The 138,879-nt window shown below is 51.8% G+C and overlaps 5 protein-coding genes, 1 non-coding gene and 1 pseudogene across 11 annotated transcripts; 6 read left to right on the top strand and 1 right to left on the bottom strand.

Annotated features, from left to right (window-relative positions):
* LOC107525697 (lupus La protein homolog pseudogene) overlaps positions 1-2,506 on the top strand; it is a 2,991-nt pseudogene extending 485 nt beyond the window's left edge.
* Positions 2,507-4,813: 2,307 nt separating this feature from the next.
* Positions 4,814-31,192, top strand: MAP2K2 (mitogen-activated protein kinase kinase 2). Of its 3 annotated transcripts, XM_087816653.1 has the most exons (12): positions 4,814-5,135; positions 8,463-8,543; positions 8,631-8,841; positions 14,423-14,569; positions 20,023-20,100; positions 20,866-20,917; positions 21,000-21,124; positions 22,011-22,224; positions 24,160-24,224; positions 25,625-25,686; positions 26,772-26,817; positions 28,634-31,192. In XM_087816653.1, exons 1-12 carry the CDS (start codon positions 5,044-5,046, stop codon positions 28,742-28,744), a joined length of 1,284 nt encoding a protein of 427 aa, XP_087672779.1. In that variant the 5' UTR covers positions 4,814-5,043; the 3' UTR covers positions 28,745-31,192. The 3 variants fall into 3 exon arrangements, with proteins under 3 accessions (XP_087672779.1, XP_087672777.1, XP_087672778.1); XM_087816651.1 differs by lacking the exon at positions 8,463-8,543 and having other exon boundaries at positions 4,817-5,135; positions 28,634-31,191; XM_087816652.1 differs by lacking the exons at positions 4,814-5,135; positions 8,463-8,543; positions 8,631-8,841; positions 14,423-14,569 and adding an exon at positions 18,752-18,821 and having other exon boundaries at positions 28,634-31,189.
* Positions 31,193-46,186: 14,994 nt separating this feature from the next.
* On the top strand, positions 46,187-58,708 carry ZBTB7A (zinc finger and BTB domain containing 7A). Its single transcript, XM_087816648.1, has 3 exons — positions 46,187-46,268; positions 54,597-55,888; positions 58,104-58,708. Exons 2-3 carry the CDS (start codon positions 54,612-54,614, stop codon positions 58,582-58,584), a joined length of 1,758 nt encoding a protein of 585 aa, XP_087672774.1. The 5' UTR covers positions 46,187-46,268; positions 54,597-54,611; the 3' UTR covers positions 58,585-58,708.
* Positions 58,709-65,800: 7,092 nt separating this feature from the next.
* Positions 65,801-87,108, bottom strand: PIAS4 (protein inhibitor of activated STAT 4). Of its 4 annotated transcripts, none has more exons than XM_087816649.1 (11): positions 87,065-87,108; positions 81,746-82,172; positions 74,839-74,923; positions 74,048-74,089; positions 73,601-73,691; positions 73,361-73,489; positions 73,137-73,242; positions 70,290-70,363; positions 70,041-70,201; positions 67,266-67,396; positions 65,801-66,643 (listed from the first exon to the last, which is right to left on the bottom strand). In XM_087816649.1, exons 1-11 carry the CDS (start codon positions 87,089-87,091, stop codon positions 66,375-66,377), a joined length of 1,542 nt encoding a protein of 513 aa, XP_087672775.1. In that variant the 5' UTR covers positions 87,092-87,108; the 3' UTR covers positions 65,801-66,374. The 4 variants fall into 4 exon arrangements, with proteins under 4 accessions (XP_087672775.1, XP_016053325.1, XP_016053326.1 ...); XM_016197839.2 differs by lacking the exon at positions 87,065-87,108 and adding an exon at positions 84,311-84,679; XM_016197840.2 differs by lacking the exon at positions 87,065-87,108 and adding an exon at positions 84,335-84,679.
* A 7,875-nt stretch (positions 87,109-94,983) lies between these two features.
* EEF2 (eukaryotic translation elongation factor 2) lies at positions 94,984-104,849 on the top strand. Its single transcript, XM_016197838.2, has 15 exons — positions 94,984-95,088; positions 96,070-96,284; positions 97,102-97,283; positions 97,368-97,579; positions 98,119-98,297; positions 98,486-98,591; positions 99,131-99,244; positions 99,491-99,629; positions 99,792-99,987; positions 100,713-100,971; positions 101,421-101,528; positions 102,261-102,614; positions 102,942-103,124; positions 103,204-103,336; positions 104,147-104,849. The coding sequence occupies exons 1-15, from the start codon at positions 95,086-95,088 to the stop codon at positions 104,338-104,340; spliced, it is 2,577 nt and encodes an 858-aa protein (XP_016053324.1). The 5' UTR covers positions 94,984-95,085; the 3' UTR covers positions 104,341-104,849.
* LOC148093322 (small nucleolar RNA SNORD37) lies at positions 97,981-98,045 on the top strand. Its single transcript, XR_015714467.1, has one exon. It is a non-coding gene; the product is annotated as a small nucleolar RNA SNORD37 (small nucleolar RNA).
* Positions 104,850-109,735: 4,886 nt separating the features above from the next.
* Positions 109,736-126,196, top strand: DAPK3 (death associated protein kinase 3). Its single transcript, XM_016197837.2, has 8 exons — positions 109,736-110,082; positions 116,254-116,614; positions 116,912-117,041; positions 117,394-117,442; positions 118,125-118,151; positions 122,685-122,837; positions 123,603-123,648; positions 124,112-126,196. The coding sequence occupies exons 1-8, from the start codon at positions 110,021-110,023 to the stop codon at positions 124,646-124,648; spliced, it is 1,365 nt and encodes a 454-aa protein (XP_016053323.1). The 5' UTR covers positions 109,736-110,020; the 3' UTR covers positions 124,649-126,196.
* The last annotated feature ends 12,683 nt before the right edge of the window (positions 126,197-138,879 follow it).

Raw genomic sequence — 138,879 nt, 5'->3', positions numbered from 1 at the left:
AATCCAACATCTTCATGCCCTCAAAACACTCATAACCAATAGGAAAAGCAAAATGAAAGCGCAGGGATATGAGTCAGCATGCAGCAAGAGCCACCAACCAGGAACAAACAGGTGCACTAGGAATGCCAAGAAGCTGGAGAGTGGCAAGAAGCAGGAGAATCAGACTCTGTAGAAAAGGTGGCATGTGAGCTTAGACCCCAAGTAGGAACCCAGGAGAACTGAAAATTCTGCACTCGATCTTAGCCAGAAGGTGGAGAAGCGATGCGAACGGAAAATCCTGATTATTAGAAAAAGACTCGATCTCTTTAACCTTCTCAAGAAGGTTCTCTGGGAAGGGCAGTTGCCGACCACACACTGTGGACTATCAAAGAACAAATTATTGTTAGATGCAACCACCTGAATGAATCTCAAAAATATTGTGCAGAGCAAAAGAAGTGGGGACACAAAAGAGCTCAAACTGTGCCGTTCCCTTTATATGAAGGTCTAGAACATGCAGAATGAATCTATGGGGACAGAAATCAGAATCTAAGGTGTCCCTGGGTAGTGGGGAGCTACAGTCAGCTCGTCCTGGCTCAACGTTATTGTTAACATTCTTTCCAATTCCCTGATAATTGGCTGTGGTGGAAATATCTACACCACACCAATGGTGTAATGTGGCCCTGCCTGGGCAGCTCAGTTGGTTGGAGTGTTGTCCTGATAAGCCAAGGTTGCGATTTGCTCCTGGTCAGGGCACACATAAGGAGCAACCAAGGAGTCCATGGATGGGTGGAACGAGTCAATGTCTGTCTGTCTCTCTGTCATTTCAAAAGCCCACTGTTAAACATTTACCAGCACACTACTACTAGGTGAGTGAGGATAATCATTAACTGAATAGGGCAGGAAGAAACTCCGGAGTGATGAAAATGTTCTCTGTCCTGCTTCTGGGAATGGCCACACGGATGCACACAGTTGTAAACGTGCAAGATGTTGACACTTAACAACTGCACATTTGAGTCTCCATCTTTGCGCACTCGTCAGAAGAGGCCATGTGGTGGTGGCCCGGCTCTGTGGGACCAGGACCTTAAAGATAACCACAAAAGCTGAAAATGGTGATGAAAGAATGGCTGCTCTGGAGGCCAAAATCTGTCACTAAATTGAGTATTATTTTGGTGACCTCAATTTGCCACGAGACAAATTTTTAAAGGAACAAATTAAACTGGATGAAGGCTGGGTACCTTTGGAAATAATGATAAAATTCAACAGGTTAAACCATCTAACAACAGACTTTAACGTAATAGTAGGAGCATTGAGCAAATCAAGGCAGACTTCATGGAAATAAGTGAAGATAAAACCCAAATCAGAAGATCTCCAAACAAATCCCTACCTGAGGTGATGGATGGATATAAAAACAATGTAAAAAACAGACCTGTGTATATTAAAGGCTTCCCTACTGATGCAACCCTTGATGACATAAAAGAATGGTTAGAAGATAAAGGTCAAGTACTAAATATTCAGATGAGGAGAACACTGCACAAAGCATTTAAAGGATCCCTATTTGCTGTGTTTGACAGCATTGAATCTGCTAAAAAGTTTGTGGAGATCCCTGGACAAAAGTACAAAGACACAGACCTGCTAACACTTTTCAAGAAAGATTACTTTTTTTTTTAAGAAACTTTTTAAAAAATATATATATCTTTATTGATTTCAGAGAGAGGAACGGAGAGGGAGAGAGAGAGAGATAGAAACATCAATGATGAGAGAGTCATTGATCAAGCCCACAACCGAGCATGTGCCCTGACAGGGAATTGAACCCGATCATCTGGATCCTAGGTCGACGCTCAACCGCTGAGCCACGCCCGGCCGGGATCAAGGAAGATTACTTTGCAAAAAAAAAAAGAAGAAGAAAGAAAGCAAGCAAAATAAAGTGGAAGCTAAATTACGAGCCAAAAAAGAACGAGAAGAAAAACAAAAGTTAGCAGAAAATGCTGAAATGAAATCTCTAGAAGACTGGCTGCTTGTGGAAATTTTCGGGGGACCTAGATGATCAGACCTGTAGAGAAGACTTGCACATCCTTCTCTCCAACCACGGTGAAATAAAATGGATAGATTTTGTCAGAGAAGCAAAAGAGGGAATAATTCAGTTTAAAGAAAAAGCTAAGGAAGCACTGGAAAAAGCCAAAGATGCCAATAATGGTAACCTATAATTAAGAAACAAAGAAGCGACATGGGAAGTACTAGATGGAGACGTGGAAAAAGAAGCATTGAAAAAAAATCACAGAAGATCAACAAGAATCCCTAAACAAATGGAAGTCAAAAGGTTGCAGATTTAAAGGGAAATAAAGCTGCCCAGACTGGGTCTGCTAAAGGGAAAGTACAGTTCCAGGGCAAGAAAACAAAATTGGATAGTGATGATGAGCATGATGAAAATGGTGCATCTGGACCAGTAAAAAGAGCAGGAGAAGAAACAGACAAAGCAGAGCCTGCATCAAAATAGCAGGAAACAGAAAATGGTGCCAGAGACCAGTAGTTTAGTAAATAAACTTTTATTTTAATTAGGTTTTCAGCTGTGTTTGTCTTTGGAGGTTTTAAAAAAGAACACCAAATGTCCACCTGTAAGAAAGGAAAATTTTTTGTTGTCTAGCTTGTCTTTTTTTGTTATTCAAATGAGGATCTTTTTAATGTACAGTTGTATGTTATTTCAGATTATTCAAATATCAAAAGAAAGATTCTTGTACTAAATTGCCTTTGGAATATGAGAATGTATTAGTACAAACAAATAAAATATATATTATATAAAAAGAACAAAAAAAGAACTGTGCACTCATTATATGTAAGCTATAACCCAATAAATTAAAAAAAGACTATATGCATATATAGCCTAAAATAAAATATGCAGGAGAGATCAATTTGCAGAACAGAAGGGAGGCAGAAATGCCCAGAGCTGGAAAAGGTCATGGCATTATCTGAGGCCAGCTGAACATTCTCTTGAATTTTGGCTGAGTTGAAACAGTGAGAGGCAGAACTACCAGAGCCCAGATTACAGTTGTAGAGGAACAGGTATGTCTGGGAGTAGTTTTAATCAGGGAAGAACTATGGTTACATCTTTGCATTTTTAGAGCATTGTCACATTTTGCAATTACGTATATGCATGTTGTATATCTATTTTTTAAACATTGTGTCTCTGGTGCCCAGCACAGTATCTAGCACATAAAGGGCATTGCAAATTAACTGTTAAAAGAATAACTGAACTCTGCTGGGTGGCTCAGCGGTTGGGCATCAAACCTATGATCCAGGAGATCCAGTTAGATTCCAGGTCAGGGCAGGGGCATGCAGGAGGTGGCTGATCAATGACTCTCTCTCATCATTGATGTTTCTCTCTCCCTTCCTCTCTCTGAAATCAAAAAAATAAATAAATATATTTTAAAAAACAGAATAACTGAGGGTCAGCTGAACATGAAGTGGGCAAGACTGAGCCAGGGAGACGAGGGGACCTGGTATGGACCCTGGAAGAGAGTGCTGACTAAGCCTTTCCCTCTGTTTCTTTCCACGTGGTTCCCAAAGTACACCCCATCATAAAATGTACACCGGTGCTCAAAGATGCGACAAAGAGAAAAGCAATGTGGTAAATTTTACATAAAGTCAACTTTTTCCCACTTAAGTGACAGTCCTTTATTCTGTGCCATGTATTTCCTTCTTTAAAAAAAATTAGTGTTAAAACAACCTTTCTCCTAAAATGATGCAGCCACTGTGAAAAACAGTATAGTGGTTCCTTAAAAAAATGAAACAGAATTACCATATGATCCAGCAATTCCATTTCTAGGTAGATGCCCCAAAGAACTAAAAGCAGGGACAGATACTTGTACACCTACGTTCAAAGCATTATTCACAATAGCCAAAAGGTGGGAACACTCAAATGTCTACCAATGGATGAATGAATCGACAGAATGGGGCCCAAATTATTCAGCTTTAAAAAGAAAAGAAATTCTGGCACCTGCTACAACCGTGGATAGACCCTGAAGACATTATTCTGAGTGATACCAGACAGACCAACGGGACAAATATGGTATGATTCCAGTTACATGATGTCCCTAGAGGAGTCAGATTCATAAAGACAGAAAGTAAATGGTGGGTGCCAGGGGCTGGGGGAGGAGTGCTGGGGTTAGTGTTTAATAGAGACAGAGTTTCAGTTTGGGAAGATGAGAAAGTTCTGGAGATGGATGGTGGCAATGTTTGCACAACAATGTGAGTGTACTTAATGCCACTGAACTGTACACGTAAAAACGGTAAAAGTGGTAAATTTTATGTTATATATATATATATATTTACCACAGTAAAAGTAATTTAAAAATACCTTTCTTTCACAAACAAATGGGGTTAATTATGAGTGGGTGGGGGCTGTGTGTGTGTGTCCATAATTGGCCAAAAAAACTTCAGTTGACTCTGGGTCTGTCGCCCACAACTTGTGGAGATTTTACGGCTCACGTAGTCCCACTCCCGCTCCCTCAAGGCTCAGAGCATCGGACTCTCCCCTACTCACCAGCTCCAGCTCCCGACCCCCACCGCCGCCTTCGCACTTCGCCTCCACCTGCTCCCCGCCCAGCGCCCCGGGCGCATGCGCACACGCGCGGTGGGAGGCGAGCGCGTACGCACCCTCGGGGCACCGCCTCGGTAGGTCTCCGCCCCTTTTCCCTTCCGGGAGGCGGCCTCCGGCTGGTGCACCGACGCCCCAGCGAGGGACGGGGCGGGGCCCTGCGCGGCTCGGGTGCTGGCTCTCGCGAGAGGCTGGCCCGCGATCTCGTCGCTCCCCCTCCCCGCCTTCTGCCTCCAGGGCTTCGGCTGCAGCGTCAGCCTCGGTCCGGCCTCGGCGGCGGCGGCTCCTCTGCCTCATCCCCGGCGCCCCTGGGCGCCCTTCTGCCCGGGTCCGCAGCTCCTCCCTCCCTCGCCGCCCCGGTGCCGGCCTAGGCCGCGGCCTCCGCTCCGGATCGTGTCTGCGCCGCCCTCTCCCGGCCCGCCCCCTATGGGCCCCGGCTAGAGGCGCCGCCGCCGCCGGCCCGCGGAGCCCCGATGCTGGCCCGGAGGAAGCCGGTGCTGCCGGCGCTCACCATCAACCCCGCCATCGCCGAGGGCCCGTCCCCCACCAGCGAGGGCGCCTCTGAGTGAGTGGGCCAGGCGGGGATGAGGGCGGGTGGGTGGGCGGGGGTCCCTGAATAGGGAGATCCGGAGGAGTGGGATCCTTGAGGGGAGGGGTGAAATGTGGGGGAGACCCTGCGCGGTGAGGTCAGGGCAGGGTCCCTGAGACGAGAGGATGGGTGGGGAGGTCCCTGAGTAGTGAGGGCAGCGAGAGGGGATCCCCTTTGGTTGCGAGGTTGGGGGGGAGGGTCCCTGAGAGGAGAGGATGGGGTGGGAGGGGTGGAGCCCCTGAGAGGTGAAGTCGGTGCGGAGGGGGTCCTGGTAGTGAGGTCGGAGTGAGGGGAGGTTCCTGTGGGGAAGTGAGGTGTGGGGCCCTAAATAGTGAAATTTTGGTGAGAGGAGCCCCCGAGTAGTGAGTGAATCGGGGTGAAATGAGGTCCCTACAGGAAAACGATGGGGTGTGGGGCCACTGAATAGGGAAATTGGAGTCAGGGGGAGTCCCTGAGTAGTGAATCCAGGGTGATGGTTGGGGGAGGGTTCCTGAGGGGAGAGGATGGGTCAGGTGTCCCTAGTAGTGAAATGGGGGGGGGGGAGTCCCTGAATAGTGAGGTGGAGGAAGGGGGTCCTTGCTTATCCAGAATAGGGTGAATGAGAGCCTTGGGAGTGAGGATGGGGTGAGGAAGTCCAGATGAGGATGGGGGAGGGATCTCTGAGGGGTGAGGGGGGGTTGGCTCCCTGAGGGAATTTGGGGGAAAGGAGACCTGAAAAAAATCCTGCTAGTTGAGGGTGGGGGTGAAGCCCCTAAAGCTGGGGAGAATGGTGAGGAGGTCCAGAGGAGGCTGGGGAAGCAGGAAATGAGGGGGATTTGGAGAGGCAGGCTGTGGGGGGAAATAAAAGACATAGAGGAAAGAAGTGGGGGCTTGCTGGGACCCCTGACAGCAGATAAACAGATTCTGAATTGAATGGATTAGGCTTGAGGGGCTGGAAAAATACAAGAGGTTTGAGGGTTTAAGGCAATTGAGGGAGACAGGAGGATTTGTGGGGAAGGGGATTAAAAGCAGCATCCCTGGGTGGTGGGGTTACATGATGGCAGAATCTCATTTTGTGAGGGAAAACTTGCTTGTGAGGTCATGCCGGGATGACTGCTTGGCCCCAGAAGTGCCTATGGCCTCCGCGCTCCTGTTCTGCATGGTGGAGCAGAGCAGGACAGTCCCAGAGTCTCCTGGCTAGGGTCCCTTTGCTGTGCTTGTGGTGTAGCCCCATGAGAACCAGGTGTGATGGGCGAATGGCATATTTGGTACCTCTTAGGGGGCTTGGCCTCTGCAACCCCCGTGAGGAGTGGGGTGAGGATAAGGGTTAGGAGGTGAGTCTTGATGTATATGTGTGTGAGTTGACATCTTTCTCTGTCTCCAAGCACATAGCTCAATGTGGGGATGTGTTCCTTATATGAAAAAATCCACAGCTCTTCTTACAAGACAGCTTTTTCTTCACATTCTTTTCTCTTTCTTTTATGTGGTGTCTGATTTCCATCCCTTCAAGAATTCCCCCAGTAGAGGAAGCCAGCCATTGGGATTCCAGGGTTTTTTATAACCACAGTTGAGTTGCCATTAAATTTAAAATGGATTAATCAGCTGACTCCAGAATGCATTTTAGATGTCATAGGGCAGTGTTGGAGACCTTCCAGAGTCTGGCCTCAAAAGTTGCCTCAGCCCTCCAGTGAAAGAACTGTGTCACATTCATTCATTCATTTGCTTTCCCTCTTCCATCCATCGGAGTCCTCATTCCTTCTTCATCGAGGTCTTGGTTCACCAGGCATTCAGTGAACACCTGCTAGGCCCCTGGTCCTGGCTCTTGGGGATACTGTGGTGAGCAGGGATCATGAGCACAGACTGTGCAATCAGGAGGGATACAGGTTTGATTCCAGACACTGCCACTTGCTAGTTTTGTGACCCTTGGGCTAGTTACTTAACCCCTCTGGGCCTGTTCCCTTATGCATGGGTCTCCCAGGAGGATCGTGAGAATTAAACAAGATAATGTGATGGTATTTATAAAGCTCTGGTACTTGGAACACCTGCCTTCCAGCCACCTCTGTGCAGTACCAGCTCAGGTGACATCGCCCAGTGGCAGGTCATCTTGTTCCTGGCCTATGTGCCCCTTTGCTCAAACCTCTTTGAGTAGTAGGTGAATCATAGCCACTTAGGGATTGGAAAGTTCCTGCGAGAACATCCAGGCTCTCCCTTCAATCCCCTGCTCAAATCCCCTCTATGAAATCTTCCCTGGGTGGGTAGTCAACCTTGGCTTAAACACCTCAGGAACTGGTGGCTGAGGACTGTCCCAGATGGCCATTCTCCTGTAGAGACTTTTCTCAGAGCTACACTCACTCTCTGGCACAGTAGCTATTTGAAATGTGACTTATCTAAATTCAGGGGAGCTGTAAGTATAACATGCCTCCCAGATTTCAAAAACTTAATATGAAAAAAAGTAAAATAAATATTCATCAATTTGTTTATATTTATTGCACATTGAATATTATATTTTGATGGGTTAGGTCAAATGTATTAAAATTAATTTTACTTGATATATATATATATTTTTAATGTGCTTATAAATTTTAAGTTGCACACATTGCTTACATTCTATCTTTTGGACAGCATTGGGTTAGTTCTTATGTGCATTGTGCTAAAGTCTACCTGCCTGTTATAGGGAGCTGCTTTTAACTCCAGGATTTGGTTCGAACCCAGGGCATTTGTGAAAATAGCTAATTGTCAAAATTTTCTTTCAAAATTCCTTGAATCACCCAATAAAGTGCAATGTACATGGGTTTTTTAAATAACTGGGCCCAGGAATGTGTATGCGTATGAATGCCTAATGTTTACAGCAGTGCTCAGGGTATAATAAGAGTGTGCTGGCTGAGTGGAATGCCCTGGGATTGTCTGCACTATTTAAATCAGGCCCCTCTAATTCTCCCCTCCAGAGCCCATGTGTAACTCATATAAATTACAACTTCTGTCTTCTGCCCATTGGCTCTTGCTCTTTCCTCTGAGGCCACTAAAAATGAGTTTGCTCTTTCATCCCCATGAAGACAGGCATCCTGGCCTGGGACTTCACTCGCCTGATGCCCAGTTTTATCTCCCCAGTTCCATGTCTCCTTTCAGAGTGGTCGGGAGCCCTTGTGTCAGAAAGGAGGACTCCTGAATCTGGTACCAGGGCCATTGAACCAGAGCTGGCCTTCCAGGTCCTGAGGTCTCCTAACCTATGTGAGCAGAGACAGAGGCAGTGGTCTCAGTGCTGGGGGAGCCAGCCTTTTCTTCTGGTCAGCTGTGTGTATGCAGGTTGTTTTTCTCTTCTGCTAGATCATTGGCCCCTCATGCCCAAGAATCAAGTGTGATTCATCTCTGCATCCTCCTGGTCGCAAATCCAGGACCTGGTGCTCAGTGGCCACATGGTACCCTCAGCTCAAGTTGAGTCATTTTGGCAGCTTGCACACTCTTCACTAACCGTTGCCCTTGGGGTCTCTGCAGAGCAAACTTGGTGGATCTCCAGAAGAAGCTAGAGGAGCTAGAGCTTGACGAGCAGCAGAAGAAGCGTCTAGAAGCCTTCCTCACCCAGAAGGCCAAGGTTGGGGAGCTCAAGGATGATGACTTCGAAAGGATCTCAGAGCTGGGAGCCGGGAACGGCGGGGTGGTCACCAAGGTCCAGCACAGACCTTCAGGCCTCATAATGGCAAGAAAGGTGAGAGGTGGCCAGTGGCAAGGCAGGCATTCTGTCCCCATGCTCTGGAGGAAGCATGTGTTGGGGGCAGGTCCCCCTGGAAATGGGAGAGCAGTTTGAAAGGTGCCGGCCTCTGCCTTCTGACTGGCCCCTGGGCTCAGAAGCCCTCCCATCCGCAAAGGGTTCTCTTTCCTGAAAGAGAGCTTGGCTTCTAGTTAAAATGCAGCAGTGCTGGCTTGCCTCAAGCAGCTCTTCCCTTCCATTACTGACTTCTGCCTTCAGGACCAGCTTAAATTCAGATTCCCAGAAAGCTGAGTGGAGTATTAGGGAAGAGAGGAGGAAATTCAAGTCCTCTTAGAGCTGGCATCACCCTGACTTCACAACCAGGAGAAAGCACTGCATACCCAAGACAGAGCCTGTTCTGCGATAGTCCTTGGGCAATGGGGTAACTAGACCACCTATATTGGCCCGAGTTCTCCAGAGAAGTGGAACCACTAGGGTATGGGGTTGGGGCTAGAGGAAGAAGTATTTTTAAGAAATCTACTTACACGATCATGGCAAGTCAAATTTATAGGGCAGGCCAGCATGCTGGAGACCTGGGGAAGTTGATGTTGCAGCTTAATTCCAAAGGGCGTCTAGAGGCAAAATTCTCTCTTCTTGAGGAAGACCTCAGTCTTTTCTTTTTCTCTCAGGGCCTTCAACTGATTGGATGAGGCCACCCACTTATGGGAGAGTTGTCTACTTTTCTCAAAGTTAAATGATTTTCATGTTAAATCACATCTAAAAAATACCTTCACAGTAACATCTAGACTGGTGTTTGACCAGACAGCTGGATACTGTGGACACATTAAATCAACCATCACTCAACCCTTTAGTACAGACCTTGGCTCTGAAAAGTCCCGAGCCTCCCTCGTCTGGGCTCCTGTGCCACAATGCAGCCTCCCACCAAACGTGGGAATAACCCCTGGGAGATAAAGGATGTGGAAAAGAGGAGGATGTGACCATCTGTAACTGCGGGGACTTCGTGTTCACAAATTGTTTCATTTATACAATCATGTTCTTTCAGACACCGAAAGCCACCCATTTCTGGAAGCCCACCGTCCTGTGATTTCCAAATTGTATTCTCAGAAACCTGACCACCCCGTGCCTGGTGGATCAGTGCAGGTCCCACCTTTCCTGGGAATGATGTGCTTGGTTTCCGTTAGGTTTTCACTCTGTAGCTATTTCTCCTGCCTCTAGAGCACTGCCCTCCCTCCTGAAACCTATTTCTGTACCCTTAGCGCAAGCAGCCTTTTCAAAACCAGAGCAGCCCCAGAAATCTCTGGTGTGCCATTGCCCGAAGCTCCAGGAATAAAAGGCAGGTGTGAGGCTCAGATGGCGGTGGGGAGCAGGTGATGATGACTTGACACCAGCGCTGGTCAGAGTTTGTATCAGACCAGAGGGGTTCCCTCAGGCCAGCTAAGGAATCTTCCAGGAGTTCCTAACAAGCCTTATATAAACGTGAATCTGGGAGTTCGTCTACAGCTTTATGAAAGCCTGTGAAGTAAGACTTATGAGTTTAAAATGGAGACAGATAAGTTCTGTTGTCAAATTAGTGGTGGTGCTGCCCCAGTGTCAGTTTCCTGGTAAGGTCCGTCATAGAAGATTTCGCTGCTGGGGGAAGCGTACGTGGGACTCTGCTGTTTTGCAACTTCCCTCTGCTGCTTTAATTCTTTCAAAATAAAAAGTTGGGTTTTTGGATTTGTTTTTTTCCCTGAGGTCCAATAAATGAGGGCAGGACCTCAGATTTTGTTCTCTGTAGACCTTAACATCCTCCTCCCAGCAGAGTGTCAGAACAGCAAAGGCACCTGCAGGCATTTGGCAAATACACTGAACAAGAAGGCTGTCCACCGGGGCGTTGTGTGGTCTGGGGCTGTATCTGCGTATGGCCCAGGAGCCAGGGACCGGACTGTGGGGGGTAGGGGCTCCTTTTAATCCCTCCAGAATGCCAGTCCACTTGCAGGGAGGCCTGTTGCCTTTATTCAGCTGAGGGCACAGATGGGAAAATTGACAAGACAGAGTGGTTTTTAAGAAACAGTGGCCTCACTCCTTCCTCCACTATCCTGGTTGGAATTCCGAACTTCCTGGGAAGCGGGGTATGAATTCCACACATTCCCAGTGTTAGGCTTATCGGATCTCCAAAGGCAGCCTGCCCTCAGGTGTGAGGGTGACGGGTGGGTGGAGCTCCTGGACGCCCATATGACTCCTGCTCTGTGAGCCAGCATCCCTCCAGTTCCTGTGATTGGCAGAGGATCATCCTAACCAGTAGGACAGGCTGGGGAAGCAGCAAGACCAGTTCAGTAAGGCCCAAGGAAACCAGTCTCTCAATTTCTATAGTCAGGCTTGTTCATAAATGTTTTCTTGACTTAGCATGGCTCTCTAACTCCTGCACTCTTCTGAGGGTCCTAGGAACAAAATCTCTGCACATTTGGGCCACGGGAGATCTTCGAAGAGTTTAGCATGTTTGTTACGCAGGCAGGGCTCCCTTGATCCCCCTCGACTTAAAGCAAAGGAATGTGCACTTGCTTCTACAATGAAGGTCATGTGACCCACACAAGGCCACATAGTAATACTAGCTGCCTTCTTTCAAGTGATTGCCCTGTGTCGAAGCCAGTTCTAAAACCTTGACACATGTTCTCATTTAAATGGAATGACCTCTTCATGTTACAGGTGAGAAAACTGAGGCTAGGTTGGGTCTTAATCTGAATTGGATTTGACCTTTAATGGCTGACCCTGACCCTGTGGAAGTTGTTGGGGTTATGCCTCCAGAATCCACATCCCTCTTTCCCTAGTTTGTACCCTCCACCCCCATTCCTAGCTCAGATCCCCTATCCTGCAGTAGGAACTGCCTTAAACTCCTAGGCAGGCTTGGTGTTTAGTTTGAATTCCCAGCACCATTCTGAATTAATCAGCAGTTGGGGCTCAATCGGCCCCAGAATGGTGCTGTGAAAGAGCATGGTTTCTGGCAGTTCATGACCTGACTGCTCACTAGCTGTGTGTCCTTGGGAATGAAACCTGAACTTGCTCATCAGTGCAATGAGGGCAGTTAACCTGCCCCCACCAGGTTTTTCATCAGGGCAAATTGTGTGTGTCCCCCAGGGTTGTCACCAAGATGAATTGTGAGCACATGTGCTCAGAAACATGCCCCTGCCTTTCTGTTCCTGCTCTTTGCACACCCTCAGTGCTGGCTCCTGTTCAATCCAGAAGTTTCACTTTACAGGCCCCAGATATAAGACCCGTTAAAACCGATCACCTAGCAGTGTCCCCTATGTTCCCTCTTTACCACATCTTTCCCAAACACCTTCCTGGGGCCGTGTTTCACATTCACCCCACTCCAGGCTTCTAGGACCTCTGGGATCCTGTCCAGTTCTGCCCAGTTTTGTCCACCCCTTCCTCTTCTCTAAATCCTGGTGGACCCTCACTCCCCTGCTATTCATTCATCTATGGCTCCTTTCAAGTTCTTGGTCGAGAGCCACCCTGGGTCAGATACAGCTACTGGGCCCTTAAAATGCGTCAGTTTGAATCAAGGCTTGCTACATGTGTAAAACGCACACCAGATTTCAAGGGCTCTGTATGGAAAAAAAAACTCATTAATATTTTTACGTTGATCACGTCAGTTTTTTGATACGATGAGTTAAACAGAAGACATGAAAAGTTCATTTCACCTGCTTTTTACTTTATTAATATGGCAGCTAATGGATTTTTAAATTACATATCTGGCTTATGGTATATTTCTGTTGGACAGCCTGGGTCTCGCATCACCCTGCACTGCCCATCCATCAGCTTCTCATCTTCCATGCAAACATCAGAGCTTCATTTTTAGACCCGGCATCTCACCTCTTCAAAGCACATATGTGTGTGCATGTTGGGCATCTCCTCACGAATGTAGTCCCACCGAAGGAGAGAGCACACTGGAGTTCTGGTGTGATTGCTGTTCTGGAGGTGGCTGTGGGGGTGTGCAGTGTCCCAGGGAGCATAGCCAAGGCTGGGCTCTGCAGGCTGGGTTGGGTGAAGAACCAAATGCCTGAGGGGCCCTGAGAGCTGGAGGGTCCCAGTCAAGGAAGCACACTGCCCAGGTGTGGTGAGGGCCACTAGGCACCATGCTGCTAGCACCTGTCAGAGTTCTCAAGGTCGCAAGGGTCATTGGCATGAGCATGTGAGCAGGTGGCACTCACACACATACCCTGTGACACCCCCCACCCCCGAACTTGGTACACACCCCTTTGTGCCTTGGTGTCCTCAAACAGGCAATTCTTTGTCCCTCTTCCTGGAACGCTGGCCCCAGTGTCACCTGAGCTCCAGATCACCTCTCCATGATTCCTCCATTAGGGCACCTCCACCATACTGGGGTTGTTTCACCTGCTTCTCTTCACTCCTGGTGGCATGTCTCTGAGTGGGGTCATCTTGCCATCTCTCTCCTCATCGCTGACCCCTGTTGTAACCAACTTTTATGTAAATGTCTGAGTTGATGGCAATCATTTTCAGATGCTTAACTTATCACAATGGCCAGAGCATCTAGGATTCTAAATAGCCAAGACCTGGACCCACAACCTTCACTCTGTCACTGGGCAGTGGACCTTGGCTTGCTTAGGGTTTGTGCTCGGACATTGCTCTTGGCATTCTGCCTGCTGTCTTTTCTGCATGTCTCCGGACAATCCTTTGGTTTCTCACCTTTTGAAATGTAATGAATTTGGTGACAATCCTGGCTGCTGTCTTGAACTCAAGTGGAAGGGCAGCTAGGATCCTCAGGAGGCGACCAGAGGCTCTCTCTGTTTTGTCTCTACGTGGAGGTGGGAAGGGCTCCAAAGAAACCCACCCCTGAATGAGGGGCTGAGCAATGGTAAAGTAATTCCCTGCCAGGCCATTCCCTGGCCTGGGTCCTACGAAAGGCTGGCACTTCATATAATTTGGTGGGAAGAAAGCTCCTCTTAACAGAGCTTCCCCTGTAACCAACTGAAAAATGTTTGCTCTGCTGATGAGTTTTTTAACAACTTTATTTGAGATGCAATTCACTTACTAAGCAGTTTACCTTTTTAGAGTATATAATTCAGTGTTTTTTAGTATATTCACAGCATTGTGCATCTATTGCCACCACTGCTTTTAGAACATTCCATCACCCCCAAAAGAAGCCCCAGCCCCTGGCAACCACCAATCCACTTCCTTTCTCTGGATTTGCCTGTTCTGGACATTTCACATAAATGGACTCACATGCTGTGTGGCCTTTGTGTCAGGCTTCTCTCACTGAGCATCGTGTCCTCAAGGTTCTTCCATGTTGTAGTGAGTCAGGGCTTCACTTCTTTTCATGGCTGAATATTTTGGTGTCTGGATGGACACTTGGGTTGCTTCCATGTATTAGCAATTGTGAATCACACTGTTGTGAACACATGTACAAGTGTGTGCGTGGATGTGTGTTTTCAGTTCTCCTGGGTAGATAGAGATCTAGGAGTGTATAGCTGACTGATCTTGAATGCTGTCATGAGCACCTCAAGGGCAGAGGGCTAAAGCCCCCCTCCTGGCTTCCCTCAGCAGCCTGCTTCTGAACCCGCTTCCCATTCCCTTGCAGCTGATTCACCTGGAGATCAAGCCGGCCATCCGGAACCAGATCATCCGCGAGCTACAGGTGCTGCATGAGTGTAATTCCCCATACATTGTGGGCTTCTACGGGGCCTTCTACAGCGATGGGGAGATCAGCATCTGCATGGAGCACATGGTGAGCACGGGGGGGGGGACGACACCCTGGAACCAGGGGCACAGCCAGTGTCCCCAGAGCCACCTGGGCTTGTGACCAGGAAGACATGACAGGACAAAGGGTTCATGTAGAATGAGAGGGTGGCTGGTGAAAAGGAGGTCCCCTGCCTATGTCCCCTCTTTCCAAGGCAATCCTCCTGGAGATAGTCAATGCCATGCAAGCGTATGTATATAAGTTCCTTCATTTTTAAATGCTGGATGCCCTCCTCCCAACTTTGCTTTCACTGGGTACAAGATGGACATTATTTCCTGTCGGCATATAGAGCTGGCTCTTTTCCCCACTGTCTGGTGTTCTGGCACCCACATTACCTGTAAGGTAATTTATTAAATTCTTGTTGGTGGATACTGAGGTTGTTTCTGATCTCTGCCCCATTTTGAATGATGCTGCCTTGAATATCCTTGCACGGAAGCAAGCATCCCTGAGGGGTAAAGTCCAGTGGAATTGTGGGGCCCAAGGGTATATGAGATTGAAAATTTGATCAATGTCTCCTAAGTGCCTTCTGAAGAGAGTATGGCGGTTTGGGAGCTATTTTAAAGATAGACCTGGGTTTGCACCTAGCTCAGATCTTTGTAATTAGAAGCTCTGGGTAGAGCACAGGCACCCATCTTTTTTTAAAACCACCATGGTGGAATGAGCTCTACCCCCTGTTAAAAAACTCTAGTCTTGAAGTTCAGAAGTGGGTAGCATTGGGTGTAACGAAAGCAGAAGTGGTCAGAGCTGAAGGCCCTCAGAGGAAATGCCTCAGACCCTCTGCTGAACCCCGTTGAGTAGGTATCAGACTGCCTGCTACCGGGCTGAATGGGCTCAGGCCTGTTGGCTCAGACCTGGCGGGGCCCTTGCAGAACCAGGATGCAACGTGGCTTTAGGCACATGGTTTGACAACTTCAGTTACGCCTTGCAAATGTGCTGTCCCCTGACAGTTTTGTAACGGAGGCAGGAAACGAATTTGAGCAAGTACCTGCAAGGAATGCATTGTGAGCAGCCTTCGTGGGGTAACAGCTCAGAGGGAGTGCCTCCCAGAAGGTGCTCCCTGCCCCCCTGCCTAGCATCAAGGTCCCCACCAGGCAGCACCCTGGAGGAGTCCTGTTCCTCACCTGGGAGATCATATCTGCCTGCCTGCAGGGCAGAGTCACTGTGTAGACAAGAATCAAGGAGGGGAAAGGACTAAAGTCACTTTGTGATCTGAGGGGAGCCTCTGTACTATAGCTCCTCCCCATCCCCCTCCTCCTCTTCTCCCTCTCCAGTGCTCTTGGCCACCCCTACCTGTTCTCCCTGAATATCATAAGAATTTGAAGGCACCTCTTTCCCTTGCAGAAAAGAGGGAGCAGCACAGCCTGGTGCCACTGCAATCCCACATTTGTTCTTGGTAAATGTAAAACATTGGTTTCCAGCACTAGGCATCTGAACCCCAGCAGCACACAGTCTAAGCCACCAGGAGATAGGGGGCGAGTGCTAGCCATTCTGTTTATTTATTGGGCTCATCTTTTAAAAGTTTCTAGTTAGATTTTTTTGGTTTGATTTTATAATGAGCATACGAGGACAGTAGAACAAATATATAACGCCTAAATTAAAAGACATGCTAAGGTGAGGTCTGCGCTCCCCCACTTTCTCCTTATAGGAGTTATATTCCACAAATCTTGGAGGCCACTGATTTTCAAGTTTGAGGTGAGCCTTAAAGAGGGAGACTTTGTGCCCTGGCCTGTGTGGCTCAATTGATTGAGCATCACCTGTACATCGAAAGGTTGCTGGTTTGATTCCCGGTCAGGGCACAAGCCCAAGTTGTGGGCTCAGTCCCTAGTAGGGGTGTGTGCAGGAGGCGGCCGATCGACGTTTCTCTCTCACCCTCTCATAAAAATAAAATCAATAAAAACATTAAAAAAAAAAAAAAAAAAAGGAGGGGGACTTGGTGAGGAAGGCCTGGAGGGAGAGAGAGAGAGGAAAGGTGAAAAAAACATCGATGTGAGAGAGAAACATTGATGGGTTGCCTCAAGCACATGCCCCAACTGGGGATTGAACCTGCAACCTGTGTATGTGCCCTCACCGGGAATGGAACCGGTCAGGGCACAGAAAGATGCTCTAACCAACTGAGCCATACCAGCCAGGGCCCTTTACAGAATTTTTATGTTGAATGAACTCCTCCAGAATCCATCTGCATATATGTAGGTTTTCCCGGTTTGTGGGACATTTCTGCCTCATGTATCCATGTACCATATTGTGGGGCGTCCCACATGGCTGTGTAGATGGCACCCTGGGGTCAGGCCTCAGCCCCACTGCCCACCTCTCAGCACATGACTCTGGATGAGATTTTCACCCCTTCTTGCCTGTCAAGCCAAGGACAGTGGTAGTACCTTTCCCCTGGCCCAGGTCACACAGGACGTTGAGTAAATATCACCATTGTCACTGGGGCCATTTCTCCATATTTCTCTGTCACCTTCATTTCTCTCTTTTTTAAAATTTATTGATTTGAGAGAGAGAGAGAGAGAGAGAAACATTAACTTGTTGTTCCACTTATTTATGCATTCATTGGTTGCTTCTTTTATGTGCCCTGACTGGAGATTGAATCTGCAACCTTGGCATGTCAAGACAACACTCTAACCTCCTATCCAGCCAGGGTCTTCATTTCTCTTTTTTCATCTTTGTGACATCCCACCTAGTCAGTATCCCACATTGTGGAACTGTTTCCTGATAGAGGGCGAAGTTTCATCTTCACGCAGGGTAGTGTGGGAATTGGCTCTTATTTCCCCTCAGGGAGGTTCCAGCTGCAGCTTTTGAGAAGAGACTCCTAACTGATAATAAAGCCCAGATTCAGCACAGAAGGTTATACCTCACCTGGCCAGAGTGTGTTGGCCTTTGGGGATTGGGGACAGCGGGGCTCGCAGTTTCTGAGTGGCCTAAGTCTGTTATGGGGGAAATTCAGGCATGGACCCTGGGGACAGTGGATATCTCAGGGCGGAGTAGCTGGGGAGCTGCTTACTGACCACTCAGAGACTAGTCAAACACTAAGGAATGCACCCCCTCATTCTGTAATAATAAAAAATCAGACACACTGTCAGTAAGGGGCAGAGGAGGAATGCTATGGGGCCACTCTGCAGTGAGAAAAAAAGTCAGCCTGTGTGAACCAAATCAGAAATTCCCAAGGAAGAAAAGATGCGTGATGTGAACCCATGTATACATATTTTTAAAACTATAGTTCCTTGTGCATATGGATGTGTATGCAAATGTGCAGAAGAATCTGGAAGACTATAAGTCACACTTTTGGGGAAGCAAGTGCAATCACTGGTGGATCAGAGTCTTACATACATTCAAAATATATATATTTTTGTTAATCTTCACCTGAGGATATTTTTTCCATTACTTTTCAGAGAGAATGGAAGGGAGGAAGGAAGGGTCTAGGGGAAAGAGAGAGAGAGAGAGGGAGAGAGAGAGAGAAATATCAGTGTGAGAGAGACACATCGACTGGTTGCCTCCTACATGTGCCCTGACTGGTACATGCCCTTGACTGAGAATCAAACCCACGACCCTTTGGTCCACAGGCCAATGCTGCAACCACCGAGCAACACTGGCCAGGGCCACATTTAAATATTTACAAAAATATGTGTTCTTGTACTACTTGCTTAATAAAAGTAAGGTTTTAAGAACATTTAGAACATATACACACAAAATGAAACTGTATGGTCATGCATACAGACAGATTTGGGGTCGAAAAGACCTAGTTGTGACATCTCCTACACCACATCCTGTGCATGTGACTTGAACGAATGACTTATCCTTTTAGCTGTAGACCAGGGGATCTCACCCAGGGGACACTGGGCAATGTCTGAGGACATTGTCACAACTAGGGAGATGCTAGTGGAGGTCAGGAATGCTCAATACTCCCACAGTGCCCAGGATAGCCCCCACAGAGAACGGCCTGGGCCCAGTGTTCCCAGTGCCGAGGGAAAGACCATGTAAGAGAGTAGTGTCCTTCACTGCGGTGTATTGAGTTAACTCCTGAGGCCCCAGCATGGTGCCTGGCTCACCGTAGCCTCTCTGAAGATGTCCTCCCTGAATGTTCTTATTCAGTGATCATCACAACTCTATGAAAGTTCAGAATGAAAGGACCTGTGTTAGGGAACAGGGATTACAGTTTAAAAAAATTTTTTTAATTCTTTTAAGGTTGATTGATAAAACAAGAAATGAGAAGAATAGAAGGAATTTCCATCTCGCCCTGCAGGTAGAGCGGGGCGGGCCGGGCACCCTGGTCAGACCAGGCTCACCTTCCTGGCTTCCTCCTCAGCCACACCCACCCTCTACAAGTTTGGGTCCCTTACTTGTTGATAGAGTCACACACATTCTTGAAGCTTCAAAGTATATTGGGTTTTCTAAAACTCTCCACCATGAGCACAGCTGGGGTGCCAGAGAGGGGAGACCTAGGCACATCAGAGGTTTCTCCCTGCCCCCAGGTGAAGCAGAAGGTGTCCTAAGGAAATGACACCTGTGGGACTCTTAGAGCAGCATAGGAGAGGAAATGCAGGTTCTGGGGCCACCCTGCCACCAGTTCAAATTCTAGCCCCACTTAACCCCTGAGCCTCACTTCCTTTTTCCTCTCTGGAGTTCAGAGGAGACTAAGGCAGGCTCTGGCCTGTGGTTGGAACTTGGCCATGTCACATAAAGTCCTAGGGGGCCTGCCAGGTGTATCCTCAGAGCCCCACCTCTGAAGAGGCACCCAGCCAGAGCCAATAACACCCTGAGTTTTGGTTTCCAGATTTATTACCAGGCAACCTTGCACAAGACACTTGATTTCTGTCATTTCCTCATTGTCAGGTAGATTTGGGGCCACGCCCAGGGTGGGGTGGGGGGGATCAACTGGGATGACCTGTGTCAGGTCCTTTGCAGGACAATCCCATGCACAACAGGCAGGGAGCACAGGACAAGACCTAAGGGAAGGGGCAGAGCTGTCATCCCCAGGTGTCCTCTGTGCCCCTGGAACAACAGGTCCCTTCCTAACTAGGCGGGGGGAGGGGGAAGGAAGGGTGGCAGGGGAGAGGTCAATTGGCTTAGCTGCCTTTCTCCTGCACTGGGCACTTAGTATCGCCTTTGCTCTCAGTCCCTGTCCTGCCTGTGGCTGTGACAAGAACCCACGCCCAGAAGTGGACAGGTCTAGCTTGTGCACCCTTGAGGTGGCTCCAATTGCAAGCCTGGTGGTTGGGCCTGCCGCTGTTGTGGCAATCTCAGGAAGGCTGAGTCCCGGGAAGTGCACAGGTATTCTTTTCCCTTCTGCACTAGATGTGCCATCCTGAGGCCAAGGGTTGCCTTTAGCTGTCATCTGGCCTCTGTTTCCCATGGAGAAAATCAGTCATCAGCTCTCTGGGAACCAGGGAAATATTGCACACCTACTCAGAGTGCTTGCTTTCTCTCTCCTGTGCTGCCCTCAGGACGGTGGCTCTCTGGACCAGGTGTTGAAAGAAGCCAAGAGAATTCCAGAAGAAATCCTGGGGAAGGTCAGCATTGCGGTGAGTGTGCAGGTGCCACTCCCACTGGCCATCACAGCACTGGGTGCGTGCACATGCTCCTAGCCCCATGCTCGGCTGCTTTATTCTTACTCCTGCCCTCTCCATGTGGCCAGTGGTGTGTGTCACTATAGCCCCTGCAAAGGAGAGTGCCAACACCAGTCTTCGCTGGCTGGGTACTGAGCAGGAGCATCCCTTTGCCCATAAAATAGGGGTAATGCTTTCCTACCCCATATTGGTGCCAGGTTGCATGGGACCCTGGTGATGTGGTTCCAGGCACACAGTGTCAAATGTTTCCTCTCTGACTTGGTGACAGAGCCACCATATCCTTCACCCCATCAGTGTGGGGGTGGGTGGTCCTTAGCAGAGCCCTGGCACCAAAGCATTCAACAGATGACACCTATTGGGTGGGTACAACTTCTGTTCTGAGGCAGGGTGGCCAGGCGGACACTCACAGCCCTAACAGTGACTTGGGCCTTGTCTCAGCTTTCATGGGCCTCAGCCCCTCCTCTGAGACTGGGGATGGCACTGCCTGCCTCATGGGTAGATGGGTGGTCGGTCATATGAGAATCAGTGAGGTAGGCATCAGTGCGGGGTGTCACCGCCATTCATTTTGCCTCTCCTCTTCCTTGTCCCCACCTGAAAACGGGTTCCCTGAGCTGGTCCCACATGCTGTAGCCACTGAGGTCTGGCCCGCAGGCCTCTCCAGGGGAGACTCCCCCCACATGGATGACTCAGCTGACCTCCTACCCTGTGGCTCCCTCGCAGGTTCTACGGGGCCTGGCGTATCTCCGGGAAAAGCACCAGATCATGCACCGAGGTAAGACTCATAGGAGCCCCACCTGGGCCACGGGCCAGTGGGTGGGCTTGAGCCATGCCTCACCCGCTGGCTCTGCTCTCAGATGTGAAACCATCTAACATCCTCGTCAACTCCAGAGGGGAGATCAAGCTGTGCGATTTTGGGGTGAGCGGGCAGCTCATCGACTCCATGGCCAACTCCTTCGTGGGAACTCGATCCTACATGTCTGTAAGTCCTTTGAGAGGTGTTTTAACATCATGTGCCATACCCTGCCCCCTCTCCCATCGCTCTTCCCCATTTTCCAGAAGCTTTCCAAAAGCCTGCATGTCCTCGTAATATACTTTCTTTGTACTTTTCTGGATTTTTCCTCTCCAAAATTCTAATTTCCACCATGTTCTCGCTCAGGTTTGTCTCTGGGAATGCCTGCCTGGTTCCTTCCCACTGGTAATAAAAATCCAGTCAAGAAGAGTAGTCAGTTAATTTCTGAGCCAAGAAACTAGCCCTCAGATATTTTAGGAAACATCCAGGTGATAGTTGAAGCAGATTCTGAGAAATTAGTCTTGGGATTACTGTGAAAAAGGAGGCATTCCTCTGTCCTTCTTGGGCTGATCATCCTTTTCCAAAAGTGCCAAGAATTTGGGTTTTTAAAGAGCTGCAGCCCTAGCCGGTTTGGCTGTGTGGTTAGAGTGTCAGCCTGCTGACCAAAGGTCCCATTGGATTCTGACCAACGGCACCTACCTCCATTACAGGCTCGATCCCCAGTCGGGGTGCTTAGGGGAGGCAGCCCGTTGATGTGTCTCACATCGATGTTTCTCTCTCTTGTTCTCCCTTCCACTCTCTCTGAAAAGCAATGAAAAGAATATCCTCAAGTGAGGATTTTAAAAAAAACAACCTGCTGTCAGCCCTGGCTGGAAGCTTCTCTCTCCCAAGGTGGGTGGAGGGAGGAGACAGAATTACTTTGGTCTCCAAAAGGGTGGCAGGGGTCAGGATGGGGCTGTGAGGGAACAATGGAGAAACACTCAGATGCTGCCCCTGATCCGGTGTGCCGCCCCCAGGTTCCAGTGTTCATCTGTCTCCCTCTGGGCCTTTCTTTCCTCTCTGTCTCACCCGACAGCCAGAGCGATTGCAAGGCACTCACTACTCTGTGCAGTCGGACATCTGGAGCATGGGCCTGTCCCTGGTGGAGCTGTCCATCGGAAGGTACCCCATCCCCCCACCAGATGCCAAGGAGCTGGAAGCTATATTTGGCCGGCCCATGGTCGATGGGGCAGAAGGAGAGCCTCACAGCATCTCACCTCGGCCAAGACCCCCCGGACGCCCCATCAGTGGTATGGCCTGAGTCTGGCACTTCTGGTTTGGATAAGCAATGACCAACGTGGGGAATGCCGTGCTGGGGGATAGCAGCTGCCTCCCCTCTGGCCCTTCTTGGCACCACCTGTCCTCTGGGTTGTACTAACTGTGGTCAGCAGTCCTCAGATGGTCCCGAGGCTTCTAGGGACGTGCTGGAAGCAGCACCCCCGACCTGTCCCATCCGGGACAGCTGCACCTGTTGTCACCAGCTGGTGGGATCTAGAAACCAACCCCTCAGCCAAGCCACTGGTTGGGTTGGATTTTCCAACATTTTATCACGAAAATGTCCAAGCATACAGAAAAGCCAAAAGGCTTGCCCAGTGAAAGCCCTTATGCCCACTGCCTAGCCGTTGCCCTGAGTGTTCTGCTGTGTTTGGGCCAGGCCTTCCAGGGAGACCCAAAATTGAAAGGAACTTGACTCAGAATTTCCTTGGGTGGTTTGTTGGACACAAGACAGAGCATGGGGAGATAAGACAGGGCAGTTAGTTGGAGACAAGGCAACACAGCATGGGAGGGGACAGGAGGCTGGGAGGCACTGGGTTCCCAGACAATTCTTGGTACTAAGAATGGCCACATGAGGTGGAAAGCTGAGAGGTTCAGGAAGATGCTTCTACCACTTTGAGGGGTGGCGAAGGGAAGGGTCACACCTGAGGTGGCATAACAGTGCTTGATAGGAAGGGAGTTGAGTTAAATGAGAGTCCAGGGGAAGATATAGTAGACTGTGGTCAGTTGGTTTATTAACAGTTTTATTGAGATAGAATTCAAGTGCCATATGATTACCTCTTCTCATATAATTCAGTGGATTTTGGTATCCTCACAAGGTTGTCAACCATCACTTCTATCTAATTCCAGAACATTCTGTTACCCCAAAAGGAAACCCCAGCCCCAGCCTTGGCACCCACGAATCCATTTCCTGTCTGTGAATTTGCCTGTTCTGGACATTTCACATAAATGGAATTGCACACTGTGTTGCCTTTGTGTCTGCCTTCTCTCACTTAGCATCATGTGTTCAAGGTTCATCCATGTTGTACTAGCATCGGTGCCTCACTCCTTTTTATGGCCGAATGAGATTCCCCTGTATGGATGGACCATATTTTGTGTATCGGTTCTCCACTGATGGACAATTGGGCTGTCAGATGGTGATTTTCAGTGTTTTCAAGTCCAGACTTTCTCCTGTCCTGGGGCCGCATTCAGACTGCTGGGGTGTCTTGATTTCCTCTGAGGGCAGAACCTTGTAATCTTTACCCCATCCATGTCCTTGGCCTTGCCCCCGAGCCTCCTAGTCCAACTCCCAGATGGCCTCCCTGTGTTCCCCTTCAGCCCTTCCCAGCTGGGAGGAACAGTGGGTCAGGCCAGGCCACCTTGGCCCACCAGCACCTCTCCAGCCCCTGCCCCAGTCCTCGTGCCCGTTTCAGAATGGAACCGAAGGCAAAAGTCCAACTGCCAAACCCAGACCTGGCCAGCTAGTTCCAGGACAGGGGTCAGCCACCTCTAGCCAGCCTACTGCTATCTCCACCGAAGTTCCATGCAAGGTCACGCTGCTGTCCTTGCTTGCAGTCAGCAAACCACCCCCCCACACACACACACACACACACTGTACCTGTGTGCCACTAAGCTAGGGGTTGTGACGTTGGCACCACCTGGAATGCAGCACCATGCCAAATGTGTAACTTCTCAAAAAGTGCTCCTATTCATTTGGGTGTTTTATTTTGTTTTTTTTATAATTCATTCGAAGTGAAATTACTTTCCTAGGAAGTGAACTTAGTAGCCAGGCCAGGGGAGCCTCCCCGGGTTCAGGCCAGTGTAGGGAGAAGAGTGCCTGGCTTACTCAGCACGCTCAGACCTTAATGCCCACCAGAAACTCATCAGCCACTTGCCCACTTCACCCCCGTTTTTGTTTCTCCCCTGGGCAGGTCACGGGGTGGACAGTCGACCAGCTATGGCTATCTTTGAACTCCTGGACTATATTGTGAATGAGGTGGGTACCTAAAGGCCCTTTGGCACATCTTTATGCTAGCAAGTTAAGTTACTGCTGTAGGAATACATTAGCAAAAAGAAGAGAATTTGACACATATACTATGGATTTTGTTGAGGAGGAGGCCAGGGGGCGGGGAGAGGGGAGACGGAGACCATTCTTTTCAGTAGGAGGTTATCAGGTGTAAAAATACGTGGTCTTACTTCCAGCCGTACTACAGAAATCCACCCCTCCCCAAGGGACATTTTTGTGTGTTTATTAAGATGAACCCAGAATTCCTACCACAGCCCCCTCCCTCCAAGGCCAGTAGCCAAGTGTTTGGGCCAAGGAGCTGGGCCGCTTCCAGAGCTCTAACACCCAGCATCTTTCTCTGAGCATCTTGGAGTCAGTGTGCATGGAGTCATAAATAGTCCCACTTCCTTGGGAAGAGTCTACGGGAAGGAAGACATATGCTGGGAAGGAGGCACAGAGCACCTGAAAGGATGGTGTGACTATTCCCATTGTACTGACCTAAGTGCGGTAAACCAAGGCCTAAGTATGGAAGTAGCTAGGAAGGGTGGAACAGGACCTGACCTGAAGCCTCCTTCTCAGCAAGGCCCGGTCACCTTCCCTGGGCCTCTGAGCTGACATGTATTTTCGATGGCCCTTTGGAGTCAGGGCAGAGAAATGGTGGCTGGGCTGCCTGTGGTGTGGGGCTTGGCCTAGGACTGAGTGTCAAGGTGAGCAGTTGGTGGTGACAAAACAGGGTGGAGTGACTGGTGACACAGCTCTGCCTATACCTGACAGTGCTACCCAGCGAGCACCTCCCTTCCTGAGCTGGAAGGTTGGGTCCCATGACTGGGGAGGTGGAAGGAGCTGAATTGGAGGCCTTGTGAGTTTCACCAGGATAGTCTCTGCCCACCACCTCTGTGACAGGTCTGATCCTGCACATGACCATCCCCACCCTGGGATGTGTGTGTCAGGCCATGCTCCTCAGGCTCCCCCAGCTTTCAGGCCTAAACCCTGGAACTAGCTGCCCCTTGTGGTCCAGACCTTCAGTTCACTGAAGACACCCACAGAGATGGGTGGTTCAGACAGTGTGATACCATCCTTGTCCATAAAACGATGGTGAGCCCTGCTCTCCTTCCCTGTAGAACCAGTGTGATCCCCAAATGAGAACTTTCCAAAGAAAACCCTGGTTGGCAGAGCTGGTGGCAGGGCCTGCCGAGAAGCTGCTGGACAGGAGAGGGAATGGGTGTCCCCTCTGCCTCTAGCAGGGTGAAGGGACTAGGCCAGGAGAGGTGTGTCCTGAGGGTCCCAAGTGCCATGCCATCCTCACATAGGCAAGGCTGGGAAGCATCTTCTCCCTAATTCCAGAACCATCCGTGAGCATCTGACTCCCATCTGTCTGTTCTCTCCCACAGCCTCCTCCTAAGCTGCCCAGTGGCGTCTTCACCCAGGACTTCCAGGAGTTTGTGAGTAAATGGTAAGTGCCACAGCCTCCAGTGCAGTCTTGAATGGGCGGGACTGAGTGCCAGGCCCTCAGAAGCCCCGCCTTTCTCCTGGAATGGGCCAGCTACACTCCCAGCCATCAACCTAGATATGTCCTTTCTTTCTGGCCCCAGCCCAGGCCCTCTGTTGAGCCTACCACTCAGGAATGCCGGGTGGACAGCAGCATCCGGTGGGATACCTGTGGTCACCTGAGAACCCAGATTCCCTTTCCAAGGCTGCTAAGTCACGGTGTCCAGCTGCCATCCCCAGCTCATCCCCAAAACCTGGAATGAACCAGGGTTACAGGCACTTTGGAAATAAAGCTATTCCTACCTTGCTTTCTGCCAGCAGGCTCCCCCCAATCTCTCGAGCCCTACAGCCCACCAGCCTCTAAATAAGCCTTCCTAACCAGATTCTGAGAGGTGGTCAGCTGTTCCCTCTGAAGAAGGGCCTGGAGCCAATGAGCTGGAGACCAGGAAGGAGAGGCCAGGGCCGCCCCACTTACCTTTAGGGCTGTCCTGCATGGCAGGATGAGCGGACATGGCCACCCCGCTGCCACCTGGAGACTGCATGGCTCACAGCAGCAAAACTGCTCTGGTGGTGAAGGTGCCACTGGCCTTTTGCATTGCTTCCAGCCAACGCTGTGTCACACAAATCCAGTTATCCATTGTCTGTGTGAACATTTTTATCTCCATGCAAGATTTTCTCTGTTTGAAGAACTACCATTCGACCCCAAGCTGCTTTGAGCAGCTGCATTTAAGCAGTTCTGCTTTTCTAAAGGAAAAAGTTCCATTTTGACAATCATACTCCCAAGCTTGGTGGTTTTGCTGGAAATGGAGCTGCAGTTGCTGCTGGGCTCTGACTAAGCAGCAGCTGGGGGTTTCCCATCTTCTCTCCCTTTCCCTCCTGTCATGGTCTCACCTTTGCCCTTCCCTCCCCAAGGTGTTCTGTCCTTAAACCACAGGGCAGTGCTGGAGTCCTTACCCATGGGTACCAGGCAAGTCCCCACTGCCACCAACTAACTGCTCTGTCTTGTCTCCCCATGCTCTGTCTTATTGCCCTACCTCATGGAACCCCCAGCCTAATTAAGAACCCAGCCGAACGAGCAGATCTGAAGATGCTCATGGTGAGTGATACCACGGATTCTGGGATCACCGGGGGTACAGGCTGCCACCCAGGGCCCCTTCTTCCTCCTCAGGAGAGAGATACCCCGACCAGGCCGTCTTGAGCCAACTCTTGTCATGGAGTGCATGCTCAGCTGGAGACCCTGTGGGTCTCCTGGTCCATAAGCAGGAATGATCCAGAGCAATCTCTGCCCTCTCAGTTCCTTGGGGAGCATAAGCCCCAGCCATATGTGTTTGGGGTTGTTTCTGCAGAATAATCGGCTGTAAGCCTTCTGGGCTGCTCGCATCTTGGGCTTGTCAAGCACCCTGCAGGTCAGGGAGGCCATGGGGTTGATGCCTTCCTTTAATGTCCCACACCATTCAGTGTCCTTGAAAACTAAGTTGGCCACTGAAACTCACCTTCCCCTTTGCATAGAACTGTTCTTATCCCCAGGGATACATCCTGTTCCTCTCAAGGCTCTCTGCTCCCTGTCTGTGTGAGTCTTACCTTCAGTGCCACCTCTGAGGAGCTCCCTCCTGGCACCTTGTCTAATCTCACTCCGCTGTTAGTTGTGGCAATAGGCTGTGTCCCGGTTGTAGTCACCTTTCTTTTCCTGTGGTCAAAATAGGAAGACTAGCCTGGAGCAATGTGTCAGAAGGGGTTTGCATTTGCCTAATTCTTTCTAGGAACTTCTTATTGTGTCTGACATAGGTTTTCCAGTAACATGTGCTAAAGAAATGCGTAATATAAGAGACACATGTTCATTGTAAAAGATACAAACATAAGAGATATGCATTTATGTTGAAATCCCCTATAGTGCTCCCCCCCTCCCCAGCTCTCCCATTCACACTGTGCAGGAAAACCTTCCAGGTCTCTCTCTGCCTGAGTAAAACCATCTGCTCTTTGGGGCTAACTTTGCACCCACTCCTCCTATTGTCCTAGACCACTGGAGTTCTGTTTCCTTCTTTGGTGTTTCACCCAAGGCTGCACCAACCTTCAGGAATATGAGGGTGGTCTTGCCTGCCCCCAGCTTGCATAGGAGGCAGCAGTCGGGGCCTTGATGTCACATGGGGAGACTAGACCCCTCCATGGACTCCGAGGCCCCGCCCTCCTGCCCTGGGCTGCCCTCGCCAGGCACACCCTGGTCAGAAAAGCATTTGTTCACCCCACCCAGCCCAGAACCAGGAAGCTCTAGTGCTCTGCTGTTCCTGCTGGAACCGCCAGCCATGGGTGGCTGTCTAAATTACTTAAAACGAAATGGAATGCACAAATCTGTTCTTCAGCCTCACAAGCCACATTTAAAGGGCCCAGGAGCCTCTTGTGGCCGGTGGCTGCCATACTGGATGGGACTTGTAGGGAACTTGCTATCCTCACAGGCAGTTCTGTTCCAGATTAAATGGTTTCATCTGGGGCAACTCTGCCTGCAGGGGACACTAGGCCATGTCTGTAGACACCTAGGATCGTCACAACTAAGGGTGCTCCTGGCATTGTTGGGGGGGTGGCCAGACATGCTGGCTCACCATTCCACAGCACCCAGGACAGCCCCCACAGGGACTGACCTGGCCCCCGTGTCAGCAGTACTGGGGTGGAGACCTGGGCTCTAGGGAGCTCAGAGCAGCCTCACCCTCCCCTGACACCCTGTCCCACATCTTTGTGGCTTTGGGTGTGGTACCTCCCTGCTCCCTGTCCTGAGTGTGTCCTCTGGTACTAGGAGAATTTTTCTTTCTCAGTTTTTGGGGTTTTGTCCTGGATGGCCTCCCAGGTCTGAGCAGAAGCCTGATGCCTTCCTCCTCCCTGCAGACACCAGGCTGTTCACAGTGCCTCTTCTTCCCTTTCAGAACCATGGCTTCATCAAACGGTCCGAGGTGGAAGAAGTGGATTTTGCTGGCTGGTTGTGTAAAACGCTGCGTCTGAACCAGCCCAGCACGCCCACGCGTACCGCTGTGTGATTCTGCTGGTGACCTGTCCAAATCCTGTCCACCGCCCTTCCCACCCAGGACAGACCAGCTCCTCCCCTCCCTCTCCCACCGAGCCTCCGACAACGTGCACGCAGCGGAACATTCACTTCCTCTTCCACCTGTCACAGCCTCAGGCTCTCTGGTCTCTGGGGAAGGGTGATGCTGCCCATGTTGTTGTCTCAGAACCTGCTTACTTAGGTTTAAAAAAAAAAACAAAAAACAGGGAAACAAAAAGCAAACCGAACCCATTGTACTTGTTCCATTTGTTCTTTGGGTATCAGCCTCTGGTCCAACCCCAGGGGGAATAGTGTCCCTTGAGGGCAGCCCCAGCCCTGAGCCAGCTGGGCCACAGAGAAACTGGGATGGTAAGTGGTGTCAGGAACTGGCTTTGCCCTTTTTTCAAGGGACAAAGCCTCAGAGGGAACCCCTAGATATTGGAATCTTTCACCAAAACAGAGGAAGTACTGCCTTGCATTTCTGTGTGTTGTCCCCTCTCATCCCCTCTCCTGACACCTGCTCCCTTAAAGGTAGCCCTCAGCAGGCCCAGAGAGCAGTGAGGCAGTTGGTTGTCATGAAGTCCACTTCCCCCTGGCCACTGCTGCCTCTTGTCATGCAGCCTGGTATAGCCATCCCTGCCTGTCCTCAGCAGAGTGTGACCTGCCCCAAGAGGGTCCTGGTCCTCTCCTGTGCCTTAGGAGCAGACACTTCTGACTCTTCATAGTGGCAGCTGAGCCGGCACTCAACTCGGCAGAAAGGAAGTGTTGGGTTTCCAAGCCCTCAGTGTGGTTGAAACCCCCAGCAGATTCAGTAGATAAGGCTTGTGCTCCCCTTCGCCTGCACACGTGGGCGGGCAGCACTCTCAGTCACCTCTGCTCGCCCAGTGAATCAAAAGTGACCACCCAGGGCACATCACTCTTTTGGGCCCTTGAACCGTTAGTCCACAGCTGGTTGTAAATGAAACAGCGGGAGGGAGGTTGCCCTAGTTCCCGTGTATGTTGGGGTAGCCAGCCCTTCTGTCTTCAGGGCTCAGACAGAGAAGGCCAGAAGGCTGCCTCTGGGCCTTCAGACAGTAGGAAGTGGGGGAGGCCAGGGCTGCTTCTAAGGCTCCCCTCCTCCAAACTCTGAAGATGTTAAAGCTGTCAGCCGCCCCTCTCAATACTTCCTGATAGCTTGAAACAAGCTGATATTTATCTGTGGCAAATTGCGGGGGAAGAGTTCTCTGAGAGGGACATGGCCTGGTGCAGTCCAAGCTAGCCCTGGGTTTCTGGAGAAGGTGCAGCAGAAGGCAGAGGCTAGTGGGAACTATCAGGTCCATTTCTTATGGAGACCCTTCTAGCGTCCCATGTTTTTTTTCTGTGGACACCAAAGAGAAGACAAGTTGGTGGCTCTTTCAACCAGCTTACCAGGTTTCTGCCACTTCAGTTTCCCCCCAAAGTGTCCCCTGATTTAGAAAAGAATGAAAAGATAACTAAAAGTTATTAAGGTGTTGCTGTGTGAGTGCCCCAGCTTCCTCACGACCTCCCGCACAGGGGAAGGGGTCCTAACGTGTGAACCATGATTTGGTCTCTTGGCCTGAGAGTAAATGGCACTGGTGGTCACAGGTGGGCTGCATCTTTGGGCCTGTCCTGTATATCTCAGGTTTCCATTAACATGAAACCAGCTGCCATTTACAAGGAGTAAAAGACCACATTGGCAGGGGTCGAGGGAGCTGGGGGTGGAATTTAGAGTTGATAGGGGGCGGAAGGGGATGTTTTGAAAGTGGGAGCCTCCACAGGCATTGAGAGGTCTGGGTGCTGCCCCCAAGGCCCTCAAGCTCACACAGCTGTGTTCTATACTGTACTGTTATACTTTTGCCAGGATCCCTTGGCACATCTGAGAGGTCTAAGGGAAACACTTTATCTTCCCACTCTGCATCAGAGCCGGGCTTCTAGAAAGTGGAGATCACACCAAAACGTGTCCGAACCGCTGAAAGCCGAGTTTTCAGGTGTCTCCCTCAGTCCCCATTCCCTGGGAACATCCCCAAATTTGGCACCCTCTAATTCAGTCACTGCAGTGCTCATGGTCTAGGCCTGGCTGTTCCCAATTATCTGGCTAAAGGTGGCCACAGACCTAGGGACCTGCTCCCCATCCCAGCAACGTGGTTATAGGTTCTGTGTTGCAAGGGGGCAAGCTCTTGAGTGACTGCTTTTGGTTTGGGGTCTGACGTGGGGATCCAGGCAGAAGCTGGCATCAGGCCTTGGCCTTGGTTCTTAGGAGAGACCCCATGTTTTGTGCACATGTATCAAGGTTTCTTGTCGCTGTTCTTTAAAAACCCCAGGATGGCCAAGTACGTGAGATGACACAGCCACAGTGTTGGGGTGGGGGTGTGGACACGGCAACACCTTTGATCCCCAGCACTCCCCTGGCTGACCTCTGTCCAAAAAAAAAAAAAAAAAATCAGCTTTAGAATCTTGCATGATGGGTGTCCTTTTATTTATTTGTTTTGTGTGTTTTCACTTTTTTTGGTGCTTGGTTTGCAAGAAGAAAGTCTCAAGCATGTTGTTGGTACAAGTCAGTGTAGCTCAATAGCACTTTATATGACCACGTGCTGTTCCCTGTGTCCCCACCTGGTTCCTTTCCGTGGCATTTGTGCCTCAAAGCCAGTAGTTCACCCCAATGCCCAGTGGTGACCCACGGAAATAAGTGATCACTCAGCTCCATTAGATGTAATGGGGTCGGATCTATCCAAATACTTGATTTTTTAAGTGACTGCCCACCCCCTTCATTCTGTGAAATTCTCAGACTAGATCATCCTGGCCCCTGGACAGGTCGAATTCCCTTCTGTGAGCATAACAAACATTCCCGGGCTGGGGGGAGGGAGGGTGCGGGGATCACAAAAAAAGGGCTGCAGAACCAGCAAGCCGATTCCAGGCAGAGTCCACAATTTCAATTTCCTAGCAGCTGCAGTTACAATAGGAAAAAGAAACAGGTGAAGGTAATTTGATGGTATGCTTTATTTAACACAACAGAGCCCAAACATTACCACTTCCACTGTGTAATCAATATGAAAAACTATGGTATTTTACATTCTTTTTTACGAAGTCTCTGTAATACGAGGGTTTTGCCCTCAGCACATCTCAGTTTGGACCCACCACATCTCAGGTGACACACGTGGCCATGTGTAAATCCTTTCTGCGCTCTGTCCTCTCCCAGCTGTCATAGCCCATAGGGTCTCAATGGAGATCATCCTACACCCTCAATCCAGGGACACGGGGCGATGTCTGGGGACATCTGTGGCTGTCACAAGTTGGGATGCTTCTGGCATCAAGTGGGCAGGGGCCAGAGATGCTATTCAACACCCCACAGTGCCAGGGACAGCCCCCACAGAGAATGACCCAACCCTAATATCCAAAGTGCTCAGGGGAGAGAGCCTGATTTAGCCCAACCTCCTCCCCAAATTTGATACTGTCCGGAGGCCAGTCGCCCAGCAGCAGAGGTCAGACCCTGACTTGTGTGCGTGGGGGGCGGGGGTGGGGGCAGCCCTGCTTGAAGTCACCAGGTTTTCTTTGTCTAGAGCCTGGAACACCGTATGGCAGGGGTGTGTGGGCAGGGTCAGCAGAATCTTCTGGAAGGTGGGCAGTTGGGAGAAGTACGCTCAGCCAGCCACCGGGGGAGGAGGTGTGTGCCAAGTAGGGCAGGAAGCCTCAAGCCCAGAAGGTGGAACTTGGCCTCCCTCTCTTGCTGTGGACTCCCAGGTTAACGGAGTTCAGAGGAAGCTGTGACAGTGTTTCCCAGAAAGCTGGGTTTGACATGGCGTAGGGGTGAGGAAGGGGAAGGGACTCCGAAACCAGAAACAAGTAGGGCCTCCAGCCCCCACGTCCCCCTCTCTGGATTCCTTGCTGACCAGGTGTTCCAGCTCCAGGCAGGCCACCCGAGGCTGGAGGCCAAATCTTGAACCATAAACCAGGTAAGTAGAGGACCCGGTTGTTCTGCAGTCCCCATGGCAACGACTCGGTGGCTCTAGAGGAGGAAAGAGGGCAGGAGGGAGAGGCCTGGGCCTCATGGCAGCCTGAATGGATGACTGAGTCTCGAGTTTCTACCCAAGCTTCCCAGGGGACATAGGGAGGCCCACAGAGAAGCACCTGGAGAATCAGAGAGAAGCCTCAGGTGAGAGAGGGACTCAAGCCATGTGCCCTGTCTCCTCCCCCACCATCCCCACCCCATGGCAGCAGGAGCTGGACTACCTGTACTAGCATCACAGCTGCCCGCTGGCTCTGCATCTTCAAGGAAGGTCATGCCCTTGTGGATCTCACTTCCCTCCTCTGCAATCCCTCCTCTGCAAAGGGGGTCATCACAGGAGATGGCTGGCATCTGCCATTCCCCCAGTAATGGCCTCCCCTTTTACTCAGGTCCCCTTCCCCCCTTCTGTGGGGACCCAGGTTGGGGTAGGGGCTACCCAGGGGTCCTTGGGGAGAAGAAGGAGAGGGAGGGGAGATACAAGTCTTTCATTTACTCTTGCCTTACTGTCTGCACCTGCTGCTCCCTGTTCTGGAAGGTCCTCTCTTGCATCCCATTCCCCAACTCCTGCTCAAGCTTCAGGCTCAGGACCAACATCCTCCCCCTTCGGACTGCCAAGGGCTGCCAGACCTCCACAGTAAACCCTCAGCACAGCTGCTGCATTAACTTTACCCCCATAGTCTTAAGTCTTGTGGCCTTGGACTTGACAGTGGTTCTTCAACACAATACATAGGCACAAACAGCAAAAGGAAAAATAGGTGAACCTGAACTTAGTCAAATTTGAAAACTTGGATGCAACAAGAGAGTGAAAAGACACCGCACAGAGTGGGAGAAAATACTTGTAAATCCTGTTTGGGAGACGGGTCTGGTGCCAGAATATAAGAAAAATCTTTAGGACCAGGCAGCCAAGAGATAATCACCCAATTAAAAAGTGAGCAGGGCCTGGCCAGCGTGGCTCAGCCGTTGAGCATACACCTAGGATCCAGGAGATCGCAGTTTGATTCCCGGTCAGGGCACATGCCCGAATTGCAGCCTCGATTCCCAGTCGGGGGCATGCAGAGGGCAGCGGATCAATGACGGCTCTCTCATCATTGATGTTTCAACTCTCCCTCTCCCTTCCTCTCTCTGCAATCAATAAAGATATATTTATTTTAAAAATAAAATAAGCTCAATGGTTAGAGCATGGGCCAGCGCACCGAAGTGCCGCAGGTTCAGTTCTCCCGGTCAAGGGGTCATCCCTGCGCCGGTCAGGGAGCCTTCGGGAGGCAACTGATCGCTGTGTCTCTCTCACATCCAAGTTTCTCTCTCTCGCTCTCCCTCCCTCCCTTCCATTCTCTCTGAATATTAATGGAAAAAAATATCCTTGGGTGAGGATTAGCCAAAAAAATAAAAATGAAAAAGCAGGCATTGGATGTGGATGGACATCTCCCTAAAGACCACATACAAGTGGCCAGTGAGTGCCTGCACTTAGTCTCCCCATGGGCAGCAAGGGCGCCTGGAACTGAGGGGAGGGGGCAGGGCGATTGGGATCAAAATGCCTGGGTTCTGGCTGGCCCGAAAAGGGGAAGGGACTCTGCAGAGATGCTCAGCGCCCTAGGGCTAGGAGATGAGTTAGCAAGGATGTGGCCTGAGGTCCCAAGATGGGGGCGGATTGGGGTGAAGCTGGGGGCGGGTAGGGGTGGGGCTGGAGTGGCCCGACCTCCCAAGGGCGGGAGGGATGCCTAAACCCTTAGATGCAAGGTGCACTGTCCCCTGTCTTCACCCCCACATTAAAGAGCAGGAAGTTACTCTGGGATCACAGCATGGATCCCGTGTGACTCCCCCTCCTCCTCACCTGCCCAGGGGGCTCCCCGCCCAAGGGGAGGCGTGAGGCGAGGCACAGGTGCTAGGAGGCCTCCCGCCCACCTGCTATAGGAAGGATGTCCCTTCCCTGTCCTCCTTCCCCTCCCAATCTCTCCCCTCCCCTCCCCTATTTTCTCATTTGTCCCCTCCCCTCTACTCCCTTTGACCTGCCCATCCCCAGCCCACCGATCTTCCTTTTTAAAGGGGAGGGGCCATTTTCCAAAGCTGAGTACCCAGCCCTACTGGCCCTTCTGTGGAGCTTCTGGAAGCCTCTCAATCTGGTGTTTGGAATTCCTAGGTTCATAATCTGAGTGGAGGTGGGGACAGGGTTTTCCCAGAGCCCAGCAGAGACCTGGAGAGCCTGGTGCCAAGCTGTCTCTTCTGGGTGCTCCTCCTGCTCCCATAAAATACCATACATCATTTATTGCGGGTGGATGTGCACTGATCAACACCCGTTTTGGTTACCTTAAAGCCTGCCCTCACTCACAGCATCATGATTCACTGGAAACAACCCAAATGTCTATCAGTGGATGAATGAATAAATAGAACATCCACACACTGGAATATTACTCAGCCATGAAAAGGAGTGAAGCTCTGACACTTGCTACAACATGAATGGACCTTGAAAATACCATGCTCAGTGAGAGAAGCCAGACACAAAAGGCCTCATAGTTTGTAGTTTTGTTTATGTGAAATGTTCAGAACAGGTGAATCCACAGAGACAGAAAGTGGGTTCCTGGTTGCCAGGAGCTGGGGTGGGGGGATGGGGAGTGACTGCTGATGGAGATAGGGCTTCTTTTGGGGTGATGAGAATGTTCTGAAATTAGTGGTGATGTTATGAATGTACTAAAAGCGACTGATTTGCAGACTTTAAGTGGGTAAACAGTATGAGAATTATATCTCAATAAAGCTGTATAAAAACAACAGCAACACCCTCTCATGTATGTACACACACTATTTCCCAGGAGCTGTTACTGACATCCCCAAGTGACTCCCCTGTCCTGTCTGGTTAGTCCTTAATCAGGCCCTGAGTGGGGTGCTGGAGAGAGAGGTGAATGGGCCTGGTTCCTACCCTTAAGTGGCTCTTGGGCAGGCTTAGATGGGAGTGGATCTGTCTACCAGACTGTGGACCCCCATCCTGTAGGGCCAGGGTGAGAGTGAGGCAGGGACCAGAGACCAGCAGGTGTGCTGGAAAGCAAGCACAGCAGCTGGGCTTCCCGCTGGGGTCTGCCAGACAATGGAGCCCCAAGCCATGCAGGAAGCCTCAGGGGACACTGTCACCCAAACCCAGGCCCTAGACTCAGGCCGCATGAAGCTCCTTCCTGGTGGTTTCTGGGCCAAGGGTCCCTCGCTGGGTAAGGCAGCCAATATCCTATTCTGCCTTGGACCTTGCCCCGCCCCCTTCCAGTGGGGACTTTCTGGGGCTGTTCTTGACATTTGCTACCCTGGTCAGCAAGTCTTTGATCTTCCCAACACCCTGTGGGGTGGACATGATTCAGCCCTACTTTTATGAGGGGCAGGGAGCACAGGAAAAGGAGCCTAGAACCAAGAGGTTATTCGCCTGGCCCAAAGGCATGCAGAGAGAACTTGACCTTGACTCTAAGAATGCCCAGGCCAGAGGAAAGTAAGGAAAGGAAGTGAGTAGCCCTGGGGGGACTGGGGTGGAGGCTGCACCTGACACAGCCTGCCCCCCTCCCCTTTCTTCTTTCTCTCCTGGGCCTGAAAGTGAAACCGGTGACACCGAAGTGAAACTGAAGCTACTGCCTGGCAGCCAAGCTCGCCTGCAGAGGGGGAAAGAGAAGGAGAGAGGGTGACTCCTCCAGCCAGCCCACGTGGCAGGCAGCGGGATGGAGGGAGGGAAGGAGGAGTTGCTTTTTAAATTTCAGTGATTTAAGAAAAAAAGAACGAAGGGGGAGGTCTAGCTGACCAGAAATGCTGCCACATTCCCCCTTCTGCGTGCCCCCCCATACCTTCCCTGGTTGTAGGTCCCCACCATTCTGAGTGCCTCTAGGAGATGCCATCTTATGGATGGCAATGGGGGGGGGGGGCAGCAGGGACAGGACTTGCTTTCTTTGCTTGAGGTCTCTCTGGGTGAAGACAACCAGGGGCCATCTCTACTGGTTACCCCAGAGTCAGGCAATAAGTGCCCATTGCACAGATGGAAAGCCAAGTCCCCTCCAGAGTGGAGACAGGCTGTTGAGAGGGGGTGGAGGGCGGCCAAATGGCTCAAGTGCTGGGTTGTCTGGAGGCCCCCAAGCAGCAGTTTTCCTTCTCTGCAGAGCACAGAAAGGGAGGAAGCAAGCAGGCATGGTTTGTAGCAGGCAGGATTGAAGTTAAACCCATGCTAGAGTTTCTTCTGTGGACATTTAGGACCGGGTCATTCCCTGGGGTGGGGCCATCCTGGGCACTGCAGGGTGTTGAGTATCATCCCTGGTGTCTACTCACTACATGCCAGGACCCCGTCCAGTCTTGACAGCCCACTTCCCTAAGCAAATTCCCACAGTGTGGGGCCAGTTCTTGGAGACCGTGGTGGAGACAGAGCTCTGAGCCAGGCCCCAAAGGTAGGCAGGCTGGCCCCCCAGCTTTGGAGCACTCCACTGAGGTTCTGGGAGCCGTTGTCCAGCCTGGGGTTGAGGGGATGTCCCAGATAACAGTACAAAGATGGAGAGAGGGGCCAGAGCTAGATGGGAGCTGAGAGCCTCAGGCTGGAAGAGCCCACTGCACAGGAATTCCGAGCTGTTGACGGAGTCAGGGGCCGCAGCAGCACCAGAATGACGCTGCCTTCTTCCATCTTCTCCTTCCCAAGTGCAGGTAGACCAGGCATCTACCCAACCGCTGAGTTCAGAGGCTGCAGAAAGTGTTTGCTGCTCAGAGATTATTTCTCCTTGGATGCTCAAGGGGTGTCCCAGGATACGGCTCAGAGTGGCACTTGGGTGCTCTGTACAGCTGAGATTTGCCAAGGAGTACTGAAGTATTTCAATACTTGCGCACCTGGTTTGGCCACCCTGGGGTGTGCTGGCTCTGCCTGAGAGCACATTTTGGAAGGGGCCCCAGGACCTGGGAGGGGCCTGAGTGGGAGGAGATTTCTACCAAAAGGAAAATCAGAGAGGCTTCCGGCAACTCACCTGGCCTCTTTTGTACCTGTGCACAAATTCCAGGTTTATCGAACACATACCACCTGCAAAGTTCCTGCCCACAAAAGCAGCAATTCGCCTACCAGTGGTCACTATAGGATTTAAAGGGTCTGGCGCCAGAAGCCTAGCTGGTAGCCACTTGCTTCTGTAGCTGTGGGTGGAAGTTTGTGTGTTCTTCCTAATGTCTTCACTTGCCAAGTAAAAAAGGCCAACCTTTGTTAAGTTAGACCCCAATATAGTTTCTTTTCTCTTTTATTTAGTCTTTTTTTTTAAGACAATCAAAACCCTGATTTTTTTTTATTGTGATAAAATATATAATAAAAATTCATCATCTGAACCATTCTTAAATACACTGTTCATTGGCATTAAGTCCACTCACATTGTGTGCAGCCACCCCCACCATCCATCTCCAGGTATTTCTCACCTTCCCAAAATGAAACTCTGTCCCCATTAAACACAGACTCCCCATTCCTCTTCCGAGCTCCTGGCACCTACCGCCTACTTTCTGTCTCTGTGGATTTGACTACTCTAGGGATCGCCTGTGAGTGGAAACATACAATGTTTGTCCTTTTGTGACTGGCTTATTTCACTGAGCACACTGTCCTCAAGGTTCATCCATGTTGTAGCAGATGTCAGATGTCCATCCTTTTGAAAGCTGAATCTGTGACACTTTGAATAAAGTCCAAAACACTTACCTGGCCTATAGGTGCCCATTTATTGCCCTCTGAATATCCTGCTCCAGCCACACTGGCCTCCTGGCTGATTTCCCATCACTAAGCCAATCCTACCTCCAGGCCTTTACCCGCACACCTGGAAGCCTGTCCCCAGCTTCTTATTCAGGTCTCTGCTCAAATACCACCTCCTTGAGGAATTGTCCCTTATGGCCACTTTTTAAAAAGAACTAGCCCCTAGACAAAACCAGATGTCTGATTCTATGGGGTCCTGAGCCTTTTGTTGTCTTATTATTAGTTATTATTATTACTTTAAATCCTCACCCCAGAATATTTTTTCCATTGATTTTTTTAGAGAGAGTGGAAGGGAGGAGGGGAAGAGAGATGGAGAGAAAGAGAGAAACATTGATGTGAGAGAGACACGTCGATTGGTTGCCTCCCGCACGTGCCCCAACCAGGGCCGGGGATTGAACCTGCAACCCAGGTATGTGCCCTAGACCCAGAATTGAACCTGAGACCCTTCAGTCCATGGGCCAACGCTCTAACCACTGAGCAACCCCATCTGGACTCTTTTTATTATATTATTTTTTATTTGTTGATTTTAGAGAGACAGAAGAAGGGAGAGACTGATCTGTTGTTCCACTAATTTATGCATTCATTGGTTGATACTTGTATGTGCCCTGACCAGGGATCAAACCCACAACCTTGGGGTATGGGAGTGACACTCTAACCAGCTGAGCTACCAACTAGGGCCTGCCTTTTGCTGTCTTTGAGCTATTTTTCAATTGTGGAAGTTGTTGAAAACTGATAATAATGATCGTGATTCTTGCCCACAGAAATATAAATTAACTCTGCACAGTCACATTTTGCTTCTGTTTGTAAATTCAGCATTTCTTATTTGCCTGCATATGGGTGTTCTTAGAATTTTCCTTTGAACCTATTGTAACATCTTACTGGTCCCCTCATTGATTAGTGAGTGAAATAGAATCTTTTGACACATGTTCATTTTTTAAAAACAGTCTCCAGGCCCTGTTCGCTGTCAGTTCAGTTCCTGTGGTAACTGCCTTCACTGCATTCACTGATAATTGTCTGAAATTCTTTTATCTGTCTGTCTGTCTATTATCTTTATCCTCCACTAGAACATAAGCTGGAGATCAGACAACTGGCCCACAGGAGGCGCCAGGGTTGGCTATGTGGTCTCCCAGGCAGACCAACTGCTGCACAGAATGTTCCAGAATGGTTATGGGGTCCACATCAAGCTCAGAGATCCCCGGGTTCTAGAACCTGTGTCCTGGCCTGCGTTCCTCCTCTTTTCAAAACGAGAATGCTCACCCCGAGTTCCCTTTCCCAGATCTTCCTCCAGAAATACCAATTAACCAGGATTCCCCAGGCCCCGTGCAAACACTTTTAAGACCTTGAGCTGTGAGTACCCTGGTCCTGCAGCCCCAGATTCATCCACAGCAGCCAAAGGAGGCCCCTTATCCCCTCCCCTCTGGGTCACGGTGGAGAGAACAGTCAATACCCATTGAAAAAAAAAGACATTGGATCCAAGTGCTCAAGGACACTTTACCCTTGTTCTGTGGCCGCTTCCTAAGCAAGAGAAAGACATACGGCCCCGCCACTGAGGTCCGGAGCCAGAGGGTAACCTGGGCAGCAGGTAGAACAAAATGATTGGTTTTAAGAAACACCAGATTCATGCATGGGAGCATTAGGGGTTCAGAAAGCCACCCCCATAGACTGTAGGGGAGCTGGAGTCTGGGATGGAGAATGGCAGAGTCCCCCTTGCGAACTCATCTGGGAGTCCCAGGTCTGGAGAAATGTGAACTCCCTCCTGCCCAGAACTCACTCAAAGGCTCCTCCCGGTCATGGTCCAAGAGGCAGAGAACTCTCAAGAAGTCAACCTGGATCATCTAAGAAGCTTGAAACCTTTAAAACTGCCCTCATCCTCTGGGTTTTGATGGCGGGATGGACAACAGAGGCAGGACTCTGTGTGCGTGCTGTGTGCACGCGTGTGCCTGTGCGTGCGTATTTAGTAAACACGCCAAACTCAGGAGACCTGGATTTCAGTCCTACCTTCGACGCTCAGGATCTGTATGATCTTCTGTAGTAACAGACACATTCTCTTAAAATAGCTTAGGCATTTTGAAAATTAATGAGACAATGAAGGCATGAGTTTTGTAAGCTGCAAAATGTTCCTCAATCAAAAAGTTATACTGTTTATATATATAATTTTTAATTGATATATAATTCACATGCTATACAAGTCACCCTTTTAAAGTGGGTAATTCAGTCGTTTGTAGTGTATTCACAGGCTGTGCAACCATCGCCACTATCTAATTTCAGAACATGTTTATCACCCCAAAACGAAACTTCATGACCAATAACAGTCATTCCATTTCCCCTCCCAACACCTCCCAGCTTCCAAGCAACCAGTAGTTCACCTTCTGTCTCTGTGGACTTGCCTGTTCTAGACATTTCCCATAAATGGCAACATGCTATGTGTTTTTGTGTCTGGCTTCTCACTGGGCATCATGTTTTCACGGTTCATCTATATTGTAGCATGTGTCAGTGCCTTACTCCTTTTTATGGCTGAGTAATATTCCACTGTGTCGATGGACCACATTCTGTTTATCTGTTCATTCATTGATGAACAGATATTTGGACTGTTTCTAATTTTTGGCTGTTGTGAATAGTGCTGTTATGGACAGTCATGTAGAAGGTTTTGTGCAGACAGATGTTTTCATTTCTCCTGGGTGAATACCTAGGAGTGGAATTGCTGGGTCAGATGGTGTCTCCATGTTTCACCTTTTGAGGAACTGCCAGGCTCTTTTCCACAGCACCTATACCATTTTCCATTTCCACTAGCTGTGTATGAGGGCTCCACTTCCTTCCTGTCCTCACCAACACTTGTTAGTGTCTATCTTTTTTATTCTACTTCTCTTAGTAGGGGTGAAGTGGTGTCTCCTGGTGGTTTGATTTGCATTTCTCTAGTGACTAAGGATGTTGGGCAGCTTTTCGTGAACTTTATTGGCAATCTGCATGTCTTATATTGGAGAAATGTCTATTCAAATCCTTTGCCCATTTAAAAATTTTGGTTATGTTTTTATTGTTGAGTTCAAGGTTTCTTTTTTTTTTAATTTTACTTTTCAATTACAGTTTACAGTCAATATTATTTTGTGTTAGTTTCAGGTGTACAGCATAGTGGTTACACAACAAGATTTCTTTATATATTCTAAATAGTAGACCCTTATCAGATCTATGATTTGCAAATATTTTCTCTCATTCTGTGGTTTTTTCTTTCACTTTCTTGATGGTATCCTTTGAAGCACAAAAGTTAAGGAATGCTGCTTTAAAGTTATATTTTTTTATTATAAGTAATGTATGCATGATACAAAATTTAAAAGATCAAAGAGTAGAGAGTGAGCAGAAGTTCTCTCACCCTGCTCCCATCCCCACTATTTCTCTACCCCAGAAGCAACCTCTGTTTATGATGACAAGAACTATCTATTTAAAATATTATATAACTGCAGCCTCGCCAACATAACTTGAATTCAAGTTCTTCCACTCACATGCTGTGTGTCTTTGGCAAGTTACTTATTCTGTCTGAGTCTCCATGTCTTCATTGGTACATCAGGGATGATAAACCCTGCTACACAGATGGACTAAAATAACAGGCAAAATCCAGTGAATGAGAGCTGGAGTTACTTCTCACCCTGAAATAAATCTGTTTGGAGACAAGTGTCAAGTAGTTATCAATTTTTATATTGTTTTATTGCTAAGATGGAGCTAGTCCTGATACATTCCAAGAACCCTTTACCAAGCATGTTATGGGGTCTGCTGATGAGGTCAAAATTCCTTGGGTGTGTGTGAATTTTTCACCTTTGGAAACATGGATTTCATCTCTGCCCAGATAATAATAATAGTAATAATAATAACATAATCACCTCTATCATGTATTGAGGATTTTCCTCCTGTAGGCACTATGCTATTTAAGTATGTTACATGTACCATCTTGTTTCTTCCTTGTTACAATCCTAGGAAGTCTCTACCATTATTCTCTCCAAAAGACTGAGAATCAGATAGGTTAAGTAACCTGCCCTAGGTCACATAGTCAATCAATCTTTTATACTTTACTAAGTGTTAAAGTAGTATCTACTTCAGTATTTTTTGAGGGGGGAGTAGGGACTGAGGTGTGGGTGTCAGGACAAATCTTTGCCTCCCTCCCTCATTGTGTTTTCACTGCCCAGGCATGAGTGGGCATGGAGTAGGGGTATGCCACCCTGGCATCAACCCCCAGCCCCTCTGGGACGGTCCAGAGCCAGGTGAATGCAGGTTGCAACATCCTTGCTCATGGTCCCTCTCTGGGTCTCAGTTTCCTCAAATGTAAGGTGGAATCATAGAACCTCTGCTTTTTCCCAAGGTGTAATCAGGATTAGATTCTACGCCAGATTCACACAGGAGTTCCCTGCCCCTTCTGAGTCAGGTTATCGATGGCGGAGAACCAATGCAGGATATCTGAGGCTGGGTGGTGGTGGGGAAACTGACTCATCCCTAGGAGCTTGCAGTGGGGGAGTAAGACCATTTGGGACTAAGGCCTGAGCTCGGGGTTATGGGCAAGAGTCCAAGCCCAATCCTGAGACCTGCAAACGGTATTTCTACTCGGCCCTTTTAGTGCCAAGGCTGATAGCAGGGTAGTTAAAGAAGGAAGCAGGACTTATATGCCAGGCAGGGTCGTTAGAGCAAAGTCCCTGAGTTCCACCCTCTCCGTGTAGCCACTGGCCCCTCCCTCAGTCCCTTCCCACCTAATTGAGGCTAGTTTAATGCTTCCAGTCCTGGGGCTGTCACTTCCCCTCTGGGGGCCTCCCGGGGTTTCCCTTGAAGCCAAATTATTATTACAAAAACCAATTCAATCTGGGAGCTTAAAGGCGCTTTTAACACGTTGCGTGAAGAAGCAATAAAGCGAGGGGGGGAGGGGGGAGGGAAGCTCTGAAGTCAGAGAAGGACAGACTGGGTCCATTTCACCTATGGCAGTGGACGTTTCCTGCCTGTAAAGTAATGGTGGTAATAATGGTAATAACTAATAATAACTAATTATAACGATAATGCGATTAGACGTTAGAATGGAGGTAAACAGAACCCGGGGCAGAGACGGCGAGTTGAGAAAGGCTCAGTAACCGGCACTACAGCAGGTGCCAACCCTCTCTGTCCGAGGGAATGAGGAAGAGGAAACTGAGGCCCGAAGCCCCCCGGGCGGCTGACCGCACCCGTCAGCGCTTCCCCGGGCGCCTACCGCGTGCCGCGGGCAGCGGCCCGGGCGGGTCAGGCTGTTCTCACCGCCGTCCCCTCCTCCCCCTCCCCCGTCCCCCGCCAGACCTCTCCCACGACCGGGGAGGAAGTGGGAGAAATGGACAGGGGAAAAAAAGTTGGCCGAGCCGACGCCTCCCCAGTCCCCACCTCCGCCCCTCCGGAGCCACGCAGACCCTTTCGGGAGCGGCCCGCAGGACCCAGGCGTCCGGGGCCGGATCGCCGGCCCGCCCAGCTGCCCGCAGTTGGATGGGGGAACTCGGAGAGCCTGGAAAACAACCGCCCAGCCCGCCCCTCGCCAACCCCTTCCCCGCTACGCCTCTGGCGCAGCGGGCGGAGGCGACTCCTTTATATAATCACGGGCGGGCAGGTTGGCTCTTTCATTTAGGAACCCCGGAGCCCAGCGGACCCGAGCCGTCACCCAAAAGCCCGCCCCCGGGTTTCTTCTGCGGTTGGGCAAACTGAGGCCCGGGGAGGGCCGGCGGCCCGCCCAGGATTCCCACCCGGTCGTCCCCCCCCCCCCACGCACACACACGCACACACACGCGCACACACACACTACCCCCAGCTGCCCGGGCAGCCGCGACCCACGCCCGCGTCCGTCCTAGCCGCGCGCCCAGCCCTCCCAGCCCCCGCTGCCATCCTGCCACGCCCCAGGCATCGGGGGCAAAGCCCGCGCTCCCCCCGCACCCGCCCTTGCGCAGAGGCTGGGGGCCTGTTTATCTGGCGGCCCCCACCCCCTCCACCCCGGGGGGCCCGCTCCCCCTGCGCCCCGGGGAGCTCTGGGGCCAGATAAGCTGGCAAACTGGCACGGCGCCGCGCAGCGGGGCGGAGAGGTCAGAGGAGGGGGGGCGCGCTGGGGGCGGGCTGGACCCCCCCCCCAACTTGACAAAACCTAATAACAGCTCGGTCTCCCCGGCGCAGCGGGCGAAGCCCCACGGGAGGGCAGAGACGTGGCAAGAGGGGACCTGCCGAGCCTGTTCTGGCCTCCCAGGCCGGGGGGGGGGGGCGGGCTGGGCGCGGGGGGGGGCCGGCGGCTGCGGCACCTTTAAGACAAGGGAGGACCCCTCTTGCCCTCGGAGAAACCAGGAAGGGAGTCGCGAGCATCATACGGGGCTTTGGCTGTACTGTACAGTTACTGTAGGGGCAGTGACGCCGCCGCCGCCGCCGGAGCCAGGGAGAGACGAGGGGAGGGCGAGCGAGGCTAAGAGCGAGACGCGGACCCCGGAGGCGAGCGGCTGAGGAGCCCAATCCCAACTCCGGGCCCCGGCCCCGCGCGCCCCGGCCCAGCCCGGCCCCGGCTCGGCCCTGCGAGGTAAGTCAGCGCCCGGCGCGGTCCCCAGCACAGGGTGCAGGGCGAGGACGAACTGGGGGCTCTGCGCCCACCCCTGCCCTCTCGGGAAGGGGAGATCCGGGGAGCCAGGGACGTTCCGCAAGTTTCAGAGGAGGGGGTGGTTTGCAGCTGCCGGGAGGCTGGAGGCGCCCTGGATCCCGAGCCCGGGGAGGGGGCACCGCCCGGGAGGTGGAATTGGGGGCGAAGTGCATGGGCTTGTGAGCCAACTGCCTGCCCCCCACCCCCCGGGTGCATGGCTTTCCGGGGCTCCCAGGCGCGCGGAGAGCGGGGGAGGGGAAGCGGGGCTGCATTGAGGGTGGGGGAACCGGCGTGGGGAGAAGGGGGGCGCGTCGCGTGCTAAGTTTGCTGCTGGGTACTGGGGCGCTCATCCCCCGTCCGGGGGGCTGGTTCGGTGCTGCGTGTATACGTTGGAGTTGGCCCGGATTGAGCTCCATGGGATATGGGGGGGAGGGGGCCGAAAAACAGGGAGGGGGGCTTTGCAAAGGAGGGGGAAGGGGTGGGGTGTCCGGGTGGGCGGGAGTGGCCGCGGGGTCCTCTGGGCATCGTAGTCTTCCTGCCGCTCGCTGCAGGCAGGTGGTAGGCTGCTCGGACTACAAGTCCCAGGGTGCACCCCGCCGGCGGCCCGCGGCGGCCCGCGGGTAGGGGCGGTGCGGAGGAGGGGCGGTGAGCGGCGGGCCGGCGAGCCAATGGGTGCGGGCCGATCGCGCGGTGCGGAGCGAGGGCGGGCCCAAAGGCTCGGGGGCGGGGCCTGAAGCCAGGCTCCCCTCGCCGGGGGCCGGTGGCGGTCCCCGGCTTCCGGCTGCGCGGCCCGCGGGCCGGCCCCCTTCCCGCCCCGGGGCCCCTCCCTGCCTGGTTGTGTAACCGTCCCCAGCCCCCCTCTTCTCGCCCCCCTGCCCCGGTAGGGGGGGGTGTCACCCACCCGGCGTTCCCCGGGGAGGGCAGCGGCCGGAGCGGCCGCGCCACTCAGGCGAGGCCCGGGATGTGCGGCCTAGTGCAGGCCGGGCCCGGGCGTGGGGAAGGCGGGCGGGCGGACCCAGATCCGGGGTAATTTGCATCGCCCTCCCCCCAGTCCGGGTGGGGATTGGCCGCCGGCGGCGGGGGGTGGCGCGGAGCCAGGCTCACTGCCGTCTCCCGGCCCCTCGGAGGAAATCTGCCCTGCCGCCGCCACTGCCGCCGCCGGGGCCGGGCCCCCTCGCCGCTGACCCGGGAAGGAGGTAGGAGCCCCCCCGGTCGGGCGGTGCGGCTGGGGCCCGCAGGCCGGGGCGGGGGCCGCGGGTTGCGGCCGGCGCGGGGGAGGGGGCCGCTTCCTGCCCCTGCCTGGGCCTGACTCATCCCTGGGTGGGGGGACCGGCCTGGCCCCTCGCCCTGCCCTCGCGGCCGCCCGGCCCCGGCCGGGGGAGAGGGGACAGAGAACACGCCTCTCCACCGCCCGCGCCCCCAAGGCGCGTGACCCTGTCTCCTCTGGCCCAGACCCCCCTCCTTTCACTTGACGCCACCACCACGTGCGAACCCTGAGCCCGGGCAGAGGACCTGGTGGGATCTGGCTCCCTCCCTTACTCTACTTCCCTCCCCAGCCCAGGAACCGGCCCCCTCCCCCAGCGCGGGGCCGGGGAACCAGGCAGGGGCCTGTGCCAAGCGCTGGGACTGAGTGCCCCCCCTTCGGGCTCAGGCCTTTGCGGGGAGACGCTGCCCGCGCTGGCTGGGGAACCTGGTGGACCGCAGCAAGACACTACTGTTCATCCAGGCCGGGGCACCCAGTGGGCGCCCACTAAATGTTTGGGGAATGCAGCCAGCAGTTGGCAGATGGGCAGGAGGGAGGTAGACAACTCCTCTCTCCCCCCACCCAGGTGGCGGAAGTAAGAGAGGTGTTGGTGCCCCTTCCCCAGTCGTGCCCACCTGGCTCACCCATGGGTGGCAGGCCTGGTGTGCTTCCCCTCTCTCTGCCAGCTGCCTTCAGGAGCAGGGTTGGCCTGAGAGGGAGAGGGCGTCTAGAATTCCATGTCAACCTCCCCCCCACACACACACCCAGCACGGCCAGGGCGTAACCCTGAGTGTGCCGCTCCCACACTGGGGGGGCCCTCCCCCTCCCCAGGACCAGCTAATCACTTCCTATTGGCAGAGCTGGTCTTGGGAGAGGTCTGGGGAGTCCAAGCTGGGCCCTGCTGCTTAAGGCCTGGGGACATTTTCCCCCAGGACCACCCCCGGTGGGGCCCCTAGAGCATGCCAGGCACTTATCAGCTGGGCTCGGGTCTCTGTTTACTGCCAGCCATCGCTGTGGAGACAAGAGCCTGGGGGAGAAGGGGGGGCAGGAGCCAGTGACTGGAAGAGCGAAGCCCTGGGATCCGCATGCCTAATGAAGAAAGAGGAGCCATCGGGGACACTGAAATTTTAATTCGTGGGTCACTTTGGGGGGGTATTTATTATTCAGTTCTGATTGGCTGCCGGGTGGCCATTCAGCACCCTGGCATGCTGGGAGCCACACAACTCTCAGCAGAGGCCCTCTGAGAAGCTGTTGGGGTGGCTGCAGGGAGTTGATGCATCCCTTTCTCTGTGTGGGAGACTGAGACCCAGCAGAGCTCAGACTTCATCCCGTGGGGAAGGTTCCAGGGCAGTAGCAAGTCCTGTGTTTTTTTACTTCCTTTCTTTTCCTTGGGGCTCCCTGACCCACAGCTGGTTCAGGCTGGTGGCAGTCCCCATCGACATTTGAGGAAACTGAGGCCCAGAGGGGAGGCTAAACATGAGTGTGGGAACTCAGGCTTAGAGCAAACCTCATAGCGGGTACCTTGTTGGGCAGGGAAGACTGAGGCCCGGGGGAAGCAAAGAGCAGCCCAAGGTCACCCAGCCAAAGCTGGTTCGGACTCCTGTGGTCTGCCTTCTGGCTCAGGATTTGTTCAAAGTACTCCTTTCGTCCCAGCTGAGGGGCACCTGCCCACCTGTCTTCCAGAGGGCAAGGAGGTTGACAGCAGGCACCTGTTGGTCAAATGGCACCTCCCCAGGGCTTATTAAACCCTTTGCCCAAAGAGAATAGTGAGGCTCAGAGAGGGCCTGAGGTGTCCAAGGTCACACACAGCATAAACCCCAGTTCTCCTGTCTCCCTGCTTTCCCTGGCGCGCACCTTTAAAGCCTGCAAGGCCCTTTCTTGCCTCCTCCAAGCCATAGCCCTACACCTTGGCACCTTTGCCACTGGAGGCAGGCAGGGCTCTGGGTTTTATGACCCATTACACCTGAGGAGGTCACCTCACAAGAGCCAGGACTCGGGGCCAGCCCCTCTGAAGCAGAGCCAGCCCTAGGAGGGGAGCTGCTGGGGTTGCCAATGCCAGCACACTTGCTCTATGACCTTGGACATGCCCCTTGGCCTCTTAAGCCCGAGTGCCTCCCCCCCCCCGCCATAACATGGAATTGTTGTAGGGTCCCCCCAGGTGGTACCTGTAGACCTACCTGTTTTCTCTTTTCCTCTCATGGAAGAAGCACCTGGGTCAGCTCGGCACAGCAGGGATACTGCTGGAGTGTGTGCCTGAGACACTCGGCACTCCCCCACCTGTCACCTTGTGTTCCAGGCACCTGAGAGACCATAAGCTGCCCTGCAATAGCCCTGGTCAGTGGGGACCAGAGGAACAGGCTTGGGTGGGGGCCAGTGTGGTTCAATCCCAGCCTGGCCCTTGGCTCCACCTGTGGTCCAGAGGAGGTCACTTCCCCTCTGCCACCATCAATTTTCCCATCAGTACAATGAGGAGGTTACCTTCAGCCCGACAGTGTCATTGTGAGGACGTATTCTGATTCCTCAGGAATGTTTGTTGAGTGACTGCTGTGCAATGTCAGGGCCTGGGGGGGGGTCCTTCCTGCATGCCTGTGCTTATGCCCCTTGGGGTCAGGGCCCCTTCTGTGAGTTCACAGATGTTGGCTAGAGTCCAGCCCTACCCCAGGTGCCCTGTGTGACCTCTGGCAAGCCTCTCCCTTTTCTGGGCTATCATAAGGCAGCTCTGAGGGGGTGTGAGAATAAGCTGTCCCGCAGCCCCAAGGCCCCCAGGGTGGGGGATTTAGTCATCAGCTGGTACCTGGGGGCAGTGTGTGGGGGAAGAGGGAAGGAACCCTAGGAAGACTAGTTAGGCAGGACGGAGCCAGGTGGCCTGTGTTCAAACCCATCTCTGCTGTGTACCTGGGCTAGTCGCTTTTCTCTCTCTCAGCCTCCGTTTCCTGACCTGTAAAGTGGGGCAGTGACCCTGCCTCCCAGAGCTGTAAGAATGGATGTTGAGATGATTGAGATCAGATTTCCACTGCCCTTAGGGCCCGAGGCCTGAGCTTGGAGCACCAAAGTGCAGGTGCCACCTGGAGAATCTGGCACTTCTGAGGAGCATGGCCAAAGGACCAGCCCCTCCATCTGTCCTCTCAGCAGGCTGTGGACAGCCACTTGGTAGAAGCGTCCCCACCCACACCTTTCTGGTTTAACTGGAAAACAAGGCCCTGTCCCACCTCCCATCAGGATGTTTGATGGGAGGGAACTGGCTGGATTTATGGCCACAGGACACTGGAACTTCAACAGACCAAGCACCCTTTTGGGGCTTCCATGCAGAGCCCTTCACCTGCTCTGGCTGGGGGTAGCGGTTGTTCCCGTGCTCCAGGTGACAAGCAGGCCTTGGGGGATGGAGGGGGAGAGGTCTGGAGGCAGACAGGAGCAGGGCTTCTAGAGGTTGCCCAGGCCTCTCATGGGCATCTTGGATAAGCAGGTAAAGCCTGAGCAAGGGCAGGGTAGACAGTGATGGGATTCTTTGAAGCCTGGCTTTGCTTATTTCAGTGACGGGAAGCTCATTCCTTCCACTTCACCCTGAATGGCTAGAACTCAGTCTTGGTTTCAGAGTTCTACTTCCTGGCCCATGACAGCTCTCAAAGCGTGGGAACAGGGTGAGCCTAAGCCCCACCCATGAGTTGGGGGTCAGATGGGATCCCCATGACCTCATACCCCCACCCTTACCACCCCCCACCCCCCCACACACACACTTCCCACTGGGCCTGCAGCCTTCCTGCCTCTGGCCCTTTAAGGCTGGGGCAGGAAGCCCCTCCCCATTTAGGGCAATAAATGGACACATAAAATGGCCGAGGGCCTGTTTGCTCGTGTCTGGCCAGAGGGAGGCCTGTGAGGGCAGAGGGGCAGGGGGCAGGCTGGCAGGGGGCAGGCAGCAGCCACTCTGGGCCTTTTGTGGCCCCCCCCCCAAACTGGACACTGAATTCCTGTCTCATTAAACCCCCAGCCAGGGACTGGGCCAGGCGGGGATTGGCACCAAGTCAGGGTAGGGTAACCCGCCGGGACCAACCTTGCAACACAGGCTATGTGCCTGGGAAGGGGCGGGGGCGGCTGGGCGTGGGCCTGGCAGCTGAACCTGGGCACTAGGCTTGCTGTGTGACCTTGGACCAGCCGCCCACCCTCTCTGGGCCTGGTTTTGCTCCCCTGGCTTCTTTCTCGGGCACCACAACCCACTTCTTTGGCACAGAGTCGGTGGTGAGGTAGCTGGAATAACATTCAGAAATGAAGTTCAAAAAGCCCCTCATCCACAAGGAGGGAGGTGAACAGCCTCTTTGGGGGCACGCTGGCACACAGTAGGTTCCCAGGCAATGTTTGCTGAATGGATGAAAGTGGGACTCTGGACCTAGAGCACCCGCAGCCCTCTTGCCACTGTCATGACCCCTGAGGAAACTAAGCATAGAGGGGTGCTGCCTCTTTCCCAAGGTCACTCAGCTTGGAAGTGGAGGAGTTGGGGTTTGGATCCGGGCTGCCACGCCTGGCACATAGTAGGTGTTTAATGTCTCTTTGGTTTCGTTTTGTATTCTCTGGGTGGAGGAGTGCAGGGCCCTTGACCCCCTCTTGAAGCTGCTCCTGTCCCTGACACTCCTCCAGGAAGGCCTTGGGTGGCAATTACCTGCCTACTCCGTTGCTGGCCACCCCTTTTTTCCTGAGGAGTGTGGGTGGGAGGAGGAGGCCCAGCCCCAACCCTCACCTTGTGCCTGACCTTGGAAAGCCTCCTGTTAATGCAGTCTCTCCTTCCCTGAGTCCCTTCTCCTAAGCACCCACCTCCAGGCCTTTGCCCCTGCTGTTCCCCATGTCCAGGACACCCTTCCTACGATCTTGGGGTCCTTCCTGGGTGACACCTGCTGCTCTTGGGACTAGTTCAGGGCATTCTTGACCTCACTCCTGTGTCCCTGCTGTTGAGTGGCAGCAGTTCAGGCCAGCTCAGGTCAGAGAGTCTGAGTCCCCACCTGGCTGCTAGTCTTGTAATCTCTCCGAGCCTCTCCTCTGCAAAGCCCAGTGTTTTGTAGTGGAGGGGATAAAATGAAGGTGCCTGGTTAGTTTCTGAAAGACCCCCCAAGAGGGCTGAAAGCCAGCCAGGGCCCTGCCTCCTTGGAAAGAAGCTTCAACAGGTGATCCTAGGTTAGATGGGAGATGGGACCAGCACCATCCCCTGGTCCTGGGTGTGTCAGCTAGCTGGGTGGGTGGGGCTGGGTGTGGGCTCTCTCCAGCCCATAGCTGTCTTTGGTTCATCTGGTTGAATGCTGTGCCCCTACTGTGCGCCACCCAAGGGAGGTCCCAGCATAGGGGAGTAGGAGTGGCTCAGGGGGGTGGAGTGCATCCCACCTCCAGCCCAGGAGGAGCCTGCTGAGGCCTGCCCCTCAGCTGGGGTCAGTGGGAGCCCCGGAAATCCCAGGAGGGCAAGCTATCTCGGGGGTGGAGTTGTGATGAAAGACAACCCAGGTGGGTGTGGGCCTGAGCTGTGGGGACTAGCATTGGCTGTTGTGGGGGAGGGACTTTCCTGGAGGAGAGAAGTTTTGTTGGATTGTCACTACCAAGGAAACCCCCACTTCTGGAGTACCTACTAGGTGTCAGGTGCCAGTTGGGCCTCTGAGGTCAAAGGGAGCCAGACGATCTCCTTTTGAGAAGATCCCAGGACACACAGTGGGTGTTTTTCTTCCAAGCCCCACCTGACCCACCAAGAGGGCTCATCTGTCCTCCTTTTCCCATCTAACTGGCTCTTCTGCCTCTTTCTTAGAGGGAGAGCCGTGAGAGGCCCAGATGGGGGCAGTGGCCCTGGGCATGGCAGGCAGGTGAGATGTGTTCCTGGAGAGAGGGTATAGGTCAGGTGTCTGCAGAGCCAGGGCAAGGAAAGAGATAATGGCTTGTTGGGTGGGTTGGGGGCCAGCCTCTCACCTCTGTCAGGTCCTGGACCCCAGAACCTATGGATCAGCCTTGCTGGGCACCCTTGGGCAGGATTCTATAAGTCTCAGGGCCTTGGTTTTCTCATCTGTAAAATGGGAGGTCATGCTACTCTCTCATGGGGACTTTCCTTGATTAGCACTTCCCCAGGCCCTGCCCTTTGAGGGGAAGGTCTCTGATTATTATCTGGGGAAATAGAGGCTCCATCTAAGAGAGGATAGGGACATGGATACTCTAGGCCCTTTGTACATGGCCCACTTCACCCAGCCAGTGGAGACCAGTGCCTCAGGTCAGGTTCAAGGCCCAAGCTTGCGTCTTTCCAGCTGGTGGCTTCTGGCAAAGTGGGAGCCTGGGCATCTTAATACTTAAAGTAGGGCTATGCCAGCCCCCTGGCCTGGTGCGCTCAGTGCTCGTGGGAGGGTGGGGGTGGAGTGGGGGGTGGGTGAGTCACCTGAACTATTTCAGGTCCTGACCTTGAGGCCCCTGGAGACACCTCAAGGTCCAAGGGAACCCTAGGGGCACCTGGGGCAGTGGCAAGCAGGGCCAGGCTAGCTATCTTGGGGTATTGGTGGCCTGGATGTGGAGGAAGATAAGGAGGGTTCAAAGCCTGTCTGATCCCACTTACTCTCTGGAGCCTAGGGGCTAGACGACAGATGGTAGAAACCACTACAGGGGGCTCCACCTGAGGCTCCTCGGATGGCTGATCCTCAGATGGGGTCGACCTCCATCCTCCTGCTCCCAGCAGCCTAACCTGAGCCAACACCCTCCCCCTCAGCCCCCTCACCACCCAGGGCTGGCAGAACAGAGGGGCCAGTGGAGCAGCTGGTGTGGTCTGCAAGAAAGAGGGTGGGCCTTGGAGAGAGACGGCCTGGGAAGTGTAGTGCCTGCCTGAGTCCAGCACAAAGGCCTCTGTGTCAGCCCTGAGGCCCGGACCCCAGTCCCAGGGCAGCCCTGGGTTGGGACAGTCCCATCCTGGCCTTGTGCTCTGCCAAACTAACCCTGGGCTCCCTTGCCCAGCTGGCTACCTGAATCCCACTCAGGGCACTGCAAGAGGGATCTGGGTTAGAGCTGGGCTGGACCACTTGGCTGGGAGGCTGGGGTTCCCAGGGTCCTTAGGAGGCTGAGGAAGGCCCAGCTCAGCCCACTCCCTACCATCCAGGAGCTCTGGCCCAAGAGCCGGCTGGCTGGGTCTGGAGGAATGTGGATTGTGTTGGGTCACTTGGGACAGCCGGGGGCTCCCTGGAGAGGGTGGAAGGGTGGGGACAGGAGCCAGAGAGTTGCACAAGCACCCGAGTGGGTGGATGAGTCATAGCCCAGGGGAAGGTGGAAAAAAGGAGCAGTGGGGAGGGGGTGGGACAGACAGAGTTCTCTCAATGGCCTGACTCTTCCAAAGGCCTCTGCCCATTTGACAGATGGGAAGATAGAGGCCCAGAAAGTGGCAGAGCCTTGTCCTGGCTGTAGAGTGCAGACGAGGCTGAAAGCTGGAGAGTCTGGGCAGGCAGGAGGCCCCAGCCCCTGGCTCCTCCTTGGCAGGATTGGCTGTGGTGGCAGGGAAAAGGAGTGTCAGTCCCCCATCACTCACTGCCAGGGCTGAGCTGAGTCGTGGGGGCTCTAATGGGGTAGAAAGGGGTTTGTCCTTCAGAATCACTGCCACACCACATCAGGGCAAACCCATGGCCCCAATGACCCCAGCTAGGCCTTGGCCTCACCTCTTCCTACTGACTCAGAGGTTCCCCAAGAGAACTAGACTTCACCATGAGGCAGTTGAGGGTCGGAGTGGCTGAGGGGACTTCGTGAGGTTGCACAACCATGCCCGTTGAATATTGATTGGGGCACAGCTATGGGGCCTTGGGCACATGGCCTCCTCTCCCTGAGCCCTGTCTTCTCACTTCTGCAGTAGAGATGGTGCTGCCTGTGGAACTGCAAGGGGCTCAAGCATGACAGCACACAGTAGGAGCCTTGTGAAAATCACCACAGTAGCCTCCTAGAGAGGGTATGGGTAGAAGCCTGCACTCAGATTCATTAGGAAACAGCTTGTATCGGGGCATTTATTGATCATCTGTATGCTCCTGCATCACCTCAAATTGCCCTTTGGCATGCCTGTGAGCCCTCTAATAAGGGGCAGATGGCAATCTTCATCTCTCAAGCACCCAGTGTGAGTTTTGCTAGCATAATCTCATGTTCTTCAATCTAATGCAGAACTAGACATGGACTGCTGTAGTGCACATCTGAGGAAACTGAAGCTGGGTGGGCAGGGTGGGGCACTACCCTGAGGGTCTCCAGCCCTGGTGGGTACCCCCCAGCCATACCCATGACCACTCCTTCCTCTCTGATGCTGCAGGTCTCGGCGCGGAAGATGGCTGGCGGCGTGGACGGCCCCATTGGGATTCCGTTCCCCGACCACAGCAGTGACATTCTGAGTGGGCTCAACGAGCAGCGGACGCAAGGCCTGCTGTGCGATGTGGTGATCCTGGTGGAGGGCCGAGAGTTTCCCACGCACCGCTCAGTGCTGGCGGCTTGCAGCCAGTACTTTAAGAAGCTGTTCACGTCGGGTGCTGTGGTAGACCAGCAGAACGTGTACGAGATTGACTTCGTCAGTGCCGAGGCGCTCACGGCTCTCATGGACTTTGCCTATACGGCCACGCTGACTGTCAGCACAGCCAATGTGGGTGACATCCTCAGTGCTGCCCGCCTGTTGGAGATCCCCGCTGTGAGCCATGTCTGCGCCGACCTCCTGGACAGGCAGATCCTGGCAGCCGATGTGGGCACTGATGCCGGGCAGCCGGACCTGGTAGATCAAATTGATCAGCGAAACCTCCTCCGTGCCAAGGAGTACCTCGAGTTCTTCCAGAGTAACCCCATGAACAGCCTGCCCCCTGCAGCCGCTGCTGCAGCTGCTGCCGCTGCCAGCTTTCCATGGTCAGCCTTTGGCGCATCTGATGACGACCTGGATGCCACCAAGGAGGCCGTGGCTGCTGCTGTGGCTGCTGTGGCCGCAGGTGACTGCAATGGCTTGGACTTCTATGGGCCTGGCCCCCCTGCTGAGCGGCCCCCAGCTGGGGATGGGGACGAGGGTGACAGCAACCCAGGTCTGTGGCCAGAGCGGGACGAGGACACTCCTGCTGGGGGCCTCTTTCCAACCCCCGTGGCCCCATCAGCTGCTGCCACACAGAACGGCCACTATGGCCGGGGTGGGGAAGAGGAGGTGGCCTCACTGTCAGAGGTAGCCCCAGAGCCAGGGGACTCTCCTGGCTTCCTGTCGGGAACAGCTGAGGGTGAGGACGGCGATGGGACCGATGCGGATGGGCTTGCGGCCAGCACGCTGCTACAACAGATGATGTCGTCGGTGGGCCGGGCGGGATCAGCGGCGGCAGGGGACAGCGACGAGGAGTCGAGGGCAGATGACAAGGGCGTTGTGGACTACTACCTGAAGTATTTCAGCAGTACCCATGACAGTGATGTCTACCCGGCTTGGTCACAGAAGGTGGAGAAGAAGATCAGGGCCAAGGCCTTCCAGAAGTGCCCCATCTGTGAGAAGGTCATCCAGGGCGCTGGCAAGCTACCACGACACATCCGGACCCATACCGGTGAGAAGCCCTATGAATGCAACATCTGCAAGGTCCGATTTACCAGGTGAGCCAGCGCTGCTATGGGAGGGGGTGGAGGGTGGTAGGTGGCTTCCTGGGTCCTTTGCCCAAACTGTAGTCACATGCAGACCCCTTCCCCTAGACACACACACACACACTCTCTCTCTCTCTCTCTCTCTCTCTCTCTCTTTCTCTCTCTTCCTCTCTCTCTGTCTTCGTGGACAAAGGCAGTGCTGCCCTGCCCTGGAATGGCGCCTTCTTCATTTTGGCGCCCCTATGTGCCCCTTCAGACCAGCCTTTACGTGGGGAGAGTGCAGGCACTAAGCCATGTGACCACATAGAATATAAAACATGCCTGGCGGTGCTGTGGGAGGCCGGAAGGAAGAGCACCAGGATTCACTCTTCTTTTTCCGAGGGATGGTTCTTTGGACTAGAGAATTTTTGCCTTGGGAGAGGTGGACAGCCCAGTAGGGAGCGGGGAGCTTGGGTTGTTTGAGTCACTTTAAATCTCCTGTGATCCTGGGAACTTGCTTTATTCAGCCTACATTTATGGGGCACCTGCTGGGCACCACGCCCTGTTCTCGGCACTGGGGATGCAGAAGTGGAGAGACAGGACAAAATCCACAATGGACGGTGCATGTGTGAGATAAAACCAAAGAATTGATAACAGTAGTTGGTGGAATGTGCTAGGGAGAAAAAGAGCAGAGAACAAAGGGAGGGGGTGGCTGTGGGTGCTGCTTTAAACTGCTGAGATCTGAAGGATGTGAGGGAAGGAGTCCTGGGGAAAGGGACAGGTAGAGGGAATAGCTGGTGCAAAGGCTCTGAGACCAGTTCAAGTTGGAGGATCATGCAGCCAGGGGAGGGCAGTTGGCACAGGAGCCACTGGGCTTGGTCCTTGGGCAGGAGTTTGAGGTCGGGCTGGGGGAAATTTGTGATTTGGTCTTAAAAGTCCAGAGGTAGCTGGCTGGGCCTTGTGGGCCAGCCTAGTGGGGGTGGGGGCTGACGTGCAGGGGCCTGGCCAGGCTGGGTGACTCAGCACCACCCCCTACCCCCACCCACCCTGGGGTTCCCCCAGCCACACCCACCTAGACTGAAGAAAGAGGGCATTGTCCCAGCTTCCCAGCTCTGCCCCATGGGGATAGGACCTGGGGGCTGACCCCTGGCCCCCTCCCCAGCAGGCCAGGAGAGGAGGGTGTGGCCTGGAGTCCAGGGCCCAGGAGTACCAGGCAGGGGGCAAAGGACAACCTCCGGGAAGGCAGGCATTGTAGTTGGTGGCTGGCCCACCCCTTTGCTAAGATTGTGGTTCTTTTAGTTTTGGGGGCTCCATCCTCCTCCAGATGGGGTATGGAGATGGCTGTGGGCCTTGCCCTTAGGGGTCTCTGTGCCGTCAAGGAACAGCTTGTTGAGGCCCCAGCAAGCTGGGGTCTGGAGAGGTGACCTGGCTGACCTGTGACCCCAACCACAGGCCTCAGGCTGTTTCATTCTGACCTGGAGTTCTCTTTGCCATCCCATTCCCAGCTCAGGGCTGATCCCATTTGCCAGTCAAGGAAACTGAAGCACAGAGAGAGGCACCAGGCCAGGCCTCTTTCCCCCATGAGCCCACCTGGCTGCTCTCTGTCCCTGACCCAGCCCCCAGCCCCCAGCCCCCACCCCTTCCTCCAGGCCCAGGAGCCCAGAGGCCCCTCTGAGTCACACTAGAGAGTTGAGTAAGCGGGGCCTGTGGCAGCCGGGGCTATAATTACCCAGGCTGGGGCTTGGGGTGACGAAACTAGAGCTGACTCCACCTCCACCCCAACTTAGTGCAGCCCCTAAGCGGCTGTGCAGCTGGGTGCAAGTCACTTCCCCTCTCTGAGCCTCAGCTGGGGAAGTCTCTGTACAGTGCTAGCACAGTCTGAGTCCCTGCTGCCCCCCCCCCCCCCCCCCCCCCCCCCCCCGTGACTTGACCCCATGCAGTGGTCTGGGCAGGGCACCTGGGAGACTTGGCAGAGCCCCAGGCAGAAGGCCTGTTATCTTTCTCCTTCTATGGATAAGCAAAGGGATTCAGAGAGGCTCAGCCTTTTGCCCAAGGCCACACAGGGTCCAAGGTCCTTTTCATACCTTGGGAGGCCTCTTTGTACCCCCTTGCCCCATTTTGCCCGGGATTATCCCTAGCCACAGCCTGCCTTTAGTCATGGTTTCAACCTCAAGGCCAGCAGGGGTCCGGGGGATTGTCCCGGGAGGGGGTCCAGCCCAGTGCCCGCTGACCCTCGCCCCATCCACAGGCAGGACAAGCTCAAGGTGCACATGAGGAAGCACACGGGCGAGAAGCCGTACCTGTGCCAGCAGTGCGGGGCGGCCTTCGCTCACAACTATGACCTGAAAAACCACATGCGCGTGCACACCGGCCTGCGGCCCTACCAGTGTGACAGCTGTTGCAAGACCTTCGTCCGCTCCGACCACCTGCACAGACACCTCAAGAAGGACGGCTGTAACGGCGTCCCTTCGCGCCGCGGCCGCAAGCCCCGCGTCCGCGGCGGGGGGCTCGGGGGACCCGACCCCGGCCCCGGGGCCCCCGCGCCGCCCAGCGCCTCTGCGCCCCCCGGCTCCCCCGAGGCGCGGCGCAACGGGCAGGAGAAGCACTTTAAGGACGAGGAGGAGGAGGAGGACGAGGCCAGCGACGGCCCGCGCCGGGGGAACGCGGCGGGCGCGGGAGGGGGCGGGGCCGCGAGCCCCGACGGCAGCTTCGCGGCGGGACTCGCCTGAGAACCAAAAAGAGAAAACAGAAACCCGAGAGAGAGAGAAAATCACCCCCACCCCCAAAAACACAAAAAAAAGAAAATCTATCTATATACAGATATCTATATCGATATATATATATATATACAGATATATATATATGAAGCATCACAAAATCTAGGATAGTGCTTTTCTCAGATTTTTCTCTTTCCTGATGTTCTCTCCCTCCATGGGATTCTTGCCCTCCAACCCCAATTCCCCTTCCCCCCTGCCCCATCGATGGGTTTCGGGGCTTGGTTTGGGGTTTGTGGGACACGGGTTCTGAGTCACGCACCCCCCCACACTGGGCACCCCCAGCATGGGGTCTGGGGTCCCATTTGAGACCTGGGCAGGGTCCCAGGTCCCAGGCAGGGATGAGGGCTGCTGTGTGTGGGTGGGGGGCAGGACTGGGGTGGGCTTTAGTTTTTCTCCCCTTGCTGGTTTCTATGCGTCTTTTAGACAAGACCTTAAATGATTTCTGTCTGCTGTGAGCGGACGTTAAAATGGTCCCTGTCCCCACCCCAGCCTTCCTTCCTCAGGGCACTTATTAAGTGGGGGTCTTCCCCCTTGATCTCCCCAATGGCCTCCTTGCCTCCTGTCCTTGTCTGTGGTCCCCTGTATCTCCTGGCCCCTGCAACACAAAGCTATTTATTTCCAGGTGTGGAGAAAGGGGAGAAGACGGGAAGAGGGGGCACCAGGGTGGCTCCCAGGGGCTCCTGCCGCCTTCCTTCACGGCACTTACAACCCGGTGGGGCACCTAGGGGCCACCTCTCAGAGCGCCCCCACCACCCCCGTCATCTGTGTCCCCAGACCCAGGTCACCCAGACTCCCATTTAAAGTTTGGAGATTCAAAACCTGTCTTCACTCCCTCCCTACCTCTCCCCTTAGCCCTCTCCCAATTTTTTAAAGCACTTTTTAGATTGTTTTTCCCTAGTTCCTCCTTAAAAACAAAATTTATATATAGAGAGATATATATATAAAATATACTTTTCCTCAGAGGAGCAGGCAACAGTGTGGGGTGAGACAGCAAAGGGCAGAGGGAACCCAGGGTCTAACGGTGGCAGGGAAGAGGGGAGAGAAGAGTCCAGAAGTTCCAATGTCACAAAAGCAATAAAAAGATTTTACAAAACGAAAGGAAAAAAAAAAAGACAACCAACCACAAATAGAAGTCTTGGCACTTTGTAACAGAACGGGTACTATACTTTATCTTAATTTAAAAACATGTTTACAAGTTGCAACCAACTTCTATGAAAAGTTGAAAAGACAAAAAAAAAAAAAAAAAAATAGAGAGCAAGAGAGAGAGCAAAAGGAAATTCCTAAAAGCTGATTTATTTTTGTACAAAATAATAAAAACAACAACCCACCACCAGATGTAGAATCCACTTCTGTTCCCCGAGGTGAGAAGGGGGTCAGGAAGGCCATGGGTGAGGGCAAGGTCTTAGTGAATCTGTGCTTTACCGTGGGGGTTTGCCTGGCAGTCAGGACTGGGGTTTTTATGTTTCTGCCATGTCCCCCACTCACTCCCATCCTGTCCCTTTTTTGGTTCTGATTTAGAGATGTCTCATTACCCACTAGCCATATAATGGCCACCCATGCCCATGGGGACCCTCCTTACTGACTCCCTAGCTCAGGGATGGGCCCAAGAGAGGGCTGGCCTTTCAACCAGCCAGAGCAATCCAGTTCCCCCCAACCTGTCCCCCATCCTCCCTGTTCCTCCGCCCTCACCGCTTCCTGGCTTTCCACCTTTCCTTATGGCCACTGAGGAGCTGCCATCTTGGATATGCCATCCCTGTTGAGGTGGGTGACAGGGGGCCCCACCTCCAGGGCCTTACATCCCCCAAAGCACCCCTCTTTTTACTCAAAGGCACTGACTGTCATCTGGGGGCTGGCACCTGCCTCCCCAGCCTCTGGCTCCCCAAAGGCCCGGTGTTGACCGAGCCACAGGCCACGGACGGGGGCCAAGGCAGGGGAAACCATGTTGCCAGAGGCCAGGGCACCTTCAAACCCCCCCCTCCCCCGTATATGCAACGCCTAGTGTGGCACCCTGCATGTAGACACATCCTACAAGGTTGAGATCCTTCCTTGTCAAAGCCCGAGGTGGGGGGTTGCCCCTGCTACCCCCTGAAGTCGCTGGCCCATCCCCTGGTACCCCTTTGCTCTGTGACAAACCCCGTCTTCTCATCTCCTTTTTCATTTTCTTTTTTTAAAGGGAAGCTTTTTAAGAAGGCAACTTTCATCGTTTCTATAGGATAGTTTTTGTCTCCTCTTGGCCTCCCCTAGCCCGCCAGCCCCCCAAATGTCTCAGGAACCCCCCTCCTGAGGGGGGTGGCAGGGGAGCCCATGGCCAGGTGGCCTTGTTCATACCCCAGCATCACAGGGCGAGCTCTTTCAGAGGACCATCTATGGAGGCCAAGCAGAGAGCTCGAGCACCCAGGCCAGGGACACCCCCCCCCCCCAGCTTCCAGAGAGGTTCCCTGAGGGGATAGCCCTCTGCCCCTACCCACACACCTCCTTGCAATAAAACCAACTGAAAAATTACAGCTGTTGTCCTGGCCAGTGGGGGTGACTGGATTTGGAGAATTGAGGCCTCTGGGACTATGGTGGGGTCATGGGCTGAACCCCGCCAAGCACACTTTTAACACAAAGCTCCTGGGAATTGCACTAAACCCCTACCCCTGGCTCTGCACCCAGCTTTCACCAGCCCTGCCCACCCACTCCGCCTTAACCCCTCTTCTGCTTCCCGCCAGTCTGTCCCGGGGGCCACAGCGTCTGCATGGGCCCAGAGCCGGGGACCCCCACCTGCCCAGCCCAGCCCCTAACTCCGCGCAATCACATACTGTATATAGATGTGGATCGATTTTATTTTTATTCTTTAAATTAAGGTTGTGATAAAGTGTTGCCAAAGATACTGCTGAATTCTCGCGTTTCAGGAAACAAATATTTGAGGGGGAGCGTGCTGACTGGTTGGAAAGGACACAGCAAAAAGTGTTTTTGTTTGGTTGTTTGGGGTTTTTTTGTGTTTTCTTTTTTTTTGGGGTGTCTTTTTAACTGCCTGGTACAAAAACAAGACAAAGTGAAATTGTTATTTCCATCATCTTGGTGAAATTGCGTGGATGTGTGTGCGCATGTGTGCGAGAGTGAGGTCTAGGCTGGGGACTTCAGGTGGAGGCTCCGGGGGGCAGCTCTAGGGCAGGAGTAGTGGGCCTGGCAGAATGGGGGGCCCTGAGCCCCCACCTGGATCGGTCTCCAGCCTGCCGAACTGGGAGAGAGAAATATCCTTGCTGCTGCTCCCTGCCTAGTCCCCCACCCCGACCCCGACCCTGCCTTTTGAGATTAAAAGAAAAAAAAGGCAAAAAAAAAAAACAAAAAAAAAACCAGTGAATGTAAAGTGCCGGACCAGGCCCAGCCTGGCATGGGTGTGGGCCTGTGCCCAGCCGGGCTCCAGCGGGCCATACCAAAGTCTGCCCCCTCGGGCGGCCCGCCCAGGAGACCCCATGCGGCCATCTCTTGTCACCCTGTGTATACAGGGCTGTCCCTCTGCTTCCTTCCGAGGGGGGTTCTCAGGTGGGAAGGGAGGGGCCCCCAGCCCCCTTCCAGGGTCTTCTGGGGAGTCTGCACTACTGAGACCCATCAGCTGTGTCGCACATGGTGGGACCGAGGCAGGGGCCAGGGCCCCCCCGAAACCAAGGCCATCCAGGCAGCCAGGATTGTAGGAGGAGGGACAGAAAGACTGAAAGGAAAAAAAAATTAAAAACCAACAAAAAAAAAAGCAAAAATCCTATTTTTTGAGAGAGAAAGATATTTATATTTGCAGTTTTATTTTAAAAAGTTATTTAAGCTGAGGAAGCAGCCTTCCTGGAATGGTGGTGTTGGCTGGTGCAGGACGGGTCAGGGCCTGGGGTCTTGGGCGCCCAGGAGTCATAACCTCAGAGTTAAGACTAGCTCGCACTAAATATATAAATTTACATGGGGGTGGGGTGGGGGGCAGGACCAGGAGATGAGGGGGCTGAGGAGACCCCCATCCCACGGCCACAGCTGCCTGGAGGCCACGGCCAGGGGTCCTGTGTCAGGTACCCCCAACCCCACCCAGGCCCAGACACGAGGTGCCTTGGACTTTGGGGGACCAGGCCTGGTGAATGGGGGGTTGGGGGGTGGCGCCCCTGGGGGCACAGAGCACAGACATTCCATAGACTGTATTTGAGAGTCTTTATAAAATGTGGGAGATTTAAAAAAATGACAAAAATGCACTTTTGGGGGGTGGGGGGAGAAGCTTTAAAAGTAATAAAAACAAAAACAAAAAGACAGAAGATGATGAAAAACCGGACATAAAAATCATTTTTCTTGTACATAAAAAAACCACTAAACGCAGCCTGTTACGACCGCTGCTGCCTCATTTGCCTGATTTTGATGTTCTTTTGTGTTTTGTTGGGGGGAGCCTGGGGAGTGGGGATGGATGGTTTAGGGGCCCCTTCCCCGTGGGTTGGGCCCTTTGTTTACAGCACTTGGGGGCCCCCAGCTTGGGTTCCAGAGAGAGGACCCTATGCTCAGCCTCACCCTTCCTGCCAGGCCTGGGAGGTGAAGTGGGGGAGGAAGGGGCCTGGACACAGTGATTGCCTCTGGGCTCCAGGGTTGGGTGGGTGTCTGGCAGTGCTAGGACCTAGGCCCCTACAGAGGAGGTGGCACCCCTAGGCGAGGGCAGGTTGCTCCAGGAAGGGGTCCGAGGGATGGTGGGGGCGGGCAGGAAGAACCTGCTGAGCTGGCTCCTAGGTCACCTCCAGCTACAAGGTTTCTGGAGGCTCTGGGTTGGGTGGCCTGCATGGGGAACCCCAAGTCTGCCAGAGGCCTCCAAGGTGCGGCCCTGCTTTGGGCCCTGACCTGATCAAGGAGCTGAGCTGGCTGCTTCGTCCATATACCCAGGGAGGAAGTCGGGCTGGGGCCCACTCACTGGAGAGAAGAATCGTGGGCTGCAGCCCCTATCTCTGGGTTGGGGTCACCAAACACGGCCATTTCCAGGGCCCTAAGGAGAGCCCTCTTCCCTCCAGGCCCCCAGTTGGACTCAGGCCAGCTGGGCCCAGAGTTGGGGTGGGTGACAGAGTGGCACAAAAGGGGCACAGATGACCATGGTCACCACCTGGGAGAAAACAAACAGGACTCCGTGAAGTGGATCTTCATAGCAGCCACAGGGAATCTATGAGGCCTGGCATGGCCTTTGGGAAATACCAAGTGGAGGACTTGGGAAGGGACTCTGGGTGTCCTTCAGTGGCAAGGTCTGTGCTCATGTGATCACATGTCAGACATGAGAATCCAGGTCTCCAGCTTGGATTGGGTGGGGGTGGGAGGCCAGTGGTACCACAGCCAGACACCAAGGGGATCTGAACCAGCCACAAAGGAGCCTGGAAGCCTCTGATTAGGACAGCGATGGAAGCAGGTTCAACAGCCACTCAGTCCATGTAATCTTCACTCACACTCCCGCATCCACTCCCGAGGGAGAGAGGCTTTGATTTTTGATACCATTCACATACAGCTCACCCTTACAAACCAGTGTGGCAGCATATTGGAAGAGTTTTGCAACCATCACCACCATCTAGTTTCAAAACATTCCATCACCCCAAAAAGCAGCCCCCTCCCCCAGCCCAACACTCGCTCACTTCCTTTCTGTGGATTTGCCTCTTCACATTCCACATCTGGCTTCTCTGAGCATCATTGTTTCAAGGTTCATCCACATTGTAGCGAGTGTCAGTGCTTCACTCCTTTTCATAGGTGCTATTCCAGCACATGGATGGGCCACATTGTTATCCATTCTTCAGTTGGACACTGGGCTTGTTCCCACCTTTGGCTATTGTATCGCTGCTAGAAGATTCATGTACTTTTCATGAGAAGACAGGCTTTCATTTCTCTTGGGGGAGATAGCTATAGTGGATTTGCTGGGTCAGGTGGCAAGTCCATGTTTAACTTTTTGGAACTGCCAGACTGTTACCATAGCGGTTGCACTATCTTATGTTCCTGCCTAAGGGGGTCCCAGTTCCTCCCCATCCTCTCCAGCACCGGTCACTCACTGTCTTTTAGATTCTAGCCCTCCTAGTGGTTGGGATTTGCATTTCCCTGATGACAGGATGTTGAGCATCTTTTTAGGAGCTGAATGCCTCATCAGGCCCAGCAGATGGACACTGTGCCAGGCAGTCCAGAGTGAAATCTTCCTCACTTGACCAAATGTGGCGCCTTTTGAGTCCTGAACACCAGGGAGCAAAGGATAAAGAGAACTGTGGATGGGGAGGTGTTTTGGTCCTTTGGTCCCAACCCCAACTGACACCTCAGACGCACAGAAAAGCGGATGCCTAGGTGGCTTCACCTTGACCTTTTTATTTGCATTTTTAAAAAACAATTAAATTAGAATACAAATATTAGAAAACAGCGGCCCTCAGCTGCCAGTACAGACGGAGGGGGGCTGGACTGCGCAACTGAGTTTATACAGTAAAACTGAATTTGCCCTCGACCAGATTTATGTCCCTTTCATCTTTAGACCTGAAATGATATTGCTTCCTGACTAGTAGAGTTCTGTTTATACAAAGGAAAATTGTTCTGGGGTTGGGGGGAAAAGGGTGGGGAAAAAAAAAAAGCAAAACAGAAGGACAGGCAGAAGTGGTCTGGGGAAGCATGGCCTCTGAGGGGGCAAGGATGCTGGGTGGTGGGCCAAGCACCCAGCTGCAGGTCCCTGGAGGCATCTGGTGTGGCTATGGAAGCCCCATGGTTGCTGGACCCCCGAAGGCCAACTGGGTTGCTAAAGGGCGGCCCCCAGCCAAGTCCTGTTGGAAGACGAGTATGAGGCTCCAGGGGGAGGGGGTGCAGGGCAGGCCTCGTACCCGTCGGAAAACCCAAGAGCAAGAGAGGAAGGACCACCCCAAATCAAGAGGGGAGGGCAGGAGTCCCTGCTGCCCCTTGGAGGTGGCCACCTTCCTGGCGGTGGCACCCGTGGACATCTGCACTGTTCCGTAGGGAAGTTAACCTGAATTGGAGTTACCGAGGTAGCTGGCTAGAAAACTGAGACCCCCCCACGCCACACGGTGCCACACCCTGAAGCCCCCACCTCAAAGGGGGTCCTGGCCACATGCTGGGTCTTCAAAATACCAAGTTATTGCACTTTCAAAAAATACAACACATCTGTGGCTAAACCCTCCCTAGCCCACCCCCCACCCACCCGCCCATGCCCCCACAACTCCCTCCCACCCCAACCCACTCCATGGCTTCTTGGCTAAAATGCTCACTGCTCAGAGGCCCATTCCAGGGTCTCTGGCTGAGAGGACAGTTCGCAGAGAAGAAAAGCAAAGGAACAGATGAATGTCCAAGTCGTGGCTGCTGCCAGGGAGCCCCTCAGTCCCCCTTGCTGCCCCTACCAGCCCCAGGTCCCTCTGTACCAGCTGGAATGGTCATTGAAAGAGAAGGGGCATCTGGGAGGGTGCAGTGTCCTGCCCACCCCTCTTCTGGGTTCTGACTCTTGCTGGGGAAGCAGCTGTGTGGGTGCCTTGCCTTGTTTTTAAGAGTTTGTTTGCTTTTTGTTTCTTTTTTTTTTTTTTGTAATTTTACTTTTTTTTAATCCTCCAATAGGAGTCCAGAGGTACAGGTGCCAGGATCCAGGGAAAGGGGTGGAAAACCATATGAACAACAATAAAAAGGAAAAAAAAAAATCACTCCTCCCTCTGCACCCCAAGGCCCGCCTGCGCCCCTCTGCGTGGTGAGCACCAGGAAAATTGAGTGTCCAGCCGGTTGGTGATGACGAGCAGTCAGCAGGCTGACACCAGGCCCTTCTGGAAGGGGCAGCGGCGCTTGGGCCGGGGGCCGTCCTCATCCTCCTCCTCCTCATCTTCCTCCTCCTCCTCCTCTTCCTCTGAGGACGAGGAGCTGTCCAGCGTGAGGTCCACCACATCAGCTCCCGGCTTCCCATTTTCAATGCTGCCCACTGTGCTGCCCCCGCCTCCAGAGCCCCCAAGCATGCTGCCACCACCACCGTTGACGTTGGGGCTGGATAGGAGGCCATTGGCGTCTGAGGTGCCTGAGGGTGACAGGGACAGATGCTCAGGACGACTGCTGACCCACAAAATGAGGAAACAAGGTGGCAAGGGGCAGAGGCAATCCTGGGATGCCATTTCTGACTCATGTAGAGGGCCTCCTGACGTTGGGGAGCACCCTGTATAGGACCCGCACAAAGCAAGTGCTCAATAACTGCGTGCTGCCTGCAGGGCAGAGTTCTGAGCCCTGTTCCGTTCCACTCTGTGGGAATCAACTCCACTGGAGTGGCTGTGTTTTATTTTTTCCTTTTCATTTAAAAAAAATATTTTATTTATTGATTTTAGAGAGAGAATGGAAGGAAGAGAGAGAAAAACATCAATTTGTTGCTCCACTTATTCTTATGCATTCATTGGTTGATTCTTGTATGTGCCCTGACCAGGGATCAGGGCGAGTCGGGGTGATGTTCTAATCAACTGAACTACCTAGCCAGGGCTCTTTTTTTTTCCTTTTTGGTTTTCCTTTTTGTCTTTTTTCATTTGGGGTGGCCCCTTTTAGATGAAAATGTCACATGGCAGGACACAGGCCAAACTCAGAAATCGCCAAACCCTCAGAATAGGGATTGGGGCAAACAATGGGGCAGTTGGGGGCCCGGGCCTGGGACTCACCGAGCACGAGGATGGGGCACTGGGGGCTGCAGCTGCGCTCCTTCTCGGCACGGATCGGGCACCATGAGCCATCTACCAGGTATTCAATCTCATCGGCATCCTCGCACTCACTCAGGATCTTGGAGAGGAGCCTAGGCAGGGAGGGGGGAGAACGGGGGGGGGGGGAGGAGCTGATTCTTAGGCCAGCTGAGCTGCACCCTGCTCCCCTGGACTCTGGTGGGATGATTGCTAAGCCACTTTCTTCTTTGCAAAAGAAGTTTCAGGAAAGCACCAGTCAGGGCCCAGTGATCTGAGGTCCTGAAGGGAGAGAAGGCCACCCAGTCTTCTCTCCCTTGCTTGGGGCCTGCACAAGCTGGGCCCTCCGAGGGGTCTGCAAATTGCTTTGAAGGCTTGCAGTCACCCACTCATGGCATGGTGATGGGACTCCCTCCAACTCCTTAAAAGCATAGGGTCTGGGGGGCTGCCTGCAGGAGTGTCCTTCTCACCCAGCCCCTTAACAGAGTGGCCCCCACCCTGGCATCCGGATTCTGTGCTTCCCTCATTTTTACAGATAAGGACACTGAGGCTTGAAGGGCAGGTACATGCTACTCAAAGCCCTCTGGAGAGGCTGTAGGGTAGAGCAAGAGGAAGAAGCGGGGCCTCCTCAGTCCCACACAGACAACAGTGTCTCCCAGAGCGCACCCATGGCAAACCAGGCCCAGTGAGGGGTGCTCTGACCCTGGGTACTGGCTGCTAAGGTACTGTCAGCCAGGCCCATTTTACAGATGGAGGAACTAAGGCTCAGGGAGGAGGAGTGAGCTCCCTGAGGCCACAAGACCAGGTGGCAGCAGGCCTGGGTTGCAGTCCAGTCCCTGCTCCCTGACATTTCCTGGCCACAAGGCCCTAGTCTCCCCCACAGCAGGATGAGGTGGGCACAGCAGCCACCATCTCCAGCAGCTGGGGGGACCTTAAGAACAGCCAATGCCCAGGCCAGGCCTGGTGCAGAAAACACATGCTGCAGTGGCAATGGGTCACCATGACCCCCAGCACTTGTTCAATGTCAAAGATGCACCTGCCTCCAAATGAATTTGACCATCTAGGTCACAGTCACACAGGAGGGAGGCTGTCCTGTTCCAGGACACCCTCTGGGGCTGATGGGGCCCTTCCCATCCCTACCCTGAGGCCTCCTCTCCATCGCCACACTCAGAGACCAACCACCCCAGGGTCACCCTTGTGTGAACACAGCCTTTTCTGCAATGTACTTCTCCACCTGGAAAAATCCTACTCACCCTCCAAAGCCCCACTCTATACAGCTCCTCTTCCTCCTCCAGGCAGAGTATAAGCAACAGTATCTGGGTCTGGCTCAGTTCCCCCATGCCCTCATGCTCAGGTGGGGGTTCCCTGAAGATAGGGTCTGGAACAGAGTCCTTTTGGGGACACATGGATCACCTAGCTCAGGGCCAGGGAGGAACAGATGGCAGAGCCTCGAAGAACAAATACACGAACCAAAAACTCTTCCTCCAGCAAGCTTCCAAGGCTATACCAGGTCCCATGAGCTTGCTGGGATCGTGGTCGCTGTGGGTCAGAGCCACCATCCCCAGCTCTGCCAGAGCTGCCACCACCGGAGCCTGAGTGACCCACTCTAGGACTGTTGTGGGGAGGGAAGGCGGGTGCTGAGCTGCACAGCTGCCAGGCTGGGAACAGAGCTGCCATTCAGGCCCAGACCTCATGCCCAGCCCCAAGGGCCTCCTCATTCCACCCTGAGGTTGGACAGCACAGGGGGCTGTGGCTTGGCCCCTCCGGGGAAGGGACCCAGGCTCAGAATTGGCTAAACCTCGGCTTGAGTCCTGGCCTGGCTACCTACGAGCTGGAGGGTCCCAGGGCAGGTGGGTGCCCCCCTGAGCTTCAGTCTCCCCATCTGAAAGGTGAAGATGATTAAGGCCCACCTCCTGGGACAATTGGAAGGGAGGCCTTGGTAAGACCCTGAGCATGATGACCAAAGATAAGTGCTTGAATGAGGGGACAAATTCACACCTAGCTGCTGTAGGTCATTCCTGTCCCTACTGTGTGCACACACCCCTAGCTTCGAGTCTCAGTTTTCAAGGGCTGGCGAGTCCAGAATTGAGTGACTAGCTTCTGTCTAGGCTGTCGCCTCTCCCTGCCCCCGCTTGACTCCAGGGACGGGTGGGTGTGGCCAGCGCCTGGCAGGAGCTACTCAGTCAGGTGCTGGGCTCAGTTTCTGGAAACCTAAGACCTAAGCAAAGTTTCCCTTTTGGGGAGAACGGCCTTTTGCCCCTTGTCCCCAAGTGGCGTGGGAAGGGCCTGCTTGTTAGGCTGAGGGACAGTATGGCCACATGCCAGTGCCATCTAGGAAGGGGACAAGGGGAATGTGACCAGAATTTGGTGGAGACATGTCCTTTTCACCTTTTTATGGAGGGTGTGACTAAGGTACTGAACGAACTTCAGGAAACAACTTTGTGCATTAGAATGGAGGTAAGGGGTTCTCAGGTCCCCATGTTATACGGGGGAAAATAGCCTCCAGGAACACAAGGTCATCCAGAGAATAATGGACTCCTGGGTCCAGAGCCCTACTTCTGAACCCTAAGCTACAGTGCTGCTGCCTGCACAGTAAAAGCCCTAGTAAGTGCCTTTCTTTGTAACTTGGGACTTCCAAAGCTCCAAAAGGCCACAGAGGCCACGAAGTTGCATGGCTCTGCTGCTCATTCCCCAGAGGCCCACGAGAGGTGAGGTACAGCCCAGTAGGCAGTGCAGTCCCTCTGTGTCTCAGTTACTCACCCATCTATGATGAGCTGGTCGTAGGGGGCTGGTTTGTCACACACCGGGCACATCCAGGTAGGCTTCTTCTCATTCATCTGGAGGTAAAAGACAGCATCGAAGCACTGCAGGTGGGCGCAGGTCTCTGCCCGGCAGGGCACGGACAGCCGCATCTTCACCAGCTGGGGGGAGGGGAAGAGGGTGTGAGCAGGCCACCAGGGAGCCCCCACATAATGCACAGGTGAGGGGGAAGGCCCCACATTGACTCACTGGGCAGATGAGAGAGACCCGCACGCCGGTGGTGGCAATCTCACTGTCAGGGTCCAGGCGGAGCTTCTCTTTGACTGCAGAGAAGGGGGTGGAGAGTGTCAGTGGGGAAGGGGCAGAGGTGCCCACAGGGCCAGGCCAGGATGTAAGTTGGGCAGTAGCCACAGTTATTTCTGACAACTTGGGTGCACCCATGAGGTAAACCAACCCACAGGACTTTTCTGGAAAGATATAGGCAATATACAGCTACCAACAGAGCTATCCTCTGTGCCTGTTAATTCCAAGGAAAACTATCCCTGAAGCCTCAGTAGGGAGGCAGGGCCCCTGCTTCAAGACAGTGCCCAATAGGGAGGACCAAAGCCACAGTCCAGGAGTGCCCACCACAGGCCCTGCCAAGGACGAACAAACCCACCAGCACAGCTCCCCTTGCATAAATGTTACTTCTCTAATAAAGAAAAAGATGGCAATGCCACCACAAAGTCACACACAACATGGAAACGTGCTCACAACAGCACTCAAAGTCCCCTTCTCCACTGCTGGAAAAAAGACTAGAAGGAAATACACCCAGTGCAGCCCTGGGATTGGCCTGCAGGGGGTGCTCAGTCTTCCTTCCCCCCTTTTCCCGTATGTTCTCAGGGAGACTGGTGGACAAACCTCAGAGGTGTACACAGTTCAACTCCATCCCCAGATGGTTCAGGGCAAATCAACCCTGGGTCCTGCAGAGTGGAGGCCACCCAGCTTGGAGCCAGAACTGCCCCACCCCCATCCCCACTCCATGACTCTTGTCCCCTCCTCCAGGAAGCCTCTTCTCCCCTCCCATACTGAGTTGGCTTGCCCCCATCCCAACCAATCACACTTCACTATAAATTTCCACCCCACCATTGTTCCCCTCTCTGGCTAACAAGTACTAATGGTGGATCCAGAGGCCTTGGCTCATCGAAAAGACCCTGGGCAGCTAAGAATGGATGCAGTGTGCACTGATTTTTTTAAAAAAATTGATTATATTCATTATTTTTCTTTTTTCCCCCATCACTATTTATCCCCTCCCTTGATTTTCTTCCTCTCTCCCTTTCCCTCTACCTATCCCCCCAGTGCAGAGGGGAGAGGTAGAGGGAAAGAGGAGGGAGGGTGGGAGGGAGGGAGGGAGAGGAAGGGGAGGAGGGAAAGAGAGTGAAAGAGAAACATACATTTGGTGTTCCACTTATGTATTCTACATTCATTGGTTGCTTTTTTTTTTTTTTAAATTGTTCGCTTGGGGGGGGGGTGGACTAAAGGCTCATCCTTTTTTTTTTTTTAAATATATCTTTACTGATTGCAGAGAGAGGAAGGGAGAGGGAGACAGAGATAGAAACGTTAATGATGAGAGACTCATTGATTGGCTGCCTCCTGCACATGCCCACTAAGGATCATGCCTGCAACCGGGCATGTACCCTGACCGGGAATCGAACCGTAATCTCCTGGATCATAAGTCAATGTTCAACCCCTGAGCCAAGCCAGCCAGGCCATTGGTTGCTTTTTGTATGTGCCCTGATCAGAGATTGAACCCACAACCTTGGCATATCGGGATGACACTCAGTATCCAGCCAGGGCTGCACTGAGTTTTGAAGCAAGGCCTGACTCCCCCTGACAGAGAAGAGTGTGCATCAGGAAGGGTTCAAGTGAGACCAAAAAAGGACTTCCCAGCTGTAACTAGAAGTTCCATTGGTGATGATGCCCAGCTTGGGACTGGCTGTAGAAAGGAAGCCAGGGACTTCCTTCAGCAAGCAAACCTGACAGTCCATCCTAGCAGGAGCCTGGGTTGTCACATACATCCCTCCAGCCCACAATGCTGCAAGGCCCCTGACTCCTCACTGAGGAGCCAAGCCAGGCCTCTATGTGCCCCACCCCCATCCTGTGGGCTGCTGGTCCCTGGATGAGTTCTGGTCAGTCCCCCTGCTGAACCTTGCCCTGGCCAACAGGCACTCTGGTCAAACTGGCCATTGTCTCCACAAGCAAACAGGCAGGTGGGACTGCGGGTTGAAGAAAGGGCCCTTTGAGGGAAGAGGCAGGCAGTAGGTGGGGTGCACAGACTGAAGCCCTGGGATCCTAGAGCCCTAACTCTGCCACTCTGCACCTCAGTGACCCCACTGGTCAGATGGCATCATAAGTCATCCCAGAGACCAGAAAGGGCCAGTGATTTAACCACACAGCTGCCAAGTGAAGGAATTCCTGAGAACAAGCTGTGGGCTGGACTGCCCTTGGTGCAGGGACACAGGGGGAGACAGAACCACTTCTGTGTTTTGTCTGCCAGTTTTGATAGTGGGTTTTTTTAATGCTCTGCCCCCCCCCCCCATTTTTTGACTGTCAAAAGTATAAAAACAAAACAAAACAAAAACAAAGAATAGAACAGCCTTACCATTTCTAGTCAGATCTGGGTCATCCCCCATGTACCTCCAACCATGAATCCATCCTCTGCTCCCCCTCTCCAGCTCCCAGCCCCACCCACCCCATTCCCTGCACTGCAGCCATCACGCCAGAACCCATCACCTGAGGTCTTCCTCTCCTCAAAGCTCCTGCAAGGCTCCAAACAAGCCCCACATGCTCAGCCCACCCAGACCCCATGGCTCACTTGAGTCTGTAAGCACACCTTGCCATCCTTGCCTCTGGCCTCTACATTGACAGTCCAGCATCCTCTAAAGACCTCCAGAGCTCCCTGACCCTCAGAGTGATGAATGAACACTGGAAGGTCCAAGCTCCTCAATGGAGCACCCCCTGCAGACAACAAGCTCCTCACATCCAGCAAAGGAAGGGTAAGCAGTGAGAGAGCCAAAACCACCCTCAGTAACCAAGAGAAGGCACTGCAGTGCTCACCCAGCGCCTTGCACAGCTCCGGATGCTTGACCCCGATGGTTTTCAACCTCTGCAGCAGCTCTGAGGAGGTCAGTTGCCGCACCAAATATAAGGCCACCGAGTAACTCTAGGGGTAGAGAGGGGAGGGGTGTCAGGTCTGGGTGGGGCCAGGCAGGGTGAGCAGAGGCAGGGAGGAATGGCAGGGCCAAAGGGGCGAGCAAGTGGACAGCACGCACCCCACTCACCTTGCCATAGTTCCCCCAGGTGACAGTGATGCGGTTGGTGGCCGAGGACAGGTACATGAGGTGAGTGAGGTTGATGGGGCGGCAGGGCCTTTTGGGCTCCACTCCGGGCTTATTTGAGGGGTAGTAGCCCTGAGAGCAGATGGGAGACTTAGCCACCACAGGTGGTCTATATCCCTGCCCCTCTCTCCATGCTCGCCACCCCCAGCAACAGATTGGGGGCTGCCTGGGGACCCTGCTCACCGGAACTGAGCAGTAGCTGTGGTTGACTTTCACAGCAATGTTGGGTGGGTACTGGTCCTCCTGAGGGCTGCTGGTGTCTGAGTAACAGATTCTGCAATGACAATGCGTACCATGGGGCCGAGGGTAGGGGAAGGGCTGCTGGGAAAGGCAGGGATGACAGACCGGGGCTGTGTCTGGCCTGATGGGTAGATCACAATGCTGGGCTGCACATGGGGGTTTTAGGGCCCTGTGTCTGGCCTGAGTGGGGATGGATGGTGGTGTGTACACAGCCAAGGCAGCCAGCAGGAAGAAGGAACAGGCTCCACCTCTAGCTGGGAGCCTCAGAGGGGCTGTCATGAGGGACGGGGACCTGACTTCAACACACTTGGGATGGGACACGGCAGGGCTGTAGCCACCCAAGGCAGAAATAGCCAAGGGTTCCCTCGGGGCCGGCACACCTGAGCTTACCTTAGGACGACCTGCACGGCCTTGACCCCAGGCTGCAGTTCTCTGTGCCCCAAGGAAACCACGGGGAAGGAGAGGAAAGGAGGGGTCAGTGAGATGGGAGTACACCTGGTACACCATGCCAACCCTTCAGCTGGGTGAACACTGGCCTCTCCTGGGCTAGCCAGGCAGCGTAACCCGCTACCTCCCTTGGCAACCGAAGGCCGATAGGTGCCACCTAAAATGTTCTCTCCTGCCATTTACTCACTGGTGACTTGGGGCAATGACTTCCCCTCTCTGGACAATGGGGGGCTGGTGTGGATATTAAGTAGGTTGTTGGTTGCGGGCCTGGCATGTGCTGAGTGCCCCGACAAGCAGCTGCTCCAGTGGTGATTGCTGTCTCAGCTGGAGACGGAGAGTCTCAGAGAGCAGAGTCGGAGACCTGGGGACAGCCCAGTGTCTTTACCTGGGCGACTCTGCCCCAGGGGACACTGGCTATGTCTGGGGACATCTGTGGTCATCATGACCGGGATGCTCCTGGCACCAAGGGGGTGGGGGCCAGGGATACTGCTCAACACCCTACAGTGCCCAAGATGACCTGGCCCTGATGTCAGCAATGCTGAGGGGTACAGACTTTGCTAAAGGGAAGCACTGGTCCACCTCCCGGGACTGCTGTGCACATGGACCCTGAATGGAGTGGGGGTGAGAACGCAGGTTCTGCACCAGATCTAGCTAAACGCTCTCCTAGGCCACCTGGGACCACACCCACCCACTACCTAGCCACGGAGGTCGGCAGAGGGTGGGGCCCAGAGCACCTGGAGTTCCTGATCAGCTCCACCTGTCTGGGTGTCAATGCGAAGATGCACGGGCTCTCTTGAAGCTTCTCGTTATTCTGTGGAACTAAAGACAAACATGGGATCAGAGTCATGTCTGGTCCTTGGCGAGGGCGCCAACCATGGTCATGGTCATTTCTACTGCCTGGCCCTCTTCAGACCTGGAAGCAGGAAATGGAAGGCTGAGTCCTGCCAGGCAGGGATGAGGGTGAGGGTGAACCTGCTCCTTCTTGGGGTTAAACCTCAACCTCAGGGAACGCTTACTACTACTCACTCCCCATCTCCCCCACTGAGGGCCAATCTCAGAGCAGTGGCCTTCTCATCCCTGTGGAGTTCAGGTGTTTATTCAGGAAAACTGAGAACTGCTCCGCTAGGGGAGAAGAGCTATGCTGGGCTGGGAGGATGCAGCACAGATGGACCATGCACCCTTGGGCCAACCTGCTCTCTTTACACCAGCAACAACTCTGTCCTCACCTCGAGCGGCTGTTCTGGCACATCTGGTGAGCATGTGCTCATCAGTGCAGACGCCACTCACACATATAGGATGACAAATGCTCAGAGTAATACATTACTCAGAATGGTCTCTATCAGCAGAAGACCATTAACCACCTAAATGCCAGCCAACGTGGTCTAGCTAAGACATACTCTAGGAGGTCGCATAGAGAGGAATACTATGCAACTGTGAAAACAGGTAACAAAGAATCAAGATGCTCTTTGTGTTCTCATAAGGAGTAACCTCCAAGGTGTTCTGGTTACCTGAAAGTAGCAGGTGCAGAGATGTGTGTTTATCATGGGGTTACTTGTGCAACCAAATGGAGGAAGGGGGCCTGTGCAAGTGCACATTGGCTTATCTGTGCAAGAGATGTCTCTGAGGGGGATTGGGAGAGGGAGCTTTTAAAATTTATACCGAAAATCCTTTAGAACAGGAGTGGGCAGACTGTTCCATAAAGAGCTAGAGTATAAATATTTTAGGCTTTTTTGAGCCACAAGGTCTCTGCCTTGATGTCCTCACTCTGCTTTGCACCATGGAAGCTGCCAGAGATGGTAAGTGTATACATGGGTGTGACCATGCACCAATAGAACTGGTTTAGGAAAACAGGCAGCCAATGGGGTTGGCCCCCACCCTAACTGGCCAACCCCTGCCTTAGAACCTTCTGAATTCCAAACCACAACAGGTAACCTATTTAAGCAAATGTGATTCAAACTTAAAACCAGTTCCAGCTTAGAAGCCAGACCGTCTGGGTTTGTACCCCATATCTATGAGGGGCTGCACACCCCTACAGTGGTCCAAGCCTAGGCACCCTCCATGCACAGGATCCACTTCTCAGGGTGCACAGCCAATTACTTAGCTGGTGCTCAGTAAGAGGTGACTGCTGTAATCGCAACACTGCTGCCAATTCATGCTTGTTTGTTGAGGGCCCTGCTAGTCCCTTCAGAGTCCTGAATGGGGCCCTGAGGAGGGCCACCTAATTGGTTACGGGAACACTGGCAGGCCACCTGCAGACACCTCAGACCTGTGCAAACAGCCCAGGGGCAATTATTTATTTATGAGGAGAAGGTGGCCTCACAATATCTGGGCTGCCAAGACTGGGTGGGAGGTCAAAGATACCACCCTACCTCACAGTGTCCCCCAGGGAGAAAGGGAAAGGGACCCCAATAGGCTTCTTAGGAGCCACCCACTGGCCAGGGAGCTCTGCCAGCAGAAACAGTGCAAAAAAAGTGGGCAAGCCGGTGGTGGAAGAACCAAAACCCAGGGTCCCCTTCCTGGAAGGGCTCCTATTTCTAGATGAGGCTGCTGTGAGGAATCAGCCACCTCAGACCAATGACACAGTGGAAAATCAGAGTTCAAACTGCTCCCTCAGGAAGCCAGGTGGCTATCGGGAGGTGAGCTTCCACCTCAGCTAGGACAAGGCACATCTTATACCATCGGGAGGGGGGTGGGGGTTCCCCAAACCCAGGTCTTCACCAGCTCCACCTTTAGCTGTTCGGGGCTGAAATGCGGGCAGCATCCATGACTCTTGTCACATCCACTCCTCCATCAACTCCTCAACCAGTCCTGCTGGTACCCAGTGCTCTCCCTCTTCCACCACCCACTGCCTGTTCTGATCAGTACAAATACCACTTGCTGGTGTCCAGGCTCCAGAGGCTCACCGTCTGCTACATAAGGCCTCAGGGGGATGTTCTGTCTAGCCCTGTAGCCGTAATTCCACAGCAGCTACCCTGGCCTCCTTTTTCTGCTTCTTACCTGCCAAATACATTGAGCCCTGGGGTTTTTGCATGTGCCACCCCTCTTCCAGATCACTCCTCCCTCAATGATATCCACCTCCCTGGTGTCTTTTAAATTTGTGGAAATGCCACCGGGAAGAAAGCCTTCCCTAAGCATTTTTATTTAAAAACTGCACCACCTGCCCTGGCCAGCGTGGCTCAATGGTTAGAGCATCAGCCTGTGTGTGCACTGAAGGACTGCAGGTTCGATCCACCATCAAGTACACATACCTGGGTTGCAGGTTTGATCCCTGGCGCTGATTGGGGTGCCTGTGGGAGGCAACCAATTGATGTGTCTCTCTCACATCAACGTTTCTCTCTCCCTCCCTCCCTCCCTTCTACTAGCTCTAAAAATCAATGAAAAAAATGTCCTCAGATGAGGATTAACAATAAAACCCTGCACCACCCCCTTCCCCAACCCTTGCAATTCTGGCACTCCCACCAGCTTTCCTGCTCCATTTTTCTCCAAAACCTTTACCTCCTAAGAATCAACACAATGTCCAGGTGTCTTTAGGTCATCATGGACACCAACTGAACCAAAAAGTACTTTAGTCATCACTCACACTGCTGCAAGCTGGGCAGACATGGATGCACGCCCCTCCCAGCCCGTTCACAACCATGAGCCTCTGTACCTCCTCTGCACTAAAGGGAGGGAACCCCCTGAACTGAGTCCTCCAGGCAGAGGGAATTCTGGGAATCAGCCCTTGGGTAGATCCGAGACACTGACCAACCAAGACGGCCTGCACATCCATCTTCACCCTCGGCTGCCAGGCAACCTCGCAAACTGCACCAGCAAAAAATATTTAAGGGCCTGAGCAGATGCTCACAATATACTGGGGAGGGGGAGGGGGACAAAACAAACAGTCAGGGTACAGCCACGTCTTCATAGGGTTGCACCACACAGAAAAGGCAGGAAGCCCACACTGCCAGTAGGGATTCTCCAAGGGGCACAGCAACAGCCGGTTTCTCTGCTACTATCCCATGTTTTCTACGATGAACACGCAATTTTGCAGAAGTTTAAATGAAAAGAAAAGGAGATTTGAAGAAGTCAATTGATGGGACTGGTCTTCCATCTCACTGGCCTGAAGCCTGTCTACTGGCAGCCTGGGACCTGGGATGCCATACGATTGTCTAGGCTCCCACATCATAGGATGGGACTGGATATGTAACCACACCTGGCTGTGGGACAGCAGGCAGGCCACTGTGCCTCAGGGATCATACATGCCTCAGAAAGGACTCCAAGAAAACAAGACCTGGAAAAGCTCATGGGGTCTTCAGCAACTCCAAAGCCCTCGGGACAATACCCACGCTTCCTCTTGGTCCACTCATCTCATGTTTTTTGGCCTCTGTTCTCCATCTCTCCTCCTGTGCCACACCATGCTCTGATCACAATGGCTTCCATTCATAAGCTCTCTCTCACCGCTGGAATGGCTTCATGGCTGGAACACACTCCCCCAATCCCTCCCTTTGTCCAGTTTATTGCTACTCACCCCTCAGGTCTGGACAGGAATGCCACCTCCTCCAGGAAGCCACCTCCCCACAAATGCACAGTAAGGGGCTCCTGTTATTGATAGCCCCCTAAAAACCCTGCATTCCCCAATCAAAGCATTCCTAACCTGGCACTGTTTATAATCACCTCTAGTGCAGCTTTCTGGCAAAATGTGCCAGGCCAGGGACCCTACTACCTTCTTGTTGCTTAGGCAATGTCAGTCAAAGGGCTCAGGCTAAATGAAGAACATCTGAACAATAAGGTAGGCACCAGACCAGCAGCTCTCAACTACCTGGGTGCTGACTACCTCTAGGGCATGTGGAGAACTGGGAGGGGGGGGCACCTGGAGTTATAAGGACACAGGGTGGCAGTGGGAACAGGCTGAATGGCCCCACACCGTGAGGAGCTGGCCACAGGATGCCGGAGAGCCTCTCAGAGCAGCGCTGCGCCAGGTCATGTTTCCTTCCTTCCTCCTTCAAGTCTCATGATGGCCTCCCTCCCCCACCCAAACCTGACAGGGAGATCTGGGCCTTCCCAGGCAGACTCTGGTTACTGACACCCTAAGTGGCTGGGCTGGGGGGACCCTCAGGCCAGGCCGTAAGATACCTAGTAAGTCCCAAGCTGAAGCAGCATGACCCAGGACCATGTTCCTGGCCCCTCTGAACTCTACTGCAGTCTGTGAGGAAGTACCCCTGCCCTGGGAGTGCTTGGCCACTGGCCTGTCCCAGCTGGGAAGGGGAGGACAGATGGGCTTTTCATGCAGAGAGGAGGCCTGGGGTCCAGAACCTTTGTGTGATTCAGAACAGTTGCTTCCCTGCAGGGGTACAGGCACTGATGATGTGGGGAAGGGTGAGAATCAGGAAGATGGCTGAGTACACAGCCCAGAGCCCCTTCTAGCAATGCTGTGGGACCTTGGGCCAGTCTCCTGACCTTTCTGGCACCAGCCCCTGCCCCCACTGGAGGAGATCATCTGTGTCCTAAGGTCCTTCCAGCTCTGGGTCTGTGGCTCTATTCTTCCCCTCCCCTCACCCACCCCGAACATCCCACTCTGTATGATTTATGTCTACTGTCCAAGTACGGGTTCCATCTAGAAGCCAGCCAGTGGCTCTTCTGGTGGAACAAACCAGAGCATGTGGGCCTTGTTGTGGCTGGCAGGTCATGGCAAGGGGTAGAGGGAAGCTGGCTGAGCCACAGCCTCCTAAAGTGGCTCCTGGGCAAGGCCAATGCAGCAGAATTCACAGGGAGAGGCACCTAGGGTGTAAGGTAAGCAGACAACTGCTGGTCTGGGAACAGAGGGGACCAGACTGCTTCAGGGTGAGGGCCTATCCTCTGTGAGGCCTCTCCCTAGGAACCCAGGCAGCCCCCAAGGGTCCCTGAGAAAATGGGACTCCCAGAGAAGGGGTACACCTTGGGACAGGGGCAGGCGAGTGGGTGGGAGCAGAGGCAGGGCGGGGTCGGCCTCTTTGTTCTGAGCCACCAGCAGAATAATTCCTGGTGTAGTCAGGGGAGCAGACTCTCCCGGAGATCAGGTGACCAGGGTCCCTGGGGGCTCAGGGCAAAGCAGTGCATTGTGGGGTGGGAGGGACTGCAGGCTTGCAGTGCAGGAAGGAAGCTCATGGTCCAGGCAAGGGATGAGAGGCTGCCAGACACCCTGAGTTCAAAGTCACTCCAGTCCCATTCCCTGCTCAGTGCCAAGCCTGCCCTGCAGCTTCCCAGTGAAAACCCAGCCTCCCCATTAGGAAGATCATTTTGGAATCAGAAACGTCAGCTCAATCTTCAATATCAACTAGCCAGTCAGCCTTGAGGACCCCTAAACCTCCCAGAGAACCCAGTGGTATGGTGGGGGTGGGTTCCTGCATCTAGAGAGGTTGGGGGAGCAGAGACAGGAGAAGTCATCCTGGAGGAACTCAGGAAGGGGCCTTAGGTGTTGAGCACTGCCACATCAACCCTATGGCAGGTGCTGCTTGGCCAACCTGCTCCCCACCTGGGGGCTGGAGAGAAACACCTCCTCATGTCAGAGAGAAAGCAGTGGAGGGCCTCAGACTCCAGGGCTGGGACTACCAGCAACTCCTTCCTCCACCTCCTGCAGCCTCACCTAGAACTACAGCCCCTCTGGCCCAACTTCACAAAGCCCAAGGTCTGTAAGTAGGAAGAGACAGGCAGCTGCACCCCCCCCCCCAACTAAGGCAGGCCAAAGGGGGTGAGCTGGCACAGGACTGAAGCTGAAGTTTGCATGCAAAGAGGGGTCCCCTGGCCGAGGAAGGGAGGATGCTGGGTCAGCAGGATGGGAGGGAGTGAACCAAGGAGCCAGGGGCATGATGGGTGGGGGTGTGAAGGGACCGTCACCTCACCTCTGCCATAGCACCCAGGGACAGATTCAAGACCAGGGCCTGGGCCTGGCATGAAGCAGGGGCCAAGTATAGATGTAGGGGTGGACAGGAGATGCAGATGGGTGCAGAGGGTGGCAGGACCCATAGTGATGGCACAGGCTGGGGCTCCCTGAGAAGGGAACTCCACAGGGCAGGAGGGATTTGTCTGCTCCACTATATATATATATATATATACATATATATATGGGGGGGGGCAGGGGCAACAGGCTCCCTCAGCTGGCGATCAAATATACACTGTGTGAGTGAGCCAGTCAGTGAATGAATAAATGGGGGAGGGGAGACCATGAGAGGGATCTCTAGGAACACTCAGGGACAATCTGAGTGTTAACAAAAGGCCCAGGGCATTCCACTTGGAGCCCTGGAGGCCCAGGAAGCTGTGGCTGGTCAGCTTCCCCAGCTTAAGCTCAGGCAGCTGACACCCACTCCCAGTCCTGGCCAACAGCTTGACTTCTACCTTATGAAGGACCCTAAGTCAGAACCACCCAGCTAGGCCGTTCCAGAGATCTGACCATTGGGAACTGGGACCCTCAACTGTTTTAAGCTGCCAGTATTTGGGAAATTTTGTTACATGACACCAGGTCACTAATCTAAAGACCTAAATGTGGCCCCTGTGGTTCCCAGGGGGGACAAAGACCTCTCCTGCCATTTGGCCCATGCTGCTTCTCAGAAAATACTCCATGTTGGGTCATGTGGCTGGCCACAGGCACAACTTGGAAGGCAGGGCTCCCAGAGGAGGTGGACTCACCCAGTTCGGTGGGCTTCAGCAATTCATCTAGCATGTTAAAGAAGGGCAGCTTCACCAGGCGCACTTCTGGCTTGAGGGTCTTGGCAGGCAACCGTCCGAGTCCATTTAAGTACTTCCCATAGAGCACAGGGTAGTCAATGTTCGGGCCTGTGAGTGGAGTCCTGGGCACAGTGCTGGCCCGTTCATAGGTCGAGTGCATGGTCAGGGGATCCAGGGGCCGGTGGGGTTGGGAGACAGGCTCTGAACTCTTCTTGGCGTAGCGTGTCTCGTAGAGCTCCTTTATCTTCTTGAACAGCTCAGGGCTACAGTCAAACTGGACCAGCTGGAGGGCCCGGGTGACAAGTTCGTGCTTAAGTCCACTCTTACTCCGGCCAACAAAACCCAGGAGCATCTGAAGATCGGAGACTCGGAAACTCATCACCATGTTCTGGGAAGAGTAACCACACACATGCTCAGAGGGAGAGGGTGCCAGAGTCAGGAGCCACCAGTGGGGCGTGGGGCTTCCCTGGAGCTGCCTGGGCCAAGTGGGGGGATAACAAAAGGAGGCCCTCATCAGCTACCACCTGATCCCAACCCTCCTGCCCCCTTCATTCTGGCTGGTAGGGGTAGGAGCCTAGGAGGAGGCTTTGGCACCAATCCCTCTTGGCCTGGGCTTGATCCCACTTGCACTGCAGCTCACCTTTCACATGATGCCCCCTTCCAGCTCAGCCCTGCTGCCCTTCTCCTCCTCCAAACTTCCTCAGCATCGCCAACACAGCAAAAGCTCCTCTGACTGCCCCCTCCAGCTTCTATTTTAAGTTCCTTTTTTACATCTTCAGACCTAAAAGCATCCCCAGGGCAGGAACTGGGAATCCTGCTTTACCAGTCAACAGCCTCAGCCACTCCCTAACAGAGTAGACTGATGGCCCCTCAGTCTCTTCCTTGGAGAGGATGGCAGGATTCACTTTATCAGTATGTAGGAAGGACTGATGAGGTAACTCATGTAAAGCAGAATGAGCGTGCAACCAATGTCAGCCACAGACATGTTTTCTCTTTGGTCTAGACTAGAGGATGATAGTCACAACTTAATACTAATCACCTACTGGGAACTGAGCTGGACATGTCATTATGTACTTAACTCTGACTCTTAAAACACCCCTGCCAGGTTGGTGTGAGCTGCACATTACAGCCAACGTTCAAACCCATACCCAACTCTGATGCCAGGGGTTGTCTGCCTCTACTATGCTGTCGCCAGCATCGACCTATAGCCGAGCTCTTTACCTGATCATTCCAGCAGGCTTTCTCTACCTGGGCAATGTGGACATGGGAGCTGGACTGTCCTCTGTGTGGGCTGTCTGGGCACTGTGGGGTGTTAAAAAGCATCCCCAGTCCCCACCCACTTGATGCCAGGAGCATCCCCAAATCCCAATCATGACAATTACAAACGTCCCCCAGACATCTCCTAGTGTCCCCTGGGGGCAGAATCAGCCCCGATTAAGAACCATGGGTCTGAGAAGGAGGCTCTGGGAATCCAGCTGCTGGAGAGGCTGTTGATTAAGCTATGGCAAAGTGATAAATGAGGTCTGGCAGGGTCCCTCCAACTTAATCAAACTGAACACAAGAGCTCAATTGATCCCAATGTTTTCTTTGGGGTTGCGTGGAGGTGGCATTCCCTCTGTGAGACTCTGGGACACCAAGGGGAATGAGGGTCCCCCAATATGCTTCATAAGCAAAGTGTCCGAAGGAATGGGCCAGGAGAGTTTCAGATTACCCATGCTGAGCCCTGAAGCTGGCCTGTGATGAATGAAATGTGGTGGGAAAAAGACACTTCCATGGGGAATGGGAAGAAAAAACAGTATAAGTGACAAAAGTGGATATGGAAAGCTGGCGAGCATGGGGCAGGACAGCAACCAAAGAAACCAATAAATCGCTTAAACTTAACATGAGAAAGTGTTGGAGGTGGGTGGGAACCCTGCCAGGGTTTACGTAGCAGCCTCAATGCCAGGTGACTCTGGTGTTTCCAGTTTCCTAGCTAAGAGTGAGGTGTAGAGTCTGATTCAGGAGCCCTGGGTTCAAATGCAGATTCTGCACTAGGTTCTCCCAGATGACCATGGGTCTACTGTCAGGCCTCTCTGCACTTTGGGTTCCTCATCTTTCAGCGCAAGATGGGAACTCTAAGGTTCCTTCTATCAATACAACACAAGGCTCCTGCTGATGTCAGAGGGGGCTGTCCAGTCCTGACTGCAAAACCTTGAGGGAGACTTTTTCTGTTGTAGGGTCTTCCTCCTACTCCTACAGACATGGAGTGCCTACCATGTGCCAAGTACCACAAGGGCCTTTCTCAGCCACTTATCTCACAGGGACCTGTGAACATTTTGTAGGTGAGAAAACTGAGGATCCCAGAGGGAAGCAGTTGGTCCAAGGCAATGACAGGCTGGCATTTGGACCTTCTACTCACTGGGGACCTGGGAGGACCCTCACTAACCAGCACACCCCCTACCTAGGGACCTAAGCAGTCTGCTGGCCCTCAGAGTCCGGAATGCTTTGAAACAAAGAGGCTTCACTTCTGTCAGACTGACTTCCTACCTTGAACAGAGAAAAAAGGCTCACAGACAAGATGTTTCTTCTGGAAGAGGCCCAAGGCCTGCGAGGGGAGAGGCGCTGTCATGAGGAAGCTGATGGCCTGCCGTGGAGTCCGACCAGAACACATCTCCTGATGCCATCCTGCCCCTGGGAGACCCCCCTCCTCCCACCCCACCCCCCAAGGCATAGCCCCTTCCACCAGGTTACACATCTGGAGCTGCTGCACCAGCATTCTGGGACACACCCTTCAAGCTGCCACTCAGATTTCTCAGCAGCTGCCACCAAGGAGGAGACTGCCCTTGACACTGGGGGGTAGGCGAAGGAGGGTTGTGAGAGGGGCACAAGCATTCAGGAAGAAGCCCCAAGTGCTTGGCAGATCACTTCCTGCTGAGGCTTCATCCTGCTCCGCCTGCCCCTCAGATTTGTGTTTATAAACAGCACCACAGGCCCCAAGGGCTTCCAGGGTCACAACTAGCTGTGTGGAGAAATATCAGCCTAAATAGAGAAGCAGAGCTTAGCTTAACTTAACCCCCTGCTACAGCATAAGCATGGGAGGAAAGTTAAGACCCCTCTCTCTAGGAAATTGGAGATGGGTACAAAACGCTACAAGGTATCTCATGGAGGGTGCCTTGGGTTAAGAGTCTCAGATTTCCAAGTTTATCAACAAGCCCCCTTGTTTTCCCCTTGGACCAGCCCACTCTGCACCCCAAAAGATAAAATCTCCAGCTCTTAATGAGAGGTTAGGAAAGCACCTAAAAGGGGGGACATTTCAATTACACAGAAGGCACTTCACAGTGATGGCAAAAGACTGAAGGGGAAAGAAAGCTCCCTAGGATAGAGCAAGTGGTGCTGCAGACTCAAGTGCCCCTGAACGAAGGCTAGAGTTTTAGAGAACACGAAAAAAGGGTCCACTTAATTTAATTGGGTTGGGGGGGCCTCCAGCCACCAGAGGGTCAAGTAGAGTTCTTTGGATCATATTTCAAGGCCCTGGATGGTATAAAAAAAGACTTCAGACCCTACCCTCTGGCTGGGAGGGTGGGGGCCCAGAGCCACAGTGATGGCCCCTCGAGGAGGTTAAATTTCAGGGCTCCAGAGACTTCAGGCCTGCAGGCTGCCACCTTGGGCTTGCAGAGTGCAGACCTCCACATCTCCAGGACAAGTCTCAATTTCTCCAAACCCTAGAGAAGGGCAGAAGTGTGTATGGCGGGGGGGGGTAAGGTGCTCTGGGGTGAAGCAAGGGTAATACCCTATAATCAGAAAACCTAGAGGGCTGCATTTCAGATCCCAGAGGGAAAGGAAGGGAGATGTAAGGAGAGAGAAGAGTGAGAGAAAAACATTTACAGGTCAGGACCTTGGGGAGGGGAAACCAGAAGGGGGCAGGGGGCAATGCCTCTGTCCTGTGAAGAACTTCCCTGTCAAGGCCCTTAACTTCTCAGGGAAGAAGGGGAGAACCCTAACTGAGTTGGGGCAAGGGTTCTGGAGTCTGACCTCGGGGAGGCACCTGAGAGAAGGTATATCCCTGGGGTGGAGATGCTCCCAGTTCAGTCCCAAGAGGTTAAAAAGGGTCCCAAGCTAGGAGAGGAGGTGGCATCTATGGGATGTGGAATCTGGACCCCAAACTGGAGTAGGAGGAGAGGCAACAGGAGCTATCCTACAGGAAGGGGCCTACCCTGAAACCAGCTAGGACCTCCAAGGATCAACATAAGAGACCAGCTGAAAGAGGAGGGGGGCTCAGAAGCCAGAGCTGGGTGCATAAAAGGATCTACAGCAGGGGTTTGGGGGCTGTGTAGGGAGCGCATGTGATCTGAGAAGTAGGATCATTGGGGAGTAGAATACAGGCAAGCATCTAAGATTTGGAAACAGGCTCTGAAACTGTGAGTGAGATTTAGAGACCCCAGGAGCAGGGTTTCAAAGCCTCACAGATGCTGTCCTGAGGGGAAAGAGGAAGAAAACAGAGTCCAGGAGATGGGAGTTAGGAAGGCTGTGGACCAAGTACAGGGGTCAGAACTCCATGCCAGGGGGCAGGACAAGCTCAATCAACACCGCGTCCACTCAGGGGTGAGAGAAAGGGTATCAAGAGGGGGCGGGGCTCTGGGACCCACTCGAGAACCCAACAGGGGCCCCAAACTCCAGCCTGGGGTACAGACCGTAGGAGGACACATTGTGTCTGGGGGCGTTTGAGGACCCTGGGTCATCACCCCGGATGGTGGGAGCGGTGGTAGAAGGGTCAGGAGACCCTTCTGAGCAGGGAGTCGCCAACCTCAGGTTGGCCTGCTGGGCGAGGAAGAGACCCAGATGCCGGCCCTCTGTGCCGGGAGGGGTGAGGAGGCGAAGACACTCCCCCAGGCCAAAGAGCACGGACCCCGGCTCGGGGCGAGTAGGGGACCAGCCCAGCTTCTCATGCTGCCCGGGGAGACTGTGCCTCAAGCTGGGAGGCGCGGCCCAGTGCCGGTGTTTGGAGAGACTCGGACCCTAACCGCTCAGGCTGGAGCGGGGAGAACCCCGCCTCAAGCTCAGGGCCGATCCCCCGCGCAAAGAGTAGGGTGAGGTTTGGGGGCCCCGCCCCCCGCCTCCGGCCTCCCCGCCCCCCGCCCGCACCCTGAGCCCCTGAGCGGGGGGCGAACTTGGGGGCTGGACGCCGAACCGCAGGCGGGCCGAACCGTGGGGTCCTGGGCCGAAGGCTCAGAACTCGGACTGCCGCCCGGCCCCCGCCCCCTCGGCCGCCCGCCCGGGCCGGCGCGGCCGCCGCTCACTCACTTTGGCCTCCACCAGCTCCGCCGCCATCTTGGCCACCAGCGTCCCCCGCGCCGGGAGCCCCCAGCGTCGCGTCACGTGACCGCCCGCCAGCAGCGGGCGGGGCCGCCATCGCGGCCAATTAGCACCCGCTCGCCCTTCTCCCCCCTCCCCCTTCCCGCCTCCACTGCTCTCCGTTGCGCACTGCGCAGGCGCGCGGCCGCCGCCCCGGCCTGGGGCCAATCTGGGCGGCCCGACTTCGCCCCCTGTCGTTCCGGCCGCCACGCCCACCCCTGGCGCTGTCTGGCTTCTTAAAGAGGTATGAGTCCAGCACTAGTGGAGCCAGGTAGCTGGGTCTTGTCTGGGGAAGAAAGAAGGAACCGGGCGGCGATCACAATGCAGCCAGGTGCCGGGGCCCCTTAGGTGAGGCTACCGCCTAGTGCATTCCAGGACTCCCGGCGGGAGGCGTCATGGGAGGAGAAGGTTACCCCAGCGCAGTGGCCCCCAGTAAATGCAATGCGGCGCCTTGCAGCGAGGCGCGGTGCAGCTTTGGCGGGCTGCGAGCCCCGCGCGCTGCACATCCGGGTCCTGGCGTGGCCGAGGGAGCGGGCTTTGCACCCACCGGGTGGAGAAATGCGGGACCTACTCCCCAGTTCTCTGGAGCGCCCGCATCCCTTACCCCCTCGCCCCCTGCTAGTTCCGTCTCCCCACCCACAGTAACCCTTTGGAAGCTGCAGTGACGGGAACCTAGCCACCCTCAAGAGCTCTCTGTGGCTCCCGCAGCGGAACTCAAACTTTCTATGTTCCAGCTGATTCGTTTTTCTCTTTTCAATGAGAAAGAGAATCAGAGAGTATTTAAAGGAGCCAGTGTGGAAAATGGCTGGATAGATTACCTTCCACTCCCAAGGAAATAACAATAATGATGATGATAATATTAGCTAATACTGTCAAAACCTGTTTTAAGCACTTAACGTTATCATTTCACCCTCAAGCCAGCCAACCCCAGTAAATAGGCACTATTATTGGTTCCAATTTACATATGAGAAAACTGAGGTCTTGAGTAGTTAAGTGACTTACCAATGTCACCTAGGACAGGAGCATAAAAAGATATGCACCTGAATATGCAAACCCAGGGAACAGCTGAAATTGCAGTTCAAGTCTGACGGCTATCTGCCGGCAGAATTCTTTCTTGCTATAAGAGATCAGTCTTTGTTCTATTGAGGCCTTTAACTGATTACGTGAGGCCCACCCACATTAGAGAGGGCAACCTATTTTAAGAGTCCACCAATTTAAATATCAATATCCAAAAACACCTTTTTAGACACATTCAGTATAATGTGTCTTCTATAAATCCTCACCAGAAGATATATTTTTATTGATTTTAGAGAGAAGGGAGAGAGAGAGAAACATCAATGTGAGAGAGTAACACTGACTGGTTGCCTCCTGTGCGCACCCAGACCAGGGAAAGAACCCACCACCTTGGTATGTGCCCTGACCGGGAATCAAACACAAAACCTTTTGGTATATGGGATGATGCTCCAACCAACTGAGCCACCTGGCCAGGGCCTGTATAATGTTTGACTAAATATCTGGGCACCATGGCCCAGCCAGGTAGACACATAAAATTAACCAGCACATCAGGTAAGATAGGATTTGTGTGACCCAGGCAAGTGTTGATGGGGTCCTGGACCAGGGTGAGGGGCAGAGGGCAGAGGGGATGGAGAGAAATGGACAGAGTCAAGAGATTTGTTTTAAGTGTACAATCAGGTAAGGATTTTTTATATTACCACATTCTAATTTTAAAGCATTTCTATCACCCCCAAAGGACACACCATCCCCCTTAGCAGTAACTCCCTAATCCCCTCCCCAGCCCTTGGCAACCACGAATCCATTCTCTGTCTCTATGGATTTGCCTATTCTGCACATTTCATGTAAATGGAATCCTGCAACATGCGTCTTACCTCCTGCAATCCTAACTTGACTGAGAAATCTACCCTTAAAGCCCCCAGTCTCCCTCTCAGCTCTGGACTCTGTGTCCAGCTACTCATGCATATGCATGTGGGATCTCACCATGTCTCACACATACACCATGTCCATGCTGAGCTTTCCATCTTCCCCACCAAACCTGCTCTTTTTGCTTTCTCAACAGATGGAAGCTCCACCATCCTTTGACTTCATCAGGCCAAAATCTTGAAGTCAGCCTGGACTCCTCTCATTCTTGACATTCAACACGTCAGCCAAAACTGTCTGTTCCATCATCCAAATCTATCATAAATCAGCCACTTCTCACCCTCCCATGAGGGCCACCTGGGTCCAGCTCCCATCATCTCCAGAATGGACCAGCACTGTCCCTTCTGCCCTTGCCCCTAGAAATGGCCACCAGAGGGCGTCTATGAGTACGTGAGTCAGGTCCTACCCCTTCTTTAACCATAACCCTACAGGGCTCCCACTTCCCTGGGGCAAAAGCACAAGTCCTCCCAGAGGCCCACAGGTCCTGCAACACCTGCCCTGTCCCCTCTCTGTCCTTGCTTACTCCCCTACCCTCACTCTGTTGCAGCCACAGAGGCCTCCTTCCTGTTCCTCTAACACTTCAAGCATGGTCCTTCCTACCTCTACCAGGGTAGAGATGCTTGTTCTGTGTATCCAGCACCTCAGTCAATGTCCGGCAGCTGACAGGAGGTGCTTACTAAGTATGTGTTGGATGAATGAATAACATCCACACTCTAAAAAATTAAAGCATACTATTAAAAAATGTAATCACAGATGGGGTTTTTCTTAACCTCGGCATGATGGACACTCAGGGCAGGATCATTCCTGGAGTGTGTGGGGGGACACCATGGGGTATTGAGCAGCATCTCTGGTCTCCACTCACTCCATGCCAGAAGTACTCTCGTTGGGACAATCATAGATTTCCCCAGATACCACCCAGTGTTTCCGGGGGGCAGAATCACTCCCAAGTGTAATCCACTGATGTAGGGCAAGGTTTACAGCAGGATGTATCAGTGGTTCTTCTTATTTGGGTCTCTACTCATACGCTCCCCTATGCATAATGGAAAGTATTATTTAGTGTTTTTGTTAAAAAGTAAAATTCCCCTGCCGGTGTAGCTCAGTGGTTGAGCATTGACCTAGGATCCAGGAGATTGGGGGTTCGATTCCCGGTCAGGGCACATGCTCAGGTTGCAGGCTCAATCTCCATTATGGGGCATGCGGGAGGCAGCCAATCAATGACTCTCATCATCAATGTTTCTATCTTTCTCTCTCTCTCCCTTCCTCTGTCTGAAATCAATAAAGACATTAAAAAAAAGCCAAAGCATAAAAAAAAGTAAAATTCAACTGCCCAGCCAGTGTGGTATAGTGGTTGAGCATTGACCCATGAACCAAGAGATCATTGGTTTGATTCCCCATCAGGGCACATGCCCAGGTTTCAGGCTCTATCCCCAGTAGGGGGCATGGGGGAAGCAGCCAATCGATGTTTCTATATCTCTATCCCTCTCCCTCTCTCTCTAAAATCAATAAAAACATATTCTAGCCCTAGCTGGTTTGGCTCAGTGGTTAGAGTGTTGGCCCGCAGACTGAAGGGTCCTGGGTTCGATTCCATGGGCACATACCTTGGTTGCAGGCTTGATCCCTGGCCCTGGTCAGTATGCAAGCGTGAGGCAACCAATCAATGTGTTCCTTTCACATTGATGTTTCTGTCTCTCCCCCCACCCTCCTCTGAAAAGCAATGGAAAGAATATCCTTGGGTGAGGATTAAAAAAAATTTTTTTTTAAAGTAACATTCAATTGAGCAAATTTGAAGATTTAATTGGCTTTATTAAGTGATTCATGAATCAGGTAGCATCCCATTTAGCAAGTAAAAGGATGCTCCAAGGGTGACGTACAAAATGGAAGACTTTATAGGAAGAAGGGTGGAGCAAGGGATATTGATAAAAGAAAAGGAAGGATTATTTTGGGGTCAGAACATCTTTTCTTTGGGGAAGAGAAGGGGAAGCATTTTTACCATGCAGATTGCCCTTTCTTTCTATGGGGGATGGAGAGGGCCTATGTGACAGACTGCCTGAAAATTCCAGACTGGTTGATTAAAACTACCTTTTTGGAAGAGGTTGAAACTCAATTAGATCAGGTATTAAGTCTAGGTTTGGCATCATGGGCATTTAGTGTGAGTGATGCCATTCTGGGCCTGTGGTTTTCTCTTGAACATTTTACATGCTGAATGTGAGGCTCAGAAAAGTTAGGTAATTTGCCCAAGGTCACACAGCCATGAAGGGAGAACTAGAATTCAAACTCAGAATGTCTGGCTTGGGTCAACCAAATCAGAAATACATCTGGGAAATAGTAATGAGGCAGAGCTGCTCCCTGATTAAACCACACCTGCCTTTTTTATTGTGATAAAATATATATAACATTGTGCAAACATCCCTACTATTCATCTCCAGAACTTTCACATCTTTCCAAACTGAAACTCTGTCTCCATTGAAGACTAACTGCCCATTTCTCTTCCTTCAGTCCCTGGCACCCACCATTCTACTTTCTGTCTCTGAATTTGACTCCTCCAGGGACCTCATAAGTGGAATCACACAGTATTTGTCCTGTTGTTATCAGAGAAAAGTGTGGATGGTCTTTCTCTGTTGCTAGTGGGAGTGGGGTTCTTGAGGCACCACTGGAATAAGCATTTCTGGAGGTCCCCACAGGAGGATATGTGGTAGAAAGCTTTATTAGCATGGAGTTACATCCTTGGGTTTCCAAAGTCCCGTTTCCTTTAATCTAGTCCTGGAAAATGTGCAGCTGGTGATTCAGTAGAGCGAAAAGCAAAGCCAATGTCCAAAGTTTCTGTTCCATGGTGGAGCTGGGTCCAGTTTAGTATCAGGCTAGTTGTAGTCCATTAGTCCATTGTGTGTGGGGTCTACATGGCTGTGGGCCATGTGGGTGAATGCAGGAGAGTAGCAGCGTGAGAGTTCCACAGCCAGGAACGCAAGAGGTAAGAGCAAACCAAGAAAGCCAACTCCTTTGTTTAGGAGATTAAGTGTCTTAAATCTTCCCATGCTTGCAGTGCCATGCCTCCTCTGGCCAATGGCCTCTTCCCAGGTATGACTGACAGATACATACCTTTCCTATTGCAACCAGACTTTACTGGGCATGCATCTAAACTGCAGCTTCCTGGCAAAGCTGCACAAATGGCATGCCTATACTATTTGACTTTCCCTTTGCTCCTTTCCAGTTACTTATGACTAGGTTAAATTACAACAGTATTACTGTGGCTGACTTATTTAATTGAGCATAATGTCAAAGTTTATCTATGTTGTAGTACTTCAGAATTCTCCTTTTCAAGGCTGAATAACATTCCATTGTGTGTAATAACCTGTAACCATAACTTTTTGAGTCACTGGTTTCTGGCTCTTACTAGCTGGGTGGCCTTGAGCAAATCACTTACCTTCTCTGAGCCCCAGTTTGCTCCTGCGTAAAATAACCCCTCCAAAGCCCATGGTTTGGGGAGGGTTAAGTGAGTTAATTGGTTTAAATGGAGGTGGCAGCATCTAATCCAAGCGGCTGCAGTGACTGCCGCTGGTCAGCAGGGGCCGCTATGGCCACTTCTGCGCCCTCCCTGCTCCGCAGGAGGCACATGCGCAGCGGAGTCTCCCTGCAGAGGTCACCCTCCCCCCCCTTCCAGTGGTTCTTCCTCGCTTCCCTCCATACTCCTGTATTTATTACTGCAGACCCTGAACCAGGCTGTGGCCGCTTTTGCTCTCTGCTGAAGCCCGGCACCTCCTCCCGGCTTTTGCTAAATGTGCATCTGGGGATGGCAGTGGGGAAAGAAGGCCCCAGCCAACATCTGGCTCCTTCTCTGCAGCTGCAGGCCTGAACAACTCTCCATGAATAGTAACTGTGTGTGTGTGTGGGGGGGGGGCACTTAAATTTTCCTATTCCCCCTAAACTTTCCTCCGTTTCTGCAACTTACATTAATTAAATTTTCTCAATAAGCAATCAATTCATTTGAGAGCAAATTCTACCTCCTCTTAATGGAAACCTTTGCTTTTCTTCTCGGAAATGCCCCAATTTGCAAGGAAGTGCTGCGAAGAGCCTAATATGGAGCCCAGCACACACAATAGGTGCTCAGTGCATTTAAAGATATTTTAAAAATTTAAGATTAAAGAGAAATTTATTGAGAATGGGAAACTGGATACCTGTTGCTGAAAATTAGTCAAATGGTACATGCACTTGCCTTGTAAAATTAATATAAAACGTGTCAGGAACACAGGTATCCGTGTTTAAAGACCCCATATTGAGCCAATAGAATTGACACCTGTTGCCTTCCACTCCCTCTGCTGCTCTGAGCCTCAAAAAATAGTTATTTATTGAGCAACTCCTGCCTCGGTTTCACCCTGGGTTAAATGCAGGATGGTGAGAGCAATCTTTGATTAAACAAAATCAGGGTTGGGACATCACTTTACAAAGCAAAATGTGCAAAGCATTTGCAGAGGGTGGGGAAGTAGGAGGAGTGCGCAGGTTTATTATAGAGTTCAGACCTGAATTTGCGTCTCTTTTTGCTGACGCACGTCTTCCCCTTTTCCCAGCTCTGGAAAAGCACTGCAGCCCCTCTCCTTTTGACAGAATTAATTTAGAGGAAGATTCACCGAAAGGGGTTTATTTGCACTGATGAGAATATCATTCATTGATGTAAGAAATACTGAGCACCTACTGTGTATAAGGCATGAGCTGGGCTTTTTACAAAGACTAAAGATAACGGAATTGTATGCTTATTCGTTCCCTGGAGCCAAAGATCTAAAATACAACCATTCCTTAGGGTCAGGTTAGGACAAATGCAAAACAGTCTTCTTGCGCCTCCCCCTGGAGAAGAAGTGAAATGGAAAGTAAGGTTGCCCACGAAAGGAAGCACTTAGCCCTGTGCCTGAGACTTGGTAAACCAGCCCCTGAATTAAATGTCTTATTAACAGCAATGCTAGCTAATTAAAATAGCTGTGACATGTACCGAGAACTGAGTCAGGCATGGTGTCTATCCCTTTATGTGTTTTCAGTTAGTTTTACTCTCCCCAAACAATGAGGGAGTACTGCTTACTGTACCCCCATTGTGCAGATGAGGAAACTCAGACATGGAGAAATCTGAGTAACTAGTGTAAGAACACAGAAAATGGTGGAACTAGTAAGGTGTTCTGTTCAATGATATATCCACCTATAGCATAGGTATATGTGCACCAATAGCAATGCCTGGTACATAGTGGACACTTAATCTGTTTTTGTGGAAATGGGTGATGAATGAGCACCTGCTTTTAAAAAATTTTTTCATTTGAAATAATTATAAACAGGTAGTTTCAAAAACAGTACAGAGAGGTCCCAAGTACTCTTTCCCCAACTTCTCCCAGTGGTATCATTTTACATAATATCAAAACTAGAAAATTGACTGTGGTACAATCCACGTTGTAATGTGCTTTTTAAAAATTCTAAGTTTTTATTGATTGATTTTAGAGAGAGAGAGAGGAAGGGAGAGAGAAGCATCAACTTCTTGTTCCACTTATTTATGCACTCATTGGTTGCTTCTAGTATGTGCCCTGACCAGAGATGGAACCCACAACCTTGGCATAAAGGGAGGATGCTCTAACCAACTGAACTACCAGGCCAGGGCTGTAGTGTGCTTTTTAATGTGCTTGGCATTTTGCAAATTATGATTAATATACTCAACTAAAACAGCACCCTTTGCTTTCTTTATGAACCTGAGTATTGCATCTCAGAGGCGTGCATCCAGGTAGGAGGCCGACCCTGACCCGGGGAAATCCTGGTGCAGAACGCAGATGCAGTGTCCCAAAGCAGCTCCACCGGCGCCTAAAGGGTTAACTGGGAAAGCTTGCCCACACGCCTGCGCACGACGTCGCCCCGCCCCCGCAGCGCAGTCAGATGATCAGCCCAACCGGCGTTGGCCTATATAAAGTCGGGTGTTGACGTCAGCGTTCTCTTCCGCCCTCGTCGCCGCATCTTCGGCGCGGTTCCCTTCGCTCGGATCTGCCTGGGAGAATCCACCGCCATCCGCCACCATGGTAAGCGGTGCTGTCCGACTGGTGTCCTGGAATGGTGGTGGGGCCTCTGTGGAGCCGACGCTGCGGGGCCTGGAGTGCTTGGGCCGCTTGGGCAGGAGAAATGGCGGTGGCCGGGCTGGCGGGCCTGGGGCCGCCATGTCTGCGCCGTGTAGCTCTCCGAGCCCTTTCTCCGCTTCCGGGGGCGCCGCCGCCTCGTGGGACTCGGGGCCCGGCTGGAGCTGGGGCGGAGGCGGGGTTGGGGGTTATGATGATGTGGCAGACGCTGTAATGGCGGGCGGCGCCAAGGCAGCGGGGAGAGAGAGAGCCGCCTTATGTAACCCACCGGCTAGGAGGCCGAGTTCGACTTTCTGTCGGGAGCAGGGAAACGGCAAAACGAGGAAAGCCAGACCCAAAAAGCTTTTTCCTAACGTTGTCCTGGCTTACTGTTTTTGTATCGCTCAATTGTGAAAAGCCGACTCCGGAGCCACGAGGTGGAGGCTTGCAGTGCTCAAGCTTCCCATAAGATCGGGGTGGCATATTTAGGAATCTCCAGGGGTGGTTAGCCCTGTCCTACCCCCAGGTGGAAGGGTGACCTTGGATTTTAAAGAGGTTATTTGGATAAAGCATGCGTTATCCCAGTGGCAACAGGGAGAGGGTTTGGGAGGAGCTTTATACTGTCTTCCATGTTTTAACTGGGCACATACGTACTCCACCTACGGGGAATTTGTTGTCATTCTCCGACACTTACTCCCAGCCCCAGATTCTGGATTGTCACTTCTAAATGACAACTAGAAGTCTGGGTTTTCACTGATGGGGCACGTGGCATTTTTGAAAAGGGTATCCACAGAGACTGGGGAGTTTGGGTGGGAGTTGGGGTTGCCCCAGGATCAGACCACTCCTGGCTGTGGTGCTGGCAGTATATCGATTGAAGTCTTGGTGCCAAGCCTGGTTCCTGGAGTCCTGGTCCCTTCTGAGTCTCCTCCTCCCCCACCCCCTGCCCAGGTGAACTTCACAGTAGATCAGATCCGGGCCATCATGGACAAGAAGGCCAATATACGGAACATGTCTGTGATCGCCCACGTGGACCATGGCAAGTCCACGCTGACTGACTCCCTGGTGTGTAAGGCCGGTATCATCGCCTCTGCCCGAGCTGGGGAGACTCGCTTCACTGACACCCGGAAGGATGAGCAGGAGCGTTGCATCACCATCAAGTCAACGTGAGCAAGCTCTGGTGCTCTTTGGACTGGGAAGGGGAGCCTGGTGTGGAGACAGACCAAAGACAGTCACTTTCCTGAGTGGCTTCTGGGGAAGGAGTCTGGATTTTTGAATTGTGAGAGAGAATGAGATTTAATCTAATGAGATAGGGACTTGGAGAGGAAGGGGGACCTTAACCCAGTGATTCCCTATTCCAGGGGGGAAGGACCTTTTGGCAATGTCTGGGAGTGCCCCCTCCAATGACATATTCCTAATCCCAGATGTCAATGGGGTGAGAACCCAAAGCAAAGTGACTGAAATTGCTGTTTATTTTCGGTTGAGAATTTGTGAGATTCTCTGCTCATCTGCTCTGAGACTCATTTCAGCTGGGGCTAGAGGGGGCAGAGGGAAGGGTGAAAGGTAGTCTAGATTTCTGGTCTTGCCTGGTCATGTTGTTGCTACTTGGAATCAGGTGTGTTGAGCTTGGGAGGAACCAGATTGGGGACTGGACAGGTGAGCTCTGAGGAAGCTGGCCATTGTAGCTGCTATTAGGGAGATGGGCAGAGGGTCCTCGGTGGAATGGCTTGTATGGGAAATCTGAAGTCTGTCTGTCTCTAGGGATGAGTAATGCAGTGGGAGGAGATGGTGCAGTGTCCACTCTGGGCTGTTGGTATGATTATTTACCACATACTGCCTTTCGTAGGGATTACAGGCATTTATCCTGACTCCCCTTGGGCAGGAATCCTAGGTTGACCCCAGCGGTTTTCAGGAGGACAGTGCAGAACTGGAGAATGGGACAGATGTGCCTTCCATTCAGCCAACTTGTCCCAATCTCCTTAGGGCCATCTCCCTCTTCTACGAGCTCTCAGAGAATGATTTGAACTTCATCAAGCAGAGCAAGGATGGTTCCGGTTTCCTTATCAATCTCATTGACTCCCCTGGGCACGTCGACTTTTCCTCGGAGGTGACAGCTGCCCTCCGTGTCACCGATGGTGCCTTGGTGGTAGTGGACTGTGTATCTGGTAAGCAGCAGGTTTCCTCTACCCTGGCTTGGGATCTGTGGGTGTCCACTCTCTGGCTGATAAAAAACCTCTCTCTGCCCCCAGGCGTGTGTGTGCAGACGGAGACAGTGCTGAGGCAGGCCATCGCAGAGCGCATCAAGCCTGTGCTGATGATGAACAAGATGGACCGGGCTCTGCTTGAGCTGCAGCTGGAGCCTGAGGAGCTCTACCAGACTTTTCAGCGCATTGTGGAGAATGTCAATGTCATCATATCCACCTATGGAGAGGGCGAGAGTGGCCCCATGGGCAACATCATGGTAGGTTCCCTGCCAGCTGAAGTCAGGGTCCCTAGATAAGTTCCTGTCTACCCCATTGCATTCCCCCCATCCTTCCCACTGGGTGGACTGTGTTCTTCCCATAGACTAGAAGGGCTGTGACTTCCCTCCCTGGGGGCTGCCCTTGGGGAACCACAAGTTGGTCCCCTGGGTCTTCTTGGATGACCTGAAAGTAGATTTTCTAGGAATGTTGGGGTGACAAAGAAGGAGGCTGGAATGTTTTTGGTACTGACTTCATCTAGCACTTGATTTTATGGGGAGGCTGTGGGGTTGAGGGTACCCTGCCTGCTGAAACAGGCTCAATGGGTAGTGCCCTTAGGGTTACTGCTCACTCTTCCTTGCTGGTGGCCCTCTTCCTTGCTGGAGGCAGAGGTGGGCATCCTATACATGATGACTAAAATTTCTTCACTTTGACCTGATGGCAATTGATGAAATCTGATGTCTGAAGCCCACAGCACCCAGGGACTTTGTACCTGGGGTTTTTGTCTGTCCCCATTTACAACTTTTTCTTGTTCTCTCAGATTGACCCTGTCCTTGGGACTGTTGGCTTCGGGTCTGGTCTTCATGGTTGGGCCTTCACCCTGAAGCAGTTTGCAGAGATGTATGTGGCAAAATTTGCCGCCAAGGGTGAGGGCCAGCTGGGGCCTGCTGAGCGGGCCAAGAAAGTAGAGGACATGATGAAGAAGCTGTGGGGTGACCGGTGAGTGCTGTAGGGGAGAAGCAGGGCGTTTTGTAACCTGCGAGGTGGGCAGGGACTTGGAGGTGATGATGTGGCTTAGGACCATCAAATGTCCACCTATGGGGTCATTCTGCCCAACCTTGATATTACGGCCCATCCGGGTGTCCCTGGATCCCCCTAGCCTGATTGGGTTGGGCCTTCTCCACCAGGTACTTTGATCCAGCCAACGGTAAATTCAGCAAGTCTGCCACCAGCCCTGATGGCAAGAAGCTGCCACGAACATTCTGCCAGCTTATTCTGGATCCCATCTTCAAGGTGAGTTGCTGCATGTGCTTGATGGATGTGCATCCCCTGGGCTGCCCTTGGGCCCTGTGGCTCCTGGAAGACCCATTACCTAACCCACTGTTTGTGGCAAGATACAGTGGGGCTGGGCAAGGCCAGGTTCAAGGTGGCTGTTAAAAGAAGGGTAAGACAGCAGCACAGTGAGGGTGAAGTCCCAGGGCTCGACCCTGATAACTAGATAGGCAGGGGCACACAACAAGGGTGATTGTCATCCCTAGTTGGGGTTAGGTATGCTGAGACAGGAAGGTCTGGGCTTTGCTTTTCTAGCCATTGAGGTTGTAAATACTTGTGAGTTAGTGTTCATGGTCGGTAAGTCAAAATAGACTTTTTTCAACTTACTGGGAGGTGTCCCCAAGACTTGCTTAGTTGGGGTCAAGTCCTTTGTGGTAAGGTGAGAATTTTTGTAGTCTTCCGTCTGCTCTTTGCATGGCCTTAGGCTTCTCAGTAGGAAGCAGCTGCAGGCCTCCCAGTATGTTCCCAGCTCACTTTGTGCCCCTCACCCGGCCCTTTAGGTATTTGACGCTATCATGAATTTCAAGAAGGAGGAAACGGCAAAATTGATTGAAAAATTGGACATCAAGTTGGATAGTGAAGATAAGGACAAAGAAGGCAAACCACTTCTGAAGGTGAGCATGAGGGGCTATCCCAAGAGTCCCCATCAGGGCTCCCTGCCAGTGGTGGGCTTTGGCTCCGCTATTAGAAGCAGTCCCAGCCGCAGCATGGTTGCCAGCAAGGTGGACAGAAGATCTCAGGTGTTTGCACAGCCGTTCTAGAAGGGACCACACATCTGAGTCACCTTGAGCATGTGACGCTGAAGGTCAGGGGTTTTCCTCAGACTTCCCTCTCCTGATCCCAATGTTTCCTTCCTGTAGGCTGTGATGCGTCGCTGGTTGCCTGCCGGTGATGCCCTGCTGCAGATGATCACCATACATTTGCCCTCCCCGGTGACAGCCCAGAAGTACCGCTGTGAGCTCCTGTATGAGGGGCCCCCCGATGATGAGGCAGCCATGGGTATGTGGGGTTCTCCTGAATGCTGGGCGGGGTCCCCCAGAGCAGCCATTGGCTGTGTGGTTAGAAGGCTGTTCATTGCCAAGCTTAAGGGTCTCAGGATTTTGGAAGGCTGAGCTCCAAGGGAATCATGCTTCTTTGGTGGGTTCTTTTTTTACTCCTCAGGCATTAAAAGCTGTGACCCCAAAGGACCCCTTATGATGTATATTTCCAAAATGGTGCCGACCTCCGACAAAGGCCGGTTCTATGCCTTCGGCCGGGTCTTCTCAGGGCTGGTGTCCACCGGCCTGAAGGTCAGGATCATGGGGCCTAACTACACACCAGGGAAGAAGGAGGACCTGTATCTGAAGCCGATCCAGAGGTGAAGTGCTTGGCCTAGTCACTTGTGACCCAAGGCTGGTCCCAGCCCACCCTCCCCTGCTCCAAGCTGCAGGAGGAGTAGGCATTCAGGAGGGTTACATGAAGTGCTATCAGCATGTAGTGCTGAGCCCACTGGCCACCTCCCTTTGTCCTCAACCTGGAGAGGCTTGCCTGGATGAGGTACACTAGGAAGCAGGGGCCTAGGGCCCCCCTTAATACTCAGGGAAGAATCCTAGTTGAGTTGGATGCAGATGTTCCTGATTTCCCAGCAGTGGCAGCACAAGTTATTGTCACCTACCCAGAGAGCAGGTGCTGACCCCAGAAATGTCAGTCTTACGTCAGTCCCCATCCCTAGCCCTATTTCAGGCATTGATAGTGGGAAGACAGATCTTGCATCCCCTCTAGCTCCTCAGGGCCTGACTATACAGGTACTGGTGGTTGCCCACACCACACTGCTTTTTCTCAGCCCTGGGTCAGATGTGTGGAACCCTGTATGGGACATGTAGGAATGGCAGGTGGCACTCTGTTTTGGTATTCAGGAGCCAGGACTTTGAGAACAGTCACCTGTGCTGCTGTGTAGAGGTTTGATGCCCTGGGGTGTTGGCACCACCACTCAGTGCAGGAGGGGTGGCCATAGGCTCTAGGAGGAAGGAAACTTGTCTTCCAGCCATTCAGGAACCTGGCACCACAGTGGTTTTGCATTGATGCCCTTTGTGTCTCCCCCAGAACAATCTTGATGATGGGCCGTTATGTGGAGCCCATCGAGGACGTGCCTTGTGGGAACATTGTGGGCTTGGTGGGTGTGGACCAGTTCCTGGTGAAAACAGGCACCATCACCACCTTCGAGCATGCCCACAACATGCGGGTGATGAAGTTCAGCGTGAGCCCTGTCGTCAGAGTTGCTGTGGAGGCCAAAAACCCAGCTGACCTGCCCAAGCTGGTGGAGGGCTTAAAGCGGCTGGCCAAGTCAGACCCCATGGTGCAGGTGGGCAGGCACCCTGGCAGGAGGCACCACCACCTGCAGAGTTATTTGTTGGTGGCTGAGCTGGAAGGACTGGGTGGTTTCTCATATAAATAGGAATTTCCAATTGGAACTGTTTGGAAATTCAGGTGTGTGTGAAACGCACTCCTTCCCTGACAGCCACTGCCCATTTCAATGGCAGGTTACTGTCTTGGAACCCAGGCCTTCGGTCTCTACTGGTTGACTATATAGACTGTGGGTCTTTTTTTTTAGGTGGTTAATGCTGAGAAACAGCAAAAAAAGCCTCACAAAACCCCTTGTTCCCATGGGCCCTGACAACTTCCCCAAAAACCTCCAGCTAGACTGGATGCTTGGAGCCTGCTATTCTCTGCCCCCAATCCCCTGGGTTTTCCAAGTAGTTCTCTGGGTTTGATGCCCAGGGGCTAATGTTTAATGAAAGGGGCCCCTTTCAGTGCATCATTGAGGAGTCGGGGGAGCACATCATTGCTGGGGCTGGTGAACTGCACCTGGAGATCTGCCTAAAGGACCTGGAAGAGGACCACGCCTGCATTCCCATCAAGGTGAAGCATGCTGTCCCCAGTAGGGGTGGGGTGGGTGGCATGTAGAGATGGTGGGGCCCATGTCCAGGCTGAGCTCAGGATTCCCTCTTCCCTCTCCACCTATGCGTGCCAAATAGGTGACTTCACTGTGTGAAACCAGCAGTTCACCCATCCTCAACAGCTTTGAGGTTGAAGTGTGAGGAGTCTGCTTTCCAAAATCTCTAAACAAGCTTCTAAAAGAGCTCAGACATTTAGCAAACAGTCTTGGGCCCAGTTGCTGACCCTCTGGTTTTCATTCTCTACTTTTTCACAGAACTGAGCTCAGATTCGTGTTCATTCTTAAATTCAGTTTTGGCCTTCATGTGTTTTTCACGTTAAGCCTCTTAAGTTTTTAATTTCTCTTATAGAAATATAAACCTATTTTTTTCAGTTCACTGCTTTTTATCTTTTTTTCCACGTGTCAAAATAGGATCAGGCCAGTGCCTACTTTTTCCAAGTAATACTGCATAGAATTTCACAAGATAAAGTAATCTTGAGCTAGTCCTACCGACAGTGGGTAGCCCCCCTACAAGGGAAGACATGCACACTTTGTATTTATGTAGAAGTGAGATGTGCTTGGCTCTGTGCTACTAAATCAAATGAGTAGTTATGATTTTTGAGCCCACTGCCAGTCTTTCCTGAGTCTCATTAGGAGACCCCATTTCTGGGCAGTCACTACCTCCTGCAGGCCTGACTCTCATGCTCTTTTTGCAGAAATCCGACCCTGTTGTTTCCTATCGTGAAACAGTCAGTGAGGAGTCAAATGTGCTCTGCCTGTCCAAGTCTCCAAATAAGCACAACCGACTGTACATGAAGGCTCGGCCCTTCCCTGATGGCCTGGCCGAGGACATCGACAAGGGTGAGGTGTCTGCCCGCCAGGAGCTCAAACAGCGGGCCCGATACCTGGCTGAGAAGTACGAGTGGGATGTGGCTGAGGCCCGTAAGATCTGGTGCTTCGGGCCCGATGGCACTGGGCCCAATATCCTTACCGACATCACCAAGGGTGTGCAGTATCTCAACGAGATCAAGGACAGCGTAGTGGCCGGCTTCCAGTGGGCCACAAAGGAGGTGAGGGGCCATTTGGCCATCCAGCTGATAAGTCATTAACATTAGTGTCCATCCATGGAATTTTTGGCATAGGCCCAGTCACACCCTGCAGACCTGTGGCAGCGGGAATCCTCGGAGTTATCTGTTTTCATTTCTGTGTTAGTGGAGAGGGGCCAGTGGTCCTGCTTCCTGGGAAGGGTACCCTAGGGAGGTTGAGTAAGGCAGCAGGTGCTAGATCCCTGTGGTCAGGCTGGCACAGACAGAGCTGTGTGACTTGACCTTTTCCTCTCAGGGAAGGCTGCAGTAGAGGCAAGAGCTTGATGGTGGGTTTGGCCCTTTTCTCTGCAGGGGGCACTGTGTGAGGAGAACATGCGGGGTGTACGCTTTGACGTCCACGATGTAACACTGCATGCTGACGCTATCCATCGCGGGGGTGGCCAGATCATCCCCACGGCCCGGCGTTGCCTCTACGCCAGTGTGCTGACTGCCCAGCCCCGGCTCATGGAACCCATCTACCTTGTGGAAATCCAGGTAGGGAGTCGTGGTGGTCTTGCTGCTACTGGTCCCCATCCCACCCAGCAGCTGCTAATAGTCTTTTATTACCTGACAGTGTCCAGAGCAAGTGGTTGGTGGTATCTACGGTGTCCTGAACAGGAAGCGGGGCCATGTCTTTGAGGAATCCCAGGTGGCTGGCACCCCCATGTTTGTTGTGAAGGCCTACCTGCCCGTCAATGAGTCCTTTGGTAAGTGCCTGCTGGGGTGGCTCACAGATGCCCACAGTCCACTAGACCTGCAGCCAACCTGATCTAGGACGGACCCAGTTCTTGTCCCTTGTGGAAGGCCCAGAGTGAGTCTAATGGGAGCCGCAGATGTAATCTGCAAACTGCTCCCCTCTCCCCTGTCCATTTAGGGGTTGAGAGCAGCATGGTTGTATAGGAGGAGGTGGCTCACTTGTGGACCTCTGAATTGCTGAATTTGGGGGGGGGAAGTAGGCTCTCAGGTGTGTGACCTTTTTTTAAAAAACTTGTTGCTGTTTTTTAATTCTTATTAAAGGATATTTTTTTCCATTGCTTTTTTGTAAGAGTGTAAGAGGTGGAGAGAGAAGAGACATAGATGTCAGAGAGAGACATTGATTGGTTGCCTCCCACATGCACCCCAACCAGGGCTGGGGATTGAGCTTGCAACTGAGGTATGTTGCTCTTGGCCAGAATTGAACCTGGGACCAGTCAGTCCATGGGCCGATGCTGTAACCACAGCTAAATCAGCTAGGGCAATTGGTGTGATCTTAAGATCGAGGCTGGCAGAGGAGTTATCTCAGGCTTATCTTGAGGGTGAGCAGATGGAGATTCAGGTGGGCCAGCATTGCCTCACTTGTTCAGTAGTGGTCTCTGAGCCTGAGGTTAGGAGCAGGGTTAGGGACTTAATGTCTGATCCGACCTGGGTTGTCTAGGCTCTGATCTCTGGGGGGTGTGTGTGTGTGTTCCACATCTGGGGCTTGGATAAGGTACCAAGTCTGGGCTGCCCGGTGAACCCTGTACCTGCTCTTCCTCCAGGCTTCACTGCCGACCTGAGATCCAACACAGGCGGCCAGGCCTTCCCGCAGTGCGTGTTTGACCACTGGCAGATCCTGCCCGGAGATCCCTTCGACAACACTAGCCGCCCCAGCCAGGTGGTGGCCGAGACACGCAAGCGCAAAGGCCTGAAGGAAGGCATCCCAGCCCTGGACAACTTCCTGGACAAATTGTAGGTCGCCCTTCTGCAGCCTGCCACCCAGGTGCCGCCCCCTCACTGGCTCTGATCAACCACAACAAGCCCTCATTCTCCACAACATCTTGAGACTGTCCAGACACAGTGCTGCTTGCCTGGCAGGTTCTGGGGCCACTCTGTGCCATCGCTCAACATGAACACTTGATGCTGTTTCTTTCGATATTTATTTCAAGATTTCAGAGGCAACAGAAATGCCCTGGCTGCAGGGACTTATTTGGCTGGTGGGGGAGGTGAGATGGAACACCCAACACTTCTTTCCATTTCTGAGGGAAACTCAGATGTCCAAAAAAAAAAGAATTAAATGCATTAAGAGGTTTATTTGGGTAAATGGCCTATAGTGGATTTTCCCCCAGAAAGGGGGAAGGAACAAGCAGGTAGACATTTCTGTTCGGACAGAAGCTAGAAGGCAGGAAATCTTGTGCAATGTCACCATGAGCACCTCAAGCTGTATTAGTGCCATTGGAATAATAAATTTGATTATGGTGGTGACTGTGTTTGTCTATTGACTTCCTCCTTAGTCCACTCAGGCTTGAATGGGCTTTCTTATGCCAGTACACATGGTCGTAACTGATATAAAAAGTTCAGTGTGACCTCAAAGTGTTAGTTCAAATATAAGACTATTAGGGCTATCTAAGGGGAATTACTGTGATGGTGGACCAGTCTTTACTGTGCAGAGGGGCAGCCACTGGCCCCACGTGGCTAGAAAGCAGTTGAAATGGGATCAGTGCTGCCAAAGAACTAATTTTAAAGATTTTTAAAATTGATTTTTAGATAGCAAGGGCCAGAGAAACATGGATCTGCTGCCTCCTGCACACTCTCTATAGTGGGGGGTGTGTGTGTTGATCACCCCCCTCTCCATGTGCCCTGACCAATCCAATAACCTTTTGGTACATGACAAGACCCAACCAACAGCCACACCTGCCAGGGGAAGGAACTATAGTTTTAAAATTTCACTTTACATTTTTTTTCGATGGTGCTGGGCCTTCTGTGTGGGTTAGTGCAGACATGGACTTGTCCCTGGCTGGTCCAATGAGGGAAAGCCACAGATAACCACACTTCCCACACAAGTTCTCTTGCCCAACTATACTGGACCCCAGGGATCCTCAAAAAGTCCCACCAGATCATTTGTGTTGAGAGTTTTTCGCCATCATCTCAACCATTGCTTGACAGTATAAAATACACTTATTTTTTAATTCATACCTACAAAAAGATGTTAGATAACTACTGTGTGTCAAACCTCAGAAACATTGGTATGTTACAGTTAACTAGGCAGTTTATTTGGGTTTTCCACTAATGTCCTTTTCTGTTTCAAGATCCAATCTAGGATACCACATTACGTTTCATTTTGCACATTTAAAAAAAGTGTCGATTTCAGAGAAAGGAAGGGAAACATCAAACAAGGAGAGTCATTGATCAGCTGCCTCTTGCACGCCCCCTGCTGGGGATCGAGTCTGCAACCCGGGTGTGTGCCCTGACTGGGAATCAAATGGATCTCCTGGATCATAGGTTGGTGCTCAATTGCTGAGACACACTGGCTGGGGCCATTTTGCACATTTTTAGTACCTGGTAATTTTGCCAGGGATATGACTAAATTGAGAGAAGTTTGAACTGCATTTGGTTTAACTTCAAGAATTTTTAACCAATTCTAAATTAACTGATGACAGTGCTACTTATAGATGGCTTGCTAATACAGCCCCTTCATATCGATGTGTTTTTAGCTTATATGATGTGTCATATAGCTGTGACATTCACAGTCATTTAATTTATAGGGACTGATGCCTGATAACTTCATTATATCTTGTGTAATGACACCGAAGCATTGGTCTGTTACAAATGTTTGTGTGTATTGCTCTATATTTGTTTTTATTTGTTGATTTTAATTGTGTTATTTTTTGTGTTTGCTGTAAGCCAGCAGTTCTCAACTTTTTTTGGGTGTCAGGACCCCTGTATACAAAAGCATTGAGGACCTCAAAGAGCTTTTGTTAAAATGGGTATATCTACTGACATTTACCATATTTAGAAATTAAAAATGAGAAACTTAAAAATAGTAATTGATTTTAAAATGATAAGCCCACTACATGTTTGAGGGGGGGTGGCTATTTTCCAAACAATATAGTGAGGGTAACATCATTCTACATTTTTACAAGTCTTTGAAATCTGTGGCTTAAGGTAGAAGACAGCTGGAGTCTTACCTCCTTCTGTATTAAACCTGTTTCTATACATCGTTTTGGTTGAATTATAAGGAGATAACCTAGCCTCAGTCATCCCATACTTGAAAAAACGAGCATTTTAATACTTTTTTCAGATAATTGTGGATACTCTTTGTGACACCAAAGCTCAACAAGTAGTAGTTTCTTAAAGATAATTTCCAGTGTCGTATCTGGAACCATATTAATGAGCTTTTCATACTGTTACATTAAAATATAATTGTCTTGCCTGGCCGGGCATGGCTCAGAGGTTGAACGTCAACCTAGGATCAAAGCAATTGGGGTTCAATTCCTGGTCAGGGCACGTGACCGGACTGTGGGCTCGATTCCCAGTCGGGGGCGTGCAGGAGGCAGCCAATCAATGACTCACCATTGATGTTCCTCCCTCCCTCCCTCCCTCTCCTGTCTCTGAAATCAATAAAGATATATTAAAAAAAAAAATCAATCTAATTGTCTTGCAGCGTTGACTGGAAACTGGTCAACCAAGTTTGCAGCTCTTTGAAATGACACATTAAACACTTGAAAAACCACATTTGGTAATTTCATCAGGAGAGTGTTGAAAGTATCAGGAAACTCAAAGTATGTTTGAGCTTTTGAAATTTTTAATTTTTCGCTTGAAAGCTCAAATTTTGCCATTGGCAACCGATACTGTCAATTGTTATCCTTGAAGTGACAGGCTCAATTTGTTCATATTTTGAGAAAATGCCTGCCAATGCCTGCCAAATACGTAAGTCGGAATTACTACAATTTGTCAGGTTTTTTTTCAAGTAAAAATGATGTTCCAACTCATTAAGTGTGGGCTGTCCATCAGTAGCTTTCTTCCAAAGAATACAGTGTGGAAGGGGAGAAAAAAAGTAACTTAAGTGGAGAAACCTGACACACCCAGAGCCAGGTGACCAAGGTCAACATCAACAGTGATAAGTTGATAGTATGGGGCCCTGGATATGATACGATGATATGATGAAAATGGCACTTTACCTCTGGTCTTCCTGAAACCCATCACTCCAGTCGAATGAGAAAAACATCAGACATCCCAATTGAGGAAAAGGCTATAAAATACCTGACCAAGCCTCAAAACTGTCAGACTCATCAAAAACAGGAGTTAGCCCTGGCCTGTGTTGCTCAGTGGTTTGAGTGTCAGCCTGCACCAAAGGGTCTCAGGTTCAATTCCTAGTCCAGGTCAAGGGCATGTACCTGGGTTTCAGGTTCCATCCCTGGCCCTGATCAGGGTGTGTTTGGGAGGCGACCAATCGGATGTGTCTCACATTGATGTTTCTCTCCCCCTTCCTCACCCTTCCACTCTAAAAAAAAAAAGAAAAAAAAGGAAAGAATATCCTCAGGTGAGGATTAACAAAAAACTGGGAAGTCAGAAAACTGTCACTGCCAAGAGGAGCCTAAGGAGAAGTGACAACTAAATGCTAAATGTCATGTGGGATCCTGGGACAGAAAAGGACAGGGAAAACCAGTATTCTGAATAAAGTGTGGACTTTGCTTAATAAAAATGTATCAAGACTGGTTCATTAGTTGTAAGAAAAGTATTATATGAAGATGCAGTAACAGAGAAACGGTATGGGAGAAGGTACTGCTTTAGCTGTGTACTGAAGTGTGCATAGGAGTAAGACAAGTGGAGCAAGGCGATCTTCAGGCAGAAGAAACAGCTCATGCCAAGACCTGGGGTAGGAATGAAAAGTGAGGTCAGAAAGGCGGCAAATTGGTTGGAGTGAACAAAGGGAGAATGGTAAGATGTTAGGGCAGTCTGCAAAGGCCAAAAGACACAGGGTCTTGTGTTTGCATCTGAGGTGGCTTTAGGTTCAGGTCTTTCTGGGAAGGAATATTACTTCTTTAGGTCTCAGTTTCCCTGTCTGTAGAACGGGGGGAATTTTAATATATTTTACCTTCTCGGTTTGCTGATTGGTACATCCTAAGGCTCAGTAAATGCTGTTTTTATCATGTATCTTGGACAAATAGGAGTCACAGAAGGATCCTCAAGCATAAATGGCAACACTTGACCGACCTCATATGCATTTTTATTTATGTATTTGAAATGTGGGTAACATTTTACTAAGGCAGCTCCGGGGTCCACGCCAGGAGCTGCCATTGTCAGAGCTAGGCCTTAGATTCGCGGATCCAGTGCCCCAGAAAGGCAGGAAGAAGAATGCAGGACTTCAGCATCCCGCCTCCCAGCTTCAGAACCCCGGTCAGAGGAGAGCATAAGTTTGACCGGCGTCCGCTACAACCAATCAGCTGCATGAAGGAGAGCCTGTAGGCCAATGGCGAGGTGGTATCCGGGTGCAGAGAGCGGGTCTCCAGAGAGCCTACGCCTGGAAGGCAGCGGGGGGCGGGGCGTCACGAGCGGCGGGCACGCTGACCAATGGGTGATGAATTCCTTCCCTCAGGGTTGGGAACTGGCGGACGCGGTGACGTCGGCGCAGGTCAGCGCGTCGCGACGACCGGGAGCCTAAGGGATCCAAGGGGTGCGGAGCTGTGGGCGGTGAAGAGCGGATTCTCTTAGAGGTCGGCGGGTATGGTGGGATCTGGATGGGGTGTTTGGAGACCTTTGGGATGACCGCAGGGTCTGGGCCCAGGCCTGCGAGGGGCGTGGCGACCTCGGGGACGCGTGATCAGGGACATTAGGGGTTGGGACCCTTCGGATCTATGAAGGAAGCTATCGAGGTCTGCCTTGGAGCTTGTGCGAAGGTTGGGGGCGAGAGGAGTTCCTTTGAGGAGAGAGAAGAGGTTGGTTTTGATGGGACGGTGAAAGTCAGGGGTACGCAAGAATGGGTAGAAGGCTTGCAGGAGCTTGGAAGCCATTGTCCAGTTCCTAGGGAATTCAAGATTGGGGGAGCACACCGCTGAGAGGGTCCTGAGAGACTAGCTGAGGTGTGGGGGCGAATGGGTAAGGACGAAGGGGTTGAGTTTGCTAATGGGCAGGGAGAATGGGAGTATGTTGAGACTAGAACTAGAAAGTTGGGCAGAGGGTGAGGGAGTTTGGGGGTTTGGGGCTGTGAGGTATGTGGGGGAACTTTCAGGAATGTGTGGGAGCTCTGGGAGAAGCCTAGGAGGGAGAGGAAGAGAAAGGCTAGGGCAGTGTGTGAGGACCCAGAGGTATGTGGTGGGTGGGAATTATGGGGGCAAGGTGGCACAGTGGTCCTGACTCCAACCTTTGGGGTTGTTTGGTGTCTAAATGAGATGGCAGATGGCAGTACTGGGCTTACCAACTGCAAGTGCCCTCCCCAGAAACCGCGGAACTTCAGCTTGGAGTAATGTGAAACCTATTTTTGGTGAGCAGTTTGCTCTGTTTACTAGGAATTATGGCTAGCATCTCACTCTTTCTTCCCTATTATCCTGTCTCCTCTAGGGTCACTGGTAGGGGACTTCCCGAGGTCCTGTCCCCAGGCTGCAGTGACTGGGCTTTCACTGGAGTGGAAGGTGCTGGAAGGTAGACCGGCTACCATGTCCACATTCAGGCAGGAAGATGTGGAAGACCATTATGAGATGGGGGAAGAGCTGGGCAGGTGAGCAGGCCCCTCTGACAAGGCTCTGGGGTGGGAGAAAGGCACTTTGGGGTTTTCTGGACAGTGTCTCCTCTCATGTCCTTTATCCTGCTCTCTCCAAGAAGTGAGTCAGGGTCATGTGCTGGTGGAATGAGTCTGGGTTTTGGAATCAGACATCCTGGCTGCCAGTTCTTGCTCTGACATCCTTTGTGCATTTCCTTTGGGAAGAAACATACTTAAGCACATATGGCACCTAGCACAGTGTCTGGCATATGTAGGTAATAGCAGGTTTTGTTGGCAGAGGTCTGTCCCTCTCTTGTGGAGGCACTTGAATCTCCCAAGCTCTTGGCATTTCCAGGGAAGGCCTCCTGTCTGGGCCCACACTCCTGCTAATTGTGTAGCATTCTTATGGGAGAGAGGGGACATTTCCCTTGCCAGACAGGCAGCTGATTTCTTGCCTGGCTGGGCCTTGGAATGTCTCCTGGGAGCTTGCTCCCCAACCTGCCCCAGATCAGCCAGGCACCATCCTTTTTTTTTTTTTTTTTTTTTTTTGCGGAGCCTGAAACCTTATTTGGTGAGTTTGCTGCTGGCCAGGCCCCATGATGTCACCAGAAGGGAATGTAAATAACTGAGCCCTGCATCAGGCCTTTGCTGAGAGAGTGTTTCAGGCTCCTTTGGGATTCTGAAGTGTCTCCTTTAGGAATTTCCTCTGTTTTGAGTGGTATTGAATGCAGTCTCTCCCTTCACTGCCCACCCCATCTCAAACTTTATTGTTGAAAATATATGAGGATCTCCTGTTGAGGGTAGTTTGGCAGAAATCAGCAAAATGTCATATGTATATTTCCTTTAACTCACTGATTCCACTGCTAGGAGTTAATTCAGTAATATGTACATACTTGCAGCCAATGACCTAGGAACAGGGATAGTTGCTATAAAGATTTTATATGAGCAGAAGATGGGGAGCCTCTTCAGTGGCTATCACAGCACCTTGCACCTGTGGGTGGAATATTATACAGCCATTAAAAGAACCAGGCAGCCCTGGTCAGTGTGGCTCAGTTGGTTGGAGCATCATTCATACACTGAAAGGTCTTGGGTTCAGTTCCCGGTCAGGGCATGTACGTAGGTTGCGGGTTCAATCCCTAGCCCTTCCCCTTTCCCTAAAAATCAATGAACATGTCCTTTGGTGAGGATTAAAAAAAAAGAGCCAGGCAACTTGTATAATGTGAGCCACATAGGAAATTTATTGAAATTTATTTGAAAATTTAAAAGCTCTGTCAATTTTAATAATTTTAAAGATATATTTTATTTAACCTGGTAGATCAAACTATTATCATTTTGCTTATAATTGCTATAAAGTTATTAGTGAAATATTTTATCACTTTTTTTATACGAAGCCTTTGAAATCTGGTGTGTATTGTATGCTCGCAGCACATCTTAATTTGGATGGGCCTGACAGCTGCGGTGTGGCCAGTGGCTGCTACCATGGACAGCACCACTCTATGTAACGGTCCAGAACATTCTCAGACATACATGAAGTGAAGGAATAATGGCACAGAACACTGTGCAGACTGTGTTGTAATTTGTCTAAATTGTAGATGTCCTTTGGACATCTGAGTTCTACTGTGTTTTTATTTTAAATATGTTTTTAATATTTTTTTTGAGAGAGAGACAGAAACGTTGGTAGAAACATCAATTGGCTGCCTCCTGCACGCCCCCTACTGGGAATCGAGCCCAAAAGCTGGGCATGTGCCCCAACCAGGAATCGTACCAGTGACCTCTTGGTGCATGGGATGATGCCCAACCAACTGAGCTACACTGGCCAGACTGAGTTCTACTGTCTTTATGTTATTTCCATTCATCTACTAAAGGACCAGCTAGTCAGGTGCCATTTTTTTCACCATTTTAGATAAACTGAGACTGAGAAAAGGGAAGCAGCTTGTCTAAGGCCACACAGTTTGTAAATGGCCAAGCAGGATTCAGATCTTGAGACCAGTCCTCACTGGCTCCAAAGCCCCCAAGTGTGCTGGAACCAGAGGTGGGCATCTGATGTCTGCCTACCCGGTAACCAGCTCCACCGCCATATCCTGGTAATGGATCCATTAGATGTCCAAATGAAGATAAGCCCCTGTGGGTTGGGAAGTGAGTGTGTCCTTACGCCCCAAACACCATCCTCCTTCAGATCTTCACTTTCCGCCTCTGAAGTTGGCCACCATGATAAGCTCTCTGTTTCAGAGGTGGGAATCATACTGGAATTCAGTTTTGAGCAGATCTGTGTCTTTCCCGAGTCTAGTTATTGACTGTATTTGGAGAATTATCTGCAGGAATCACTGGTGAGAGGGACTGCAAGTAAAGCAGGCCCACGTTTTCCTGTCCCAGGAGTCATGGGCTGAATGAACTGGGAGCGAGTTTCTTGAGTGTGTGTGGGGGGAGTTCTTTCTAATTCTAATTTCCTGAGATGGTCGAAGTTCACATCGACCATCTCAGGAAATAAGTTAATTTGTGCGTTGATGAATTTGTAGACTTCTACTCTGGCTTCCATGTCATACATCTGTATCAGTCAGCTTAGGTGTGTGTATCTGTATTAGCTCAGGCAGCCATTGCAAAGTCCCACAGACAGAATGATTGAAACAACAGAGATTTATCATCTCCCAGTTCTGGAGGCTGGAAGCCTGAGATCAAGGTGCCATTAGGGTTGGTCCCCTCTGAGGTCTGTCCTTGTCTTTTTTTTTAATCCTCATGCAAGAGTATGTTTTTATTGATTTTTAGAGAGAGAGAGAGAGAGGGGCATTGATTGTGTGCCTCCCATACATGCCTTACCAGGGATCGAACCCAGTCTTTTGGTGTATGGGATGATGCTCCAACCCACTGAGCCATCTGGTCAGGGCTTTCCTCTTGTCTTGTAGATAGCTGTCTTCTCCCTCTGTGTGTGTTTCCTAATTTCTTCTTATAAGAAGACCAGTCATTGGATTAGAACTCATCCCGGTGACCTCATTTTCATTTTCATTTTCATTTTCATTTAATTACCTCTTTAAAAGACCCCATCTCCAAATAGTCATATTCTGAGGTGCTGGGCATTAGGGCTTCAACACATGGATTTTGGGGGGACATAAGTCAGCCATAGCAGCATCTTTTTACCTGTTCCCATGAGCTCTATCTTAGTTGTCTTTGTTAGCTCATCTTGGAATAAAGGTAAAGGAAAATATCTTTGTATTTGAAAATTAGGCCATATGTTCAGTGCTTAGCCCAGTATTTCTGGCACATGGTGAACATTTGGCATTTGCTGTCATTCCCATGGGATGGAATGTGGGCCTGGAGGAATTAGCTTGGATATTGGCAGAGGGGAGGGGGGAAAGCATTCAAGTGTGGTGCAGGAGCATAGGTAACCAGGGGACTGTTGTGGTGGATTCATGGGGGTGAGACCTAATTAGGGACACTTTACCTGCCTCGTCTAATTTGTGCTCCTGACATTTAGATTCGTGTTTGCCTTTCTTGTTGCTACTGTAACATATTACCACAAATTAGTGGCTTAGAAGAACACACGTTAATTATCTTAAAAATCTGGGAATCAGGAGTTGAAATGGATTTGTAGGGTTGGTTCCTCTGGAGGATCCAGGGAGAATTGTTTTCTGCCTTTTCCGGCTTCTAGAGGCGTCACATCCTGAGCTGAAGGTCCCTTCCTCCTTCATCACAGCCAACAGTGCAACTTCTTCCATCCCGCTGACTCTGACCCTCTTGCTTCTTCTTGTGGACCCTGTGATGACACTGGTTCCCCCTTGTAATACAGGGTCATTCCATATCAGGGTCATTAACTTAACTCCACCTGCAAAGTTTCTTTTGCCATGTGAGGACACATTCAAAGGTTCCCTGGATTTGGACATGGAAATCTTTGGAGGGGTCATTATTTAGCTTACCATGATTGATAATTTTGTCCACTTTGAACTTTACCAACCTTTTTTTTTTTTTTTTTTTTTTTTGGTTAATCCTTTCCCAAGAGAGTGGGAGGGAGGGAGGAGGAGAGGGAGAGAAACATTGATGTGAGAGAGACACCTCGATTGGTTTCCTCCCACATGTGCCCCAACTGGAGCTGGGGATTGAACCTGCAACCCAGGGATGTGCCCTTGACCAGGAATCAAACTTGCAACCCTTTGGTGCATGGACCAGTGTTCTAACCACGGAGCAGCACTACTGGTCAGGGTGCTTTTTCACTTTTTTAAAGGTTTGTAAGAACACACAAAGATTGTGACAGAGACCACATGGCCCATACAGCTTAATGTATTTACTGATGAGAGTCGTCATTGATCAGCTGCCTCCTGCACTCCCCCAACTGGGGATTGAGTCCACAACCTGGGCATGTGCCCTGACTGGGAATCGAACTGCGATCTCCTGGATCCTAGGTCAGTGCTCAACCACTGAGCCATGCCCAGCCGGGCTCTCTTTTAAATAACAGCTATCTGGAGATATAATTCACATAGCATACAGTTTACTCATTTAAAGTATACAATTTCATAATCTTTAGTATATTCACAGGGTTCTGCAGTCATTACCACTATTTTTAGAACATCCATCTCCCCATTAGCAGTCACCCTCATCCCCCTCTCCCAGCCCTGGCAACCACTAACCCACCTCCTGTCTCTGGATTTATTTGCCTGATCACATTTCACATAAATGGAATCACACACTGTGTGGCCTTTTGTGTCTGGCTTCTCTCACTGAACATCATGATTTCAAGGTCCATCCACATTGTAGCAAGTGTTAGCTCTTCACTCCTTTTCATGGTCACATAATGTTCTCCTGTGTGGTTGGACCACATCCTTTCATGTGTTGATGGATGGATACTTGTGTTGTTTCTACCTTTTGGCTGTTGGGAATCATACTGCTATGAACAGTTATGTGCAGGTTTCTGTGTGGACACGTTTTCACTTCTCTTAGGTAAGACCTAGGAGTGTAATTACTAGGTTAGATGGTAATTCTATGGTAACCGTTTGAGGAACCACCAGACCTTCCCACAGCAGCTGCCCCATTTTGCATACCCACCAGCTGTGTGTGAAGATTGTGATTTCTCCACATCCTCACTCTTCTCTTGTTTCAAAAGTGTGTGCAGTTTTGGCCCTGGCCGGATTGTCAGTTGGTTAGAGTGTCATCCCAATATCCCAAGGTTGCAGGTTTGATCCCGTCAAGGCACATACAAGAATCAATCAGTGAATACATAAATAAGTTGAACAACAAATCAATGTTTCTCTCTCTCTTTCTCTTTCTCCCCCTTCCTCTCTCTCTTTAAAATCAATAAATAAATAAAAAATAAAAAAAATCAATAAATAAAAATTAAAAAGAATAAAATAAAATGTGTACATTTCTTTCACTCTGCCTATTGAATAAGAAGCTCTTTTGAAGCCAGTGGCTTTCTTTTTTCTTAGATTTTTAAAAATGATGAAATACACTGAAAAGTTGAATCAGTATGGAATTGTATCAAATAAAATAAATAACCCCTTTGTGCCTGGGCGGCATGGCTCAGCGGTTGAGTAACAATCTATGATCCAGGAGATTGAGGTTTGGTTCCCTGTCAGGGCACGCGCCTGGGTTCCAGGCTCGATCCCTCTAGGGGGTGGGCAGGAGGCAGCCAATCAATGACTCATTATTGATGTTTCTTTCTCTCTCCCTCTCCCTTCCTCTGCCTGAAATCAATAAAGATATACATATTTTAAAAGAACCCCTCTGTGTTGCCCTTAGGTCCTCAGCCCCAGTCCTCAGAGATGGCTATTGTTAACAGCTTGGCATGTGTCTTTCAGAGTTTCCCCCCTACATATAGGTACATAAATATATCTACATAGGATACAATATATACAAAAAGATCTCATTCTGCAGCTTGTTTTTTTCACCGAGCTTAGAGAGTTGCCTTCATTCTTTTTCATGATGGTATAAAATTCCACCAGACTTACTTCCATGATGGATTTTAGTTCCCTCTTGGTAAACATTGAACTGTTTTTATTTTTTCTCTGTTGGACAAATGCCAGGCAGCCATTGTGTCATGTGTGCTTCACACTCATATAGCAGCATACCCACTGGGTACATCTTGGATGCAGTGGGGACATGCATCTACATGGTGCCAGGAGCTGGGAGAACACTGCCCCAGGAGATGGTGGCAGGCCTAGGTCCTTCTTGATACTCTGATCACCTCTCCCCCCGTCCCTACAGTGGCCAGTTTGCAATTGTGAGGAAATGCCGGCAGAAGGGCACTGGGAAGGAGTACGCAGCCAAGTTCATCAAGAAGCGCCGCCTCTCATCCAGCCGACGGGGAGTCAGCCGGGAGGAGATTGAGCGGGAGGTGAACATCCTGCGTGAGATCCGGCACCCCAACATCATCACACTACATGACATCTTTGAGAACAAGACTGACGTGGTGCTGATCCTGGAGCTGGTCTCCGGTGGGGAACTCTTTGATTTCCTGGCTGAGAAGGAGTCGCTGACGGAGGACGAGGCCACTCAGTTCCTTAAACAGATCCTGGATGGTGTCCACTACCTACACTCCAAGCGCATTGCCCACTTTGACCTTAAGGTAAGCCCCACTGGGAACCCCTGGACCAGTCAGGCTGGCTGGTGCAGGTGAGGATGAGGGCCTGAGAGGGGGTTCTTGGCCACAGAATGGACACTCCCTGGACCTGTTGATGCTCTGGGAGTCGAGGAGATGGACCTGCTCAGGCCTGGGCCGTTGGGTGGCATCAGCCTGCCCATACCCCACAGGCTGGGAGTGGGGGGTGCCTAGGGAAATTTCAGGTGCTGGTCCCAGAAATGCCAGGCCAGCAGAAGCAGTAGATCCTCCTCCCACTGCCCTGCTTTCCCTTCCCTGCCTCAGCCAGAAAACATCATGCTCCTGGATAAGAATGTGCCCAACCCACGGATCAAGCTCATTGACTTTGGCATCGCTCACAAGATTGAAGCCGGGAATGAGTTCAAAAACATCTTTGGCACCCCAGAGTTTGTGGGTAAGGTCCTGCCTGGTGCTTCAGGGGCCTGGGCTTGGGTAGGGGGCATTCAAGGATTTCCAGAATTATAGAGTGAGTCAGGCCTGGCCTCTGGATGCCTGATTCACTGCCCTCAGGTACCCTGGCATCGGGCAGAGGGAAGCTCAAGACCTTGGGTTGGTGCCGTCACCATCCCAGCCTTCCTGTTCCAGAGCTGGCCTTGCCTGTGTGTTTGTGCGTTTTCCCCAAGTGACCACACGTTTACCTTCAGGTGTTGGGGGAAATTGTATCACTGCCTTTGGCTAAGTGCCTAGTGTGGCCTTAGATGCAACTAGCTCCTTACCCTGCACCTTTTGTCTCCCTGTCCCCGCAGCCCCCGAGATTGTCAACTATGAACCCCTAGGTCTGGAGGCGGACATGTGGTGAGTCAGGGGTAGCTTTCGGGACCCAGGGCTGCCCAACCCTGAGTCTAGCATACACACCTGGGACCACTCCTCAGGGAATCCCCCCTGCTCATCCCCAGGAGCTGCAGGCTGGGGTAAAGCCCATCCCATGGTCCTGGTGCTGTGGGGCATGGGCAGGACAGACCATTGCTTTAAAATAGGGGTCAGCAAACTGCAGCCCACCGGCTAGAGAATGCCTAGGAGCTGGGAGTGGTGGTTTCTTTTTTTAAAGGGGTGTTAAAAACAAAGCAGACAAATATGTGACACACTGTTAGTAGCCCATAAAACCTGAAATATTCAGTCTGACCCTCTATAAAAATAGTTTGCCAGTCCTGCTGGCCCTATAGTGGGTCCCAGATCTGCAGGGTCTGTGAGGCCATGGTGATGTTTGCCCCACCCCCACTGTGGCCCCTTTGAGCCTTGACAGGAAGATGTAGCCACAGGTGTTTAAATACCCAGTCCTGAGACCCCAGGGCAGGAGAAGGGGAGCAGAGCTGGCAGACCTGTGGGCTGACAGACCTGTTGCCCACCTGGCCAAAGAGCCTTTGGCTTGTAGCTTCTCCATGTTGTCTCTGGGCCCCGCCCCATAGAAACTCTGTGAGTCAGGGTGCTGCACTCTGCAGCTGAGGTGACCTTTCTCTTCTCATGTGTTCTCTTCTAGGAGCATTGGTGTCATCACCTACATCCTGTGAGTATCCAATCGGCACTTTCTGCTGCCTTTCCTAGTGCCCTGATTGTTCAGAAAGAGGATCAGGGAGGCTTTTATACAGGGACAGTGACCAAGAGTGTGGGATCCCTAGCACTCTGACCTGTCAAGGTGCTCAGCAAACTCTGAGTGGATGGATGAATGAATGAGTGAGTGATTGAATGAATTTGTGCAGGAGAGAAGGTGTGGTACCTGTTTCAGGGGCTTCTGGAATGTTCAGAAAACACGACACCGTCCTTAGAGGTAACATGCAACATGTGGGACCCAGGGCCAGAACCCTCCTTAGTCCGCTGGCCTACAGCTGGACCCCTGGGATCTCTGTGTGAAAGGGGATTTGACCTTGAGGCCATTTCCTTGGATGCCACGTTTGGGCTGTTCCTCATCTGTTCCTGTATCAGATGTGCTCTGATTGAATGGGTGTAGTGATCAGAGACCTGAAGGTTTTGGAAGTGGTTTATTTGTGTAGTTTTTTAATATATCTTTATTGATTTCACAGAGAGAGGGAGAGAGAGATAGAAACATCAATGATGAGAGAGTCATTGATTGGCTGCCCCCTGCACACCCCACACTGGGGATCAAGCCCCCAACCTGAGCATGTGCCCTGACCAGGAGTCGATCAGGAATCCTGGATCGTAGGTCTATACTCAACCGTTGAGCCATGCCTGGCTGGGCGGAAGGTGGTTTTTTAACAGTTTCAGTTTTTTTGTTTGTTTGTTTTGTTCAAAATATTACAGTTGTCCCTTTTTCTCCCCATTGACTCCTTCCACCCCAGTTTCAGTTTTTTAAAAAATTTAAAATAAATTTAGACTCAGAAGAGTGGCAAAAACAGCACAGAGCTCTGTACCCCTGTGAATATCTTGTACAAACAGCATTTGTCAACACTGAGTAATTAACTGGTACAACATTAATAAGTAGAGTAAGTACCCAAGTTATTCAGATGTCACCAGTTTTTCCACCATGTCCTCTTTCTGGACCAGGACCCCGCCAGGGTCACTCATTGTGTTTAGTCTCTTCCTCTCTAGGATGGTTCCTCTGTGTTTCCTTGTCTGTCACAACCTGGATGCTCTTTTTTTTTTTTAAAGTATATTTTTATTTTTAAATTACAGTTGATGTACAATATTATATTAGCTTTAGGTGTACAGCCTTGTGATTAGATATTTATATAACAATGAAGTAATCATCCTGATAAATCTAATACCCATCTGACAGCACACATGGTTCTTACAACATTATTGACTATATTCCCTTTGCTGTGCTTTGCATCCCCATCACTATTCTGTAGCTATCAATTTGTACTTCTGATTCCTTCACCTTTTTCACCCATCCTTCCTTCTGGAAACTGTCAAAATGTTCTCTATCTATGATTCTGTTTCTGTTCTGCTTGTTCGTTTGTTTTTTAGATTGCACATATAAGTTAAATCATCTGGCACTTGTTTTTCTCTGACTTTACTCAGCACGGTACCCTGTAGATGTCCCCATGTTGCAGATGGCAAGATTTCATTCTTTTTTATGGCTGAATCATATTTCATTGTATATATGCACCACTTCTTTATCTATTTATCTCTTGATGGACATTTAGGTTGCTTCCATATCTTGGTTTCTGTAAATAATACTGCAATAAACATATAAATGTATATGTCTTTTTGACTTAGTGTTGTGGGCTTCTTTTGAAAAATACCCAGAAGTGGAATTGCTGAGTCCTTCTTTGTCTCCTGTTATAGCCTTGGTTTTATTTATTTATTTTTATTTATTTGATAGCCTTCATTTTAAAGCCTGTTTTGTCTGGTGTAAGTATTGCTACGCCAGCTTTGTTTGTTTGTTTTAATTTTTATGAAATATATTTTTTCATTCCTTTACTTTCAGTCTTTGTGTATCTTTCAATCTGAAGTAAGTCTCCTGTGGACAGCATATGTAAGGGTCAGCCACCATATGTCATTTGATTGAAGCGTTTAATCTATTTGCATTTAAAGTAATTGTTGATAGATATGTATTTATTGCCATTTTATTCATATTTTTTATCTTTTTTCTTCTTAAGACATTTTAGCATTTTTAAAAAAATATATCTTTATTGATTTCAGAGAAAGGAAGGGAGAGGGAGAGAGAGATAGAAACATCAATGATGAGAGAGTCATCGTTGATCAGCTGCCTCCTGCACACCCTGCACTGGGGATCGAACCCGCAACCCGGGCATGTGCCCTGACCGGGAATCAAACGGTGATCTCCTGGATCCTAGGTCAATGCTCAGCTGCTGAGCCATGCCTGGCTGGGCAGCATTTCTTGTAATAATGGTTTGGTGACAATAAACTCTCTTAGCTTTTTCTTGTCTGGGAAGCTCTTTATTTGTTCTTTGATTCTAAATGATAGCTTTGCTGGGTAATCTTGGTTGTAGGTCCTTGCTTTTCATCACTTTGAATATTTCGTGCCACTCCCTTCTGGCCTGCAAAGTTTTTGTTGAGAAATCAGCTGACAGTCCTGTGGGTGCTCCCTTGCAGGTAACTAATTGCTTTTTTCTTGCTGCTTTTAAGATTCTCTCTGTCTTTAACCTTTGGCATTTTGATTATGATGTGTCTTGCTGTGGGCCTCTTTGGGTTCATTTTGATTGGGACTCTCTGTGTTTCCTGGGACTCTCTGTGTTTCCTTGAGCGTGTTAGGGAAGTTTTCCATCATTATTTTTTAAAATAGATTTTCAGCCCAGCTGGGCGTGGCTCAGCGGTTGAGCATCGACCTAGGATCCAGGCGATCGGGGTTCGATTCCCAATCAGGGCACATGCCCGGGTTGCGGGCTGCAGCCGATCAATGACTCTCTCATCATTGATGTTTCTCTCTCTCTCTCCCCCTCTCCTTTCCTCTCTCTGAAATCAATAAAGATATATTTTTAAAAAATTAAAAAAATAAAAATAAAATAAAATAGGTTTTCAATTTCTTGCTCTCTCTCTTCTCCTAAAAGCATCCTGTGATGTGAATGTTGGTTCTCTTGAAGTTGAATGTAGATGCTCTTGAAGAGTGCTCATCAGGGATGTTTTAGAACATCTCTCAGTATGGTCTGAGGTTTGCTCATGATTGGAAGGGGTTTGCCTTTCTGCCCTGGAAAGAAACACAGTTTCCTTTCTATGCTACTCTCCTCTCAATGCTTCTAGCACTGCTGGTCACCAGTGTGTGCAGGTTTCTCCCCATACCAAGGAATTGTGACACCAGCTGTGTGTCATACCAAGCAATTGTGACACCAGCTGTGTGTCCTACTCTAGAGATATCATCAGATTGCACAGGTTAAGGACTCAGACCAACAAGGCTGTCCTGTGTACAGAAGCCAATTGCAAGTCCAGGTTGTCACCTGTAGTTCTGACCCACCGACTATAAATCGGGGGTTTCCTACCTCAGGTTTGATAATTTGCTAGAGTGGCTAATAGAACTCAGGGAAACGCTGGTTTACGTTTACCAGTTTATCACAAAGGAGATGATAAAGGATACAGATGAACAGCAGATGAAGGGTCTGGAGAGGAAAGGGCTGGGAGGGACCTGAGTGCAGGAGCTTTTGTCCCTGTGGAGTTTGGGGTGCACCCTCCTCCTGGACATGGCCACACTCACTCACCAGGAAGCTCTCTGAATCCCCTACTTTAAAGATTTTTATGAGTGTTCCATCACATAGGCATAATTAATTAAATCTTCAATCATTGGTGATTAGCTCAACATCTGGCCCCTCTCCCCTCCCTGACTCAGCGGTGAGGGTGGAGGTTCCAACCCTCCGGTCCCACTGCTAGTTCCCCAGGCCACCAGCCCCCTATCCTTAGGTGCTTTCCTCAAGTCACCTCATTAGCATAAACTCAAAGGTTGGAAGGGGCTTGTTATGAATAACAAACGATGCTGCTTTTATTTTTTTTCTCTGGAGCCATTTCAAGAATCGAGGACAAGACTATTACAACAAAAGATGCTCCTACTTTATTAGCTCTAATGTTTTAGGAAACTCCAAGGTTTTTGGGAGCCATGTACCCAAGGACCAGCTTGGAGACCAAATATATGTTTTCTACCATAAGTCAGTGTCAAGTGCCCAGAGCCCCACAGGGGTGGTGGTGTGGCCCACCCAGTGTAGAGTATCAGGAAGGCAGGCGACACCTGTGTCATCACCAGTGATGTGCACCTGGACCATGTGCTAGGTGGCATCAGCCAGGATTCCCCTGGAAAGTGACTAGTTTTTCCTCTGGAATCACTAAATGTTCTAGGGCAGATGCTTTGAGACCGTGCATCTACATAGATACTTTGAGCTTCCAAGGGGATTTTCGTCCACTGGTTTTAATGCCTTTCTAGCTGGGCAGTGACTTCTTACTGCCTTCTGGTTGGCAGCCAGGGGGTGGCTGGTTGGAGGTTCCAGGGCAATACGTGCATCGGGTGGTCAGGGCCCAGCGTCCGCCTTCTGCGTCTGGCCCCTTTGTGGGCACTTCAGAGTTTGGTGGTAGCCCAGGCAGTAGCCTGGTGATGGAGCAAGCACAGGGGACACTGAACCCCATGTTTGTCTTCCAGTTTGAGTGGCGCATCCCCATTCCTGGGTGAGACCAAGCAGGAGACCCTGACCAACATCTCTGCCGTGAACTATGACTTCGACGAGGAGTACTTTAGCAACACCAGCGAGCTGGCCAAGGACTTTATCCGCCGACTGCTTGTCAAGGACCCCAAGTAAGCACAGGCCAGGCAGAGGAGTCAGGGAACAGCCCCGTAGGGAAAGCTGAACGAGTCTCCCTAGAATGGGTGGTGTGGCCAAGAAGACATCTCTCCAAGCCACCACATCTCTGTAACTGGCTTCCACTTTGGGCCAGTGATAGCAATGGATGACTTAGGTTGACCCACACTGTGTCTTAAGAAGCTTTTAATTCGTTGCCAACTTTTAAAATTGAGGTTTCACATAAATTTCAGATTGCTGCCTTTTTTTTTTTTTTTAAAGGAAGAGATCTCAAAGTCCTGGCAGCACAGTGCCTCCATTCACAGGGAGGTGCTCTCTTTGGCTGCAGCCCTCCCCCAGTGTGTGCTGCCCATTCTTATTGCCTGCCTGGCCCCTCCTGTGGGTGCCTGAGTTGTTTGACCCCAGCATTAGGTCTCAACCCTGTTAACAAAACCCCTCGGGGAACACAGAGATGGAGACCCCAGAGCCTGTGCCTCCAAAGGTGCCATGACAGTCTCCTTGTGGTTGACTTAGCAGAGTGGATGCTTTGGGTTGTGTGTAATTTCAAGGTCAGTTTGGGACTTGCTGCCAGTCTAGAGGGTGAATTTGGGGGTTGAAGGTCCTCAGGGACAGGTATCTGAGTCGGCCCTTGTCAAGGTGCTGAGAACAGAGCTGAAGCAGGGAGAGCCTGGAGAACCCTTTCCCTGCTTTCTGCTCTGTGGGGGGAGGATGGTGCAGATGGTACACATACGACTAACCAGGGTTGGGGGTTGCTCTTGTAGGAGGAGAATGACTATCTCCCAGAGCCTGGAGCATTCCTGGATCAAGGTGAGGAGGGGGGCTGCCTCCACTGAGGGATAGTAGGCATGACAAGCCCTCAACATCCAGGAAGGATCCCCAGAGTGGTGGGCCTGGGCAATGGGGATGGGGTGCTCCCTGAGATGGTATCGGAGCCATCTCACTGAGGCATCCATTGTTGTCCTTGGTCCCTCTGTGCACACAGCAGGGGTCCCTCCCACAGAAACTTTCCAGAAGGTGTCACCTCTAGGCCAGAGTTGGCAGCCTTCTGTAAAGGGCCAGACATTCAATATATTTTCAGCTCTGTGGCCCCTGGCATTAATACTCAGTTTTGCCTTCGTAGCAGGAAAGCACCGTGACCATATGTATGCAGATGGGCACATCTTTGTGCCAAAAAAACTTTACATACGAAAGCAAGCAGAGGGCTGGTTATGGCCCTTGGTGGTCCACCGCATGCCCCCTGTTCCAGGCTGTGTTCTCTGTCCCCCTGCAGGCGATCAGGCGGCGGAATGTGCGGCGGGAGGACAGTGGCCGGAAACCGGAGCGCCGGCGCCTGAAGACAGCCCGCCTCAAGGAGTACACCATCAAGTCACATTCAAGCATGCCGCCCAACAACACCTACATCAACTTCGAGCGCTTCTCCAAAGTGCTGGAGGAGGTGGCAGCAGCTGAGGAGGGCCTGCGTGGGCTGGAACACAGCCGGCGGCTCTTCCATGAGGACATTGAGGCGCTGACGGCCATCTACGAGGAGAAGGAGGCCTGGTACAGGGAGGAGAACGAGAGCATTGGGCAGGACCTACGGCAGCTGCGGCAGGAGCTGCACAAGACCGAGGCACTCCAGCGGCAGGCCCAGGAGGAGGCCAAGGGTGCGCTGCTAGGAGCCAGCCGGCTCAAGCGCCGATTCAGCCGCCTTGAGAACCGCTACGAGGCTCTGGCCAAGCAGGTGGCCTCCGAGATGCGGTTTGTGCAGGATCTGGTGCGCGCTATGGAGCAGGAGAAGCTACAGGGGGTGGACTGTGGCCTTCGCTAGGGCCACGTGGGGGGTGGGCCCAGAGGGTTCTGGTGGTGGGTGTCCCCTTGATAGCCCTGGAGCCAGGCCCTTCTGTCACCCTTATCTGGCCCTAGAGAGTTTCCAGGCTGGGGCTGAGGTGGGAAGAGGCTGGACTGGAATGTGCCTCAGGGGGCCCAGGGATTCCCTGCTGAGGGGAGGGGCTTAGCTGGCTCCTCCCCAGGAAGACTATGTAGATTTGGGCCCCCTCTGTGCAGCCTGTCTTCCCCTGGCTTAGCCTCCCCTGCACACACACACCTCTCTCTCTCTCTCTTTCATTCTCGAAACAACAACTGGGGTGGGGGCTTCTGGGATAGTGCCATCTCTGGAACTCTGTGAACTCTCTGCGAGGGGTTGGTACCTCTAAGATGGACTGGCCATGGTGGACACAGATGCTTTACACCTGGCCCAGTGGCAGGGTGGCAGCCTTCATGTTCCTGGTTAGGGGGCTGCAGGGCATTCAGAGTACAGGGAGCAGGGCCTGGTCACCACCTTCAGGAACTCCCTGCCCATCCAAGCACATATAGCCTCAGAGAGGGTTTCTGAGAGCCCCTGCATGCCCCAGGGCTCAGAATTGGAGGGGCCTCTGCTGGACACCCCAGCCCCTCTCCCAGAGATGGGAGGTGGCTCCTCCAGGATAGTGGTGGAGGGGGCCTCTGAGCCCTGCACTCCCCACTCCCTTGCTGGGGCACCCCTGAACTGGGCACCATGGCCAGAGCTGAGGAGACTACCTACCCCTTGAGGAAGTGTCAGTCTGGAGGTAGTATGGGGGGTAGGAGGCCATGTAGCTAATAACTAAGTACGTTGCCCAGATGCAGTAAAGGAAACATCTGCAAAAACTGTCTCTCTTTCTTCCCCGAGGCCCAAGAAGTCCCTGGGCACTGGGTGAGGCAGGTCGTCGGGGGGCGAGGCAGCTGGGGACAGGAGTAAAGAGTCGTCATCTACCCTGCAGCCCTCCCCAGTGCAGTAGGCTGTGGAGCCATCTCCTCCTTCCACTCATAATGCCAGGTGCAGGCTTCTCATGACACATAGTTCCTGAAGGGCCAAGGCCACCAATGGGGTCCCTCCCCTGCCTCGGTTCCTGGCCCTGTCCCACCAATCCCTGCCTCGTTCCCTTCTCCAGTGCTGCCTTTTGAACTGTTAGGGCCCACATAGGGTAGTTACAAAAGGCTCATGGGCCCAGTGTCCCCCTCCCCAGAGAGCCCTAGGATTCCTTAGCCACCCCCCACCCACCCCAGATTCTGTGCTATTCTGTGCAGGGAGAAGCCCATTTGACCTAGTGCATCTGCCAAGAACCCTCAGGAGCGCTGCTCTAGACTAGTGGGATTGAAAAGGGGGTTGCAGTGGGTAGTGCTGCTATGTGCCACTAGGTGCTGCCCTTGAGCAGGATCTTGTGCCCCCTAAGAAATTTCCCTAAGGTCCTGGCTTCAATGAAATGTGAATCCTTAGCTGGTGGCCACTCTGAGCCCAGAGATCTCTGCTGCAGGTTGTAAGGTTAAATAAGGGACACCTGTGTAGACCCTTCACCCCCCCCCCCCCCCCCCCCCCCCCCCCCCCGCCCTGCTAAGTGCAGGGAGGAACCAGGCAGGAGGGACTTGTAATCCTGCGAGGCTGCTGACCAGGGCTTTCACTACCAGGACACTGACAGGGCTGAGGCAGGGCCTTGGGACCTGGCTGTGGGGTCTGATGGAGGGGGTGGGGCCCCCACATTGCCTCTGCTAGCTCCATTACATTGCATATGCCACCTCTGCGAGCATGTTCCTGCTGCAAGCCAAAAGGAAATAAAGCCCTGATTCTGACATTCAGCTCTTGTCTTTGCTTGGGCCAGGTGGGGTAGCCAGCCTTGGGTTACCTGGTGCTATGGTCTGTCTGGGCTCTGTCTCTGTCCCTTCATCTGCTGACTGCCCCTGTGCTCCTTGGGAAGAAGAGGGCAAACCTAGGTGTGATATCAAGGGCTGTCCCAATCTTGGGGCTTGGCTGGACTCTGTACTTTTTGTTGCAATGAGATGGAAGTAGCTAGAGTGAGCTCAGAGGGCTTTCTGTTTTATATCTTCTGAGACACTGCACTCTGAGGTCACATGTGCTGTGCTCTGGGCCCCAGTGCATGGGCCCTAGCACAGAGGCCACCCCTGCTCAAAAGGGATGCAGGTGGTGTCCTTGCTGCTTCTGCTGCTGCTTTGCACAGTCTAGGTCTGGAATGTTGCTTGAAGGGGGAGATCTTCTGACCCTTAAGTCCTTCCCAGGAGCTGCAGTTCTGAGCCTTTGGGAGGCCTCAGTCATCCTTCTATTGACTTGTTCAGTACACCAAGGGGCACATTTCTCCTTGTTGTTTTTTTTATTTTAATTTTTTTTTTTTAAATCTTCACCTGAGGATATTTTTTTCCATTGCTTTTTAGAGAGAGTGGAAGGGGGGGGAGAGAGAGAGAGAGAAACATCGAGGTGAGAGAGAGACATCAGTTGGCTGCTGCATTGAGCCTTCAACCGAGGTATATGCCCTTGGCTGGAATCGAACCTAGGACCCTTCAGGCTGCGGGCCGATGCTCTAACCACTGAACCAAACTGGCTAGGGCTTTAATTTTTTTAAAAAAATTGAAATAACTATAAAATTTGTCCTTCAAAAGAGTTTGTTTTTTTTAAATCCTCACTTGAGAATATGTTCCTGTTGACTTTAGAGAGAGAGAAAACATCATTCAGTTGCCTGCCATACGCTTCTCGACCTGGGATTGAACTGGTAACCTAGGCATGTGTCCTGACCAGTAATCGAACTCGCAACCTTTTGGTTTGAGGTGATGCTCCAACCAACTGAGCCACCTGGCCAGGGCAAAACTCATCCTTTTTTCTCTCTTTTCTTGGTCAATAACTTTCACTTTTGAAATTCCAATAAATTACAGCTTGTGGAATGCTCAGACATATTCAGATTTCTCCAGTTGGTCTGTGCTTGTCTTTTACAACTGGCTTGTCCAGACCAGGACCCTGTCTGGCCTTCGAGTGGTACGTGGCTGTTAGGGCTCTTAGGCCTCACAGACCAGGTTCTGAGAAGCAAATTCCCAGGCTTCACCCATTGGTCTGTGGTGGGAAAGGGTCAACTAGGTGTGTGTAATTTGTGTAAGATCAATAGGCTATAGTCCGTGCTGGTGGCACCTGCCTTCAGAGAAAAGGAGGAACTTCTGTGTAGTGCCAGAGGATCTCCAGACCCCAAGATGGGGAGTAATTACCCAGGGTCTGGAGGTCCCCAGGGCACTATTCAGCATATATCCAGCCACAATTTACTAAGTCCCACTGCATTCTGGGCAGTGTCTCAGGCATTGGGAGACATTGGTGGAAAGTGGAGACCATGTCTGTCTTGAGGACAGAGAGGGGTACTTAACCACCTAGCCTTTCTGATTAAGACTGGAGAAACCGAAACTCACTTGGACTCACACCTACCCTTTCAGTATGCAGGGTCCATCATGCTGCAGGGCTAAATCTGGAGAACAGGCAGGTGTCCTTGTTCTGGAGAGGATTTCTGCCCCATTCTCCTGACCTGGGTTATCTTAAGGGCCTCAGCTAGTGCAGCCTCAGTTTACTCAATCTGTCAAGGGCATGGGGAGCCACTTTGGGATCATAAAGCACCTCACCAGCAGGCAGACTCTGAGATGCACCCCAAGGACCCCTGCCTCCCTCTGTTCACTCCTTTGAGAGTGGCAGGTTCTATCCAACAGGATTCAGCAGAGGCAATAGAGGTGAGTTGCGCGTGTGGAAAATACAGTTTCTGAAGGAAATCATCTATTTATCAAGTACGCTAGTGAGCTTGTAGTAACCCTGAGGGTCACTGATCCATCACAGGCATCTTTCTTTGTGATATACAATGTGGTGATAACAGAGATGATCGTTATGTCTGAGAATATGTCAGATGAGCTTTTGGAGCTCTTTGAGAACTTCCGTGATCTCTCCTGTAATGCTACCCTGAACAGTGAAGTCCAGTTTCCTGCTCAGCTTCCAGCAACAATTTTCCACAGCAGATCCAGTGCCGGCTTACAGACACTGTTGTAAACACCAAGTACAGAGGGCACACGAGGCAGCACGTGATGGCTGGCTCAGCTTCCCATCAGTGCCACCTTTTTTATTTTATTTTATATATCTTTATTGATTTCAGAGGAAAGGAGAGAGAGAGAGGTAGCAACATCGATCATCGATGATGAGAGAGTCGTCATTGATCGGCTGCCTCCTGCACGCCCCCGACTGGGGATCGAGCCCGCAACCCGGGCATGTGCCCTGACCAGGAATCAAACCGCGATCTCCTGGATCCTAGGTCGATGCTCAACCGCTGAGCCACGCCCGGCCGGGCATCAGCGCCCACTCTTACAGTAGTAGCCCCTACCTTGGTTTGTCAATCTTCAGCTACAATGACAGGTGGTGTCAGTCATAGAGCAGCCCTATCATGTTCTATGCCCAGGACTCTGGTCTGCTCAAGGTTCAGATCCAGGCAGGCTTATTGGGCCACCCCATCAACCACACTGTAGGAAACCTTTGTTGACTTGACCTTTCACCCTTTTGAGCCCTTTGCTATTTCTGTGCAGAGGACTAATGCTGAGTAAGTTGTCAACTTCCATATGTGACACTGCTGCATGTAGGTGCCTCACCAAAGCCAGGTTTTCTGGTCCTTCAAGACTTTTCCCTTTCTTATCTCATGGACTCTAAAGCAAAAGCTCCTGACTCAGATGGGGGAGCTAGAGAGAGGAGTGAAGGTGGCTCAGCCTAATGGAATTGTTTTTATCCTATACAAGAAATGGATTAATTTAAAGTCCTCATGTTTTCCCCCTGTGGGAATAGCCAGCACTAATTAAGTTAATTTACTTTTTGTTTTATTTTGCATTTTACTGCTATGAAGGTGAGAGCATTATACTTTTACCCTCTTTATATCACTTCTTTGCCACTGTGGTATGCATTATGAAGCAGGTAAATCTTGTTTACTCATGAGAACTGTGTACAACCTTTCTACTTAGCCAACAGGCAGGGCTATTATTTATTAAAAAAATAATAAATAAAGCCGTGGTATTTTCTTACTTAAAAAAAAGATGTGGATCCCTCCCCATTTGAGCCTTCTGATGGATGAAACCCAGCCCTGGCTGACACCTGGATTGCAGCCTCTGGAGAGACCTTGCAGAAGACCCAGGTAAGCCATGCCCAGATTCCTGACCTATAGAAACTGTGAGATGCCACGCATGTTGTTTTAAGCCACAGTTTGTGGTGATTTGTTCTGCAGCAGCAGCAGCTGGGTAATACACTGACAAAGGCACACCACAACCGCTTGCCAATTTATTGAACTATTCAACTTCTGCTCATGTCCCCTTTCTTAGCACCTTGTCCGTTTGCTGTGCCTTCATTCCCTTTTCTTTCTGCGATTGTGCCTGGGGATGTGTGTTAGTGCCGGGCCCTCACCTTCCTTCTGTTCTGGGGAGAGTGGACCATTCAGCAAATCTGTGGAGTGAGGGCTCCCTGTTGTCTGGTTTTGCCTTATGCAAAATTGGAATGTCTTCTTGCCTCCTTCTTAAGATGGGTTGGATGCAGGAACTGTGGGATCCATGAATTTCATTCCTCTGGCTGTCAGGTGCCAGGTCAGACCTACCTGTACATTGGCTTAGGATTTGGCTGCAGTGTGTGTGTGAAGTTCTTTGGAAGGTGTTTCTCTCAAAGCAAAGATCATGCACAGCAGGGTGAGTAAAGGAGGCCCGGCTTCCACTGCTGGCCCTACCTCTAAACCGCAGAGTGATCTCTGGCAGCATATTGCCCTCTCCTGGCCTTGATGTTCCCAGATGCAAAATGGTAGTAGTTTCTCCTTTCTCTGTCCGAGACCCATGAGGATTAAATGGGAACTTGTAGAGGGGTTTTATAACCATCAAGTGCTGCATAAATGTTGATGGTAAAGCCAATCAAATCAGAGTCTCAGGGCTGGACCAAGCTCAGAGAACACCAAAGCTGGCATTCCTAAGGAGGATGAATTCTCCAAACAGACATCAACACGCACTGGCTGCAGAGAAAGACATGGGGTGGTAAGGGCAGGCACATTGATCACAATCACTGACTTGAACGATTCTGCAGGCTGGCAAGGATGTGAAACCCACTACTTGGGGATCAGCAGACACTGGGCCCTGTCCCTGTCCCTCAGTCAGGAGGACATTGGGCAAGCAGACCTCCTCCGCGGAAGGTGCAGTGGGGAGGCCAGTGGAGCCCTAATTTTAGGCCTTACATCACAGCTTGGGGTTTTTCACACACCACCTATGAGTTAGACTGTCCTGGGTTTGAAACCAGCCTGATTGGGCTCCTGCTCTTGGTAAAGATGCCACCTCTCTCTGTGCCAGTCTTGCCCTCCCTCAGGGACAATGGTTCTATTTGCCTCCTAGGGTGAAGGTGAGAGTGGAAGGAAAGGGTACATCAGAGTCCAGCACATACTCAGTGTCCCCTAAGCATGAGTCTTAGTAGATTTAGGGGCTGGATTGCAGGAGTCACCACACTACACTGGGTCCAGCAGAGTGCTGCCCCTCTCTCTTAGGTCAGAGGGCAGTCCCCGTGCCATCTTCCCCAGGCCCAGTGGTCATGAGTAGGTGCCAGCTAAACTCACAGCTGTCACACTCCTGACCATACTTGGGCAAGAACCTGCGGCCGCTATTAATAACCAGGGTGCACCAGCCTGGATGGGGGGGGTGGCCCCTATAAAGCTAGTCCTGCCAGCCCCCAGCGGCTCCTTCAGCCCTTGAGATCTTTAGCCCCCACCCCCGTTGTGAGAGAAAAAGAAAAGTAAGTACCAAAACCATCTCCCCCCATCCCCCTGCCCTACCCCACTTGATGGCCAGAAAAGTAAGACACAGAACAATGGTGAAACTACATACCCCATGCAAAGGACATCTGAAACACAGCCTTGGTGGCATTTAACTGTCCCAGGCAGTTGGGGGCCCATCCCAGTGGGGAAGAGGGCAGCAAGGAGGAGGAAGTGGAGGAGGAGGGGGCTGGGCCTCCTCTTCATTTATTCTCCGTGTCCTAGAGGGGACAGAGCCAGGGACCCCCCGCCCTGGGACAGGTGACTCCAGAATGCATGTGTGTCTTGCGGTAATGTGGCCACAGCGCTGGCTCCCCTTGGGGAGTGAACGGCAGGAACTGAGGTTGGGGCTCCCTCACTCCCCTGCCCCTACCCCTGTCCCCAGACATCCTGGTGTCCCCCCACCCCCTGGGGTTTTATATTTTGAAGATCCCTTTACAGGCCCGCGCAGAATGAGCCCCGTTTGCATCTACTGAACTCCAAGACGCCTATGCTCTGGGAGCTGCCCCACCCCACGCCGTCCTCCCCCGTCCCCCAAGGTCAGTTGTTTGGTGACCTTATTAAATGCCAGAGGTGCTCCAAGGGAACAGGGAGGCAGTAAGTTCTTGGGTACCCCCAGACCACCAGAATTTGCTAGGTGGATTTGGGGGGCTCCTGGGTGATGGTGGAGGGCATGTGGTGGCTGAGGCCATCAGCCACTCCTGTCTGTCCTTGTCAATCCACTCCTCTCCCAGGCACTGGCAGACCCCCCCGAGTTGGCCCCAAGGACACCCCCTCAGGTTCCTGGCAGCTGGAAGGATGGGCAGTAGGGATGGCCTTCGGAGGTGACTGCTCTGGCTCTGATGAGGCATATGTGGGGGTGAGGGTGCCAGCAGAGTAACTGCTGATTAAGAGGCTAGCTGAGTGATACTTGATGTGAGTGGCAAATGCTGGGGGTGGGGGTGGGGTCCTGAGATAGAGTGAGAGTGAGGGCGGGGGGGATATGGGCACTTAGCCTGGCCTCCCACCTCCTGAGGCCTCTGCCTCCACCAGTGCTGTGGATTTCAGCGTTTTTTTTCCCTTCAAAGCTGTTAGGGCATTTGGGGCAGGGCCCAGGACAGAGTACTGATGGGGTGAGTGTTCTGGGGCTAGGGGTTGCCAGTTGGGGCACTTTGTATGGAAGGTCGCCTGTCTGTCTGTCTGTCTGTCTGTCTGTCTGTCTGTGGTGGGCTGGGGTGGGGCTTCAGATAGGCTTTGGAACTGAGGGATCTGCAGAGGGGCCAGTTTCTAGGGAAGAGCTCAGTGGGTTCCTGCCCACCCACCTCAGCCCTCCAACCCTGAGGCAGAGGCACCTCTCCACATGGTGAGGTCGCTGGCACCCCAGGGCCCTATAAGGACCAAAGAAGGGGGGCTGCAGGCAGGCCTGGCCTGCCCAAGTTCCTCAGGGAGGGAGAAGACTTGGCCCGGGAGGGTGTCAGCCACGGGACAGCGGGCACATGAGTTTGTGTGTCAGGGTCTGTTCCTGTCCTGGACTCTCAGCCCCTTCCCGGGGCCTTCTCTGTATAGTGAGTCACACTGCTCCGGGCACCTCCAGGGGATGGCGGTTTGAGCCAGTTCTCTGCCCTTAGGACAGGGTCTCCTCTCTTCACGTGGACACTGGGGCTGGGTCATTCTTTGTGAGGGGCTGCCCTGCCCTCTGTGAGGTATCAAGTAGCATTCCTGGCCCCCACCCTCATGATGCCAGGAACACCCTCAGTCATGACAAACACAGATGTCTCCAGATATTGTTCAGTGTCCCCTGGGCGCAGGATCACTGTCAGCTGAGAACCACTGCCCTGAGGCTGTTCTTGGCCTTAAAGGTCTTGGGTGCTGAGTGCTGGGCATTCCTGGGGCTGATGTTAGGTGATAAGTGGGCAGACATTCAACTTTAGTAGTTAGATGCTTCATTCTAGTGCGTATTAGGAAACAGGTTTTTCCATTAATACCAATGCTACCATAAAGTTTCCTCTTCAAACGAATTTAGTTAAAATCAATAAAATAAGCAAGACTTGCAAGGAAAACTAATAAATATAAAAGTGGTCATCTGGGGGTCTTTGGCCCTGTCCCTGTCGTGAGGAGAGGAGGAGGAGGAGTGGCTTCAGAAGGGACTTCTCAAGGTTCCACAGTGGACACAGCCTGGGATCCCAGGCACACCAACCTGGCCTGGGACCCTGTCTCCACCTTTGTGTGTGGCCTCGGGCAAGGTCCGCTTCAGTTTTGTCACCAGCAAACCGGAATAAATTGTACTTGTGGCAGAATGGTGGAGAGAATTCCAGGCCCTCTTGATCACTGGACAGGTGTCCAGCAGATGCCAATGCCTCACCCCCATTTTGTGCTCACAGGGCCTGCCTAGGGGCGGGCACCGAAGTGATGAGAGTACTAAGTACCTAGGTGAGGAAACTGAGTCACAGAGGTGGCACATTACATCCCTCCAGGCAGCTGGATTGTGGAGCCACCCACTCATGCTCTGGGCTGCTCAGTCTTGGGGTGTCCTGTCCTGGGGCCTGGGGAGAACTGACTGGGGGTACACCCTAGGGGGTACGTGGTGGAAACGGGATGGGGAGCATTGCGTTTTTCTCAGGTTCTGTCTGGGGAGGGCAGGTGCTGCAGGAAAGGTCCAGGTTAGTGATGTCATCCCTGTGCCCGGAGCTGCCAGCATTGGAGCCTGGTTCTCTGGGCCCCTCAGGTGGTTCTGGGAGGAAGCAGACAACTCTTTCTGGGATATGGGTGAGAGATGGAAGGCCAGATGGAGCGAGGGTGAGCGCCTTCGTCATGCACCCTTGGCTGCAGAAGGCTACGGGGTCAGCGTCTGACAGACTTGCGTTTAAATCTCGGCTTTGCTGAGTGAATGACCTTGGGCAGGTGGATTTCCCTCTCTGGGTCCTGGAGAGACAGGTCATAGAATAACCTGACCTCTCAGGGTGGGTTCTGATCAGGGTGCCCAACTGTCCCAGTTTGCCTGGGATTGGGGCTTCCCAGGACAGGGAACTCTCAGTGCCCAAACTGGGACAGCTCTGGTCAAACTCTCCACCTCTGGGATGACGCGGTCACCCTATCCTTCTTTTTAATTGCGGTGAAATACAAACAACATGAAAGGCACCATCCTAACCATTCCTAAGTATCCAGTCCAGTGTCATTCAGCACATTCACATTGTTGTGCAGTCATCTCACCGCCATCTCCAGAACTTTTCATTTTCCCTGTGAAACTCTGTCCCCACTAAACACTAACCCCCCTCCCCCCCCAGCTCCCGCCATCTGCCTCCAGTCTCCATGGATCTGACTCCTCTAGGGACCTCCTGTAGGGACTCACACAGTATTTGTCCTATTGTGTCTGGCCTATTTTCACAGAATACAGTGTCTTCAAAGTTCATCCACATAGTAGCAGGTGTCAGAATTTCCTTCCTTTTTAAGGCTGAGTAATATTCTATAATCTGGAGGGACCACATTTTGTTTATCCTCTTGTCTGTTGATGGACATTTGGGTGTTTTCACCTTTTGGCCGCTGTGAACAGTGCTGCTATGGATATGGGTATACAAATATCTGTTTGAGACCTGGCTTTAATTCTTTTAATTCCATCCAGAAGTGGAGCTATTGGGTTGCATGGTAATTCCATGTTTAATTTTTTGAGAAATCCCCAAACTCTTTTTATAGCAGCTCCCCATTTTTCATCCCAGTCAGCAGTGAATGAGGGCTCCAATTCCTCCACATCCTCGCTGACACTTGTCTTCTGATTTTGAGTTGGTCACTCTATTGCTAGGATTCTCATAATGACCAAGGTGTATGGGTGGCCAGGCAGGACTCTGGCTGCCCCAGAACCACCTCTCCCATGTCCCTATCCCGTCCCACACTATTTTGGGCCCAGTGACAGGCAGATCTGCTCCGTGCCTGTGCAAGGGGCAAGCCTTGGCAGGCCCACCAGGTGCTTCCTCCTGGTCCTGCTCCAGCTCCCACCTGTTCACCAGGACACAGTGACCTCAGTCACAGCTTGTCCCTGAGGCTGCCTTTCCCTGTGGCTCTCCACTCCATTCCTTGCATACACCACACCAGTCAGCAGACATTTTCTGCAAAGGGACAAAAAGTAACTATTTTCAGCCTAGCAGACTAGAGGATCTCTGTCACGGCTACTCAGCTCTGCCATTGTAATTTGAAAGCAGCCATACAGGGGTGGCACTGTGCCAATAAATATTTATAGACACTGAAATTTGAATTTTATATAATTTGTATATGTCATGAAATTTAAAACCCTTCCAATCATTTAAAAAATGTAAAATCACTCTTATCTCAAGGACTATACAAAAACATGCAGTGGGCTGGACTTGGCCCATGGGCCATAGTTTGTCAATACATATACTACACACCCAATAAACATTTGTTGAATGAACTAATAATGTTTAGTGTCCCAAATATATGTCCAGTTGATTAGCATGACAGTGATGTGCTGTTAATGAGCAAATGGGCATTAATGTAATTCTTATTAAAGTCACGTATGTTGAAAATGCCACTGAATTAAATAAAAGTCACATTGGATTTTTTTTATTAAGTCCTAAAGGATTTTTAGACAGCATTATTGAGATAGTATTAACATACCATACAATTTACCTGTTTAATGTGTACACTTCAATTTTTTTTACACCTTTACAGGGTTGTGCAGCCATCAACTACAATCAATTTTAGAATATTTTATTCTCCCCCCAAAGAAGCCCCATCCTCATTACCAGTCAGACCCCACTCCCCACTCCTCAGCTCTTGGCAACCAAGAATACACTTTCTGTCTTTGTGGATTTGCAGGGCTGGTTCCTTCTTAGGTCTCCTGGGCTTGCAGATGGCCATCTTCTCTCTGTGTTCCCACTGTATGCATGCGCCCCAGGGTCCCTCTGTGTGTCCAAATTTCTTTTTATATGGATACCAGTCATAATGGGTTAAGGCTTACCCTCACGACCCCATTTTAACTTAATCACCTGTTTAATCACTTCTAGATACAGTCATGTTCTGAAGTCCTGGGGGTCAGGGCTTCAACTTTTGAATTTGGGGGTCACAATTCAGCCCATGACAGTGTCTTTTTTAAAAAAAAAATGTTTTTATGTTTTTATTGATTTTAGAGAGAGAGAGGAAAGGAGAGGGAGAGAGAGAAACATCAAAGGGCTGCCTCCTGCATGCCCCCTATGGGGAATCTAGCCTCTAGTTCTTGTTTGTTTGTTTGAAGTGAGGAGCAATTCAAATGTTGCTCCAATATACAAGGACTCTGGATTCTGAGTCATTAGGGACACGACTTGGTGAACAAGCGGGACCAGAACTCATGCCCTCCTGACCTCCAGCCTGCAGGCTCTTTCATTCTCTTCTGTGGCCCCCAAAAGACAAGCAGCTGGGATAAGCAACCATCTGGGTCTGCCTGGCTCTGAGAGTTCCTGGGGATGCATGACTTTCAGTACTAAAACTGGGGAAGCCCCCTGCAAATTGGCAAAGCTGATCACTCTCCTAGTGGTCTGGACAGGGTCTTCAGGTCAGGGGAAAGGGCCCATGAGGCCTTTGCTGAAATAAGCGCCAGGGACAAACCCGAGGCCCAGAAACCCATGGATCCTCCTGGCTCTGCTGCTGGTGGCTCTGCTGCCATCCACCGGTCCATCCCATCTGTTCACTTGCCTGTCCACTTGGCACTTTCTCCTCTGTGTCTTGCTCTGTGCTGGGTCTTGAGGCCACAATAGTGATGGGCCACGGTGACTGCTATGCCAGGTGATTTCTGTGTGCAGGAAAGCTGTGTTTAGAAGAAGCAGTTGCCTAGAAGACGGGCCAGATGGGAGGCTCCAGGCTGGGGCACAAGAAGTGAGCATTAAAATGGGACCCCAAACCGGGGTGGACAGAGCTTATAGGACCAACCACCTGCCCAGCCTGTTCTGTGGCAGAGGGCAGGGGGCCTTCAAGCACACAGAACCCCTGCTCCATGGGCCTCCTTGCGGAAGCTTGGAGGGTAGTGGGGCTGTCACAGACGGAGAAATGAGGGGTCTGAGCCTTTCGAAGAGCGAGGGGCAGGGCTCTGGACACCCATTTGCCTTGCCCTATTGCCTTTTCCTGATGACTGCAAATATGGCAAGAAAGCCTGTGCCCTTTGTGGCCCCTGCAAAGGCTGGCCTGTGGCTGATGCCCCTTTCCAGAATCATGCCAGTGCCCAGATCTGATCCTCCCTCCCTCCCTCCCTCCCTCCCTCCCTCCCTCCCTCCCTCCCTCCCTCCCTCCCTCCCTCCCTCCCTCCCTCCCTCCCTCCCCAGAACATAACCATTTTTTAAAAATATATGTTTTCATTGATTTCAGAGAGAAGAAGGGAGAGGGACAGGGAGAGAGAGAAACATCAATGATGAGAGAGTCATTGATCAGCTGCCTCCCGCACGCCACCTACTGCGTATCCAGCCTGCAACCCAGGCATGTGCCCCGACCGGGAATCAAACCATGACCTCCTGGTTCATGGGTCAATGCTCAACCACTGAGCCATGTGGGCCAGGCTAAAATTAACCATTTTTAAGTAAACAGCTCAGTGGCATTTAGTGCATTTACGTTGTGCAACCACCACCTCTATCCAATTCCAGAACCTTCTCATCACCCTCAAAAGAAACTCCATCCCCATCAGCAATCATTCCCTATTCTCTTCCCCCAGCCCTTGGCAATCACAAATCCACTCCCTGTCTCTGTGGATTTTCCTGTCCTGGACATTTCACATAAATGGAATCACAGTGTGGCCGTGTGTGCCTGGCTTCTCTCACGGAGCATCCATGCTGTAGTGAGTGTCAGAGCTTCCCTCCTTTTCATGGCTGAGTAAGATTCCTTTGTATGATAAATCATGTTGTGTTTATTCATCCATCCATGGACACTTGGGTTGCTTCCATCTTTTGGCTACTGTGTATAATGCTCCTGTGAACATTTATGTACAAGTTTTTGTTTGAACATCTGTTTTAAATTCTTTTGGGTATATTTGTATGAGTGGAATTGCTGCATTATATGGTAATTGGTTCTTTCTTTTTTCCCCTCCATAATTTCCAAATGTTCACTGGCTTTGTCCCAACCTGTCTGGACTGCAGGTTTTTCATGCTGTTCTGGATTGAGTGGGGTGGGAAGCTATAGGTCCACAGGTGGCCATGATACATCACCTTCAGGTCAAGGGGTACCCTGTCTCCACCCTCCCCAGGGTTCTGGTCTCTACTGTACTTTCCAGACTCCCTTGAGCAAAGGGGACAGGGTCTAGGGAGACCAAGGTTCAAATCCCAGCTCTGCCAAGCCACCAACTATCTCTGAGCCTCAGTCTCCCCATCCTCAAAATGGGTATAAATAATAAACTGTCTCACTGAGGTTTTGGGGAGGGCTCTGGTTGATATGATTCCTGGGACAGAAAGTATGTCCTTTATGAGCATCC

The sequence above is a fragment of the Miniopterus natalensis genome, chromosome 4, assembly GCF_054644295.1.
Source record: "Miniopterus natalensis isolate mMinNat1 chromosome 4, mMinNat1.hap1, whole genome shotgun sequence".
Taxonomy (NCBI): Eukaryota; Metazoa; Chordata; class Mammalia; order Chiroptera; family Miniopteridae; genus Miniopterus; species Miniopterus natalensis.
Note: the sequence above shows the minus strand (reverse complement) of the source record. Positions and strands in the feature narration are given on the sequence as shown.

Bases quoted from the DNA above. Each gene is read 5' to 3' on its own strand.
- DAPK3 (XM_016197837.2), top strand. From the start codon at position 110,021: ATGTCCACATTCAGGCAGGAAGATGTGGAAGACCATTATGAGATGGGG. The intron at 110,083-116,253 runs GTGAGCAGGCCC...CCGTCCCTACAG, and splicing joins ATGGGGGAAGAGCTGGGCAG to TGGCCAGTTTGCAATTGTGA. The intron at 117,042-117,393 runs GTAAGGTCCTGC...CTGTCCCCGCAG, and splicing joins TGGCACCCCAGAGTTTGTGG to CCCCCGAGATTGTCAACTAT.
- EEF2 (XM_016197838.2), top strand. The intron at 98,298-98,485 runs GTGAGTGCTGTA...CTTCTCCACCAG, and splicing joins AAGAAGCTGTGGGGTGACCG to GTACTTTGATCCAGCCAACG. The intron at 103,125-103,203 runs GTAGGGAGTCGT...ATTACCTGACAG, and splicing joins TCTACCTTGTGGAAATCCAG to TGTCCAGAGCAAGTGGTTGG.
- PIAS4 (XM_087816649.1), bottom strand. From the start codon at position 87,091: ATGGCGGCGGAGCTGGTGGAGGCCAAA. The intron at 74,924-81,745 runs GTGAGTCCACCT...GTTTGTCTTTAG, and splicing joins GCTGAAGCCCACCGAACTGG to TTCCACAGAATAACGAGAAG. The intron at 70,364-73,136 runs GTGAGCACTGCA...CCTTCTCTGCAG, and splicing joins GGAGCTGTGCAAGGCGCTGG to TCAAAGAGAAGCTCCGCCTG.
- MAP2K2 (XM_087816653.1), top strand. From the start codon at position 5,044: ATGCTGGCCCGGAGGAAGCCGGTGCTGCCGGCGCTCACCATCAACCCC. The intron at 20,101-20,865 runs GTGAGTGTGCAG...GCTCCCTCGCAG, and splicing joins TGGGGAAGGTCAGCATTGCG to GTTCTACGGGGCCTGGCGTA. The intron at 26,818-28,633 runs GTGAGTGATACC...CTTCCCTTTCAG, and splicing joins CAGATCTGAAGATGCTCATG to AACCATGGCTTCATCAAACG.
- ZBTB7A (XM_087816648.1), top strand. From the start codon at position 54,612: ATGGCTGGCGGCGTGGACGGCCCCATTGGGATTCCGTTCCCCGACCAC. The intron at 55,889-58,103 runs GTGAGCCAGCGC...CCCCATCCACAG, and splicing joins TGCAAGGTCCGATTTACCAG to GCAGGACAAGCTCAAGGTGC.